General features: G+C 43.6%; 3 protein-coding genes across 10 annotated transcripts; 1 reads left to right on the forward strand and 2 right to left on the reverse strand.

Moving 5' to 3' along the window:
- Positions 1-14,806: 14,806 nt before the first annotated feature.
- On the reverse strand, positions 14,807-19,159 carry LOC144599204 (alpha-1,4-N-acetylglucosaminyltransferase-like). Its single transcript, XM_078409952.1, has 2 exons — positions 18,731-19,159; positions 14,807-15,409 (listed from the first exon to the last, which is right to left on the reverse strand). Exons 1-2 carry the CDS (start codon positions 19,157-19,159, stop codon positions 14,807-14,809), a joined length of 1,032 nt encoding a protein of 343 aa, XP_078266078.1.
- A 15,589-nt stretch (positions 19,160-34,748) lies between these two features.
- scly (selenocysteine lyase) lies at positions 34,749-69,544 on the forward strand. Of its 7 annotated transcripts, none has more exons than XM_078409953.1 (13): positions 34,749-34,798; positions 37,012-37,151; positions 44,366-44,475; positions 48,004-48,104; positions 49,912-50,098; positions 50,836-50,963; positions 52,430-52,591; positions 53,292-53,398; positions 55,589-55,625; positions 61,207-61,290; positions 65,521-65,623; positions 66,121-66,196; positions 69,097-69,544. In XM_078409953.1, the coding sequence occupies exons 2-13, from the start codon at positions 37,048-37,050 to the stop codon at positions 69,248-69,250; spliced, it is 1,353 nt and encodes a 450-aa protein (XP_078266079.1). In that variant the 5' UTR covers positions 34,749-34,798; positions 37,012-37,047; the 3' UTR covers positions 69,251-69,544. The 7 variants fall into 7 exon arrangements, with proteins under 7 accessions (XP_078266079.1, XP_078266083.1, XP_078266080.1 ...); XM_078409954.1 differs by lacking the exon at positions 34,749-34,798 and adding an exon at positions 34,810-35,307; XM_078409956.1 differs by lacking the exon at positions 34,749-34,798 and adding an exon at positions 36,274-36,430.
- Positions 69,545-75,600: 6,056 nt separating this feature from the next.
- agxta (alanine--glyoxylate and serine--pyruvate aminotransferase a) lies at positions 75,601-105,124 on the reverse strand. 2 transcript variants are annotated; one of them, XM_078410670.1, is made up of 11 exons: positions 104,425-105,124; positions 91,371-91,563; positions 86,327-86,391; positions 85,361-85,461; positions 82,840-82,910; positions 82,025-82,109; positions 80,757-80,852; positions 80,238-80,307; positions 79,552-79,647; positions 77,871-77,999; positions 75,601-76,355 (listed from the first exon to the last, which is right to left on the reverse strand). In XM_078410670.1, exons 1-11 carry the CDS (start codon positions 104,731-104,733, stop codon positions 76,251-76,253), a joined length of 1,320 nt encoding a protein of 439 aa, XP_078266796.1. In that variant the 5' UTR covers positions 104,734-105,124; the 3' UTR covers positions 75,601-76,250. The 2 variants fall into 2 exon arrangements, with proteins under 2 accessions (XP_078266796.1, XP_078266797.1); XM_078410671.1 differs by lacking the exon at positions 104,425-105,124 and adding an exon at positions 93,726-93,872.
- Positions 105,125-107,083: the final 1,959 nt, after the last annotated feature.

Below are 107,083 nucleotides of genomic sequence, written 5' to 3' on the forward strand. Positions count from 1 at the left end.
GAGAGTCAGGCGAGAGGGAAATGAGGTTTGCAAAGGTGCCGGCAGTGATAAGTTAGTTACAGTGCAGACCACAATGGTCCAGTGTTGGCCATGGAAGAGGAGACAACAAAGGGATACAAACAGTGAAACTAGCAAGAAACTAGGGTGGGAGAGGGGTGGAGAGAGAGGGAATTCGTCTCACTTGAAATTAGAAAAAAACATTGATATTCATACCACTGGGTTGTAAGCTGTCCAAGGGAAATCAGAGATGCTGCTCCTCCAATTTGCGTGCGACCTCACTCTCACAGTGGAGGAGCACAAGGCAGAAAGGTCAGTATGGGAATGGGAAGGGGACTTAAATGTTTGGCAACTGGGGGATTTCTAGACATTCCATTGTTATATTTTTCCACAGATCACTTTCCAAATGAAGATATCAACAGAACCCGAAAACATGAAAAATAAAACACTTTTTTCCAACATAAGAACCAAAGTACAGTATATGTTGCTGAGTAAGAAATTATATTTAGTGATCCAAAAAGAGGGTAAAACAATGAGTCTACCCAGGTAGTCCTGTTTGTGGACTTTGGGCAGTAGGTGGACACATGCTGTGCATATTGCAGCTGGAGGAGTGGAGGGAGGATTGACTGTGGATACAAGATCAGCAACAATGGTTAGACGTTCCCCAATGGTGTGGAGGGTGCTGAGAGGTATTGTCTGAGAGCTGGCATCAAAAACATAAACACAGTCCTTAACATCACCTGACCGACCATCCAGAATTTATCACCATCTGCCTCATCCTCTTTTTTGTTTGACTCAGCTCCCCCCAGCATCAGAGGTGTTGTGATAGCAAGTCCTGCTTGTGGATCTTGGGGAGGCAGTAGATGTGAGTTGTGCACTTTAAGGGTGGAGGCGTAGAGGGAGGATTGGCTGAGGATGTAAGATCAGTGATAATGACATTCAGCTTTGGGGTGCAGGGCGATATGAGGCTTTTTTTTAAAAAGCTGGCTTTAAAACATTACAGTTCCTTGTGATACAGGTTTGTTTGCTTTAATTCTGCCAGATCCTTAATCCTGTTGCAGAAGGGTGGTGGCCTGTGATGAGTATGTGCCTCAGGGATCAGTACTGTGCCTATTGCTGTGAACCCTTTGAGGTTGTTGCATTTTGGGGATGTCAAACCTGGCCAGGAACTTCACAGTGAATGATAGGGTCTTTTTCTAGTGTTGTCAAGCAGAGGTAATCTAGGAGTACCAACACATATTTCCCTGAACATCTTCCAGGTGAATTAGTTAAGACATATTCAATTAGAACATATAAAAGACATGTGAACAGGTACATCAGGATGGGAGAGGCACTCAAGCTTCACATTCATAATGGGAACTGTGCAGAAAGAATATCCATGACCCCACCGGATTTGCCAATGGTCCAAAAATCAGAATCCGTCCCCCCTGCACCAGCTCCTCAGCTGTGTTCACCTGTCTTGTCATGGACACACAGCATTTGGAGAAACTGGGGATGAGGGTATTTTTCAATTGGGAATTTGTAACTGGTATTTTGGGAGACTAAAATATTTAGAAACAGTCCTAAAACTTGGTTTTACTAACAGGAATATTTTCTTTTCCAGAACCTTCAATGATTTTGCACAAGATTTTTTAAATGCTTATTTTGAGACAGTTTTGGTTAAATTGCTTTGATGTAATCATACTTTTCTTGCAGACAATGTTAATCACACTGGAGAACAGCACGAGTGTCGACTGTGGACAGCAAATGACATAAAGGACCATTATTGCCAAAACAGAAGGGGGAAGGCTGCAGGCATACAAGGTATATAAATGACAGAAGACAAACTGCTTTTGAAAATGATAGTGTAGGAAGGAACTGTAGTCGGCGGTTTAAAGCGAAGATAGACTCAAAATGCTAGAGTAATTCAGAGGGACAGGCAGCATCTCTGGAGAGAAGGAATATGTGAGGTTTTGGGTTGAGACGCTTCTTCAAACACTTCCTCAGACGAACCCTTCCACAGACTCTGAAAAAGGGTCTTGAACCAAAACGTCACCCATTCCTTCCCTCCAGAGATGCAGCATGTCCCACTGAGTTACTTCAGCATTTTATGTCTATCTTCAATGAAATGATAGCACAGATACAAATTTTGTTGATTGATTATCTCGGGTGGTCAGTGAAATCAAAAATACAGGATAAGAGATTTATAAACTACCAAGGCATGTTGCAAGCAGAAGAGATACACAAAATGCTGGATTAAGTCAGCAGGTAAAACAGCAACTCCGGGAAAAGAAATAGGTGACATTTTGGGTAGAGACCCTTCTTCAGACTGAGAGTCAGGCGAGAGGGAAATGAGGTTTGCAAAGGTGCCGGCAGTGATAAGTTAGTTACAGTGCAGACCACAATGGTCCAGTGTTGGCCATGGAAGAGGAGACAACAAAGGGATACAAACAGTGAAACTAGCAAGAAACTAGGGTGGGAGAGGGGTGGAGAGAGAGGGAATTCGTCTCACTTGAAATTAGAAAAAAACATTGATATTCATACCACTGGGTTGTAAGCTGTCCAAGGGAAATCAGAGATGCTGCTCCTCCAATTTGCGTGCGACCTCACTCTCACAGTGGAGGAGCACAAGGCAGAAAGGTCAGTATGGGAATGGGAAGGGGACTTAAATGTTTGGCAACTGGGGGATTTCTAGACATTCCATTGTTATATTTTTCCACAGATCACTTTCCAAATGAAGATATCAACAGAACCCGAAAACATGAAAAATAAAACACTTTTTTCCAACATAAGAACCAAAGTACAGTATATGTTGCTGAGTAAGAAATTATATTTAGTGATCCAAAAAGAGGGTAAAACAATGAGTCTACCCAGGTAGTCCTGTTTGTGGACTTTGGGCAGTAGGTGGACACATGCTGTGCATATTGCAGCTGGAGGAGTGGAGGGAGGATTGACTGTGGATACAAGATCAGCAACAATGGTTAGACGTTCCCCAATGGTGTGGAGGGTGCTGAGAGGTATTGTCTGAGAGCTGGCATCAAAAACATAAACACAGTCCTTAACATCACCTGACCGACCATCCAGAATTTATCACCATCTGCCTCATCCTCTTTTTTGTTTGACTCAGCTCCCCCCAGCATCAGAGGTGTTGTGATAGCAAGTCCTGCTTGTGGATCTTGGGGAGGCAGTAGATGTGAGTTGTGCACTTTAAGGGTGGAGGCGTAGAGGGAGGATTGGCTGAGGATGTAAGATCAGTGATAATGACATTCAGCTTTGGGGTGCAGGGCGATATGAGGCTTTTTTTTAAAAAGCTGGCTTTAAAACATTACAGTTCCTTGTGATACAGGTTTGTTTGCTTTAATTCTGCCAGATCCTTAATCCTGTTGCAGAAGGGTGGTGGCCTGTGATGAGTATGTGCCTCAGGGATCAGTACTGTGCCTATTGCTGTGAACCCTTTGAGGTTGTTGCATTTTGGGGATGTCAAACCTGGCCAGGAACTTCACAGTGAATGATAGGGTCTTTTTCTAGTGTTGTCAAGCAGAGGTAATCTAGGAGTACCAACACATATTTCCCTGAACATCTTCCAGGTGAATTAGTTAAGACATATTCAATTAGAACATATAAAAGACATGTGAACAGGTACATCAGGATGGGAGAGGCACTCAAGCTTCACATTCATAATGGGAACTGTGCAGAAAGAATATCCATGACCCCACCGGATTTGCCAATGGTCCAAAAATCAGAATCCGTCCCCCCTGCACCAGCTCCTCAGCTGTGTTCACCTGTCTTGTCATGGACACACAGCATTTGGAGAAACTGGGGATGAGGGTATTTTTCAATTGGGAATTTGTAACTGGTATTTTGGGAGACTAAAATATTTAGAAACAGTCCTAAAACTTGGTTTTACTAACAGGAATATTTTCTTTTCCAGAACCTTCAATGATTTTGCACAAGATTTTTTAAATGCTTATTTTGAGACAGTTTTGGTTAAATTGCTTTGATGTAATCATACTTTTCTTGCAGACAATGTTAATCACACTGGAGAACAGCACGAGTGTCGACTGTGGACAGCAAATGACATAAAGGACCATTATTGCCAAAACAGAAGGGGGAAGGCTGCAGGCATACAAGGTATATAAATGACAGAAGACAAACTGCTTTTGAAAATGATAGTGTAGGAAGGAACTGTAGTCGGCGGTTTAAAGCGAAGATAGACTCAAAATGCTAGAGTAATTCAGAGGGACAGGCAGCATCTCTGGAGAGAAGGAATATGTGAGGTTTTGGGTTGAGACGCTTCTTCAAACACTTCCTCAGACGAACCCTTCCACAGACTCTGAAAAAGGGTCTTGAACCAAAACGTCATCCATTCCTTCCCTCCAGAGATGCAGCATGTTCCACTGAGTTACTTCAGCATTTTATGTCTATCTTCAATGAAATGATAGCACAGATACAAATTTTGTTGATTGATTATCTCGGGTGGTCAGTGAAATCAAAAATACAGGATAAGAGATTTATAAACTACCAAGGCATGTTGCAAGCAGAAGAGATACACAAAATGCTGGATTAAGTCAGCAGGTAAAACAGCAACTCCGGGAAAAGAAATAGGTGACATTTTGGGTAGAGACCCTTCTTCAGACTGAGAGTCAGGCGAGAGGGAAATGAGGTTTGCAAAGGTGCCGGCAGTGATAAGTTAGTTACAGTGCAGACCACAATGGTCCAGTGTTGGCCATGGAAGAGGAGACAACAAAGGGATACAAACAGTGAAACTAGCAAGAAACTAGGGTGGGAGAGGGGTGGAGAGAGAGGGAATTCGTCTCACTTGAAATTAGAAAAAAACATTGATATTCATACCGCTGGGTTGTAAGCTGCCCAAGGGAAATCAGAGATGCTGCTCCTCCAATTTGCGTGCGACCTCACTCTCACAGTGGTGGAGCACAAGGCAGAAAGGTCAGTATGGGAATGGGAAGGGGACTTAAATGTTTGGCAACTGGGGGATTGCTAGACATTCCATTGTTATATTTTTCCACAGATCACTTTCCAATTGAAGATATCAACAGAACCCAAAAACATGAAAAATAAAACACTTTTTTCCAACATAAGAACCAAAGTACAGTATAATTCCGAAGTAAATATGTTTGAGCTTTATCACTCACCTGTTTTAAACTGGCAGTGTCAATGAAGATGTTTCGTGAGACTGTCCTCGGTCATTTAGTTTAGCATTTGGTATTTTGAGTTGATGTTTGCGTAACTTTAATTACGACTGAAGGGTGTGCCTAAAGAGAGGTTTGATGATATATGGGCATGCACAAAGAGCGGTTTGATGGAAAACATGTCGTAACATGACAATCGTAATAAGGAACATATCAAAATGGAAGGAATTTTGGAATGCTGGAAGTAATTTTAATAGATTATGTGCTACATTCAATAGATTCAATGTGATCATGGCTGATCATTTTCAATCAGTACCCCATTCCTGCCTTCTACCCATACCTCCTGACTCCGCTATCCTTAAGAGCTCTATCTAGCTCTCTCTTGAATGCATTCAGAGAATTGGCCTCCACTGCCTTCTGAGGCAGAGAATTCCACAGATTTACAACTCTCTGACTGAAAAGGTTTTTCCTCATCTCCGTTCTAAATGGTCTACGCATTATTCTTAAACTGTGGCCCCTGGTGGGTGTATGGAACGAGGTGCTGGAGGACTTTAGAGAATTCTTCGTGTCAGTTTCTCACCATTTCCTGTTCACATTTTCAGCAACAAATGTCTAGTTAATTAAATATCTCTGAAAGCAAGAAAAAATACTTGGAGACCTCTGAAGATACTGTGAAGTTCTTGGAGCAGAATAAGGCCATTCGGCCCATCAAGTCCACACCATTCAAACGTGGCTAATCTATCCTTCCCTCTCAACCCTATTCTCCTGCCTTCGGGAGGATAATGGGGGTTTAGGTAGATGATTGCGAGGGAAGGGAAGGGGAGAGGGGAGGGGAAGGGGGAGGGGAGGGGGAGGGGTGGAGGTGGATGGAGGCGGGGAGGGGAGGACGGAGTGAGGAGGGATGGGGAGGAGGGAGGGAGGAAACGGGGAGGGGGAGGGGGGTGGAGGGTGGAGGGAGGGGAGGGGAGGGGGTGAAAGGGGGAGGGGGAGGGGGAGGGGAGGAGGGGGAGGGGGAAGAGGGGGAGGGGGTGAGGGGGTTAGAGAGGGGGGAGAGGTTAGGGAGTGGAGAGGAAACTGCACCAATGCTGGAGAGGTTGGGCCCAACAGGTGCACTTGGTCTAGTTATACTTCAAGGGTTGATGGTGGAGAAGCCATGGCAAAGATTTAAAGACTGCATGGATGAACTCCAAAATTTGTTCATCCCTGTCTGGCGAAAAAATAAAACGGGGAAGGCCGCCCAACCGTGGCTAACGAGGGAAATCAAGGATAGTGTTAAATCCAGGGGAAAAGGCAAATAAATTGGCTAGAGGAAGCAGCAAACTGGAGGACTAGGAGAAATTTAGAACTCAACAGAGGAGGACAAAGGGGTTAATTAAGAGGGGGGGAAAGAGCATGAAAGAAAGCTTGCGGGGAATATAAAAACTGACTCTAAAAGCTTCTTTAGATATTTTAAAAGGAAAAGATTAGTGAAGACAAATGTAAGTCCCTTACAATTAGAGACAGGTGAATTTATAATGGGAAACAAGGAAAAGGCAGAACAGTTAAATGAGTACTTTGGTTCTGTCTTCACTAAGGAAGACACAAACAACCTCCCAGAAATACGAGGAGACCGAGGATCTAGTGGGAGGAACTGAAGGGAATCCACATTATTCAGGAAATGGTGTTAGGTAAACTGTTGGGACTGAAGGTAGATATATCCCCAGGGCCTGATGGTCTGCATCCCTGTGTACTCAAGGAGGTGGCCCTACGAATCATGGATGCATTGGTGATCATTTTCCAATGTTCTCTCGACTCTGGATCAGTTCCTGTGGACTGGATGGTAGTCAATGTAACTGAACTTTTTAAGAAAGGAGGGAGAGAGTAAATGGGGAATTATAGACCAGTTAGCCTTACATCAGTAGTGGGGAAGATGCTGTAGTCGATTATTAAAGATGTTATAGCAACGCATTTGGACAGCAGTGACAGAATTGGTCAAAGTCAGCATGGACTTTCAGGGGCAATCATGCTTGACTAATCTTTTGGAATTTTTTGAGGGTGTAAAAGTAGGATTGATAAGGGGGAACCAGTGGAGGTAGTGTATCTGGACTTTCAAAAATACTTTTACAAAGGCCCACACAAGAGATTACTGTAAAAATTGGAGCACATGGTATTGGGGTAGGTATTGACATGCATAGAGAACTGGCAGACAGGAAGCAAAATGTAGGAATTAATGGGTCCTTTTCAGAATGGCAGGCAGTGACTACTGGGATGCCCCAAGTCTCGGTGCTGGGACCCCAATTGTTTACAATATACATTAACGATTTAGATTAAATGTAACATCTCTTAGTTTGCGGATGACGCAATGCTGAGTGGCAGTGTGAGCTGCGAGGAGGATGCTATGAGGCTGCAGGATGACTTGGATACGTTGAGTGAGCAGGCAGAAGCATGGCAGAAGCAGTATAATGTGGATAAATGTGAGGTTATCCACTTTGGTGGCAAGAACAGGAAGGCAGATTATTATCTGAATGGTGTCAGATTAGGAAAAGAGAGGTGCAAAGAGACCTGGGTGTGCTTGTACACCAGTCACTGAAAGTAAGCAGGCAGATACAACAGGCAGTGAAGAAATCCAATGGCACTTCGGCCTTCATTACGAGAGGATTTGAGTTTAGGAGCAAGGAGGTCCTACTGCAGATGTATATGGACCAGGTGAGACCGCATCTGGAGTATTGTGTGCAATTTTGGTCTCCTAATTTGAGGAAGGACATTATTGCTAATGAGGGAATGCAGCGTAGGTTCACCAGGTTAATTTCCGGGATAGCGGGACTGACAGATAATAAAAGAATGGGTCGACTCAGCTTGTATTCACAGGAATTTAGAAGGATGAGAGGGGATCTTATAGAACCATATAAAAGCTTAAAGGATTGGACAGGCTAGATGCAGGAAAAATGTTCCAGATGTTGGGGGAGTTCAGAACCAGGGGTCACAATTTACGAAATAAGCGGGAGGCCATTTAGGACTGAGATGAGGAAAAACTTCTTCACCCAGAGAGCTGTGAATCTATGGAATTCTCTGCCACAGAAGGAGGTGGAGGCCAATTCACTGGATGCTTTCAAAAGAGTTAGATTTATCTCTTAGGGCCAAAGGAATCAAGGGATATGGGGAAAAAGCAGGAACGGGGTACTGATTTTAGATGATCAGCCATAATCATATTGAACGGCGGTGCTGGCTCGAAGCTTTTCCCATAATACTCCTTGCATTGAAGTAAACACACTTCATCCCTTTATTATCCCATATTAATGAACCTCTCCCTACCTGTCCTTTATTCAGACTAGCGTGTCATTACATCCACTTTCCCATCAGCCCTTCCATTTGTTAATTGCTGCTCTGGTATTGGAATTGTCATCACCATTTATTTATTTTCAATGCACAACTCAACTATCGTCATTTATGATGGGATAACTGATAATGTACTTTCCACCTATAATAAAAATGAGTAAAAGAAATCAGAAAATTATGAAGTAATCGTTTCACAAAAGATCATGTGACAGGAGTAGAATTAGGCCATTTGGCCCATCAAATCTACTCCGACATTCAATCAAGGGTGATTTATCTCTGTTCCTCCTAACCCCATTCTGCTGTCTTCTCCCCATAACCTCTGACGCCTGTACTTATCAAGAATCTATCTATCATAAAGAAAGATAAATAATATACTGAAGCATTCAAGTAGAGTTTGGAGCCACAAAAGAAATCAGACTTTCTAATTGCTTGGCAAAAGTTGTCTTTTGAAGATTCAGATTTCGCAGCATGCTCTCATCCAAAGCTATCAAACAACTTCAGGCTCGTCCACCCTCTGAGAATAATACTTTTTAATTTCACCTCTAATCAATCTAATAATTACCATAAATGTGGAATCTCTGGTATTTGATTCTTACTGCTAAGCGAAATAGTTGTTCCCATGTTAATGCTATTAATATTCAAAAGACGCAACATTATATCACAGGAGCTTTTTCATAAGAACCTCAAGCCACGTCAAGTTTTCGATGCATCAGGTATATTTCCTTATCATCACATTTGAGGTTTGTGTCCTGCTATATGCAATATGCATTGTAATTTGTTTAATAATCTCTCATTTGTCATCTTATCAAGAAACCTCTTGAAGGCCAAATATACATAAAACCGGTTCATCTTTATCCACTTCTCAATCTTATTATTAATTTCTAAGTGCCTTTTATATTATTCCCTTTACAATAGATTCCAACATTTTACTCTCTACTGATGTTACGCAAACTGGTCTTAAAAAGTAAAGTTCTATTTCCTACCTTCCAATACAATGCATTCAGAAAGTATTCAGACCCTTTCACTTTTCCACATTTTGCTACATTTCCGCCTTATTTTAAAATGGATGAAATTCATTTTTTTATCTTCAATCTACACACAGTACCCCATAATAAAAAAGCGAAAACAGGTGTTTAGAAATTTTTGTAAAGTAATTAAAAACAAATAACCTAAATATCACATTTACATAAGTATTCAGACCCTTTACTCAGTACTTTGTTGAGGCACTTTGGGCAGCGATTACAGCCTCAAGTCTTCTTGGGTATGACACGACAAGCTTGGCACACCTGTATTTGTCATGAAGCCACTCCTGCGTTGTCATGGCTGTGTACTTAGGGTCGTTGTCCAGTCTGAGGTCCAGAATCCTCTGGAGCAGGTTTTCATCAAGGATCTCTCTGTACTTTGCTCCGTTCATCTTTCCCTCAATCCTGACTGGTCTGCCAGTTCCTGCCGCTGAAAAACATCCCCACAGCATGATGCTGCCACCACCATGCTTCACCGTAGGTATGGTATTGGCCAGGTGATGAGCGGTGCCGCTTGGCATTCAGGCCAAAGAGTTCAATCTTGGTTTCATCAGACCAGAGAATCTTGTTTCTCATGGCCTGAGAGTCCTTTAGGTGCCTTTTGGCAAACTCCAAGCAGGCTGTCATGTGTCTTTTACTGAGGAGTGGCTTCTGTCTGGCCACTCTACCATAAAGGCCTGATTGGTGGAGTGCTGCATATATAGTTGTCCTTCTGGAAGGTTCTCCCAACTCCACAGAGCAATTCTGGAGCTCTGTCAGAGTGACCATCGGGTTCTTGGTCACCTCCCTGACCAAGGCCCTTCTTCCCCGATTGCTCAGTTTGGCCGGGCAATTTAGTTTACCACTGGTAGACTCCAATCAAGTTGTAGAAACATCTCAAGGATAATTTTGAGTGTCATTGCAAAGCATCTGAATACTTATGTAAATGTGATATTTCAGTTATTTCTTTTTAATTACTTTGCAAAAATTTCTAAACACCTGTTTTCACTTTTTTATTATGGGGTATTGTGTGTAGATTGATGATAAAAAATGAATTTAATCCATTTTTAAATAAGGCTGTAACATAGCAAAATGTGGAAAAAGGTGAAGAGGTCTGAATACTTTCTGAATACACTGTATGTGGGAAATCAGACCCAGCGCCTTCAAAACCCCAGCTCAGTTTGTTCTGGGATTTATTGTTTTTTAATCCCATTAGTCTCCACTATATTTGTTGCCTTTTGTGTGGCACATACCTTCAAGGTCGGCAGAGGAGCGGCAGGTGAAGGAGTGAGTGCGGGGATTGGCTGAGAAGGGGAGCGGCCTTGTCGAGGAAGTGCCTTGTGAGAAAAGTGTGAGTCTTTGGTTCAAAGGTCTTCAGCAAGGATGCTGAGGGAGGAGACTACGCCAAAAGTTGGAGAGGGTAAGACGCAGTGAATAAATGTCAGGTAAGCTGATTCAGTGTGATGCTTAGAAATAAGGAAGGTGCAAGCACTTTAATGGGATTATACTTTAGGCCTCCCAATAGCAAGCAGACAGATATGTAGACAGATTACCAAAAGATGCCAAGGCAACAAGTTTGACTTAGTGGGTGACTTAAGTTATATAGTCATAGAGTGATACAATGTGATCACAGGCCCTGACCAGTTGTGTTCCTCCAGCAATTTGTTTTTCCTCAAGATTCTAGCACCTGCAGTATCTTCTGTCTCCATTTAAGCACTCTGTTTCTTGCTGTTCAACCTGCAGATCAGATGTAGGTGCAAACTGCTCCCTCGATTACTTTTAATTAATCACAATATTCTAAGCTGGTTAGTTACATGGTGTGACACATTTCCTTGTTTTTACTATAACTGACTTTCAGCATGTAAAATTGTAATTTCGGAGTTCCCGATTTCCTTATTATTGTAAATTAAGAAACACTGTGAAAATAGGTTGCAGAAACATGTCTGAGGATCTCAATATATTGGCTTCATATATTTTTCTACAAAATTGACCTCCAGTTGATGGCATTAAAAGTAGAGCAGTGACATGAGGGGTTGGACACGTTAGAGGCAGGAAACATGTTCCCAATGTTGGGGGAGTCCAGAACAAGGGGCCACAGTTTAAGAATAAGGGGTAGGCCATTTAGAACTGAGATGAGGAAAAACATTTTCAATCAGAGAGTTGTGAATCTGTGGAATTCTCTGCCTCAAAAGGCAGTGGAGGCCAATTCTCTGAATGCATTCAAGAGGGAGCTAGATAGAGCTCTTAAGGATTGCGGAGTCAGGGGGTATGGGGAGAAGGCAGGAACGGGATACTGATTGAGAATGATCACCAATGATCACATTGAATGGCGGTGCTGGCTCGAAGGGCCGAATGGCCTCCTCCTGCACCTGTTGTCTATTGTCTATTGTCTCTGAGGAATAAAACACATTTTTCCAAACTCAACCACAATCTAATTCCAAAGTAAATATTTTGATGATGGTTGGTGCCAACCTGCTTTACAAATGCTGGTTGAGTAATTGAAGATGTTTTTTTTGTACGTCCATGGTTACTTAATATTACATTTGGTATGATGTCTTTCTAGTTGTGTGGATTTAATAATCAATTATGGGTGTAAGACAAAGAGAAGCTTGATGGAATACAGATAGGTCATGTGACAATGATGAGAAGGAAACATCGCAAATAAAAAACAATGCTGGAATTAATTTTAACAGGTAAAGCAGCAATATTTTCAGTCAATAACATTTCGTCAGAATTGGTAATGTGAAAACAAAAAATGCTGGTGAAGAATCATTGACTTGAAACACTCATTTTGTTTCTCAAGAAGTCGCCTCACAGCGCCAGAAACCCGGGTTCGATCCTGAACTTGGATTTTGTGATTGCTTCTGTTTTCTCCAAGTGCTCCGGTTTCCTCCCACATTCTAAAGAGATGCATCAATTGGCCACCACATTGCCCCTAGCATGTGGATAAGTGGGAAGCGGAATCACACTGAACTAGTGAATGTGTGATGATGGTTGATGTGGACGGTGGGCCGAAGGACCTGGTTCCATGCGGTAATCTGTAAAACCAAAAGAAAAGAAGCTGCATGACTTGCTGAGGAACTCCAGCATTTTCTGATTTTATTTTGGATTTCTGACATCTACAGGTTTTTTTTCATTTGTGAATAATTAGAGACATCACAAGTTCAAAGAAGTAAAGTCATGGATTCATGCAATATAGAAACAGGTCCTTCAACCCAACTTGCCCATGCTGACCAATATGGCCCATCTACACTGGTACCACCTTCCTCCGTTTGCCCCATATCCCTCTAAACTTATCCTGTCCATGTACCTGTCTAAATGCTTTTTAAATGTTGTGATAGTACCTGCCTCAACAACCTACTCCAGCAGTTTGTTCCATATACCTGCCACCCTTTTGTAAAAATAGTTGCCCCTCAGTTAAAGCTTTCCTCCCTCACCTTAAACCCATGTCTTCTGATTCTTGATTCCCCTACTCTGGGCAAAAGACTGCATTTAATCTATCTTTTTCTCTCATGATCTTACATGTCACTATAAGATCACCCCCTCATCCTCCTGCACTCCCAGGAATAAAGTCCTAGCCTGGTCAACCTCGCCCTATAGCTCAGGCTCTTAAGTCCTGGCAACGTTCTCATAAATCTTCTCTGCACCCTTTTTAGCTTAACAACATCTTTCCTATAAAAGAGTGACAAAAACTGAACACAATACTCTAAATGTGGCCTCACCAATATCTTATACAACTATGACATGACCTCCAACCTCCATTCACCATTGACTGATGAAGGCCAATGTGCTGAAGGCCTTCTTGACCATCTTATCGACGTGATGCCATTTTCAAGGAACTATGCTCCAGCATTCCTTCCACCATCACCCTCTGCTTCCTTTCATGAAGCCGTTTTCTATCCTCCTGGCTAGTTCTCCTTGGATCCAATGTGATCTAATCTTCCAAAGCAGCCTACCTCATGGAACCTTGTTAAATGCCTTGCTGAAATCCATATATACAACATCCACAACTCTGCCTTCGTCAACCTTTATGATCACATCTTAAAGAATTCAATCAGATCCATAAGACACGATCTCCCACATACAAAACAATGCTGACTATCCCTAATCATCCTCTGTCCATCCAAATGCATGTATTTCTTATCATTCAGAATACTCTCTAGTAACGTTCCAACCACAGCTGTTGGACTCCCTGGCTTGTAGTTCCTAAGCTGTTCCCTGCAACCCTGCTGAAATAGAGGTACAACATTTGCCACCCTCCAGTCTTCCGGCACCTAACCCATATTTAATAATGACTCATAAATCACAGCCAGGGTCCCTGAAATGTCCACTCTAGCTTCCCACAGTGTCCTCAGATTTATCTGATAAGGCCCGGGAAATTTGTCTACCTTCATACGCATCAGGACTTTCAGCGCCTCCTTGACCATAATATTGACTGCTCTTGGAATGCGAGCCTCGTCGGCATGGACAAATTGGGCCAAAATAAAACACGTTTCTGTAGAGTACAGATTTATGAATTTAGGGCTCTATCTTCCTGATCCCTTTCCATTATTTACCAGGTTGAAAATTAAAGGACATCCCTGTTTTATCAGCCATTCCCTTATCATCAATTTTTCTTTTACCTGGAAACAATTTCACTTGCTTTGTATTTTTACAATTATAAAAGAATGCCACTTTGTAATGTTAAGCACCTGAAGAATTATTATTCTTCCAAATACAAAAATAATATTTTGACAGATCTATACAGTATTTAGAAAAATCAAGTCACTGTTCATCCCAAATGTTTCCTCTGTAAATACAATTTCACCAGAAAGACCTGTAAAATGCTGGTACTTCACTGGTCTACGGTGAGTTGACTGTGGGACAGCTGCTGCAAATTCACTGCCCAACGTCCCTTGTTGCAGAGATACATCACACAAACTGGTGGTCAGAAATTGACCCCGTTTTCCCCTTAACCCCATCCCCCATCCTCAACTGTGCCCCTGGACGTACCTATTTCTACCACCGTCATACCTTCCACCCACATTCCTTCCTCTGGCTTCACAATACGCAATTCTACAACTCTTTTGTCTCACTCCATCAGCTTTTCCATGTTCTCCTGGGATGCTGCCTGACCTGCAGAGTTACTCCAACACCTTGTGTCTTTTTTTTGTCAGAAATTGGTGTTTGATTCCAATTTAAATGACATGTGAACTAGATTTGGATCCAGAATCGAAGAACAGTTGCCAGAAAGCTAAGTGTAACAATGAATGCATCGAGAATTGCAATTGTGCTCAAAGGAGATTTTATATACAATTTATACTATAACTTTGGAAAATCCATCAAGTTAATTTTGCCACCCATTGTACAATATCAGGATATAAATCACCATGAACTATGATTCAACTGAATTAAATTTTTGTATGTAGTTGGACAATACAACTGAAAAAAATGTTCAATTAATGATCCACTTCCAGCAACAATTTTCTTTTTGTTGTTGGAATTCATAAAATTCCAGACATGTGCTCCATATGTTGCTGAAAAGGTCCACTCTATATCCTTCTTTTTCCAAGGAGTATAGTACTTCTTCCAAGCTGGATATGGGATTGGGTAGAACCGATCTGGGATCCATAAAGAGATGCCGTTGCATTCTTTGCCAATGAAGGTAGCTAGATTATCTGTCTGACACCATCTCTTCAGCACACGGGTAAGCAGTCTAGGGCCTTGTTGACCCCAAACATGTCCAATGTAATTGGCCACAAAATCTTCCATGCAATTCCACATAAAAGGATGGTGCCTATGCGGGAAACCTATTGCCCCATTACTGACCGCTCCAGCATGCTCAGGGCATGTAAAGTTAGCAAACGGCATTGGCCTCATTGATATAATGTCAGTATCCAGATAGATTCCCCCATATTTCCACAGCAGTGCTAATCTGCAGCCATCAGCAAACACGTGGGTCCAAAACCTCTCCTTTTCTGGATTTACCTGTGGGATAATGGACAAAATAAAGTTCAATTCATTATCTTAATTTTCATTCTTGCTAAACATGCATTCTTTCTTTCTGCAGTCTTTGTGTCTCTCCCTAGTGGCACAATTCTTTGTCAGTCAAGGAATTGAATATAGAAGTTGGGATGTTATGTACAAGACATTGTTGGCACCCCTCTTAGTGTATTGTTTTCTGTTCTGGTCATGATGTTGTTAAATTAGTTGGGCAGGTTAGGACTTTATTCCTTGGACAACAGGAGACTGAGTGATGATCTTATAGAGGTATGTAAAATCTTGAATGGAATAGATAGGGTGAATGAACATAGTCAGGAAATTGATGAAAAGAAGGCATAGGTTATGGCGGAAAATTTAATAGGAACCCGAGACGCAATTATTTCAAACAATGGGTGGTGGGTAATGGAACGAGCTGCCAAAGGAACTAGTTGAGGCAGCTACAATAACAGCATTTCAAAGATGGACACAAAATGTTGGAGTAACTCAGCAGGACAGGCAACATCTCTGGAGGGAAGGAATTGGTGACATTTCGGGTCGAGACCATTCTTCAACCTCAAAGACATTGTTCAGGCACATGAACAGGAAAAGTTTAGAGAGATATGGGGAGTGATAATGGGAGAAATGATGTGGGGTCTAAAGGGGGCATGTTATCAAAAATTAGACAATTCACTGTTCATTACGCTGAGTTATAAATTACCCAAATGGAATATGAGGTTCCATTCATTGACAACAAGGGGGCAATGCAAGATGCTGCCTCACCAATGGTCTGTCTTCATCTTTTTCATTCTTTGTGTTTTTAATTTGTTGTAAAATGTATCTTTTAGCTTATCTTTAGTTTTGGTATTTGTGAGGGGTAGTGGGGTGGTTGGGAGAAACTTTTTTAAATCTCTTTCCTCGACGGAGATGCGAATTTTTCCGTGTCGTATCTCCGTCTGCACTGCGGCCTAACATTGTGGAGTTGTCGGCCTCTTGTATGGGACTTCTAGAGCTCGAAAACCGCGGAACCTGCAGACTTTAACACCTTGCAGCGGGCGATCCCTTTGCCAGGGGTCGGCCTTTGGTGCTCCAACCTGCGGGAGCTGCGGACTTTAACATCGTGAAGTTCGCGGTCCCTGGTTAGGGATTGATTTCGGGAACACCAAGCCGCAGGAGTTTTGACCGTCCCGATGTGGGAGCTCGATCACCGGCTGTGGATGGTTCGACCCTCCCACCACCGCGGGAGGGAAGGAGGAAATAAGATAAGACTTTATTGCCTTCCATCACAGTGGGGAATGTGGAGGAGCTGCTATGGAGCTGCTATACAAACTTTATTTGTCACATACATATACAAGATGTGCAGTGAAATGAAAGTGGCAACACCTGCGGATTGTGCTAAAACTACAAAACAGAATAGAATTTTTTTTTTAACACAAAAAATAAATTAATACAGTAAATTAAATTAGTCCCTGGTGATATGAGAGTTAACAGTCCTGATGGCCTGTGGGAAGAAACTCCGTCTCATCCTCTCTGTTTTCACAGCGTGACAGCAGAGGCGTTTGCCTGACCGTAGCAGCTGGAACAATCCGTTGCTGGGGTGGTAGAGGTCCCCATAATGTTGCTGGCTCTGGATCTGCACCTCCTGATGTATAGGTCCTGCAGGGAGGTGAGTGTAGTTCCTATAATACGTTCAGCCGAACGCACTACTCTCCGCAGAGCCTTCCTGTCCTGGGCAGAGCTATCCCCAAACCAGATTGTGATGTTTCCGGACAAGATGCGTCCTACATCCCCAGAGTAGAAGCACTGAAGGATCCTCAGAGAGACTGAATTTCCTCAACTGTCTGAGGTGGTAAAGCCGCTGCCTTGCCTTACTCACCAGTGCGGCAATGTGTGTTGTCAATGTCAGATCCTCTGTGATGTGGACTCCCAGGTATTTAAAGCTGCTCACCCTATCCACAGTAATCCCATTTATCTCCAGTGGTGTGTATGTCCTCGGATGTTGAGCCCTTCTAAAGTCTACAATCAGCTCCTTAGTTTTAGTGACATTCAAGAGGAGGCTTTTGCCCTGACACCAGAGTGCCAGATCAGCCACCTCCTCCTGGTAGGCCTTCTCCTCGTTATCGGAGATCAGGCCCACCACCACAGTGTCGTCAGCAAACTTGATGATGGAGTTGGAGCTGAACCTGGCCACACAATCATGTGTGTACAGGGAGTACAGTAGGGGGCTAAGGACGCAACCCTGGGGGGATCCTGTGTTCAGGGTGAGGTGTCTCCCCATCTTGACCACTTGGGGCTTGGCAGTGAGAAAGTCCAGGACCCAGGCACACAGGGGAGTGTTAAGCCCCAGTTTCAGCAACTTCTCAGCCAGTCTGGTGGGGACTATTGTGTTGAAAGCTGAACTAAAATCAATGAACAGCATCCTCACATAGCCCCCCCCCCTCTGGCTGTCAAGATGAGAGAGAGCGGTGTGCAGAACCTGGGAGACCACATCATCCGTGGATCTGTTCGTATGGTATGCGTGTTTATGTCAAATTTTTATGTAGTTGTGTGTCTTGGTGCTTTTTTGGTTTGACTGTATGGCAAACCAAATTCCTCATATGTTGCAAAACATAGTTGGCTAATAAATTACGATTATGATTATGATCATGATTATGATTCAGTTTGCATTTGGCCTCACTCTGTTAATGAACGAGGCCCAGGGCAGAAAGGTCGGTATGGGAATGGAAAGTGTAGTAAAAATGGAGCAACCAGTAGATTCAGAGGCCTTGGCAGACTGAGCGCAAATTATTGGCAAAATAGTAGCTTAGTCTACGTTTGTCTCACTGATGTACAGGAGGCCACATTAGGAATACCAAATGCAGTAGATGAGGATAGAGGAAGTGCATGTCAACCTCTGTCTCATCTAGAAATGCAGCTGGGATCCCTGGATGGAGGTGAGGGAAGAGCTGTAGGGACAGGTGTTACATCTCCTGCTGGTGAAGGCAAAAATGCCTGGGGAGATGAAGGAATGGGTGAACCAAAGAGTTGCAGAGAGAGTTGTCTATTTATTTGTGAACTGAGTTTTACAATAAATTAAGTACTTACATCTTGTTAAATTTTGTGATACCAAATAGGTACTCTAAATAATTGGAATATATTAAACAACAGAGAAGAAAACTTTATGTATATGGCCGAAATTTCATTGAATACAGTAATTTAGCACGGTAATGAAAAAAGTATGCTTCTCATATTTCCCACAGACACATTATTTAAATGTTGCCTTTTGCAAATGTTAATTTTGAGTCAGATAATTAATTTATTCATTGAAAAACGCCTCCTGTTGTTGGTTACCTTTTGATGCCAGCCTTTTAGCGGTGTGTCTTCAAACAGTTCAGTGGAATTTAAGGGCAGAAGGATAACATTCTTCACTGAGGAGAGCAAAGGGATGCTTTTGTATTCAAGCTCTGGATACTGGCTCAATTTGCCACTGAACCCCTTCATGAAGTAGTAGATTTGTTTATGTGGGTTTAAACGAGCAGCGGACTCCACTGAACACACTGTCAAAGGCTTCAGCTTTACATTGTCAGTCGACTCCACAAATAAAATCTGAGTTATTGTGTTCAGAGGAGAAATCTCTGTGGCAGCTGTGCCCTCCGTTTGTAAATTTCTGGAGAAGTAGCCTTGAATATCTTGAACGGTGTTCATAAACCAACTTACGTACAACAGAAAAAAAATTCCAATTATAAAGACAAGGAAACATGCACTATGCATGGGAGCCATGTTGTGAAGCTGTTGTTTCTTGAAAGGATCCTGTGAAACAATGTAGGGTTTTATTTAGTATTAAAGCACACACATTACCATTAATGATCCAATTGACATGTGTTAGGATTCATTGCTTAGCATAAAAATGAAAGCAAAATATAGTCACTTCGTTAATGGCAGCAACCATTGCTTACTAGGATATCATGTTTGGGAGAGAGAATTCAGGAAATGATAGATCTGTCTATCATTTATTGTGATGAACTTATTGGAAACTATAATTAAGGACAGGGTGACAAAATATCTCAATAAATTTGAGCCGATCAGAAAGAGCCATCACGTAACAGGTGAAAAATTAGATATTCTGGTCAAAGGTAATGGACAGAATGTTCTGGGCAAATAATCCATGTGGTCCTCAAAAAGGCAATTGCCTGCTTGAGAGTGATATTATGATAAAAGTTTGTGTCAATGGAGGAAAGTTATTGATCAAGGGAATAATTGACCAAGGGTACAGTGGACAGAGAATAGAGTTAATAGATATGCTGAGATTGGAAAAGGCTGAATGCTGATTCTCCAAAACCAAAGCCTCACATATTTTCTGTTGATAAAGAATAGACACAACTCAGTAAGCAGCCAAAATAAAATTATATTGATGACATTTTAGTTTTGTAAATTTAACTGGAGCAATAGTTAAATTGTGATGGGGGACTGGCTCTGAAACATTGATCCGTGGTATTAAGGGGTTGCTGCAGCAAAAAAGAAGGTATTTATCTCCCAAATTTCAATCCATTTTATTTTTCAAAGAAACAATAGAATCGGCTTCCATTCCCTCTGTCACCATTAAATTTGAAAAGCGTTTTCCTCATGTCAACCCCTTGTTCTCATGCCAATCACATTAAAGCCACATCCATTGGTTTTCCACACATCGCCAAAATGGACAATTTGCCTACACTATATTTTGCTGGAATTTTCAGGATTTTGAGCACACTATCACATGAAGGATAAAGATCGATGAAAAGTATTTAACACCAAGTAATAAACAATGAATAAAATTACTTTGTTAACCTTTCAAATAGGTAATCGGCAAGACTCCACAGTGGTTGTGATCTCGCCCTATGTGTGTGATTCTATCCAATAACCCCTCCACCACCCTACACGTTTAAGGCCAACTTGTTATCTCTCTTTTCTCTGGTTCTCAATCTGTTTTTCTTTCATTTGAAAATGCAAGCTATTTCTTTTTCTTTTGATCTGCCTGACCTATTTAGTGTTTCCTGTTATTCAGATTTCAAGGCAGAGAAGTTTATATTTATGTTCACCTTGCAATCAATTGCTACTGGACCCTGAATATTTACTTTCTGGGATTTGAATTCAAAGACACCCAAGGCCAACAGAAAATTAAAACCTTTTATAATCACCTAACATGTTATGAAATACACCATCTTTCTATTTTTTTCTTCTTAAATTGATGACGCCTCATTTTTATTTATTGTATTCCATCTGCCATATAAATACTCTTCCATACAGCCTCTCTGTATTCCCCAATTCCTCTCTGCTTCATCGTCACAGCCCACACAGCCACCTACCTGTGTGTTATCAGCAAATCTGGATTTATTATACTTGATCCCCTTGCCCAAATCATTGATAAAGATTAAGAACAACGGATTCAACTGCACCAATTCCTGCGGCAACTCACTGGTCCCAACTATCTACTCTTATTTTCCACTTTCTGGTCATTATTCAGTCCTCGATCCTTAACAGTAAACTGCCTCCGTTATGTGCACTCAAAATTATTCAATAATCTCTTGTTTGGCACCTTATCAAAAGTACTCTGAAATAGGATTTTTATATCCAAAGTTGTTCACACAGACTTACCTTCAATAGAATCTGCCTGCCACACCTTTGCACATTCACGGCATCGATCAATGACTTTTAAATGTTTATGCTTCCACTGCTTACAATTCAAGCAATGTTTGTATCGATAACAAATCTGGAAGTTATCTAATTTGTCATGACAATAATGAACACTTGCAGCCTCGGAAATGATTGCTGCAGGCACAGTTCCTCCCAGTTCTTACAAGACGATTGGTCATTGACCCTGTCTAGTCTCCCGAAAAACTCAATAATTTTTTCATAATTTCATGAACTTTACCTTTATCCATCTCGTGAGAGTTTTGAAATGCAATCTGAGAAGCTCCATCCACTTTATTTCACTTAGTATGTGATTACTACTTCCCGAAGCCTCACTGAGGGTAATTGTAACTATCGTGTCAAGCTTCATGCTGGCTGTCTCCAGCACAGTCCAGAATTTATTGCAATCCTTGCTAGAATCTTTTAAATCGGCTGTTAGGGATGCTAGATAGTTTAGTTGTAGGTCCATCTAGGGAAGTGTTTGCCAGGTAATTGGAATGGGATGGAGATGGGCATCAAGTACTGCTGGAAGATCATCAACTCGATGAAAGATGCTCTTTCATTTGCTCAAAACTTGTTGGCCTACCAGCACAGTAACATGCTCGATCCAGACTTCAGGAGAACATGCTGAGGGACTCAATGAAGCTTGATGCAACCAATGCCAAGACTTAGTGTGGGAGGATCACAATCTAGGGTCACTCCGTTGCAGCAGAGTCCGGTCTGACCAGGGAAGAGATATCACCTTAGAGGACCACATAAGTGAAAAAGGTGTTTTGTTTAAAGATGGGCGGGAACACTACTGAGCATGACATTATTGAATTTATAGGCACTGAGAATATATAGTCATAGTCATAGCGTGATACAGCGTGGAAACAGGCCCTTTGGCCCAACTTGCCCACACCGGCCAACATGTCCCAACTATATTAGTCCCACCTGCCTGTATATGGTCCATATCCCTCCAAATCTGTCCAATCCATGTATTTGTCTAACTGCTTCTTAAATGTTGGGATAGTCCCAGCCCCAACTACCTCTTCTGGCTGCTTGTTCCATACACCCACCACCCTCTGTGAGAAAAAGTTACCCCTCAGATTACTATTAAATCTTTTCCCCTTCACCTTAAACCTATGTCCTCTGGTCCTTAATTCACCGACTCTGGGCTAGTCACACACACCTCAAGAAAATCATTCAAACCCATAAGGCTTTGATGCACCAAAAGGCACATTTATACTTTATTCATACATACAACACATACTGAAGCAGGGTCTAGACCCAAAACATACATACACTTAAGATTCTTAAGTAGTAAACAATTTTAAACAAGACTCTAAACAGTAAACAATTTAAACAAGACACTAAACAGTAAACAATTTTAAACAGTAAGTTTAAATTTTAATAGGGTGGAAATGTCAAAGACTAGAGGAGATAGCTTTAAGTTCAGAAGGGGAAAGATTAAAGGAGATTTGGAGGGCAAATTCTTTACACAAAGAGAGGTGCATATCTGCAATGTACTGCCATGTATGGTGGTGGAAGCAGATACAATAGTGATGTTTAAAAGCCTTTTAGATGGACACATGGATTTGCAGATTATGGATCACATAATGGAGGATTATGGATCACATGCAGGCATAGAAGGTTAGTGTAACTTGGCATCATGTTCGGCACAGACATTGTGGGATGAAGGGCCTGTTTGTGTGTTGTAGTATCCTATGAATGACTCTTGAAAATGTATTTTTCAAGCTTCAGCTTCAGTTGTTTGGTGTAAATATCACCAATGATATGTTGTGCATCAACCAGACTGAAGCAACGGCCAAGAAGGCGCACCGATGCCTCTTCTTCCCCAAGAGACTGAGGAAACATATCTCTCTCTCTCCCTCTTTCTCCCCACCCCCCCCCCCCACCCCCAACACCCACCCCCCACCCCCCCCACCTCCCACCCATCCCCCACCCATCCCCCCCATCCCACCCACCCCACCCCCCCACCCCCGCATTGCAAGTACGCTGGAATGAAGGATGTATTATAAATGTTTGAATAACTAGTTATTTGACTTTCAAAGTTTGTTCTTCCAGTTTTACCACCAACAACAAATCTATTGTATTGTGAACACATGCCTTTCACTGCATTAAATCAATGTGTATTTTTAAAATAAAGAACATGTCAATGTTGACTGAAATATTGTTGTAAAGCCATAATTTCCATGCGACACTTTGTTGGTTTATTTAACCTTTGAGAAAGTTATGCAGTCTATTATTACAGCAGACATCACAGGTATTATTCTTCTGCTCTCCCTGAGTAATTAGCGCCTTACTAATGCAAATTGTGTACGAGATTGTGTACATGCTTTATAGATGTTTTTGCATTTTTTAGTACAATTGAAACCGCACTGAACCTATTCATTATGATGTTAATAGACATGTCAAGTTGAAATTAAACACAAAAGTTAATTTGAAAGTCAAAGATGGCAGAAAGAATATAACTTGACTGCATCATTGTGATTTCATCGAAAATCTCTCATATCCAAGGGCACATGGTCAGTTTACTTTATGTGAAATCATAATTCTGGTACAGAAAATGCTGGAGTAACTTAATGGATCAGGCAGCATCTTTGGAAACTTGCATAGGCAACATTTTGAGTTTTTGACCCTTCTTCAGACTGATTGTGGGAGGCGAGGAAACAAGCTGGAAGAGAGGTGGGGGGGGGAGGGGCTGGACAAAGTCTGGCAAGTGACACATGGTTACAGGTGTGTGAGGTTTGGATTGGGAGATGTTGGACAAAGACCATAGATGAAATGTCAAAGAGTGTGAGCCAAGGAGATAAGGATAGAAGTGTGAAATGTAAAGCCAGAGGAAGGATTATATGTGGAAGGGGATGGGGAGAAGGGGAGAAGGGGAGAAGAGGAGAAGAGGAGAAGGAGAAATGGGTGCACATCCATGTGGGGCACAGGCAAGCAGGGAAGAAGAGGGAAAAAGGAAGGGGGGGGGGAGTTTTTGTCAGTTGCTTACCTAAAATTGGAGAATTCAATGTTCATACAGTAGAATTGCAAACCACCCAAATGGGATATGAGGTGCTGTTCCTCCAGTTTCTATGTAATTTAACTCTGGCAATGGAGGAGGACCAGGATGGAAATGTCCGTATGAGAATCGAAAGGTAAGTTAAAATGGAAATCCAGCAGGTCTTGGCACACCGTGTAATTTGAACAGAGGTACACATGCAACTCCGCTAAGCTCATCTACTGCATGAGGGTGGAACTATCAAATACAAGACAACGTATTTTTAAGGTGACAGGAGAATAGCTAAAAGATGATTCACGGAACGATTTTTTTTTACAGTGTGTTATATGAAAGTACCTAGAGCACATTACCAGGGGAATTGGTGGAAACTGATAGTATAGAAATGTTTATATGACATTTAGATAGCCACAAGGACAATCAGAGAACTCAGAATAAAAGGAAAGAGATGAGGAATTGATTAGTAGGACTAGATGTTACAATCCCTAAGGTTTGCACTACAGTTGACTGGTGTTGTTATTGGGGGTGAACACTAGGTGATGTTGCTACCATTCAGACACATCTTCAGTTGTGTACCTCAACGTCACTGGGTGTTTCGGCCTTTTATCACAAGACACCCTCAGTCGAGGCAGGCCCACCGCAGGGTGATCAGACCTGGGTGTGTGTCTTATGGATAGCCTCTAGATGGTCACGTGGCAGCCCAGACAGCATCTTTTCTTTTCAGCCGCAGCCAGTGATTTGCGGGAATGTTAACTGGGCATTGATAGGCATGGCGTTGGTGGTAATTCTCTTGCACTCAAGTGCAGCTGCCAAACACCTCAGCACCTGGTTGTGTCGCCAGGTGTATCTGCCTTGTGTTAGGCTGGTCTTACAACCGACCAGGATGTGCTTGAGGTTTGCTGGAACTGCACACAGGGGGCAGGCTGGATCCTCTCCCAGCCAAAGATTTAAGTTTGTGGGAGAGGGATGGATGTCATATGTGGCTCTGATAATAAAGCTCAACATACTTGACGCCATGTTCCACAGCTCACTCCATGTGATCTTCCTCTTCTCAATGCTATCCCACCTCATCCAGCGGCCTTGCTTGGCTTGAGATATAGCTTTGGCACACCTGGCTGCTTCTTCTTGGCGGCACACCTCCTCCACCACCAGGTGCCGACGTTCAGCTGGAGTAGCCTTTTGCCAGGTAGGTTTCATTGCTCCCAGGCCAAAGCCCCCTCGGCCTTGTTGGACATGGCCCACTATGTCCCGGTGTCAGAGGGCAGATTTTGCATCCTGTACCACTGATGCTGGAGTCCATTTCTTCCCTGTTGCCAGGGTTGGAGCGACACCTCTAACTATTGGGTCCCGGGATTCTGTTAGTGTCATGTCCAGCCTTGCTTTGGCGCATTTGAATTCCTACACCAGGCTTGAGACTGGCAGTGAGAGGGCTCCATTTCCATAGAGTCCTATGCTGCTGAGGCATCTCAGTAGCCCAAGCCACTTCCTCACTTGTGAGTTCACCAGTCTCTCCAGCTGGTTGACATGGGATAAAGTGACCTCATAGATGGTAATTGGCCACATGAGTTGGAGCAGCAGGCCGAATTGAAGGCACCAAAGCTTCAGCTTCCCTGGGAGAGCAGTGTTGTTGATTTGCTTGAGGCCACTGATTGTATCCTGCCTGAGTTGTTCCACCTGCTCTGCGTCCTTGAGGTGTGCGGTGTACCATCGCCCAAGGCTTTTGACAGGCTTCTCCAGGACAGTTGGTATTGTCTCGTTGTTGATGCAGAACATTTCGTCAGTGAGCCGGCCTTTGACGATGGAAATACTGCAGGATTTGCTGGGTTTAATCTCCATTCGTGCCCATTTGATGTTTTCCTGGAGTTTATCCAGCAGGCGTTTGGTGCATGCTTTTGTTGTTGTTATAGTGGTCATGTCGTCCATGTACGCCCTGATTGGACGAAGACGCAGCCCACTCTTCAAGCGTTCCCCTCCGACTACCCGTCGTGATGTTCAAATGATTAGCTCCATTGCCATGGTAAAAACCAGAGGAGAGATGGTACAGCCCGCCATTATGCCTATCTCAAGGTGCTGCCAGGCGGTAGTGTTGTCCTGTGTTGTGATGCAGAACTGGAGGTCCTGGAAATAAGCTTTTACCAGCTTTGTGGTGACCTCTGGGACCTGGAAGAAGTTAAAAGCTGCCCAAAGAGTCTCATGGGGCACCGAACCAAAGGCATTGGCAAGATCTAAGAAAACCACATGCAGATCTCTCTTTTCTTTCTTGGCAGTTTGTACCTGGTGCCAGATGACGTTTGCATGTTCCAGACATCCTGAGAAGCCACGTACCCCTGCTTTCTGCACTGACGTGTCAATGAAGTTGTTGCTCTGCAAAAACGCTGAGAGTCTTTGGGCCACAACACCAAAGAAGATCTTTCTTTCCACATTCAGAAGGCTGATCTGGCGGAATTGGCTAATGGTTGAGGAGTTCTTTTCTTTGGGAATTAGGATCCCTCCTGCCCTTCGCCATGCCTTAGGTATGATTCCTTTCCCCCACGCCACTTTCATTAACTTCCAGAGGTATTTCAGGACACCAGGGGTGTTGTTATAGAGCCTGTATGGAATGCCATTGGGCCCTGGGGCTGATGCCGATCTTGCTCGTTTAACTGTGTTCTCCACCTCCTTCCATGTAGGAGGCCTTGTGTCCATCTGGTGCTCAGGTGGGTGAATAGGTGGCATGTCGTCTGGAATGGTGACTGGCTCATGCCTCAGGTTATCGGAGTACGTCTTCCTCAGGTGCTCCTCCAGTTCCCTTACAGGTACTTTCAGGATCCCGCTCTTCTCCTTGACAAAGAGGATTTTGACAAACATATGGATCTCTGTAAAAGCCTGTCCTTGCCCGTTCTTTCTTCTTGTGTTGCTTTCTCAAGCATTCTGCTCTTCGCAGGATTGCCAGGCGCTGCTTTACGTCTGCCTGCAGTGCCTCGAGTCCTTTCCTTTCTGCCTCTGTGGCCTTCCTCCACTGTTTTCTCAGCTGCCTCCTTTCCTTCACCAGTCTTTTTAGTCATCGGGTGGTAAATCCGTGGCACTGCAGTTGTGATTGAGGCTTGTCACCTTGGATGTCCTTTTAAGGTAGGTGGGGACCTTGACATTTTTCAAACATATCTAAATACAAAGCAAAGAAGTCAGTGAGTCGAGCAACGTCAGTGGAGGGAAAGGGATGGACGATGTTTCAGATTAGCTCCCAACATCAGGTCAAAGTGTCAAGCTAGTATAAATAGGTAAAGCGAGAGGTGAGTCAGGGGCTAAGAGAATTAGTTAGAAACATATAAGGGAGAGGGGTGGAATTAGGAGATGGTATGTGGGTGATGGGTACAGAGGATAAAGGTATGTTTTAGTGTATCTTTAGCTTTGTATTATGTGGGGGGTAGGTGGGGGGCTGGGGAAACTTTTTTTAATCTCTTTCCTAGACGGAGATGCAATTTTTATCCGTATTGTATCTCCGTCAGTGCGGCCTAACATCGAGGAGTTGGCGGTCCCTTTGCTTCGGATCGACTTTGGGAGCTCCAACTGCGGGAGCCTGCGGACTGCACATCGTGGAGCTGGCAGTCCCTTTGTCAGGGATCAACCTCGGGAGCTCCAACTGCAGGAGCCTGCAGACTTAACATCGTGGAACTCGTGGTCCTTTGGTTAGGGATTGACTTTGGGAGCTCCAAGCCACAGGAGCTTCAACTGCCCCGATCGCAGGAGCTTCGATCGCCGGCTGCGGGAGCTTCAATCGCCATGACTGCGGATGGTTCAACTACCCCGTTCACGTGAAAATAAGAAGGAAAGAAGATAAGACTTTATCGCCTTTCATCACAGTGAGGAATGTGGGGGAGCCGCTGTGGTGGATGTTTATGTTAACTTTTATGTAGTTGTGTATCTCGTTACTTTTTTTCTGGTATGACTGTACGGTAAATCAAATTTCACTGTATCTTAAATGGTACATGTGACAATGGTACATGTGACATTGAAATGGAAGACCTTAGATTAAGTTAATTAATTGATATGATCATGAAAAGCAAGCTTCCTGGCAATGAAGATCCCCACTGTTTAAGCTGTTTAGTTGCAAAAGCACCATTGACCACTAATATATGATCTTCAATATCACTAAGACAAATTTGAATTTAATATCAAATTTTCCCTTAAGCTTTTACTTTTATAATGTGTCTGCCAGTTTAGACTTTGTAAAATGCTTTACTAAAATTTAATTAATGTACATCACTTGTATTTCTTCATCAACCAAACTCTCACTCAACTACCTCTACCCACCCCACACATTTTGATGCTTACAGAAAAGATCACACATGATCTTCCTTTGAGAAATCTAGCCTTTTCTGAAATAAAACCACAAAAACAAATAGAATCAGTGAAATTTTATTTTCCAGTCTGTCACTTGTAGTTGCAGAGTATCTTAATATATGGCACGAGATGTTTATGATCAATACAAATGAAGTTGATGGCAGTAAAACAAGAAAGGTTTACTAGAAGGGTTTACTAGCTTCCTGCATATCTTTGCGTTTGCTTGCAATCACTTGCACACTCAGTGTCGCAAAAACAAAGATATGGAGTGTTGATAGGTTATCTTTAATGACCAGGAGGCAGCACACCTCCCTTTATATTAATAGACAATAGACAATAGACATTAGGTGCAGGAGTAGGCCATTCGGCCCTTCGAGTCAGCACCGTCATTCACCGTGATCATGGCTGATCATGCACAATCAGTACCCCGTTCCTGCCTTCTCCCCATATCCCCTGACTCCGCTATCATTAAGAGCTCTATGTAACTTTCTCCTGAAAGCATCCAGAGAATTGTCCTCCACTGCCTTCTGAGGCAGAGAATTCCACAGCTTCACAACTCTGAGTGAAAAAGTTCTTCCTCACCTCCGTTCTAAATGGCCTACCCCTTATTCCTAAACTGTGGCTGCTGGTTCGGGAATCACCCAACATCGGGAACATGTTTCCTGCCTCTAGCGTGTCCAATCCCTTAATAATCTTATATGTTTCAATAAGATCCCCTCTCATCCTTCTAAATTCCAGAGTATACAAGCCCAGTCGCTCCAGTCTTTCAACGTACGACAGTCCCGCCATTCCAGGAATTAACCTTGTGAACCTACGCTGCACTCCTTTAATAGCAAGAATGTCCTTCCTCATGTTTGGAGACCAAAACTGCACACAATACTCCATGTGCGGTCTCACCAGGGCCCTGTACAACTGCAGAAGGACCTCTTTGCTCCTATACTCAAATCCCCTTGTTATGAAGGCCAACATTCCATTGGCTTTCTTCACTGCCTGCTGTACCTGCATGCTTCCTTTCAGTGACTGATGCATTAAGACACCCAGATCTCGCTGTACTTCCCCTTTTCCTAACTTGACATCATTCAGATCATAATCTGCCTTCCTGTTCTTACCATCAAAGTGGATAACCTCACATTTATCCACATTAAACTGCATCTGCCATGCATCCGCCCACTCACACAACCTGTCCAAGTCACCCTGCAACCTCATAGCATCTTCCTCACAGTTCACACTGCCACCCAGCTTTGTGTCATCTGCAAATTTGCTAATGTTACTTTTAATCCCTTCATCCAAGTCATTAATGTATATGGTAAATAGCTGCGGTCCTAGCACCGAACCGTGCGGTACCCCACTAGTCACTGCCTGCCATTCTGAAAGGGACCCGTTTATCCCCACTCTTTGCTTTCTGTCTGCCAACCAATTTTCAACCAATGTCAGTACCCTACCCGCAATACCATGTGCTCTAATTTTGACCACTAATCTCCTATAAGGGACCTTGTCGAAGGCTTTCTGGAAGTCAAGGTACATTACATCCACCGGCTCTCCCCTGTCCATTTTCCTAGTTACATCCTCAAAAAATTCCAGAAGATTAGTCAAGCATGATTTCCCCTTCGTAAATCCATGCTGACTCGGAACGATCCTGTTACTGCTATCCAAATGCTCCGCAATTTCATCTTTTATAATTGACTCCAGCAATAGAAACTATTGGCAGCAGCATCCTCACTTCATGCGGATCCTTAGCGCAGAGGTTTCCAGTGTTCAATAGTGAGGTGAAGAGCAGTGTGTTACATGAAAATCTTATTGGCAAGGCGTGATAACATTACATCATTTTGGCAGACTGTACAAATGGAGTCCCTTCTTTTGACAGGAGACCAGACCAGCTAATCCCTTATGGCCAAAGATAATAGAGCAGAGCAAGATAGACCACATGACCCTAAAAACCGTAGTATGTCATGGCGCCATTTTAGTAGGCAGAAACTTGCAGAAACATTTAAAAAGAAAAATAACAAAAATCTGTAAATTGATAGATGAGATATATTGAATAAGTTTATTGGCCAAGTATGCATATACAAGGAATGTGCCTTGGTGCTCCGCTCACAAATGACAACACAAACATACAGTTAACAATTAAGAATAAAGCATAAACACATCAAAACAATAAGGATACACCATTACGGTCTAAACATGTGAGTGAAAATAAACCAGAGCAAATAAGAGACTACAGACTTTGGTTATTGAGTAGAACTATCACTCATGGAAAAAAGCTGTTTTTATGTCTGGCTGTGGCTGCTTTGACCATCCGGAGTTGCCTTCCAGAGGGAAGTGGTTCAGATTTTGTGGCCAGGGTGAGAGGGGTCAAAGATGATCTTGCCCGCTCGCTTCCTGGCCCTTGCAGTGTACAGTTTGTCAATGGGGGGAAGGTTGCAGCCAACAACCTTCTCAGCTGTGTGAACGATCCGTTGCAGCCTCCAGATGTCGTGCTTGATGGCTGAGCCAAACCAGACCATGATGGAGAAGGTGAGGACGGACTCAATGATAGCAGTATAGAATTGGACTATCATTGCCTGTGGCAGATTGTTTCTTCAGTTGCCGCGGGAAGTACATCCTCTGTTGGGCCTTTTTGATTGTGGAGTCGATGGTGGCCACCCATTTAAGGTCCCTGGAGATGATGGTTCCAAGGAACTTAAATGACTTCACAGATGTGACTATGGTATTGTTGATGGTGAGTAGGGGGAGGGGAGGGGGATCTCTTTGAAAGTCTACAATTAGTTCCACTGTCTTGAGAGCATTGAGCTCCAGGTTGTTGCGATGGCACCAGGACACCAGCTGTGTCACTTCCCATCTGTAGGCAGATTCCTCCCCATCCTGGATCAGTCCAATCAGGGTAGTGTCATCCGCAAACTTGAGGAGCTTGACAGAGCAGTCTGTGGAGGTGCAGTCGTTGGTGTAGAGTAAAGGAGTAGAGGAGAGTAAAGGAAATGCATATATTCTGCATTTTTATGGTATCATCACACATACTGTTCCCCCAAAACACTGATTACACTGTGAGAGGCATAGCGAACGGGGGGGTTTTGCCGACTAAAATAGCAGACGTTCCGCTCCTTTGCGTATTACACTTCAGTCTAGGCGATTTTGACGGAGTGGTTTATCTTGTTCGTCTAGTATCTTTGCTTTTGACCAGCCAATCCCTCATCCAAATCATTAATATATATGCTAAATAGTTGCGGCCCCAACACCGAGCCTTGCGGCACTCCACTCGCCACTGCCTGCCATTCTGAAAAGGACCCGTTTACTCCTACTCTTTGTTTCCTGTCTGCCAATCAATTAGGATTTCAAAGGTTACGGGGAGAAGGCAGGAGAATGGGTTGAAAGGGAAAGATAGATCAGCCATGATTGAATGGCAGAGTACATTAGCAAATTTGCAGATGATACAAAGCTGGGTGGTAGTGTGAACTGTGAGGAAGATGCTATGAGGTTGCAGGGTGACTTGGACAGGTTGTGTGAGTGGGCGGATGCATGGCAAATGCAGTTTAATGTGGATAAGTGTGATGTTATCCACTTTGGTGGTAAGAATAGGAAGGCAGAGTATTATCTGAATGGTGTCAAGTTAGGAACAGGGGCCGTACAACGAGATCTGGGTGTCCTAGTGCATCAGTCACTGAAAGGAAGCATGCAGGTACAGCAGGCAGTGAAGAAAGCCAATGGAATGCTGGCCTTCATAACAAGAGGAGTTGAGTATAGGAGCAAAGAGGTCCTTCTGCAGTTGTACAGGCCCCTAGTGAGACCGCACCTGGAGTACTGTGTGCAGTTTTGGTCTCCAAATTTGAGGAAGGATATTCTTGCTATTGAGGGCATGCAGCGTAGGTTTACTAGGTTAATTCCCGGAATGGCGGGACTATCATATGTTGAAAGACTGGAGCGACTAGACTAGGTATACACAAGAATTTAGAAGGATGAGAGGAGATCTTATCGAAACGTATAAGATTATTAAGGGGTTGGACACGTTAGAGGCAGGAAACATGTTCCCAATGTTGGGGGAGTCCAGAACAAGGGGCCACAGTTTAAGAATAAGGGGTAGGCCATTTAGAACTAAGATGAGGAAAAACTTTTTCAGTCAGAGTTGTGAATCTGTGGAATTCTCTGCCTCAGAAGGCAGTGGAGGCCAATTCTCTGAATGCATTCAAGAGAGAGCTGGATAGAGCTCTTAAGGATAGCGGAGTCAGGGGGTATGGGGAGAAGGCAGGAACGGGGTACTGATTGAGAATGATCAGCCATGATCACATTGAATGGCGGTGCTGGCTCGACGGGCCGAATGGCCTCTTTCTGCACCTATTGTCTATTGTCTACATGTGAACATGCTTGCAAATTAAGTGTCATTAATTCTGGACAGTGGATATGAATGCGTTTCAGCGAGTCATCATCGAGCTGAGTGCACCCTCAATGGGCCAAATAGCCTATTTCTGCTCCTGTGACTTATGAAGTTAAGACTCTGGACAAATAGTCTGGTAACATAACTATTGCAGCACCACCACATCCTCAGTGAAGCTAAATGCATTTCATTGTTGAAGCTTCTAAACCAAAACAGGATCAGGACTGCTCTCCCCACTATACCTACATATTTCAAGCCCATACATGCAAAGTTTTTGAATATAGGTTAATGATTGAGAAGGGACTATCTTGCTAGTCACAAACAACCATTCCATCTCTTATCGCATTTTTGAAAACCTGACCATCTGGTTGTACTTCTACTCCGCGCTTACAAACAGAAACTAAAGTGGGAGGATCCAGTAATGAATGTCAAAAAGTGCTGGTTTGAGGAAACCACTGCACCCCTCATGCATAAACAAGGAATTGCAGCCAACCTCAGGTTGATGTAAAATCAAGCCGTACACAAATACAACACGTGCAAGGAGAAAAATACCCAAGTGTAAAATGGTGTGTCACGACATCACTGCTACAGAGAAAAAGGCAAAATTAGCATTGAATTAGAATCAATGGTGCCAAAGTACAGATGATTGAGTACTTCAAGTTCCTAGGCGGAAATATCACTAACAAATTTTCCTTGATGCCAACCACATTGATGCTATGGCACACCGATGCCTCTAACTCCTCAGAAGATTAATGAAGTTCAAGGTTTCAATGTCAGTTTATTGTCACATGTACCAATTAAGGTACAGTGAAATTCGAATTACCATCCAGCCATACTAAAATAAATCAAGATACACAACTACATGAAAGTTAACATGAACATCCACCACAGCGGATTCCCCATGTTCCTCACTGTGATGGAATGCAATGAAATCTAATCTTCCTCTTTATTCTCCCGCGGTCAGGGCAGTCGAACCATCTGCAGTCGGGGCGCTCGAAGCTCCCGCAGCTGGCAGTTGAAGCTCCTGCGGCTTGGAGTTCCCGATGTCGGTCTCTAACCAGAGACCACGAGCTCCGTGATGTTAAAATCCGCAGGCACACACGGTAGAGCTCTGTGGTCGATCCCTGGCAACGGGATCGTGGGCTCCGCGATGTTAAGTCCCCAGGCGACCGCGGTGGAGCTCTCGAAGTCGGTCTCCAGCAAAGGCCGCCAACTCCTCAAATTTAGGCCACAGTCGCATCTCTGTCGAGGTAAGATATTAGAAAAAGTTTCTCCCAATCCCACCCCCCACATAAAAACAAGCTAAAGAACACTAAAAACATACATTTTACATACAAACAACAAAAGGACCTTTTTCTCCAGAGATGCTGCCTGACCCAGTGATTTACTCCAACACTGTGTCTATTTGAATTGGATTCATGCTTCTGTACCTCGTCAGACAGCATTCATTGGTCATTTTAGTGGCTGTCAAGGGTTTTTAACTAATCAATTCACCAATTCAAATTTTCTTGCCTTCAGTATTAAGTTAAATGTATTTTCAATTATATTGTGGATACAGTAGAGTTCTATTGTTTGCAAATGCCTAATCTCTGCTTCCATTACTTTTTAAAATAAAACAAAAAGATATTGAGCTCCTGGAGGTGCAATTAAAATTAACAGAGAAAGCAAAGGAGAACAGTTCATTAAAGATGATCAATTGGCCAGGTACAGAGTAATATTCAATCAGTAACATCCAAAGTTTAAAGATCACAAAGCTGCAACTCTTATAGTTATAAATGTCAACTATCAACTTATCCAAGTAGTTGAACAAAAATAATTGCTTGCAAACATTTTATATACGAAGAAATCGCAGTTATGAATACTGCCCAGTCTGGCACACAGAGTCTGCCTACTAAAATGGCGCTGAAATTTCCCAATGCCGTACTACGGTTTCCAGAGTCCAGTGGTCTATCTTGGTCCTCCAGCATCTTTGCTGGCATCCCCCGCCAGCGCCACCTAGCGCCTCGGTGGAAGACCCCAGGTGGTCAGAGCCTGAAAGGGAAAGCGCGGCAATAAAATGGTAAATATTAACTTGGACAGCAGCAGATCAAGCCGAGGAGTAGATAGTGGGCTGGGTAGCATCAGGCCAAGCCGAGGGGTAGATAGTGGGCTGGGTAGCATCAGGCCAAGCCGAGGGGTAGATAGTGGGCTGGGTAGCATCAGGCCAAGCCGAGGGGTAGATAGTGGGCTGGGTAGCATCAGGCCAAGCCGAGGGGTAGATAGTGGGCTGGGTAGCATCAGGCCAAGCCGAGGGGTAGATAGTGGGCTAGGTAGCAGCAGGCCAGGCCGAGGAGTAGATAGTGGGCTGGGTAGCACCAGGCCGGCGCGTTCCTTCTGTCTGCAGCTGGGAATTACTTCTGTCAACCAGGCAGGGCAGAGCAGAACGACATTGATTGTGCCGGCTTACTCGAAACGAAAGCGCAACTTTGCGATTAAACGCAGAAGATATTTGTAGTTCAAAAGCCCCTCTCGTAGCTTGAAATGTGTCGATGAGATAGAAGAGAAAAGAGCAAATCAGGTGCACGCAAGGTCAGTTTTCTTCTGTGTCAAGTTTTGGTTTTCTCGCACTCATTGTTGGAGATGATTTTACCACACGCTTTTCCTATTTTGCTATCTTTGTACATGAATTACATCGTTATTGTATTACTGAATGCAACTGTTTGGGGAGACCGTTTTTTTTGTACCAAGTTACTGTTTATTTTTTTATTAAGATACAGTCTGCAAAGGGAACATATGGCACCACCCAGTGGGAAAGCAGCCACTTTTCACAGTGGAACTGTTTACATGAAAAAAGGAATAAATCACTATTTATGTCATTGAGATGTTTTCCCCAATAAGCAAATGAACACGTGGAGAGGACACAGAAAGAAGATTGCTAGATTAGATACATTCCAATGTTGCATAGGCTGTATACACATTTCTGCATGTGAACGTCTTGCATGACCTGTCTGGGGCCCGGCACATAGTGTAATCACAAAGACCATGGCCTCCACTTTCTAAGAAGTTTAAAAGATGTTTGGCATGTCACTGAATGTTCTTGATAAACTTCTCCAGATACACTATAGATGATATCTTGACTGGTTGCATCATAGCCTGATATGGCAATTCCAATGCACAGCAATGCTAGAAGTTGCAGGGAATGGTGGACTCAGTCCAGTCTATGGTGGGGTGCAGCCTCAAGAAAGTGGCATCTATCATCAAGGATCCTCACATCCAGGCCATGCACTCTTTTTAATGGTACCATTTGAGCAGGAAGTATAGATGTTGGAAGTCAAAGGTCCTTTATTGCCACGTGTATCAATTAAGGTACATTGATATGTTAATTACCATACAGCCATACCAAAAAAAGCAATAAGACACATAACTACATAAAAGTTAACATAAACATCCACCACAGCAGATTCCCCACTGTGATGGAAGGCAATAAAGTCTATTCTTCCCTCATTTTTCTCCTGCAGTCGGGGCAGTCGAACCATCTGCAGACAGGGCGGTCGAAGCTCTCGCGTCCGGGCGGTCAAAGATCCCGCAGCCTGGAGTTCCCGAAGTCGGTCTCTGACCAGAGACCGCAAGCTACTCGATATTAAAGTCCGCAGGCTCCCATGATGGAGCTCAGTGGTCGATCCCTGGCAAAGGGATCGCGGGCTCCATGATAGTAAGTTCACAGGCACCCGCAGTGGAGCTCTCAAAGTCGGTCTCCAGCAAAAGCCGCCAACTCCTCGATGTTAGGCCACAGTGCAGACGGAGATACGATAAAGAAATAAAAATCTCATCTCCGTCGAGGTAAGAGATTAGAAAAAATTTCCCCAACCCCCCACACAAAACAAGCTAAAGAACACTAAAAACATACATTTAACAAAGACTAAAAAACAACGAAGATAAAGGGACAGACAGACTGTTGGAAAGGCAGCCGTCGCTGGCGCCACCCCTCAGGAACAGCTAACTTCCTATATTTATTTATGCAGTATTTATACATAACCTGTGTGTTTATGTGTTGACCAAGTGCCTCTGATGCTGCTGCAAACAAGATTTTCATTGTATCAGTACTTGACCATGCATGTGTACATGACAATAAATACTTTACTTGGAATTGTTCATTACAAGGTATACAGAGCTGCAAAGCTTTTTAAAAAATGTAATTTGCATTTGTGGTATCAGTTATCATTTGTATATTGTCATTCTGTTTATTTACAAATTCCAATGTATATGGATTTGATATTTTTCTATCTTTTATAGGTGTTTTGCAGAAATTATTGAGATATTTGTGGAGCAATGGAAAACAATGCATGCACCGCAAAACCGGATGGGCCTCCAGTTACTCAAGGTTGTCAAAAGTTGACTGAAATGCAGCAAAAAAAAAGCTCATCAAATGAATAGTAGGTGTGATCGTCTTGGGAAAATTGGGGACATAGCTTTGACCATATGATCATGTAAAAGAAATGTATTGAAATTACAGTAATATAAATAGACTATACTGTTTCTTAATGAGAAGTGTTTACCAACTAATTTCATTAATACTTTAATGTTCTTTCCAACTATCCTCTTTACTGGCCTCTCTGAAAGATTCTTACTGACTTCCTTCAGTTTGACATCCGAGCTAGTTAAAATGAGTACAAAAAAAACATGGATTGAAAAAGCAGCATGAAGTGAATATGCTAGCCATGCTTCCAACTGCTGGTATTTGAATTGTGTGGTTTAACTCCTTGCTTTAGCCATCTGTTAAGCCAGTCAAAAATGTTAATAATGCAGAAACCCACGGGTGGGTTTAAAACTAAACAGTGGGGGTAGTGTCAACTACGTGGAAGCACATGCGTACAGTTAACGGGAAAGAGTATAGGAAAGGTCACGTTTAAACTAATAGGGCAGGGGGATGAGAACCAATGCAAGGAGACAGAGGGCCATAAAAAGAGGACAGAAGCAAAAGGTAAAAGGGAGAAAAGAAAATCAAACCTGAAAGCTTTGTGCCTTAATGCAAGGAGCATTCGTAATAAGGTGAATGAATTGAATGCGCAGTTAGTAGTTATGATATAGTTGGAATTACGGAGTCATGGCTCCAGGGTGACCGGCAGGGAGCTAAACATGCAGGGGTATTCAATATTCATGAAGAATAGACAGAAAGGAAGAGGAGGTAGGGTGGCATTGCTGGTTAAAGAGGAGATTAATGCAATAGTAATGAGAAACATTAGCTTGGATGTTGTAGAATCGCGATGGGTAGAACTGCAAAATAGCCAAGGGCAGAAAACGCTTGTTGGAGTGGTATACAGACCACCAAACGGCAGTAGGGAGTTTGGGGATAGCATCAAGCAGGAAATTAGGGATGCGTGTAGCAAAGGTACGGCAGTTATCATGGGCGACTTTAATCTACATATAGATTCACCCAACCAATATGGAGAGGAACCGACTAGAGGGAAGGCCTAGACTGGGTATTGTGTAATGAGGAAGCATTAGTTAGCAATGGGTCCTTTTCAGAATGGCAGGCAGTGAGTAGTGCGGTGCCACAAGGCTCGGTGCTGGGACCCCAGTATTTTAAGGTTTCAAAGGTCTTTTATTGTCACGTGTACCAATTAAGGTACAGTGATATGCGAATTACCATACAGCCATACCAAAAAAAGCAACAAGACACACAACTACATAAAAGTTAACATAAACATCCACCACAGCGGATTCCCCACATTCCTCACTGTGATGGAAGGCAATAAAGTCTAAACTTCTTCCCTCATTTTTCGGGGCGATTGAAGCTCCCACAGCGCCGGTCAAAGCCCCCGCGTTGGGGTGGTCGAAGCCCACGTGTCGGGGCGGTCGAAGCTCCCGCGTCGGGACGGTTAAAGCTCCTGCGGCTTGGAGTTCCCGATGTCGGTCTCTGACCAGAGACTGCAAGCTCCATGATGTTAAAGTCCGCAGGCACACGCAATAGAGTTCAGTGGTTGATCCCTGGTTAAATCCACAGGCGACCTCAGTGGAGCTCTCGAAATCAATCTCCAGCAAAGGCTGGCAACTCCTCGATGTTAGGCCACAGTTCGGACGGAGATATGATATGGAAAAAAATCGCATCTCCGTCGAGGTAAGAGATTGGGAAACAAGGAAATGGCAGAATAGTTAAACGAGTGCTTTGGTTCTGTCTTCACTCAGAAAGACACAAACAATCTCCCAGAACTACGAGGGGACCGAGGATCTAGTGGGAGGAACTGGAAGGAATCCACATTATTCAGGAAATGGTGTTAGGTAAACTGTTGGGACTGAAGGCAGATAAATCCCCAGGGCCTGTTGGTCTGCATCCCAGAGTACTCAAGAAGGTGACCCTAGAAATCATTGATGCATTGATGATCATTTTCTATAGTGTTCTATAGACTCTGGATCAGTTCCTGTGGACTGGAAGGTAGCTAATGCAACTCCACTTTTTAAGAAAGGAGGGAAAGAAAAAATGGTGAATTATAGACCAGTTAGCCTTACATAGACAGTGGAGAAGATGCTTGAGTCGATTATTAAAGATGTGATAGCAGCGCATTTAGAAAGCAGCAACAGGATTGGTCCAAGTCAGCATGGATTTATGAAGGGAAAATCATGCTTGACTAATCTTCTGGAATTTTTTGAGGATGTAACAAGTAGAATGAATAAGGGAGAGCCAGTGGATGTGGTGTATCTGGACTTTCGAAGGGCCTTTGACAAGGTGCCACACAAGAGATTAGTGTGCAAAATTAGAGCACATGGTATTGAGGGTAGGATATCGACATGGATAGAGAACTGGTTGGCAGACAGGAAGCAAAGTGTAGGAATTAATGGGTCCTTTTCAGAATGGCAGGCAGTGAGTAGTGCGGTGCCACAAGGCTCGGTGCTGGGACCCCAGTATTTTAAGGTTTCAAAGGTCTTTTATTGTCACGTGTACCAATTAAGGTACAGTGATATGCGAATTACCATACAGCCATACCAAAAAAAGCAACAAGACACACAACTACATAAAAGTTAACATAAACATCCACCACAGCGGATTCCCCACATTCCTCACTGTGATGGAAGGCAATAAAGTCTAAACTTCTTCCCTCATTTTTCGGGGCGATTGAAGCTCCCACAGCGCCGGTCAAAGCCCCCGCGTTGGGGTGGTCGAAGCCCACGTGTCGGGGCGGTCGAAGCTCCCGCGTCGGGACGGTTAAAGCTCCTGCGGCTTGGAGTTCCCGATGTCGGTCTCTGACCAGAGACTGCAAGCTCCATGATGTTAAAGTCCGCAGGCACACGCAATAGAGTTCAGTGGTTGATCCCTGGTTAAATCCACAGGCGACCTCAGTGGAGCTCTCGAAATCAATCTCCAGCAAAGGCTGGCAACTCCTCGATGTTAGGCCACAGTTCGGACGGAGATATGATATGGAAAAAAATCGCATCTCCGTCGAGGTAAGAGATTGGGAAACAAGGAAATGGCAGAATAGTTAAACGAGTGCTTTGGTTCTGTCTTCACTCAGAAAGACACAAACAATCTCCCAGAACTACGAGGGGACCGAGGATCTAGTGGGAGGAACTGGAAGGAATCCACATTATTCAGGAAATGGTGTTAGGTAAACTGTTGGGACTGAAGGCAGATAAATCCCCAGGGCCTGTTGGTCTGCATCCCAGAGTACTCAAGAAGGTGACCCTAGAAATCATTGATGCATTGATGATCATTTTCTATAGTGTTCTATAGACTCTGGATCAGTTCCTGTGGACTGGAAGGTAGCTAATGCAACTCCACTTTTTAAGAAAGGAGGGAAAGAAAAAATGGTGAATTATAGACCAGTTAGCCTTACATAGACAGTGGAGAAGATGCTTGAGTCGATTATTAAAGATGTGATAGCAGCGCATTTAGAAAGCAGCAACAGGATTGGTCCAAGTCAGCATGGATTTATGAAGGGAAAATCATGCTTGACTAATCTTCTGGAATTTTTTGAGGATGTAACAAGTAGAATGAATAAGGGAGAGCCAGTGGATGTGGTGTATCTGGACTTTCGAAGGGCCTTTGACAAGGTGCCACACAAGAGATTAGTGTGCAAAATTAGAGCACATGGTATTGAGGGTAGGATATCGACATGGATAGAGAACTGGTTGGCAGACAGGAAGCAAAGTGTAGGAATTAATGGGTCCTTTTCAGAATGGCAGGCAGTGAGTAGTGCGGTGCCACAAGGCTCGGTGCTGGGACCCCAGTATTTTAAGGTTTCAAAGGTCTTTTATTGTCACGTGTACCAATTAAGGTACAGTGATATGCGAATTACCATACAGCCATACCAAAAAAAGCAACAAGACACACAACTACATAAAAGTTAACATAAACATCCACCACAGCGGATTCCCCACATTCCTCACTGTGATGGAAGGCAATAAAGTCTAAACTTCTTCCCTCATTTTTCGGGGCGATTGAAGCTCCCACAGCGCCGGTCAAAGCCCCCGCGTTGGGGTGGTCGAAGCCCACGTGTCGGGGCGGTCGAAGCTCCCGCGTCGGGACGGTTAAAGCTCCTGCGGCTTGGAGTTCCCGATGTCGGTCTCTGACCAGAGACTGCAAGCTCCATGATGTTAAAGTCCGCAGGCACACGCAATAGAGTTCAGTGGTTGATCCCTGGTTAAATCCACAGGCGACCTCAGTGGAGCTCTCGAAATCAATCTCCAGCAAAGGCTGGCAACTCCTCGATGTTAGGCCACAGTTCGGACGGAGATATGATATGGAAAAAAATCGCATCTCCGTCGAGGTAAGAGATTGGATAAGGTTTCCCCCAACCCCCTCCCTCACCCCCCACATAAAATAAGCTAAAACACACTAAAAACATACGTTTAACACATACTAAAAAAACGACGAAGAAGAAAGAAACAGACAGACTGTTGGCGAGGCAGCCATTGCTGGCGCCACTTGGTGGTATACAATATATATTAACGATTTAGACGAGGGAATTAAATGTAACATCTCCAAGTTTGCGGATGACACAAAACTGGGTGGCAGTGAGCTGCGATCAGGATGCTGTGAGGCTGCAGTGTGACTTGGATAGGTTGGGTGAGTGGGCAGATACATGGCAGATGCAGTTTAATGTGGATAAATGTGAGGTTATCCACTTTGGTGGCAAGAACAGGAAGGCAGATTATTATCTGAATGGTGTCAGATTAGGAAAAGGGGAGGTGCAATGAGACCTGGGTGTGCTTGTACATCAGTCACTGAAAGTAAGCATGCAGGTACAGCAGGTTGTGAAGAAAGTTGGCCTTCGGTGTGAGGATTCGAGGTTAGGAGTAAGAAGCCCTGGGAATTGGCAGTGAGGCCAATTCACTGGATGTTTTCAGGAGAGAGTTAGATTTAGCTCTTTGGGCTAAAGGAATCAAGGGATATGGGGAAAAAGCAGGGATAGGATACTGATTTTAAATGATCAGCCATGATCATATTGAATGGCGGTGCTGGCTCGAAGGGCCAAATGGCCTACTCCTGCACTTATTTTTCTATGTTCTGGAAAGCAATTTGACTGTGAAACTGGTGCAGTGATCCTTCATTGGAACTCTCCCACTTCCTTAAAAAAAAAAATCCAGCCTGATGATGAGAAATGAGGTATCCCATTTACTAATTTCTTGAAGATATTTACTGACTTACAATTTGACGTCCCAGCAGCTATTGGGCACTCCTTGTCTGTCCCGGCAGACCCATTGTCTCTGCCTGCTCATGCCCCACCGAACTTATCTCTACCTACCTCGACTCCATCCTATCCCCCCTGGTTAAATCCCTCCCCACCTACATCCAAGACACCTCACACGCTCTCCATCTCCTCGATAACTTCCGGTTCCCAGGCCCCCACTCCCTCATCTTCACCATGGATGTCCAGTCACTCTACACTGCCATCCCCCACAAGGATGGTCTCGAAGCCCTCCGTTTCTTCCTCGACCGTAGAACCAGCCAATCCCCATCGACCAACACTCTCCTCCTCCTAGCAGAGCTGGTTCTTACCCTCAACAACTTCTCCTTTGACTCCTCCCACTTCCTCCAAACCAGAGGTGTAGCTATGGGCACTCGCATGGGCCCTAGCTACGCCTGCCTCTTTGTCGGGTACGTCGAACAATCCCTGTTCCAGACGTACACTGGCCCCATCCACGAACTCTACCTCCGCTACATCGACGACTGTATTGGTGCTACCTCTTGCACCCATGCAGAACTTACTGACTTCATACACTTCACCTCCAATTTCCATCCTGCCCTTAAATATACTTGGACTATCTCCGACATCCCCCTCCTGTTTCTGGACCTCACCATCTCCATCACAGGAGACAGACTAGTGACGGACATTTACTATAAACCCACTGACTCGCACAGCTATCTGGACTACACTTCTTCCCACCCGGTCCCCTGCAAAAAGTCTATCCCCTACTCCCAATTCCTCCGTCTACGCCGCATCTGCGACCGGGATGAGGTGTTTCACACTAGGGCTTCCGAGATGTCCTCGTTCTTCAGGAAACGAGGCTTCCCCTCCTCCATTATAGATGAGGCTCTCACTAGGCTCTCTTCTACATCCCGCGGCTCCGCTCTTGCTTCCCCCTCCCCCCACTCGCAACAAGGACAGAATCCCCCTCGTTCTCACCTTCCACCCCACTAGCCAGCGGATCCAACATATCATCCACCAACATTTCCGTCACCTACAACAGGACCCCACCACTGGCCATATCTTCCCATCCCCTCCCCTCTCTGCGTTCCGCAGAGACCGTTCCCTCCGTAACTCCCTGGTCCACTCGTCCCTTCCTACCCAAACCACCCCAACCCCGGGCACTTTCCCCTGCAACCGCACGAGATGCAACACCTGTCCCTTTACCTCCCCCCTCAACTCCATCCAAGGACCCAAACAGTCTTTCCAGGTGAGACAAAGGTTCACCTGCACCTCCTCCAACCTCATCTATTGCATCCGCTGCTCTAGATGTCAACTTATTTACATCGGCGAAACCAAGCGCAGGCTCGGCGATCGCTTCGCTGAACACCTGCGCTCGGTCCGCATTAACCAAACTGATCTCCCGGTGGCCGAGCACTTCAACTCCCCCTCCCATTCCCAGTCTGACCTTTCTCTCATGGGCCTCCTCCAGTGCCATAGTGAGGCCCACCGGAAATTGGAGGAACAGCACCTCGTATTTCGCCTGGGCAGTTTGCAGCCCAGTGGTATGAACATCGACTTCTCCAACTTTAGATAGTTCCTCTGCCCTTCCTTTCCCCTCCTCCTTCCCAGATCTCCCTCTATCTTCCTGTCTCCACCTATATCCTTCCTTTGTCCCGCCCCCCTGACATCAGTCTGAAGAAGGGTCTCGACCCGAAACGTCACCCATTCCTTCTCTCCTGAGATGCTGCCTGACCTGCTTAGTTACTCCAGCATTTTTTGAATAAATCGATTTGTACCACATTATAAGAAAGAGAGCTTCAACACCTCAGTCTGGGACCCAGTCTACAGATGTAAAAGGCAGCAATCAGGTTATGGTGCCTACCAGCAATTTTAACTAATTTTCCTTGCATCATAATAAGTCTTGGGTATGATCAGTATTTTATTGTTGCCACAAAGTGAACGATTAGGGCTCGTGGGTTGAAGATGCGGAATAGTTAAAATACTTTTTGCATTCAAAACAGCATTTACATGGATCATAATGCAACCACACCTATGGAGAGTGAGGTAATGCAGACTATTACTGATGCCATGCAGGAGGCTTGGGGAAATCCAAGCAGTTCATATGCACCAGGTATGTGGTGAGTGCTATGTATACAACTGTATGCTCTCTAAGAGAAGATGGTCTGGTAACAGGCATTCAGATCATAAAATAATGTGAATGTTAGGCATTGTCTGTGGCAAGGAAAACAGTTTATGTTTTTAGATTTTTGAAATACAGCGCGGAAACAGGCCCTTCGGCCCACCGAGTCCGCGCCGCCCAGCGATCCCCGCACATTAACAAAATCCTACACACACTAGGGACAATTTTTACATTTACCCAGTCAATTAACCTACATACCTGTACGTCTTTGGAGTGTGGGAGGAAACCGAAGATCTCGGAGAAAACCCACGCAGGTCACGGGGAGAACGTACAAACTCCGTACAGACGCCGCCTGTAGTTGGGATCGAACCTGAGTCTCTGGCGCTGCATTCGCTGTAAGGCAGCAACTCTACCGCGGCGCCACCGTGCCGAAACTGCATGATGCTAAATATTGTGGATTTGTCGAAATTGGTTTATATTTAATAAGTGAATTCGGTATCTCTACTACGCATGCCCAGTCCAGTACATCCTATCTTTGTCCCGCCCCCTCCCCTGAAATCAGTCTGAAGAAGGGTCTCATCCCAAAACGTCACCCATTCCTTCTCTCCTGAGATGCTGCCTGACCCGCTATGTTACTCCAGCATTTTGTGATACCTTCGATTTGAACCAGCATCTGCAGTTATTTTCCTACACAACATGCCCAGGCCATAGGTCATTCGTGATAAACATTCTTGCTGGCTGAGTTGCTGCGTGTATACAGACCTGAGTTTCATCCGAATTTTCCAGTTTTGCTTCTTCGAGGTTTGGAAATACGGCTTTCAAAACTATTAACGGTGTATTTATTGTTCACTTGTACAAAACTACCATTATTTTGTTGTTTTTATTGCTTTATGCTTTGGTGAGTGAGCGAGATCGTGATGATGCATAACAAGCATTTTTATTGTTTTTGTTTTGGACGGGGGGAGAGAATGAAATGTATGATTTCTATAACTATCAATAGACTTCTGAATGAGTTCTGCATGTACATGTGTAAAAAAAACTGCAGAAGGAATGGGTGACGTTTCGGGTTGAGACCCTTCTTCAGAAGTCTGGAAGATAAGCGAGTTCGGTATCACCCATTCCTTCTCTCCCGAGATGCTGCCTGACCCACTGAGTTACTCCAGCATTTTGTGTCTACCTTCGATTTAAACCAGCATCTGCAGTTTTTTTTCCTAGAGTTTGAAGTGAGGTAGGCAGAAACAGTTTCCCGTTGCAAATTTACAGTTGTGGCTGTCACACACATTTCGCATCCACTTATTCAGGTGATACTCTCACTGCTCAAAATTACACAAATGCGCTTGAATTTGCCCAGTAACATATAAAACATAATAAATAACAAAGTCAATCATATGTTAATTCAAATAGGGTCCTGGAAGCATGTCCATTACATAACGGTACAATAGACAATAGACAATAGGTGCAGGAGTAGGCCATTCAGCCCTTCGAGCCAGCACCGCCATTCAATGCGATCATGGCTGATCACTATCAATCAGTACCCCGTTCCTGCCTTCTCCCCATACCCCCTCACTCCGCTATCCTTAAGAGCTCTATCCAGCTCTCTCTTGAAAGCATCCAACGAACTGGCCTCCACTGCCTTCTGAGGCAGAGAATTCCACACCTTCACCACCCTCTGACTGAAAAAGTTCTTCCTCATCTCCGTTCTAAATGGCCTACCCCTTATTCTTAAACTGTGGCCCCTTGTTCTGGACTCCCCCAACATTGGGAACATGTTATCTGCCTCTAATGTGTCCAATCCCCTAATTATCTTATATGTTTCAATAAGATCCCCCCTCATCCTTCTAAATTCCAGTGTATACAAGCCCAATCGCTCCAGCCTTTCAACATACGACAGTCCCGCCATTCCGGGAATTAATCTAGTGAACCTACGCTGCACGCCCTCCATAGCAAGAATATCCTTCCTCAAATTTGGAGACCAAAACTGCACACAGTACTCCAGGTGCGGTCTCACCAGGGCCCGGTACAACTGTAGAAGGACCTCTTTGCTCCTATACTCAACTCCTCTTGTTACGAAGGCCAACATTCCATTGGCTTTCTTCACTGCCTGCTGAACCTGCATGCTTCCTTTCATTGACTGATGCACTAGGACACCCAGATCTCGTTGAACTCCCCCTCCTCCTAACTTGACACCATTCAGATAATAATCTGCCTTTCTATTCTTACTTCCAAAGTGAATAACCTCACACTTATCTACATTAAACTGCATCTGCCATGTATCCGCCCACTCACACAACCTGTCCAGGTCACCCTGCAGCCTTATTGCATCTTCCTCACAGTTCACACTACCCCCCAACTTAGTATCATCTGCAAATTTGCTAATGGTACTTTTAATCCCTTCGTCTAAGTCATTACACGTTACAATACAAAAGAAAATGGTGCAAATATATTGAACTAATTTATACAAGCACAAGATTATAACAGAAAATTAGAATGTCAAATACTAATTAAATGTATCCAATGTTATGGGAATCAGAAGAGACATGATTAGTCAGGGGACTCGTGACTAAGTTTTGTACTACACAACTTTACTTACACATGTACATGCAGAATGCATTCGGAAGTTTATTGATAGTTATAGAAATCATACATTTCATTTCATTCTTCCCCCCCCCCCAAATCAAAACCAATAAAAATTGCTTGTTATTCATCGTCACGATCTCACACACTCACTGAAGAATAAAGCAATAAAAACCACAAAATCATCGTAGTTTTGTACAAATGAACAATAAATATGCCTAGTTAATAGTTTTGAAAGCAGTATTTTCTTGCGTCAAAGAAGCAAAACTGGAAAATACGGATGAAACGCAGGTCTGTGTGCATGCAGCAGCTCAGTCGGCGAGAATGTTTATCGCGAATGACCTATGAGCTGCGCAGTCGAGATACCAAACTGGCTTATTGCAAACCTTTAAATTAGATTTCGATCCAAATAACATGGATGAAGTGTTGATTATCCTGAGTGACACAGTGTTGCAGCGGTAGAGTTGCTGCTTTACAGCACCAGGGGCCCTGGTTCAATCTTGTCTACAAGTGCTGTCTATGAAGTTTGTGACCGCGTGGGTTTCCTCCAGGTGCTCCAGGTTTCATCCCACATTCCAAAGACATACAGATTTGTAGTTAATTGGCTGCTATAAATTGTCCCTAGTGTATAGGTGTGATTGGTGGTCATCACGAACTTGGGCCGAAGGTTCTGTTTCCACTCTGTATCTCTAAACTAAACATTTTAAATCTTTATCTGAAAGTTATTTCACTTCAAGTATGTTTTTTTTTTCTTTGATCATTTTACTATCTTAATCTTTTGTTGACATTGAAACTGGAAAACAAATTCATCGAATAGAATGTTTTTGAAGTTGCTAGTTAATATTTTGTGTCATGTAAATTTGTGAATCAGTATATGTACTACTTGTAGAGTAAATAAAGATAAGTACTTATAAATATTTGTCTTTTGAATCTGATTGTGATTAGGTAGGAATGCCAAAGAGTTGATAGATTGGGCAAGGAAGACCATAGCTCAGATGGTTGGAGGTCACCCAGAAGATATAATTTTTACCTCTGGTGGAACTGAGGTAAGAAATCTTATTTTACCCAATTAATTGTCAATACAGAAGGTGACTCCCCCTCAAATCCCATTCAAAAATCCATCAACTCACACTGCCATCCCTCGCCCCAGTTCCCACACAATCTCCACTGTCATCTTGTCTACCTCTCCAAATCAAACAGAGAACAAATTGTAAGGCTATTGACCAAGAATGGACCATAATTGCAAATCTTTAAGCGATATTTCTATCCAAACTGGATGGATGTTGATTTTCCTGAGTAACTGAAAATTATGCTAAATTAAAAAGTCTCTGTGCAGTATGCTTGGTTTTGTTGGTGTTGTATTGACAGTTCTTTAGAGCAAGGGTTTCTCAGAGGTAGAACTCTTCCAAATAGATATATTTCCATAAAATAAGTATAGCAAAATATAGAAAAGCAGGTGAGGAATTCATTGGGTCAGGCAGCATTTGTGGATGAAAATTAGCAGATAGGTTGAGACTCTTCATCTAGATTGGCAAAGTGGAGAAGTTGGCCAACATAAAGAGTTGAGGGGAGAGGTGGGCAAGAGCTAACAAGCCAGATGGATACAGATAAGGAGAGGTTTATCACCAGAAGAATGGATGGAGATAGCAACTGAGGCTATGAGGTAATGAGTGGAGAGCAAAAGGCTGCAGATTCTGGAATATGATATGAAAAGAAGGTAAAAAATTGAATTGAATGAAGGTTGGTTGCACAGGGAACATCGAAGGAGGGAAGGGTGAGCAGTAGTGGGGGGGAATGGGATTCAGTGAGAGAGAGTGGGGTTAAAAATAAAAGTGGTAGGTGGCTGGCGGGGTAAGGTGGGAGAAACGATGTGTGTGAGATGACCAGGATAGGTAGGAGGATAGAGAAAAGAACGGAGGGGATGTGGGTAACCTAAAATTGGAGAATTCAATGTTGATGTCCTTGGGTTGTCAACTACGAAGGCAAAATATAAGGTGCTGCTTCTCTAAATGTGTTTGACCTAATCCTGGTAATGGAGGTTGCCAGGACTAAAGGATGTGAGCTGTGGGGAGAGGTTGAGTAGGCTGGGTCTCTATTCCATGGAGCGCAAGAGGATAAGGGGTGATCTAATAGAGGTGTATAAGATCATGAGAGGAATAGATCGAGTGGATGCAGTCTTTTGCCCAGAGTAGGAGAATCAAGGACCAGAGGACATCGGTTCAAGGTGAAGGGGAAAAGATTTAATAGGAACCCTTCACACAAAGGGTGGTGGGTGTATGGAACAAGCTGTCAGAGGAGGTCGTTGAGGCTGGGACGATCCTGTCATTTAAGAAACAGTTAGATAGATACATGGATAGGACAGGTTTGGAGGGATATGGAGCAAGTGGGACTTGTGTAGCTGGGACATTGTTGGCCGGTGTGGGTGAGTTGGGCCGAAGGGCCTGTTTCCACACTGTATCATTCTATGACTCTATGACAAATAGGTCAATATTGGGATGGGAAGTGAATTAAATTGACTGGCGACTGGGAGGTTGATGAAGGGTTTCGGCCCAAAACCAGGACAATTCCTTTCCTCCCTCTCGCAGATTGTTTAATGCTCTCCTATTTCTTACTTTGAAAACCACACAACTGCCATAATCACTGCTTGTATATTTTTATGTGTAATAAGCGGGGGGCAAGTAAGCATTTCTTAAAGGAATCATTAATTAAAGCAACATAAAATTTAAAAAGTCAAAAATAATTATCTGGTTCTGTGTGCAATATTTTTTCAAAAAACTAATGGGAATTTGAAACTCCTAAACCTGTGCTCAGCAAATCAGCAGAATATGAGTCACAAGTTTTTGTATTTTTCAGGCTAATAATCTAGTCATTCACACGGCAGTCAAGTATTTCTGGGACCATCAGCGTCATTTGGCACCGAAGGATGGGAGAGTCGACCTTGGAGGAATTGTTCAAGTATTACCTCACATTATTACATCAAACGTCGAACATGACTCGGTGCATCTGGTGGTAGAAAATCTGGTCAAGGAGGGAAAAGCAAGTGAGACTTTATTGACTGTGTTGTATCTTTAAGTGCAGTTCAGCTCCTCTTTCTCTGAATCCTACAACATTTAAGTATGTGAATATATACATAACATGTAAGACTGCATCAGTATATTGATAATGTAGTGACCAATGATTGTGTTTGTTGTAATGTGGTCACCGAATTATCATTGAATTTCAGCAGTTGAAAGTTTATTTGTTTTGTTGAAGGTAAAAACAAATAATCTATTTCCTCCTCGGCCCAAAGCAAATGACTGATCACTGGCGGAACTTACTTACACTCTGGGACAGACTCATCCATTTAAATATGTTTCTTGTCCACCTGGTATAATGTAACTCGTTCCACCCTAGTGAACCAGAAATGTTAGGTGATTAAGCTCTGCCAGTTCAGTACTTCATGTGCCTTTCTGAACACCTGAATCCCTGAACTTGACTGCAGCTGAGTCAATTTGTCTACTGGACCACTGCACTTCACATCCAGTGGCAAAGAGTGAACATGCTGAGATTTTCTAGCACTTAATGTTAGTTTAGTTTAGTCTATTATCGTCACATGTACTGAGGTACAGTGAAAAGTTTTTGTGTGCTTTACAGTCAAAGACTATACACGAGTACATTCAAGCCGTCCACAGTGTACAGATAAAGGACAAAGGGTACAACATTTAGTACAATGAATATTATGAAACGTTAAGATCACTTGATATTTGCAGGGTCAATTATTGTATTTCTCCTTTGCAGAAGCTACATTTTTGCCTGTTTCCAAAGTAACTGGATGCATTCAAGTCGATGATGTGATAGCTGCTATTGGGCCAAGCACCTGTCTTATTTCTATTATGCTCGCTAATAATGAAACAGGAGTTCTCATGGTAATTACTTTCGTCATTTTGGTTTGGGGTGTTGTTCTCATTGGGAAACCTGGTTTTTATTATCCATACCTGTACTGAGAATGTGGTGATGGGCCTTATTCTTAAACCATTGGTAGAAGGGTTGTGTAACTTAGTTTGCCACCATGAGGCTAATACATCCACAATGTTATGGGGAACTAACTAGCGATGTCAGGGGTCATTAATGGGTTTCCTCCTTGAAAGAGCTTTGTGACTAAATTGGGAATTATGATATGAGAAACAGAAAATATAGTACATCATTGGACTGTGTAGCACCTGTGAAGTGAGAAATGGTCAGTGACCTAAGTATTCTCAGTTCACAAAATGAGTTCTTAATTGTGAATAAAGAAATGAGAGTAGAGACTACGAAGATAAACAAGGTGGAGAAGACAGGGTAGTGAAGACAAATAAGGTGGAGACCAGGAAGACTGAATGATGACACTGTGATAAAGGTTAATCAATAACAAAGGTATCTCTAGGTGAGCTGTAAGCAAGAGAGAACAAATTATATCTGATGTTACCAAAAGAGGAGGCTGGCTTTTGTGGCTCTAATGAAAGATCATTGACCTTATTAGTTCATTTCTCTCGCCATGGATGTTTTCTAACTCACTGATTATTTCTAGTATTTTTTACTTTGTTTTTGATTTCCACCTTTATACATTGTGACAGCCTGATTGGTTTATCATTTCTTTTATTGCAACATCCTGCATTCCTGTACCTAAATTTTTGTTGTTGTTTTCTTACCTTGCTCCAATGCTCTGTTCAAGGATGAAGATCCTTAAGTCTGTATTTCAGGTAAAAACAGAGAATGCTGGAAATACACAGCAGGTTGGACAGCATATATGAAGGGAGAAAAACTTTGAAATTTCCATTTAATTACTTTCCATCAAAATCAAAAAAAACATTTGTCTTCTGTCAGGCGATTTCAGAGTTAATTTGTCCACATTAACATGAAACATTAGCTCTCTTTCACTTGCTACAGTTGCTGCTTGACCAGCTGATTATCTTCAGCATTTTCTTATTTTATTTCAGACAGTTTTCAATACTGTAATTCAAACTCTCTCCCACTGTCTGTTCTGATCTGTATGCTTCAGTTTCCCCTCGCCCTTTCCTGTTCCTCAAGAACCATCCCTGCTCCTTCTGGCCATCTCCCTTGCTCCCGACATGTATCCTGCATCCCTATTCCCCATTCCTCCTCACCTGCCTTCTCCTTCCCCATAAAAGACAGAACAGTTTGCTTTGGATTATTGAAAAGTGTCACTATTCTTCATTTGTTTAACAGGACAGGTATAAACTTCAATTAGCTCATGTTTTATCATTTGATAACCCTGATATTTACTCTTCACAGTGGCATAATCCTGCATTTATTGTTAACGGAAGTCATTTAGGAATCTGGCTTGTGTGTTTTATGTCCCGAGTTGTCTATATTGTGTTTGCTTTGTTTGCAGCCGATTGCAGAGATCTGTCAGCGAGTGAAGATTGTAAATCACCAGAGAGGCAAACAAACACCCAAGATTCTGCTACATACAGATGCCGCCCAGGCACTTGGCAAACTGCAAGTTGATGTGCAGGATCTTGGTGTGAATTACCTTACCATCGTGGGACACAAGGTAAAACATCACCCTTGGAGACAAGTAGAATTTATTTTTTTAATTGCTGATGCTCGAAATCTGCAAACAAAACTAGAAAATATTAAAATTCTCAGTATATCAAGCTGAATGGGAAGAGAAACAGTCATCATACCTTTCTTCCTCTCCTGCTTATGCCTTTATTGTGCAACCTCGCCCTCGATGTCCAACGCAGTGCATCGCCAAGAATCAAATTAATTCTCAACAAACAAAAATCTTTGAATTATACAGGCATGGAGAAGATGTCTAGGGTGTGGGGAGGAGGTTGTTGCAGGACGATGGTTCTTCTTGCTGTTAAGTCCAGATTTCTTGCATACATTATACTACCTGGACCATGCAGGCCCAATTTGATGGTGTTGATATCAAAACAACTTTGAATGGGATCGATACTGTACTGCCTGTTTTGCCTGTCTGTAACACCCATTCGCAATGTACATACAATTTGATCTGTTTATACAATTGTCACACTAAAAACATGCCTTTGCAATCAAAAGTGGGAGTTGATCACTGCAGGTAGTTCCGAACAATTGCTGCTGGGCACCTGTTTCACAGTCCCACTGTTTGAAACAAAGTGGTAGCGGTCTCAGATTAGTGGAAACTGAAATGAAAATGTGATGATTGCAGAATTTAAAAGCCTGTGCTTCCAAATAATCTTTGTATTTCCATTGCCCTCGCACTATAGTTTTATGGTCCACGTATTGGAGCACTTTATGTTCGAGGGCCAAGCACAAGCTCACCAGTGTACGCCATGTTCATTGGCGGAGGTCAAGAAAGGAAGTTCAGACCAGGGTAAGTTTTCAAGAAAAATTTAGAGGTACTTGCTCCTCTTTCCACTGTCAATTCATCCTCGGTGATAATGGAAAATGTTTTGGAGCTGAATAAAACGCTGTTTTCGGGATTTAAAAATACATGGCAACATGATCTATTTCAGATTTATTTCACAGGTTATTTATAAATTTTCTCTACTTGATCTAAACTGACTGATCTGAACTGATTAGTCAGTTCATTTCACCCTCTGACATGCTTGTGTTTCTTTCTTGTGTTTTGCACCCTTTCCTCCTCTTTCTCCACTTGGAGGCCCAACCCTCTCCACCTTTTCCAATGCAGATGTGAACCTGTGCATTCTTCTTCTTTCTTAATGATGTTCCAAACAGTTGAATTTGGTACACCTAAGGTTTGGCTGATGTCTCCAACAGTTTTATTTTTGTTTCTCAGTCTCATAATGGTTTCTTTGACTTTCATTGGCACAACTTTGGTCAGCAAATAAACAGCAATAAAAGTTTCCAACGGTGATGGAAAGACTGGAGGAAAGACTAGGTGCTGAGAGCTCTCTTATACCTGCATTAAGGAGGCAATTAAACACACCTGAGCAATTACAAACACCTGTGAAGCCATGTGTCCCAAACATTATGGTGCCCTGAAATGGGGGAGTATGTATAAACGCAGCTGTAGTTTCTACATAGTGAAACCAAAATACCCTTTAATAAAATCTGACAATGTGCACTTTAACCACATGTGATTTTTTTTTTCTCTAATACAAATCTCAAATTGTGGAGTACAGAGGCAAATAAATAAATGGTGGGTCTTTGTCCCAAACATTACGGAGGGCACTGTATATACACACAATGAGTGATGTAGGAAAATGAGAAAATCTCAAATTCTTTAGCATTTGTTTTGGCTGGCTGTTTGTCATCCACTGTTTTCTACTTAGAACTGTAAATTAGTTGAGGTCCCATTCATCCCATGAGTGATTTTACAGGAATGCAAATCAGCCATGAGCTGGTTGTACAGAGAAATATTTACCTGCCTGATGCAATGAAGGTTCTGGCATTTTATACTGTAACTTTTAAATGCGACTGAGGTGGTGATTATGAAAATACTATTATCTATAAAAGAGATTCTGTTCCAGAAACACAATATTTTCTAATTTGCCTCTGTGATGGTAATTCGAGTTTCACTGTACCTTAATCGGTACACGTGACAATAAACTGACCTTTAAACCTTTGATGTCACATTATTGTCAGAACTACTTTTACTTTGGTAATTCAGCTATGTAATGTCCTTGGAAGTGATGTTTTTTCCAAAAATGACTATTTCATGAAGAATATGTTGACAGTGGGTGCAGAGCGAATCTGCGGAACAGAGAGATTTAGAATTATAAAGCATAGATACAGGCCCTTCACTCTTATGCCAAACATAAAGCACCCATTTAGACTAATCCTGCTCTAAACCACTTTGATTTCCTCGCATGCCCATCAACTCCACCCTCCTCCCCCACCCCGTCAGACTCTACTGCTCGCCTACGGAGTTGAGGCAACTTACAGTGGCTAATTAACCTACCAACCCACACACCTTTGGAATGTGAGAGGAAACCTACACCATTGCATGAATAACCTGCACACTGCACAAAGCAGCACCAGAGATGAGAATTGAACCCTGTCTTTGGAGTTGTGAGATATCAGCTCTGTTAGCTGTGGCACTATGCCAACCATGCCAGAACTAAAGGATTTAAATTCTGAGTGTAAATTGCACCGATGAAGCTTGTATTCTTTTGGGCATGGCAGACTAAAGATGTTATTAAGATGTTTTATTATATTAAAGGATTTTAAAAAAGTAGCTAGAAAATATTTCCTCAATTTTTGGAGTCCAGCATAAAGGGTTCCAATCTTAGAATTAAAATGAGCAGTTTAATGCTGATGTTGAAAAGCTATTAGCACAAAGGGCAGAAGAAATTTTGAAAACCCTTCCCCGAGCAGGAAGTATTTTCTAGGTGTATTGAATATCAAGAATTAAAGAATATGGAACACAATATTCTGCATTCTGTTCATTTTCTTTGATGGTATGTTTGGTATGACATGGAACCTGTATGGCATGATTCAACTGGAAAGCATGCAAACAGAACTTTTCATTATATTATGGTACATGTGACAATAGTATACCAGAACCAATCTCACAAATTACATTTCCATATATTTTCAGCACAGAGAACACTCCAATGATTGCAGGACTCGGGAAGGTAAATGACACTTTAAACCATGCTTTGATTGCATGAAGTGGGATGGTCAGCCGATACCCTTTTGTTACTCTTGTTGAGCAATTTATATCCTAGATATGGCAAGAGTAATTAAACCTTACTTCACTTTGCATTTGTAATGGAGCAATAGTCTTTACTGCTGTTATCTGTGCACCAGTTCACATACCAATTCAAAACCTTTCATTCTTCTCTTCAAACTCCAGCCATGGACTCTAAATATGAGTGAGCTCCTGTGTGCATTATGTTGTGTATTTCTGATCAACAACGTTATTAAAAAACACATATAGAGAAGAGGATAGAGGAAGCTCAAAGATTTTATATAATGAATATCAAAAGTAAGTGATTCACGTTTGAGTTTATGATGGGAGTTGGGCGTCAGCAGTAATTTGTGCAAGACCTGAATGATCACAACTGACATTTCTTTGAGTTAAACTAAACTTGCATTTAACAATAAATGAACAAATACTCCATGCACTGGGAACTGAGTGTGAAGGAAACTTGTTGATAGCAGCAAAACAACTCGAGAGGAAGTATAAACAGCGGGAGAATGGAAAGAAGCAGGCTAAAACAGGTTAGAGATGTGAGTTATGGATACAACAGTTGCTGAAAAACTGAATGGACAGTGATGGGAAAGCCCAGTGGCAACTTGCATCGGGGTGTTGAATATTTAAAAAAATTACAAATATTGCAAATATGAAACAACAAACATTGGAGCAGGTCAAACAATAGCATTTAAATCATGCAGATCGTATGTCCTAACATCAGCACTTGCACCTGGCGATATGGTAGACCTGCAGAGTCTAATAGGGAGGCACAAATATCCAGACTTTCCAGTTATCAGACTGAGCTTGTGGTGGTACTGGGATAAATCTGGTGAAACTATTCAAATGAATGCAAGTCATTGGATGCTGGCAAAAAATGTGCTTTTTTAAGGCTAGTTTCAATATTTTGCACCATATCTATTTTATTGAAAATTACTGCTATTTCTGGCTGTCAGCTATTATTGTACCCATAGACAATAGACAATAGACAATAGGTGCAGGAGTAGGCCATTCAGCCCTTCGAGCCAGCACCGCCATTCAATGCAATCATGGCTGATCACTCTCAATCAGTACCCCGTTCCTGCCTTCTCCCCATACCCCCTCACTCCGCTATCCTTAAGAGCTCTATCCAGCTCTCTCTTGAAAGCATCCAACGAACTGGCCTCCACTGCCTTCTGAGGCAGAGAATTCCACACCTTCACCACCCTCTGACTGAAAAAGTTCTTCCTCATCTCCGTTCTAAATGGCCTACCCCTTATTCTTAAACTGTGGCCCCTTGTTCTGGACTCCCCCAACATTGGGAACCATGTTATCTGCCTCTAATGTGTCATAGTCCCCTTCATCCCATAGTTTTAACTTTACCAAAATCTGTCACATGATAGTTTGATAAACCAGATCATCAAATTACATTGTAAGTATTCCAGTGTACAACCCTGTCTCTAAAAAGTACATTATTGCTTTGTAAACCAAGTTCTATATTTTTTGTCATTCATTCCCTGACACCATCCTATCACACACATTTCCTTTGTTTTCTCTGCAACATCAAATGGATTTGGCATCTAATTTTTTCCAGTTCTGATAAAAGGTCATGAATCTGAAACTATTTCACTTTCCACCATTGCCATTTTTTCCTGTCACGTTTTTCTAGAATTTTCAGTTTTATTTCATACTAGACCAAGTGGACCCGTTGGGCCCATTCCTCGTAGAGGGGGAACAGGGAAGGGAGAGGGTGTCGTCACTGAGTGAGCCTGGACTCAAAGCCTCTCCTGTATTGGTGTAGCACCCTCAACCCCCCCCACTCAATCCCCCTTTTCCCCCCCTTCCCCCACTGACCCACTCCATGCCCCTACCCCACCCCCACTTGTCCCTCCCCCTGCCCTATCCCCACTCCCCCAGCCCATGCCTCCACCCCCATTCCCCCCCTCCCCACCCCTATTCCCCCTCTCCTGACCCCCAACTCCCTCCCCTTCCCCACCCCCCACTCTCCCCTCCTCCCCCACCCCCACTCTCTCCTCCTCCCCACCCCCACTCTCTCCTCCTCCCCACCCCCCACTCTCTCCTGTCCCCCTTTCCCCCCACCCCCACTATTACCCCCTCCTCCCTCACCCCCTCCTCCTCCCCCCACCCCCACTCTCCTGACCCCCTCCCGCACCCCCACTCTGCCCCTCTCCTCCCCCTCCTCCCCCCCAGCCCCACCCTCCCCCTCCACCCAGTTGGCCGCCACGCCCACTCCCCCTCCGTGGAGCTGTTGGCTGTGAAAGGCACTTACCCCGGTGCCCGTGCGTTCAACGCTGACTGCCGACGTGCGAGTCTCTGCCGGGGCTGGGCGAGAGGTGAGGTGAGGGGGGGGAGCTGTGAGGTGCTGCGAGGAGAGGGGGAGAGGGTACGACTGCGGCTGGGCGGGCGGCGGTGCTGCCGGCGGCCAACTTGTTTTGGCGACGTGAGGAGCAAATGAAGTTGAACATGGAACATTGTGACGTCATACGCTGAGGAGTTTCAGGAAATGGGTTAGAAAGTGAATTTTTTAACTTTAAAATATCTGTAGCTTTAAAAATGTAGCTTCAATTTGAATGAGAGTTGTAGGGGGGGAGGGAGGGGGACCTCCCCTTTTCCCAGTACCCCTCTTTCCCCGTTGGGCCCGTCCTCGTGAGGGTTTCCATTGTAACCGGGAGGAGGGGAGGGAGGGAGGTGTGGAGGGAGGAGGGGAGGGGGAGGGGGAGGGGAAGGAGGGAGGGGGACCTCCCCTTTTCCCAGTAGCCCTCTTTCCCCGTTGGGCCCGTCCTCGTAGGGTTTCCATTGTAACCGGGAGGGGAGTGGGGGGAAGGGAGGAGGGAGGTGTGGAAGGGGGGAGGGGAGGGGAGGGAGGGGGTATGGGGAGGGAGGGGGACCACCCATTTTCCATTGTAACCGGGAGGCGGGGGAGGGAGGGAGGTGTGGAGGGAGGAGGAGAGGGAAGGGGGTGGAGGGGAGGGGGAAGGGGGGGAGGTGGAAGGAGGGGGGAAGGAGGGAGTGGGGACCTCCCTTTTCCCAGTACCCCTCTTTCCCCGTTGGGCCCGTCCTCGTAGGGTTTCCATTGTAACCGGGAGGGGGGGAGGGAGGGAGGTGTGGAGGGAGGAGGGGAGGGGAAGGGGGGAGGGGAAGGGGGGGGAGGGGGAGGGGAAGGGGGGGGAGGGGGAGGGGAAGGGGGGAGGGAGGGGGGAAGGGGGGAGGGAGGGGGACCTCCCCTTTTCCCAGTAGCCCCTCTTTCCCCCGTTGGGCCCGCCCTTGTAGGGTTTCCATTGTAACCGGGAGGGGATTGGGGGGAAGGGAGGAGGGAGGTGTGGAGGGGGGAGGGGAGGGGAGGGAGGGGGACCACCCATTTTCCATTGTAACCGGGAGGGCGGGAGGGAGGGAGGAGGGAGGTGTGGAGGGAGGAGGAGAGGGAAGGGGGTGGAGGGGAAGGAGGGAGGGGGACCTCCCCTTTTCCCAGTACCCCTCTTTCCCCGTTGGGCCCGTCCTCGTAGGGTTTCCATTGTAACCGGGAGGCGGGGAGGGAGGGGGGAGGGAGGGAGGAGGGGAGGCGGATGGAGGGGGGGAGGGGGACCTCCCCTTTTCCCAGTACCCCCTCTTTCCCCGTTGAGCCCGTCCCCGAGGGGTGAGGGAGGTGGGGAGGGATGGGGAGTTAGTTGGGGAGGAGGGGAGATGGCGAGTGGGGATGGAGGTGGGAAGGCGTGGGGAGGAAGGTGTTGAGGGGGGAAGGGGGACCTCCCCTTTCTTTTTTCGAAACACTTGCCCCGGTGGCCCACGAGCATAGGGGCCCCATGCTGATCTGTGTATGTTAAGTGACTTGCAATAAAAAACACAACTTTAAAAAACAATCAGCTGCTTCACACAAGCATTGTGACGTCACAAGCTGAAGACCTTGAAAAAAAAGGTTAAAAATAAAAAGATGTAAATTTGTAAAGAGTAGACACCCAATAGCAGCTGCTTGTCTATTGTGACATCACACGCTGAAGGGGGGGGGGGGAGGGGGGTCAGCTCGAGCTCATCTCACAGGGGCATTGTGACATCACAAGCTGAAGACTAAATCCGCACCACAGCGCCCCCCTGAAAAGGGGGGGGGGGGTGCAGCGCTTTAAAACCTCTGTAACTTAAAAAACATGCGACTAAATCAAATGAAAATATCACGGCCGGTCGTTTGGGAGGTTGGCGATTAAGGCGGTGCGAAAACCGTCACTCTACTGTTCACCGTTTTGCCGCAATCGCTGATACGAACAAATAAATATATCAAATAATTCAGGTCAAACCCAAAAAAAATATATATACAAGATCTGAGTTTTAGTAGTATACTAGACAAAGTGGGCCCGATGGGCCCATTCCCCACACCCCCATTCTCTCGTCCCCCATCCCCACTCTTACTCTCCCCACACTCTCCCCTTTGGCCCGTCCTCTTAGGGTTTCCATTGTATCCGGGAGGGGGTGAGGGAGTGAAGGGGGGAGGGAGGGAGAGGGAGGTTTGGGGGAGGGAGGTGTGGAGTGATCGAGGGGGAGGGAGTGGTGGAGGGAGGGATGTGTTGAGGATGGAGGGTGGAGGGAGGGGGGCGAGGGTGATGAGAGATGGGGTGGTATTTGTGGAGGGAGGGAGGGGGGGGGGGAGAGAGGGGGGGAGGGAGGGAAGGGGGAGAGGGGAGGGATATGGACCTCCCCTTTTCCCAGTACCCCTCTTTCCCCCACCACCAATTCCCCTCCGCACTACCCCTGTTGTCCCATTCCCCATTCTCAGCCCCCCCCCCCCCCCCCCCATTTTCTCTCCCCCAGACACACTCTTAGCATCAGTTAAAGGCCCGGGGGGGGGGGGGTGCGGGTGATCGGATCAGTGAAAAGTCCGGTGGGGGGGGTCTTCGGGAGATCGCATCATTCAAAGGCCCGGGGGGGGGGGGGGGGGGGGAGATAGCGGGGAGATGTTCTCCCGGGTGTGGGAGAGAGGAGAGAAGCAAGGGGAGAGAGGAGAGGTGAGCCGGTGATCGCGGGCTGGCGCCGCTAACGGCGTCCATTGTTTTGGTGCGAGTGAGGAGATGCCGCGCATGCGTGCTGAGTACAGAGTGAGGAGATTCCGCGCATGCGTACTGAGCACTGCCGCACCGCAGCGCCCCCCTTCTGTCAAAACTTCGATAAATGAGGGGGGGGCAGCACTTTTAAACCTCTGTAACTTAAAAAATATGCGTCCGAATTAAATAAAAATATCATTTTCCAGCAGTGAACCGCATGCTGATTAAGGCAGTACAAAAATCGTGGCGCTACGGTTCACCGTTTTGCCGGAATTGCCGTATTCAGCCGACATCAGTGGAATATATATATATACATACAAGATCTGAGTTTTAATAGTATATAGATAGATAGATAGATAAATTTCCAATATCTAGACTTTTTGTCATTTCATTATGTAAATTATATATGTAAATTATTATATATGTCACCTGTTACAAAGAGAAATATAACATGACAGCAGTGGTCAACTTAACGTTCCTAACCTGTTTCCCCAGGCTGCCGAGCTGGTTGTTAAAAAGCTGGAGATATATGCCAGTCATATGAAAGAAGTGAGGGATTACTTGGAAATGTGCCTGTTGGTATGTGCAATCGAATCATTCAAATAGAATGTTTGGATGATCACCTTGAGATATCATTTGACGTATAACATGCCTGGGAGTTATAGATGTCAAGAGTTAAAATTCACCAAACACTGCACAAATTGATTTTTTTTCTCATATTGTCATAAGATCATAAGAGATAGGAGCAAAATTAGGTCATTCGATCATTATTGATCTATCTCTCCCTCCTAACCCCATTCTCCTGCCTTTTCCCCATAACTCCTGACATCCATACTAATCAAGAATTTATTTATCCCTGCCTTAAAAATATCCATTGGCGGCCTCCACAGCCTTCCGTGGCAAGGAATTCCACAGATTCACCACAGGAAAAGTTTATAGGGATAAGGGTCAAATGGAACTAGCTTAGATAGGCACTTTGGTTGGCATGGATGGGTTGGGCCAAGTGGCCTGTTTCTGTACTATATGACTCTGGCATGAACATTGACTTCTCCATTTTCTGGTAACCCTCATCCCCTTTGTTCCTTTCGTTCATCTTCAGATCTGTCTCGCTCAGCCCCTACTTTCCAAACACCCCTCCAACTTTCCAAACACCCCTCCACCCACATTTCAGCAGTTTCTTTACTATCCCCCGCCTTCCCCATTTACCCTCCACCCACAACTCGTTTCACCGTGAACCCTATCCCACTCCCTTATTTGGTTCCACTCATCCTTATCAGATTCCATCATCTGCAGCCCTTTGTTGCCTCCACCGATTACCTCCCAGCTTCTATTGTTGTCTCCGTCCTTCCCTTCCCCCACCCGACTCCATCTGCCAATGACCCCCTTGCCCCCGCACCTGGATCCACATATTGCTTGTCAGGTCGTCCACCAACTGGATCCATTTGTTGATCTGCCCCATTTTCCCACCTCTTTATACTGATTATCTTCCCTCTACTCTTACAATTCAGATGAAATGTCTCGAACTAAAGCATCAACTCTCCATTTCTCTGCACAGATGCTGCCTAACCTGCTGAGTTCCCCAAGCAATTTGCTTTATGCTTCTGTGCCAGCATCTGCAGTATCTTGTGTCTTCATAAATTATATTCTTTTATCGACATTCTTAATGGTTGTGGTGTATAACTAAGGCAGACATTTTGTAAACATATCCTTCTCGAAAGACTGGTGCTTATACCCTATTTTGCATGGTCTTGTCCATCCCCCTGTTTCATTAGTTCATAGTTTAGCAAACATCCTAAATCTATTTCTTGTTTCTATATCTACACGATGTGGTCTTGTGTCAAAGGTAGACAGAAAATGCTGGAGTAACTCAGGGGGACAGGCAGCATCTATGGAGAGAAGGAATGGGTGACATTTTTGGTCGAGACCATTCTTCAGACTGATGTCAGGGGAGTGGGCAGCACAGAGATAAAATGTAGTCGGAGACTGTAAGACTAGTAGGAGAACATGTGTCATACGTTGCTTTATAAAGTTCTGGTGAACTCTGGGGCATCTTCTTAGGTTAAATGAAAACTATTATATTTGCATCCCAAAGTGACTCTTTTTCAGTTTGCAATTGTTGCACTTGCAACTTTTCATCTCGTTCCAGGTGCATGTTGATTTGTTGATCTTCCTCATCAATTCTCTTTTTATTTTGTATTATCTAAATGCTTTCTGTCGGACCATTCAATCCATTAACTTTCCTTCTTTGATTTATATTTCTCTTTTCTTTCAATTTCCCTGATTATTATAACAAACTAGAAAAGAGGGCCCGTTGGGCCCGTCCCCACACCCCCCATTCTCTCCTCCCCCAGCCCCACTCTTACTCTCCAAGTGTGCCCATTGGGGAGGGCCCGTTGGGCCCGTCCCCACACCCCCCATTCTCTCCTTCCCCAGCCCCACTCTTACTCTCCAAGTGTGCCCGTTTTTTTTTTTTTCCTAATCAGATGTTTTGTTTTTTTTTCCTAATCAGATGTGCAGTACTTTGGTCAACGTGGGTTGTTTTTAAATGTGCTATACAAATAAAATGGACTTGACTTGACTTGACTTGACTTGCAATAACAAAAAAGACTTCTTGGAAGCTTTTCGAAACAATGTAGCCGTCACAAGCTGAAAACTAAATCCTTGCTGAAAACTAAATGATTTTCTGTAAACTTTTTGAAACAAATGTAGCCCCTTGAAGAAAAGGGTTAGAAATGAAAATTTAAACTTTAATATCTCTCTAGCTTTAAAAAGGTAGCTTCAATTTGAACGAAAGTACTTACAATAGTTGCCCAGGTTAATGGTGAATACGGCGGTACAAAAATCGTAGCGCTTTGGTGTACCGTCTTGGAGGAGTAGGGTTTGTAAGTTAAACTTCCGTACATACACACATACATCCCTACATACGAACGCAGAGTTTTAGTATTATACTAGAAAAGAGGGCCCGTTGGGCCCGTCCCCACACCCCCCATTCTCACTCCCCCAGCCCCACTCTTACTCTCCAAGTGTGCCCGTTGGGCCCGGAAAAGAGGGCCCGTTGGGCCCGTCCCCACACCCCCCATTCTCTCCTCCCCCAGCCCCACTCTTACTCTCCAAGTGTGCCCGTTGGGCCCGTCCTCCTGATCTGTGTATGTCAAGTGACCACTATAGCCTTAATTTTTATTTTTTTTTCCTAATCAGATGTTTTTGTTTTTTTTCCTAATCAGATGTGCAGTACTTTGGTCAACGTGGGTTGTTTTTAAATGTGCTATACAAATAAAACTGACTTGACTTGACTTGACTTGACTTGCAATAACAAAAAAGACTTCTTGGAAGGTTTTCGAAACAATGTAGCCGTCACAAGCTGAAAACTAAATCCTTTTCTGGAAACTTTTGGAAACAAATGTAGCCCCTTGAAGAAAAGGGTTAGAAATGAAAAATTTAAACTTTAATATCTCTCTAGCTTTAAAAAGGTAGCTTCAATTTGAACGAAAGTACTTACAATAGTTGCCCAGGTTAATGGTGAATACGGCGGTACAAAAATCGTAGCGCTTTGGTGTACCGTCTAGGAGGAGTAGGGTTTGTAAGTAATCTTCCGTACATACACATATACATACATACATACGGAATGTTGGACCGCAGAGTTTTAGTATTATACTAGAAAAGAGGGCCCGTTGGGCCCGTCCCCACACCCCCCATTCTCACTCCCCCAGCCCCACTCTTACTCTCCAAGTGTGCCCGTTGGGCCCGGAAAAGAGGGCCCGTTGGGCCCGTCCCCACACCCCCCATTCTCTCCTCCCCCAGCCCCACTCTTACTCTCCAAGTGTGCCCGTTGGGGAGGGCCCGTTGGGCCCGTCCCCACACCCCCCATTCTCTCCTCCCCCAGCCCCACTCTTACTCTGTCCTCCTGATCTGTGTATGTCAAGTGACCACTATAGCCTTCTTTTTTTTTTTTTTTTCCTAATCAGATGTTTTGGGTTTTTTTCCTAATCAGATGTGCAGTACTTTGGTCAACGTGGGTTGTTTTTAAATGTGCTATACAAATAAAAGTGACTTGACTTGACTTGACTTGACTTGCAATAACAAAAAAGACTTCTTGGAAGCTTTTCGAAACAATGTAGCCGCCGTCACAAGCTGAAAACTAAATCCTTGCTGAAAACTAAATCCTTTTCTGTAAACTTTTGGAAACAAATGTAGCCCCTTGAAGAAAAGGGTTAGAAATGAAAATTTAAACTTTAATATCTCTCTAGCTTTAAAAAGGTAGCTTCAATTTGAACGAAAGTACTTACAATAGTTGCCCAGGTTAATGGTGAATACGGCGGTACAAAAATCGTAGCGCTTTGGTGTACCGTCTAGGAGGAGTAGGGTTTGTAAGTAATCTTCCGTACATACACATATACATACATACATACGGAATGTTGGACCGCAGAGTTTTAGTATTATATAGATATTATATAGATAGATAGATAGATAGATAGATATAGATAGATAGTTTTAAAATATTTATCCAGTTTTACAATTTTTGCAGTTTGGTCAAAACATTGGCTTCCATGCAGATAATTTCTATTTAATTCGAGGAATAATTATTTATTCATCTCTCTTAACTGCAAGATGGCTAAAGTCCATGAGTTACCTCAGGTAACTTTGTTAAATATCTCGTCAGGGGGACAGGTTTTAGTAATTATGGAGATACAAGATTGGTTGGTCCAGTAAACTACATTTTAGCTATGTAAATTTTCATCAATGGAAATTAAATAGGAAATAATATGAATAACACACGTTTAACTTGGTTTTTTTCTATTCCTATCCTAGACTGTCTTTGGAAAGGAAAAACTTCATTTCAACAACCACTTTCAGGGCTCAGACTGTTTGCCGAATACCTGCAATGTGTCCATTCTTGGGCCTAACTTACAAGGTATGTTAAAAATATTGCGCAATAATGAATCAAACATAAAATTGTACAACAAAGAAGCAAACATAGGCAATGTGCTCCCTTGTACTGGTCCTTGTTTGCTACCCCATCCACTTTTTTATAGTATGGTTTATTAGTTTCTAATCGCATGAAATATATTTCTTTTTGTTCTATTCTTTGCACAAGAGAATACCAACATTTGTCACTCTTTGTTGATTTCTTTCTCATCTACTTAAGCAGTCAATATGGATATACATGGAACTGCAGGGGCTGGTTTACAAAAATAGACAAAGTGCTGGAGTAACTAAGCTGTCTTCAATTCTTAAATCAGTCTTCCCTTAAGTGATTAATAAATACAAATTCTGTGAACCCTTATTTAATGTACGTTTGGTGTTACTTATCAATGTGATGCTAATTAATGATAGAGTAAACTGAATGGAAACACATTGAATGACCATTAATGCTGTGGTATGCTACAATAATTGTTTGTTGTGCTTCAGGTCGGAACATACTGCTACACTGCCAAAGGCTACTAGCAAGCGTAGGAGCGGCTTGCCATTCTGAAAATGTCAATAGGTAAGAAGAACCAAGATGCTTCTGAAGTGGATTCTGGAGTAATTAGCAGAACAGCTTTACATAACATACCTGTTATTCTGAACTACCTTTTGTTGGAGCATCTGGTGAACCATAATCAGGAGAGTTATTGCAGAATTTTGATTATTCTCTAAATTAGAATGGAACAAAACTGGTTACAATATTACTGATTCACAAATTAGTTTATTTTTAATGATCTGCGAAGATCAATCTTTTGTGATTCAACATTTCATTGTTTCCTATAGTGAATGCTATTACATTGTTTTAATGTTAACTAGACCAAGTGGACCAAGTTGGGTCCAAATCTCTCCTGCGAGCCTCTCCCGGGGCAACCCTCCCCCAATTGACGAAGCTCGTTGCCGGGCGGGGAGTGTCCCCTAGGGCCGTGGGCGGGCGAGGGGGGACAGGGAAGGGGAGAGGGAGCCACTCACCTTGGCCCCGTGGCGCCAGCGCTGCAGCCAGAGTGAGCAGCGCTGGGCAGCGCTACGTCCACGTGGGACCCAGACCAATCGGGCGTTGAGCGGGATTAAAGGACCTTTTTAAAAAATAAATAAACTAAACTTTATTTTTCTTCTTTACGCTAAACTGTTTTTTTTTTAAATGAGAAAAATCTACCCCCCCCCCTCATTGGCCGCCACTCCCATCACTCTGGCAAGTCCCGCCCCCTCGCTCATTGGTCGTGGGCCCCCTCTCCTATTGTGACATCACACACTTAACCTTGCCAAGCTTCAATTTAATAAGCTAATTTTTAAACTTTAAAATCTCTCTAACTTTAAAAATGTAAGACCAATAAGTGGCATTTTAATTATGAATGTAATATGTTTTTAAGTGTTGGTCAACAAGCAGGACACTGAACACTGTCCCTTTCACAACCTGATGGGTGTTTACACTGTCCTTTACTTTCATGCTTGACTGAAGTGTAGGTGTGCTTCTGTACTTTTCATTTTGGCTACGTTAATGCAAAGACTCAAGTTGGTCACAAAGAGCAACTGGGGTCATTGATGGTAATTAAATTACTGAAGTGAGTGACAGATATCCATTTAACAATCTATCCTTAAATCTGATGATTTCCACATCCCACATTGCTCTGAAGTAATCATAAAACATTCAATGGCACAGCCCATTGAAAGTGACCATAATTTCCCCAGAATGCAGTGTGTGAAATGCATGGGACTTGAACACAGTTGAGGCCAACATTGGGAGGAAAAAAAGAATTAATGATACGTTACATATTCAGATTGAATGCAGTTTTCGTTCCATTTTTCTTCTCGTTGTCCCATAGGATACATGGATATAAGGCAAATTAAATTAATGAGCTTCAGGAAAGACGGAAGATAACAGCAGTAACTTCTCATGTTAACAGCCATGACTCTCAGAAAAACAGTCGATATTGTGTCAATGAAACTCCTTCAGAAAATAGCTCGATATAGTTCAGATTTAGGATTACACTAGACCAAGTGGACGCATTGGGCCCAACCCTCTCCTGCATTGGTGCAGCACTCTCTCTCCCCCAGGAGATAGATTTAAACTTTAAAATGTGAATAACTTAAAAAATATAACACCGATTTCAATGAAACATTCCATTAGCACCAAAGGGACGACGGTGAGTAAGGTGGGCCTAAAATTGTTGCGCTATTGTGTACCGTTTTGGCTGTAGTTCAGGAACAAACAAACAAACGAGAGTTTCAGTATATCGATGGTCAGATGAGGTATTACATAGAAACATAGAAAATAAGTGCTGGAGTAAGCCATTTGGCCCTTTGAGCTAGCACCGGCATTCATATGATCATGGCTGATCATCCAAAATCAGTACCCTGATCCTGCTTTTCCCCCATATCCCTTGATTCTGTTAACCCTAAGAGCTATATCTAACTCTCTCTGGAAAACATCCAGTGATCCACTTCTGTGGCAGAGTATTCCACAGATTCACAACTCTCTGGGTGAAAAGGTTTTTCCTCGGCCTACCCCTTATTCTTAAACTGTGACCCCTGGTTCTGGACTTCCCTAACATCAGGAACATTTTCCTGCATCTAGCCTGTCTGAGCCCTTAAGAATTTTATGTTTCTATAAGATCCCCTCTCACCCTTCTAAATTCCAGTGAATATAATCCCAGTCGATCCATTTATTCCCGTCTGCCAGCATGCTTTCTTGTCACAGAAGTTATTTAAATGTGCAGCTTCAGGAAAAGCAAATAGCACGTGCTGATAGTGAAACTTGAACATAAAAAAGCAATAAAGTTTTGCTTGATTTTGGATGACAGTTGGCTGCCTGGACAGATTCCCTTTTGTGAGCCAATGAAGAACCAAAGGTAAAAGATTGTCTTGAACAATCTTCAAACTTTTTAATCCTAATCCCAGTTTATAAATGTTTATATTGCTTAAATGTGTTTGGACAAATGTTGATATTTAATTTCCCGGCTTTTGGGCCATTTGCCATCAGGTTTGTAGACAGGTTTCGATGATGTGTCCTTTTAGAATCACAAAGTAGACATACAAAACTTTCCTTCTGGAATTTGAGAAGTGATTGCATGGGCGTTCACAGTGCCGCAGCTGGTAGAGCTGCTGCCTCACAGCACCAGAGACCTGGCCTCGGGGCTGTCTGTATGGAGTGTACGTTCTCCCTGTGACTGCATGGCTTTCCTCCTAGTGCTCTGGGTTCCTACCATATCCAAAAGACGTGGGTTTGTAAGTTAATTGGCCTCTGGTAAATTGCCTCTAATATGTAGGAAGTGGATGCGAAAGTGGGATGACTTGGAACTAATGTGAATGGGACATTGCTTCGTTGGGCCAAAGGGCCTGTTTCCATGCTGTATTGTTCAATCAAGCAATCTTAATGCTCTTATCCTGTCACTTTGCCTGTAACAAATTGTCGTGTTATTTCAGGCCTTCACATGTGCTACTGAATAGCGGCATTCCATATGAGGTGGCAGAAAATGCCATTCGATTAAGTGTGGGACGGGCAACATCAAAAGAGGATGTTGATACCATCGTAGAAGATCTGAGTCTAGCGGTCAAATTGTGTGCTGCCCAGACTTGAGTAGCACCCAAAGAAGAACTAATTACTGCCTCAGAAAGGTAGAACTCCACAGAGGAACCATGTGGCCTTTCCCTCCCAGAGGGGGTGACTTTAATATTCCACCAAGTTGTGCAAGTTCTTCTTTTGTGATTAGATCAAAAGCAATCAAAAGTTTTAAGGAATTTCCATTTCTAATGTATTCAGTTTGCTGCATATATATGTTGTTAAAACGTTCCATGTGGATTTATTTTCGTAATTTTCATTGTTAATCTTGGATTAATCATTGGGCGTGGAGACATTGTGTTTATTTCAGGAAAATTCTATTTCAGTAAAATTAATAAAATTTGTCCGTTTGGCTCCTGGAAAACATCAAGATTTATTTTTTTAACAACATTTTAAAGTGCTTTCCAATTCCCTGGTTAGTGATGGATATTATGTTCTGAATATACAAACATATCTGAGTGGAAATGTTTAAAACAAACACTTCTGAAAAGTAGTGCATTTTGAATTTGTGTCCTAATAAACTGATTGAATTCATTGCAGAAACCGACAGGATAGCGGAGTGAGGGGGTATGGGGAGAAGGCAGGAACGGGGTACTGATTGAGAGTGATCAGCCATGATCGCATTGAATGGCGGTGCTGGCTTGAAGGGCTGAATGGCCTACTCCTGCACCTATTGTCTATTGGAAGTGTTTCTAGGCTGCATGGAGGAGGAATGTTGGAACATAGTTTAAAGGACCAGGAGCAATCAATTTTTGCACAAGATGTGCTTCCTGATGCCTTAGCCAGCAGATAATAAGCAATGAGGCTATTGACAGAGTAATTTATTTGAAGTAACACCTAGTATGCCTGGTGTAGCTTGGTTTCAGAAAATAAAAAGCAAATATTGAGCCAAATATTTGATGCAAAAATAGTTATGTTGGTTATTATATGTGATACTAAGATAAAGATTTAAAATAATTAGATTTTTTAATAATAATTATTATTTTTAAAGTTAATGTGTCTCCTCTTAAGGGTTTTTTTGAGGAATGACCTAAGGGGATCATAACGTGACTCACAGCAAAACTGCTTTCCAAAGGAGTGAGACAGTATCTTGAAATAGAAGGGTCCAGATAAAATATTCCAAGGAAAGGTTCTATATTCACCTGCCGAAGCAACAACACACATGGTACTCTGTTATTCTTATCACATGCTGTAACCCTGCTGAACAGAGGCAGAAATACCTTGCCTGTGCTGGTCCTTGTACCCATCCCTTCAATACTTCTAGTCTTGAGCTGTTGGTGTTCAAAGCGTCTCTTAATTTCATATACACTGCTGGATTAGCACCATGCCAGGCCATGGTCTTTGAGGAGAACCAGATCCATCTCCTTGAAAGGAGAGTAGCAGATAGAGCTAGCATGGAGACTAGAGGACAACATTTTTTTCCAGTGGTTTAGACTGTGCACAAACATTACAGGCATACAGAGATTCTGTGTGACTTCCTAATTATCAGTAATGAACAATAAATATGACAATTGACATGCATCTAATTTTTGACCACAATGGTCGAGGCATGGAATCCCGGAAATCCACTGCATTTTCAGTGGAGATTGAGGTGGATTGGGGGGACAATATGCAGATGGTCTGGCCCCAGAAAGCCCATCTTTAGACCACAACCTCTGAAACCACTGAGGGGAATAAAAATGGCAGCATTAAGGTAGAATGTTGTGCTGTTCTTCAGGAAATAATAGACCATGGAGCCTGTGCCGTTATCCCCAGGCCAGTGCCTCAATTTATTGTCATTGCAATGGATTCTTGGAGTGGCATGAATGACACAAACGCATTCATCCATGATGCCAGCAGACATGGGTGACTGGAAGCTTGGTTTGCAAGGCACATGGCAGCACTGGATTATTGGGTAGCTCTTGCTGCATTGGAAGATGAGACAAGATATGCTGCATTAGTTGGGTCCACACTCAATGGAATGAAGGTGGCCAACCCTTCTAAGTTGTATTCAGGCTCTATGAATCTGACATGTCCCTATGAATGATTCTCACTAATGATTAATTATCCAAGTTCAATGTCATGGAATTCTTTCTCTAACGTTTCTACATTGTGTAAAACCTTAACCTTTGACCAAAGTTCGTTCCCACTATCTTATTTTACACAATGTCAGTGTTCTTTCCCCAGTGCTGACTCTGGGAAGCTCCTTGATCCTTTAAGTCTCCACTGTTATGACATTTTTTGAACACATTTGTAGGTTGACAATTAGCCCCTGTACCCGAGTTGAAGTAGTGTGTACTCTGCAGCAGTGTAACTACTGCTTCTTGCAGTCTTCAGATAGTTGTCACTTGATGAATTGCAAGGTGAGAGGTTGACTTCAACTTGGATTTAGTAGTAGCCAAAATTCGGAGACGGGAGTGCTGGAGAATAGTGATAAGTGTGTGAGAACGAAAAGATTTCAGATAGTATGTTACCAGGATATATTTCAAGGAGCAGCATCTTAAGCATATGGAAATTTAAAAGTGCATTCATTCACGCTGGTTGCATAAAAGCAAAAATGTCAAATAGATCAGATGATGCCACTGGTTAGGGCTGCTTTTCTTTATTGCGACTTTTCTCAATGTAAAACAATTTGGATGTTTTTTTTAAGAGGCAGGACTCATTCATTTTGTTTTATTGTAGAAGGATCTATTTCAGACCAGGGAATTGTTTGTTATAAGGAATAGGAGTAGAATTAGGTCATTCGGCCCATCAAGTCTACTCCGCCATTCAATCATGGCTGATCTATCTCTCCCTCTGAACTCCATTCTCCTGCCTTCTCCCCATAACCTCTGACACCTGTACTAACCAAGAATCTATCTCTGCCTTAAAAATAACAACTGACTTGGCCTCCACAGCCTTCTGTGGCAAAGAATTTCACAGATTCACCATCCTCTGACTAAATACGTTTCTCCTAATCTTCCTAAAAGAACGTCCTTTAATTCTGAGGCTATGACCTCTAATCCTGGACTCTCCCACCAGTGGAAACACACTGTCCACATCCACTCTATCCAAGCCTTTCACTACTCTGTATGTTTCAATGAGATCCCCCCTCATTATTCTAAACTCCAGCGAGTACAGGCCCAGTGCTGACAAACGCTCATCATAGATTAACCTACTCATTCCTGGGATCATTCTTGTAAACCTCTGGACCCTCTCCTGAGCCAGCGCATCCTTCCTCAGATATGGTGCCCAAAATTGCTCACAATACGTTTGATGCAATTGCATGAAAAGATATATTAAGATATTGTGATCCTTGTGGTATTTTTCTACCCTGATTATTTTTCTAGCTGTCAACCCACCATAGGTTAAATTGGTTACATAGTAAAGCAATTAAATTTTTCAACTGAAAAATAGTAACTCCAAATTAAGCATAATCTGAGGCACAAGAAAACCAGAATTGTTTAATGTTGATGAGTTTACATCAGAAGTGAGCTCTGGTGAAAGGTCACCAACCGGAAATATTTGCTTGTTTCTAGATTAATACTACTTAACATGGGAGTATTGTTCATAAATCAGATTCGCAGATTAGGCCTTTCGACCCATCGCATCTACTCTGCTATTCATTCGTGGCTGATCTATCTTTCCCTCTCAACCCCCTTCTGTCTTCTCCCCGTAACCTTTGACACCCTTACTATTCAAGAAACTGCCAATCTTCTCCATTTTAAAAACACCCAAAGACGGGCTCCATAGCTGTTGATAGCTATGAGCACAGATTCACCAGCCTCCGGCTAACAAAATTCCTCCTCATCTCTCCTCCAATGGTATGTCCTTTTATTTTGAGGCTGTGCCCTCTGGTTCTAGACTCTTCCACTAGTGGAACATCCTCTTTACTTCCACTCTATCCAGGCCTTTCATTATTTGGTAAGTTTCAATGAGGTCATGAGGCTGTCAAATGCTCATCATATCTAGGACTAGAGGTCACAGCCTCGGAATTAAAGGACATTCTTTTGAAAGGAGATGAGAAGAAAATTCTTTAGTCAGAGGGTGGTGTGGTGAATCTGAAATTCTTTGCCACAGAAGGCTGTGGAGGCTGTCAGTGGATATTTTTAAGGCAGAGATAGATAAATTCTTGATTTGTACAGGTGTCAGAGGTTATGGGGAGAAGGCAGGAGAATGGGGTTAGGAGGGAGAGATAGGCAGGAGAATGGGGTTAGGAGGGCCAGCTACGATTGAATGGTGGAGTAGACTCGATGGGCTGAATGGCCTAATTCTTCTCCTATCACTTATGACCTTGCGTTAACCCAATCATCCCCAGGATCATTCTGGTAAACCTCTGGACCCGAATCAACCCCAGATATGGGGTCCAAAAATGCCCACAATTCTCTAAACACGGTCTGACCAGTGCCTTATAAAGCCTCAGCATGCATCCCTGCTTTTGTATTCTAGTCCTCTTGAAATAAATGGTAACCTTGCATTTGCCTTCCTTACTCCAATTCAACTTGCTAATTAACCTTTTGGGAATCCTGCACCATCACTTCCAAGTCCTTTTGCACTTCCGCTTTCAGAATCCTTTCCCCATTGGGAAAATTATGCCTTTATTCCTACTACCAAAGTGCATGATCACACATTGCTACACTATTCCATCTGCCAATTTTTTCCCCACATTCCCAACCTGTCCGAGTCGTTCTGCAAACTCCCTGCTTCCTCTACGCTACCTTTACACTACCTCCTCCTCCACCTATCTTTGTATCATCCTCAAATTTGGCCACATAACAATTAACATTGTGTGTTTATTCCACCGGTACATTCCACCGGGTGGTACCACACGATGGCAGCCTCACTAACAGTCTGTCTCGTCCTTCTTTTGTTGTATTCAGTTTGTTGTTAAATGTATGTTTTAGTGCATCTTTAGTTTTGTATTATTTGGGAGGTGGGGGAAACATTTAAAAATGTATATTTTTTAAATCACTTTCCTCAACGGGGATGCAACTTTTTTCTGTATCGTATCTCCGTCCGCACTGCGGCTTAACATCGAAGAGCTGGTGGCCTCTTGCTGGGGATCGACTTCAGGAGCTCCAACCACGGCAGCCTGCAGACTTAATATCATGGAGCTGGCAGTCCCTTTGTCAGGGATCGACTTCGGGAGCTCCAACCCCGGGAGCCTGTGGACTTAACATCATGGAACTCGCGGTCCCTTGGTTGGGGACCGACTTCGGGAGCTCCAAACGCAGGAGCTTCAACCGCCGGCTGCGGGAGCTTCGATCGCCCCGAAGCCGGATAAAAGGAGGGAAGAAGATAAGACTTTATTACCTTCCATCACAGTGCGCTATGGTGGATGTTTATGTTAATTTTTATGTTGGTTTGTGTCTTGCTGCTTTTTTGGTATGTGCATGGCAAATCAAATTCCTTGTATGTTCTTACATACTTGGCTAATGCATTATTTGTATCTTATTGTAAATGTCCAGAATCCCCACAGTATTTTCCTTTTGGTATTAATTGAAATTATGACCTGGTTCTGGGTCAATTTAGACCATGTCAAAACTTCTTGGCAAGCATTAGAGGTGATCCCATTCCTTCTCACGTGCATGATGTTTTTACCCATTGGACCTGTTTGCACTTGTCAAAAGATCTGAAGTTCAAGATTGTAAAATTGATTCAATAACTGATGAATTGGTGTGGTTGTTTGATGAATGGTATTGGATTTGGAGATTTTCCACAATGTTCAGCAATTGTTATTCCCAAAGACAAAAATCTCCTTCCCCAAGACTCTTTTCGGAAGCGGAGTTGAGACTAGTAAATGGTGACAATCATCCTTGCTCAGAGTTTTAAATGGATTATGAGAGAATACGTACAGTCAGTGGTTTTCTAGGTCCTGTGCAAATGGAGCTATTCAAAAATATGGGCAAATGATAAACCATGATCTTTATATCCAATAGGTATTAAACAAGCTTATTCTTTAATGTTTAATTAAAACTAGATAAAGTTAGGTTGAACTTATTTGTTAATTTTATGAGTTACTAAAACAAAGTTTAAGTTTAAAGGTCATATTTGTATTTATGTCAGAACACTTCTTGGAAACATTCCAACTGTTGTACATGCAATTGATAACTGTGGCTGCTATTTTCTACAATGGTATTGATGAATGCTGATATTACTGGAGAGAGGGATGTTGGAACTGGTCCATATATTCGATCATTCTACATATGTAATTTAAAGTCTCTTCGTTATGACCTGTAAAACTATTTCCTCAATGGCATGGAATATCAGAACAGCTTATAAACTATGATTTATTTGATGGATGTGGACATAATGTAATTTTTATTCCAATTTTTAATTGACTATATATAATGCCATAAGACAGGCAGAATGTGGACTATAATATCAAAATAAAAATTGAATTCAAGAAACAAAAGTAAAATGGTGTTTATTCAGTGGTGCACATTGAGTTAATAAGACAACATTATTGTATGAATGTTCCATTCTACTAAAATGAGTACAAGTATATTGGATTGGTACAGTTCTCAACCGTGTAATTAATAGGGTGAGGTCTGTTACCTTCACAATATCTCTAGCTATCAACATGACCATGTTCCATCACCTGCTTCAATTGTGACCTGTCTGGTGAGGTCCACACCCTTTTGGGATAATCTATGTGTAACAGGCTTGGTCCATCCGCGCAACCTTTTTTTCTCTGACACCAGAAGCATCAGAGGTCTACTCTGAGGCAAGAAAAAAGTGCGAATACATCCTTCACTCTTTTAACATTGGAAAACTAAACAGTGAATCCGGATTAACGACATCAGTGAACATATCAGCCCTCCAAATCCAAAAGATTATTTTCTGAATTCAAAAGATTTGATTTATTGAATCTCTTCATTAATATCTTTGAATGCCTTGGACTCTATCACCCAAACAGTTACCTTTTGAAGCTCCAAGGTTGTTGATGTTTCGGTACAATTAGAACAATTTTTATTTTATCATTGCTTATACATCAGTGATTAGTTTTCTCTTTGGTCATCTGGTTAATAGACACTGGAACTGTTCAATGGTCTGACCATTACTTGGATTTCTTGCAGTTCTTAAGGGCATCTTTCAGAGCTCGGAGAACAAGATCTGCGTTCTCTTTTGTGCTATTGATGCCCATTAATCCAATACGCAAAACCTAAAGACAAAGACCAAAGATTTATTTAGAGCATAGCTTAGCAAACATCAGTATGAACCCATTCATTCCAAGCAATGATGCAGAGGCTGCACGAGGAAAAAGCACACCAATTATGAAAGTGATCCTGGCCCATCTTCAACCTGGTGCTGGAGAGAAATTGAGTAACAAACCTTGAGTAACTTTAAAATATCATTAAAAAATCCTACTTTATTTCTGCTTTTAGAACCTTGATAAATGAATTCTGAGAGTTTAGTTTAGAGATACGACACGGAAACAGTGGATACAGCACGGAAATAGGCCCTTCAGGCATCGAGTCTGTGATGACCAGTGATCCCCGTACACTAACACTATCCTACATGCATTAGAGACAATTTTACCAAGCCAATTGGCCAACAATTTGGAGTACGTCTTTGGAGTGTGGGAGGAAACCAATGCAAGTCACGGGGAGAACGTACTAACTCCATACAGACAGCACCCAAGATCAGGATCAAACTCTGATCTCGTGCTGTAAGGCAGCAACTCTGCCGCTGCGCCACCTTGCTGCCCTAGTAATTAAAGAGCAACTTTGTTGGCTGTTATCATAAGCAGGAGTAGAGTGATCCATTAATTAATCGTATGCGTCGGTATTAAGTCTGCATGTGCAGTTACAGGGAGGTAGCTCTGGAATAATCAGCTGTCAAGAAATTTATGGAAACCCTTAACAAGAGGTTTTATCTGTAATGTCTATCTCTGACGTAGACCATAACGTAGTGTATGGTCTCGAAAAACTCTAAAAAGTAGAACTAGAAACTAAACCATTGTGCCAGTCGCCTCATCTTTACTTCAATAAACGCTGTTCCAATATTTGCATGAACCAGAGGGAGAAAGTCCACAAACAATTTAATGATTAGCAACTGCTTTGCTGTGATGTGGCTTGGGGGAAATCATTTATCCAAGAATGAATCACATCCAGATTCCATAAGGATTAACTACTGCTTATTCCTGCACTATCTGAGCTAAAAAATCAACCTATGTTAGAACTTCTAACTGGCTTTATGGAGCTGCTGAAGTGATCTTGTCAGCTGTGTGTATAGCCGATTAATGCAGTTACTCAGCTAAGAACAGGGAAATGCCATGTGGGGAGTCTTACATAATATATCCGTATATTGATAACATATTTGCAAATATTGCCATTTATTTAGCCAGGATGCATGTAAATGTAAACAGATATAAATGGTTCGCCACATATCTTTCATGAAATCCATTCACTTTAAGATAGAATATAACTTTGACAGTGCATCCTGGCCCCATGTATTGAAGACCTGATTGCTCTCTTAATGCCCTGCAACTATGTTATGCCAAGTGATACTGGCCAGCTGCATACGTAGACAAGCAATACCCTATTGGATTGGAAGTGTTCTTTCCTAAAATACAAGGGTAAAGTAATAAATTACAGAAAAAATGTCCACGTCTTAATTCTATGAAACCGGCCATCTTCCCTGCATGTGCCTCTGAGCCACACCTGCTTTTACGTACCATGCCAAGAGTGGGTCCCAGTCCACCAGTGATCTCGATCTGGTAGTTCTTCATTATATAGTCAGTGATGTCTTTCCATTCATAACCTTCAGGCACTGCAATTGTTGTGACTGTGGAGAGCCTTAGTGCCTGAGGAGTAAATGACAAATATTTTAATGTTTTTTTTTCCAAAACCTTCTCTAAAATGTCTTTAACTACCAATTTAGTTGCAAGATCTTTGATTACAGCATCAAATAGCAAAAGTAGTTGTATGGCTAATATACTTACTACCAAGGCTTGGCAATGTTTCTGGACGTACTCCATGATTTCAGGAGGAAGATTGTGAAATGTTTGTGCACTGCGCTGAAAGTCTGCTAGATCTGACCATAAACTTGAGCAGAGTAATGCTTATAGACGCTGTTATCCAGTGATGACAAATGCTAAAAAACCAAGCAGCAACAGCCAGGAAGGCACATCATCTACACTTCATGCTGCCTCGGGAAAGCAGCCAACATAACCAAAGACCTTTCTCACCTTGTCCCTCTTCACATTCCTGGGCATAACTATTACCGATGATCTGTCGTGGACCAACCTCATTGAGGCAACAGCCAAGAAGGCACACCATCTACACGTTCCTCAGGAAAGCAACCAACATAAATACCCTGGTCCGTCTTTTACCTCTTCTCGTCTGACAAAAGATACAGAAGCTTGAAAGCACGCATGCTGAGACTCAGGAGCAGCTCTTCCCTTCTGTTATCAAGCTTCTGAACAGTCCTTCCATAAGTCAGGGTACTGTTTGACTCACTTCTATCTCATTGTTGATATTGGACTTTGTTTCTGGAACTATTATGTTACAATGCTGATAATTATATTCTGCACTCTATCTTCCCTTTGCTCTATTTATTGTACTTGAGTTTGGTGTGATTGTATTTATATATACTATTATCTGATTTGATTAGATAGCATGTAAAACAAAGCTTTTTTAATAAATCTAAACCTAAACCTGGTTGATTTCAAAGTGAAATACTTTATCTTTGACAGAGTTTTAAACCAAGGTATTGTAAACATTTATGTAGATGTCAGCAGGAAGGCACTGGATTTATGATGTTCTAACTCATACCCTTTGCACCTATCTCTCAAGGTAGCAACCATTACTTTGATCCCCGCTATTTACCCCAGCCAACGTTTTTAGCAAATTTAATTCACCACCCTATCACATAGGTTGAAATTCCAAAGTTCCTCTTCATCGTCTACCCACAGGGCAAAATGGGGACAGAGGTCTTCAAAATAACACTTCAATAGTTAAAGTATTTATCAATGAGTTTATCAATGTAACTGAACCTTGTTTCCTCTCCAAATGAAGAATATGTAGATATGAATTCAGACTTTGATTCTTAAAATTAATCCCACGCAGTTGCTCCAATTCAAGTTTAAACATTTTGAAGAGTGCCGATTGATCTCTGCAGGCCCAACTGCATTGGTTGTCAAACCAGTTGCTTCTCTGCCCATCTCCTTTGACTCACAACCTACTCACAATGAAGCATCTACAGTAAGAATGTTATCATACATGTTTGATCTATACAATACTGCCTGATCCTATCGTAAATTTGTGAGTGGACTAATGCTCATGGACACAGCCTCTCCAACGATGACAAATGCAAAGTTTTTCACTGTTCACTTGGCTCCAAAGTAAAGTGCTCACCTTGTCTTTGACGAAGAGTTTCAAACCAAGGTCCTGCAGGCCTTTGTGCAAGTACTCAGCATTTTTCTGGTGAAGTTTCCAGTGTTTCTCAAGGCCCTGTAGAGAATTGGCAACAATGCTTCACAGAAGGTCAAGACTGAAAAAAGGTGAACTCCCATCCCCAGTACTTTTAAGATCAAACTCTAGTCAGGTACAATGCACGGGAACAGATTGGAAAGAGAATAATTGGAATAGTCAGAAGTCATAACGCAGGGAAAAGAGGCAGGCCTAGTGTAAATAGCAGGGCTCAATGTAATGGTTGCTCCATTGAGAGAGAGGTGCAATGAGTATATTCTGTTCATATTTGAACCAAGGAATGAGTGAGGTTTGGAGAATACAAATATAGTGCAAACTGATATAGTCCTGGGAAAGGAGTGAATGAGCAGTGCTTTACATGTGTGATTTTTGATAGGGTTCCACCTGTGCATACTCATACCCAAAGGTTCACATTATGAATACCTTCTACATAATGGTGGAGTAGGATGGGTGAGCATGGGTGGCAGGTTAAGGACCCTAATCAGCCAACTTTGCTACACTGCTGGAAGTTAGCTAGCGATTGCTGGATGAGTGAACTTAGATGTGCGTATTGCACTGGTGAAAACGATGGGAAAAAAAAATCCAAATTTGACAAAAACACCAATACTCACTGTTTCTGCAAGAATTGCAAGTGCCTCTCTCAATGCAAAAAGACAGGTGATGGGGCTTGTATGATGATATCTGTAAAATAAGATGCAACATTACCACATTTCCAGTTAATGGGGTTCAGCATATCATGTCTCTGGACCCATGAAATTTCCTATCATCATTTTCCCTACCAGCAAGGTTCACCAAAGCCTTTTCTCCATCAACTTTTATAATTTTTGCCAATTTTCTCTCTTCACCCAATTACTCATTCTGTTTCCCAACTGCATCTCTCTCCCTCTTAAACACCATTTCCCTCGCTCCCCGTCACGGACGCTCTGTCCATCTGCCTCTTTGACGCTCTGTCTATCTGACTCCCGGATGCCCCATCCCTCCATCCTCCCCGCCAATGCACTCCACCTCACTCTTTCACACTGCCTCCCATTCCATTCCCTCTTCACGCCTGGGATTCCACCCCACCCCATTCAATTAATTCCCAAATCTCGAATATTTCCTGTAATGTAAAAACAGAAACTCTGTCCCACTTTCTTGGACTCCCATCACAGCCCCAGAAGTTTGAAAGGCAACTCATGTCGAGATACAAAGAAGTAGGTTTCTTCTTCCGATTAAATATTTTCTGGCTGTAAACAGAACACAAAGACACTTTTAGAAAATGATGCAAAATATTGGTGAAGAAATATAGTTTGATGCTCTATGACTCTGGTTATTCTCACATAAGTAAGATATGCCATGCTACTGAATGGTCTTACACAAAAATGTTTCTGCAGGAGGGAGGCTGATTAGCAATTAATTAAGAATTATAGATACAAGGAGGAAGCAATCTGGAATGTTTTCATTCAATTTACTGATTCTAGGGAAGCATTGAATGGCTGAGGAAAATTATGGCTAGGAAGATGTGAAAAATAACTGAAATAGATTCACACAGTGACTCAAGGAATTTTCACAGAGATGGGTAATTAACTATGACACTGCGTGATCATGGATTTGAGAAATGAAAGCAAAGCAACTTTAAAAGGGTCCTGACCTGAAATGTCGCCAGTCTATTCCCTCCCCAGATGCTGCCTGACCCTTGTGTTCCTCTATTACTTTCTGTTTTGCTCAAGATTTCAAATCTGCAGTCTCTTGTGTCTCCAAGTTTAAATTCAAAATTGTGAGAAGAATGAAGGAATGGAAATCATCTGCCTTGTGTGGTACTCCTTGTAATTAGTTCCTGGTTTAATTGGGCAAAGTAGGTCTTTCTGCCATTAAAAATGTTAAAGAAATAATATGTATTTGTATTTAACTCTTCATGACCCCAAGAACATTAAAATCTCTTTTGGACACCTTAATTCATTTTGAAATGTTTTCCTTAAAGTAAAGCAAAAAGAACTTAAACCAATTTGTAAACATCAAGGTTCCACAGAGATCAGTATAACCACTTCATTTATTTTATAAACAGTGATGAGGGATGTATTAACTTGGAGCTACTCTGCTCTTCTTCAAACAGTATCACTTTGTGGCAGCTTATGTCCAACAATGAATGGGATGGGGTGTGAAATCAGTCGCCAGTCTGCAATTTTGTTCATGTGTATTTCAGTGATTGTCACAGGTAGCAGATGTGTGGCAGGACATGGCCTTTTGTAGTTTTAGAAAATAACTGCAGATGCTGGTACAAATCGAAGGTATTTATTCACAAAGTGCTGGTCGGGCAGCATCTCGGGAGAGAAGGAATGGGTGACGTTTCGGGTCGAGACCGTAGTTCCCTGGGATTACTTAAGTTGCAGAGCAGGTGAGAAAAAAAATAGTTACAAACCATGCTTTGTCATTAAAGGAGATTGGCGCAGTTCCAGGGGTACAGTTGAGGACTTTCTGGGATCCAGAGTAAAGGATGTCAATGCCTGAATAGAAAAAGATGGTCACATCATTTGGAATATCAGAGCGACTACTCAAGATAATGAGAAATGGCAACAAAATACTGAGTAGGGCTGTTACGCAAATCAGTGGAAAGAACACACAATTGGGACGATATGGGAAATGTCAAAGGCGTTTTTCATTCTCTTGAGTAATTGTGATGCATGTTCCTAACCGGCATTAATAACATGTTGGGTATATATGCCAATGGAATGTACACTTAAATGCGATTAAATACTTTTAAAGTTCTTAAACAACAATGGGTTTTTTAATGATTCGTCAAGACCATCAAGTATATTTTTCATACCAGTACTACACTTACCACATTTTATTCTCTGCAAATTCCCATCTCCCATGCACCTGTACAATAGGGCTGATTTACCTGCAATTAACCAATTAACCTGCAGACCTATACTTCTTAGGGAAATGGGAGGAAACTGGAGCACTGGGAGATACCTCAGTGACAGGGAGAACATGAAAACTTCCCAACGTCAGCACCGAAAGTCAGGATTGAACCCCAATCACGCGTGTGGGGAGGCAGTAGATCCACTAGATGTGCCACTGTGCCACCCTGTTTCCCTCCCCACAGATGCTGCTTGGGCTGCTGATCATTTCCAGCCATCACTGTTGTTACTTTATGTTATAAATAAAATGATAAAGGAAGGTAAAAACATTGGATCATTCACTTTTGTTAACAATGTTGGGTCTCATGCATACCCTGTTCATCCATGTAGAGAGGAGTCCCGCCGAGAGAGGCCACAGAGTCAACCAGCAGCAAACAGTTATGCCTGGAGAGAAATAAAACAACACTAGAGATTGCAAAAAGAGTAGGTATTTAAACATCACAGCACTAACTACAGATGTACAGCACAAAACGGATCCGTCCGCCCAGCATGTCCGTGTTACCTGTTACACTGCCTAGACTAATCCCATTTGACTTTATTAGGTCCATAAGCCTTCTGTGTTGACGATTAATGTTCTTGTCTAGATATTACTTAAATGCGGTGAGATAATCTGCTTCCACCACCACCTCAGAAAGCACATTCCATATGCCAACCACCCTATATGTGAAAAGAATCTCCCTCAGATCCTCTCAAAACCTTCTACCTATGCTAACTTGTTTTAGACGCCCCCAACACAGGAAAAATATATTTTCTATCTACCTTCCTCATACATTTATGTAGTCTATAGAGTCATCATTCAACTCCTTCACTGCAGGGAAAACAAACTCAATCTATCCAGTTTCTCATTGTAATCGTAATTGTTCAAACCAGAGATCATCCTGGTGACTTTCCTTCTACCGTTTCCATCCTTGCTATTAATGTGGTGACCGAACTGCACACAGGACTCCAGGTGTTGCCTGACCAATGCTTTAGAAAACTGTTGCAGCTCTTGTATTCTATGCCACACCCATTGAGGGCAAACATGTCATAAACCAACTTCACCACCCTATCCACCAGGGCTACACTTTCAAGGATCAATGCATTTGCACCCTAAAATCCCTCTGTTCATCATCAATCACAAAGGGCCTACTATTAGCTAAGCTCATCCTACCCTGGATGCCTTCCCAAAATACATCACTTCATACTTATCTGAATTACATTCCATTTGCTATTGTTCCACTTCACATTCAAGCATAATATGGATTATGCTGCAGCTTTGGGAACCCTTGACATCTGTTATACCACCAATTTTCATAATATTTGCTTATTGATTCACTTACTGTTTGTTCTTCCTCTATCCAATTAAATTGTGAATGTTTTTCATTTGCACCATTCATCAAGTTGGGTGTTACAGAAGAAGTGCAATTCAGACAAGACCTCTGAATAGCTGGGGAAGTGTGTGAGAGGAATATTTTTCTATTGTAGCTCTTTGATTTTAATACTGAGAATGGTAAATTACTCACTGTAGAGAGAGTTGTGTTACTTCCCATTAAAGTTCAGCATGGTTTTGGTGCTGGACTAACATTCCAATATTTATGAGTTTAATTATCACCATAGCCATTTAAGTAATTTGTTGGGATGATCTACATGTAATTCTAGATACGCATTCTATGTTCGGCTTTTTCTACAAGCCTAGTATCTGAGTTCATGCTGACTATTTCGCTTGGGCAGCTTTCAACCCAGCGAATATTGATTTCTCTAATTTCAAGTAACCCTTGCATCCCTTCTCTCTCAGCACCCCCACCCCCACATCCTCGTCGTCGTACTAGTTTCTCTGTCATCCTGTTGAGTTTCATTGACTGTATAACTCGTTATCACCTGGCCCAGAGCCAACAATGAGCCATTGTGGGCTCCACCTTTTCTTGATCATCATTACCGTTTGCATATCCTACATTAATTTGTTCTATATCTCTCTATGTCACTATCTATTTGCTCCAGAGATGTTACCTAACCCGATGAGTTACTCCACCATTTTGTGTCTCCCAGCAGTCCTTTCAGGTGAGACATGGATTCACGTGCACCTCCTCTAACCTCATCAACTGCATCCAGTGTTCCCGATGTGGGCTCCTGACCAAGTGTAAACTCGTGAACGCTTTGCTGAACACTGCGCTAGGTCCACCAAGGCCTACTGGATCTCCCAGTTGCTAACCATTTCAACTCCCCTTCCCATACTGTCCCGTTTCTGTCCTTTTCTGGACAGACCTTTTCTGTCCCAGCCTTCCGTCATGGTCAGTGTGGTCACACCTAAACTGAAGGAACAGGACCCCATATTCCGCTTGGGTAGCTTACAACCATTGGTATGAACATTGAATTCTTCAATTTTAGGTAACTTTTATGAACACCCCCCTTCCCCCCAACCTCCCCTTACTTTTTCCCTGAACCTTAGCTGATGTAACCTAACAATTCGCAACTAAATACCCCCCTTTTGGGCTCACAGCTGTCTCTATCCAAATATCTGCCTATCAAGGAACCTCCTTGCCTGAGGTCATCTGTTGCTGGACCTGATTTGTCCTGCCTCTTTTTGCTTTGTTTTTTCTCCATTCTTCCTACTAAAATCAATCTGAAGAAGGTCCCAACCCAAAGCGTCATCTATTTTCTCCAAAGAGGCTGCCTGACCCGCTGACTTACTCCAGCATTTTGTGTCTAACCGTGAACTGTAAGCTTTGATTTGAGGATAAATTAAATGGCCTTTAACAGCATCAGTTGCCCTTTAGTTTTGGTTAATTAAAAAAAACACCAAGGAGAAAAAAATTGAAGGTGAAATCGAAGTTATTGTCCGGCTGGTGTGCACTGACTTGTGACAGAGTGGACCCATCCCATCCAATTGCTGAACCACGCCTGAGGAGGACTCCCCATGTGTGATGAAAAACAGAATGGGCTTGTGCTGTACCAGAGCCTGCAAGGTAAAGCAAAATTTGTGTAAGCTGTGAACATACAGTATGGCCCAAATCAACACAGATTAGTATAACCAGCTAAAGTCTTTGCTGCTGGGCCAACAGATTCCTTCCCAGTGTAACTTTTAATGATTGATTACCTCATCAAGTATTTTCACACCGGGAACAAGAATTTAATTTTCTCATTTCCCAACGAATGGGAATAGTATCACAATACAATACAATACAATACAATATATCTTTATTGTCATTGTACCCAGGGGTACAACGAGATTGGGAATGCGCCTCCCATATGATGCAATAATTTAAGTCATTTAAGTTACACTCACTGTAATTTATGAAGGTTGGAGTTATGAGAAGGAGAACGACTCAGTTTCTCCCCTTAACAACTAGACCTTTGCCACAACTTCTGTTAATATTCTGCAGGTGGCTCCTGATATATAAAATCTGAGAATTATTCTGGATGAAATTTGTGTTGAATTACATTAGCCTGCACCCAAACAGGAAATAAATGTGTTGATGACCAGATTTCAAAACCTAAGATGATGACGTGAGTGAGGAGTATCTTTTAATCTGGTGGCACAATAGCACGTTTACCCAAATGCTTTTGCTTTTCAGACAGTAACAAACTCTGGTTGGGATTTGTGATATATATAAAAAGAAAACATATAAGCTGCACTCTCGATGAGTAGGCAGTAGAATTTATCAACAGTCTGAATGATTGTGTCTGCATGTTTGTTGACAAATTCCCACTTAAACTTGCTTTGTACAGGATCAGAAGCAAATTGATCATTCACCACAAGTGAACATACCCATACCCATTGGCACTTCTGCACATTTAATGGGAGAGAAAAAAAAGTCACAAACCTGCTCAATTTCCTGCAGGTTGAAATCTTCACCTGGAGGTTTTATAAATCTCCTGACATCTCCACCTTTAAAACAAAGTAAAAGTTACAAGATACCACTCTGAGCTCTATAAAGGTATGAAAAATGTTAAGATTTCAAAGGATAATTCTACTTAATATTAAATATTAACTCTTTAGCCTTGTTCAGCTATTGGCATGGTCCACAGCAAGGTCTAGGGTGCAATGACATACATATTTTAATATTGGCAACATGTCCTAATGTGTCTCACAAAGCACAGTGAATCCAATTTGGACAGAGTGATATTAGGCAGATTGACCAAGACACATATTTTTCAAGCTGTCTTAAAGAAGAGAGAAAGAAAATAAGAAGCAAGCAATTTAGAGGAAGATTTTGGAGCCTGAGGCTGAAGAGACAGTTGCTTTTGCAGTTTATCATATCATATCATATCATATATATACAGCCGGAAACAGGCCTTTTCGGCCCTCCAAGTCCGTGCCGCCCAGTGATCCCCGTACATTAACACTATCCTACACCCACCTCGAGCCTTAGTTCCTTTCCCAAACCCACAGAATGCAGAAACTAACTGTGCCAGTCAGGCCAGGCCAACTACCCACAGACATAAAATCTAACTCCTCACTGTCAAACTGTGATGTACACTGAATGGGAGAAACCGGAATGTCTGAGAGGTAAGATAAGGGCTACAGTTTCCAACCAGACCATGAGGAGCCGTGTGCCAGGTTTGAGGTCCTCAACTTCAAATATCTTTTTTGCTGAGTTGACTAAAGGCTGCTTTGAGGCATTGCAAGAAATTGCCAAAGCTGAGAGATGGATCCTAAAAAATAGGAAGTTGGCCACATTTTCCAGGGTCTCGCTGTGAAGAGTGTGGTAGAGTGGGGTGGTTTACCAGAAGACTAAATAGATATTGACTCAAGTTCCCTTCCCTCAAGCTTATATGAAAGAATCAACACTAGCTTGGAGCTTGGCCTTCAAGCATGAGCAAATGTGTATTGTTTTAATACTGAATTTCAATTGATAAGTCTAAGTGCAGTTAACTGTTGAATGTCAGTAAATGTTCAACACAACATCTACAGGAGCCCTTGAAAGAAACAGTATTAGTTGTTGAACTCTTAAATCTTGGCAAGTTTGTTCATTACTTCACACTGCAGTCAAACTGAGGGCCGAGATACCACGGGAATGGAATGAGATGTTACGCAATAGCAGGCATGCTTGTGTCACTCACAGCTCCAGTAGATCTGATTCAATCAGGACAGAGAGAGAATGTGCATATTTTTACTTTGACCACATGAGTGTTTATCAGATGCTCCAATTTCCTTCTACAATTACGTGCATTTTTTTAAAGTTAAAAAAATGGGTTTAGCCCTTATTTGGGTGGTTGGTGAAATAATAAGGGAGTTATTGAATGGTTGCAAGGACTCAGGATTAACAGATCACTCGGAGAGATGATATAAACTTGATGAGCTGATAGGTCTCCTTTTTTAACATGTCTCGCGGTTGCATAAATTCACTTCAATAGGGTGGTCCAAGTCTGATGTTAGGGTCAGTGAAGACATTTGAACTTTTTGTTGCCGAAAACATTAATTATCCACTACCATATATAAACTAATCAGGATTGTGAGTGAAGAGGCTACAGAAGATATAGACAAACTGATTGTGTGGGCGATTCATAGAAAATGAAATAATGTAAAGTCATCGAACTGAAGTACACATAATCGAAAAAGAGTGCTTGTTAAATTTAAAGGCATATTGATGTTCAATATGCTGCGAACAAGTCAATTGGGGAGAGTTTGATTGCAGGAATAAGGAAGTCATTACAATTATCTGGAGCTAGGGGTATTGTGTGCTGTTTTGGTCTCTTTACCCAAGAAAGGATTTGCGTGCCCTTGAGGAAGTTAACACAATTCAATAGACTCATTACAGGGATGAGGAGCAACTAAATAGACTGGGACTCTCATCTCCAGCGATAGAAAATTGAGGGGATGAAATTAAATGATCTAATTAAAATATACATTGAGATTGTTAAGGTTATCTCAAGCTAGATGCAAGGAAGACACTTTTTCTCTAACTTGGATGAGGAAACAGTTTCAGAACAAGGAGTAAACTGCATAAGATAGAGATGAGGAGAAATTTGTTCACTTTTTGATATGTCCATTGTTGGAAATATTGCTTTTGACAGGTTTACAGTTTGGACAAAACCCAATCTTTCATCAGTCTTTTCCTGGTCCTTTCACTGCTCCACTATCCCATTGAGCTGCTGCTATGAGGGGCCTGGCTGCAAGGGATGGTGTTAATGCTGAATGGTAAGTTCCTGTTGAAGTAAACTACATTATGGAAGTCCAAATGATGATCAGTGGTTACTGGTGAAGGCACACAGCCTGACTTTTACTATATGTTCAAAATAACTTTGTATTGTTGGTAAGAGGATGAACATTGGCCATGGTATTAGGTGCATCTTTTGCAAAATAATGCCATTGTATCTTTTCCCTCCACCTGAGAGAACAGCAGAGGCATCAGTTCACACTCCCCTGGACTGCACTCCCTTCGCAACTGCTCTGGAGTTTACCATTGCCTTTGTGCTGGAGTCTGTGGAGGGGCCCTTGAACCCAAGAGCTTTCTGAATCAGAGAGTTACTTACTGACAATGGGAAAATAAAATTCATAATGAATGAAATATAGTAAGTGTGATGAAGGTAGAAAGAATGAAAGTATCAAATAAACAAAAGAATCAGGGAATAGAGGTTTATGTCATATGATTGAAACTTGAATGTGCATTGCGTTTGGCAGCACTTGAGTAGTTCGATGTGTACAATGAGATAAGCATGAGCAAAATAACATATGAAATTGCAGCAGAACATTGTGTCCCCATATAACTGCAATATCTGTAATCTGATGGCTATCTGATCTCGGATTTATCAAGTGCATCAATCCAGAGGGGCATCGGAAAATTAGAACATAGAATGGAGAAATGTGCAGCACATGAACCTCCCTGCATCTGGCACAGCCTCAGAATATGACATACCTTTAGAATGAGGAATTTCTTTGGTCAGAGGGTGGTGAATCTGTGGAATTGGTTGCCACTGATGGCTGTGGAGGACATCATTGGGTATTTTTAAGGAGGAGATTGATAAGTTTTCGATTAGTAAGGACATCGAAGGTTACGGAGCGAATGCAAAAGAATGGAGTGGAGGGAAAAATAGATCAGCCATGATCGAATGGCTGAATAGACTCGATGTGCCGAATGGCCTAATTCCGATCCAATGCCTTTATAGTCTAAAGGAACAGGCCCATTGGCTCAATATTTCTGAACCAACCATGAGGCCAATCTAAACTAATCCCATCTGCCTGCACATGGTCTGTCTCCCTCTACTCCCTACCTGCACGTATCTATCTAAATGCCTCAGACATTCCTATCGTATCTGCTTACACCACCTTCTCTGGGACCTCATTCCAGACACCTATCACTCTGTGAAAAAGTACATTTTCCTCTCAAATCTTTAAACTTTCCCCTCTCTCCTTAAACCTATGTCCTTAGTTATTTTTTTCCTCTGGGAAACAAAGTCTTTTACTATCAATCCTATCAATGGCTTTCATAATTTTATTACTTTTAACAGCTTCAGCGATAGTAATCCAAGTATGTCCAATTTCTATTTATAATAATACTCGAATCCAGGCAACATCCACTAAGCCTCTTCTGCACCCTCTCCAAAGTCTTCACATTCTTCCTAAAGTGTACAACATAACTGCACACTACACTAGAATGTGGCCCAATCAAAGTTTTGTACAGCCGCAAAATGACTTGCAAACGTTTATACTCAATGCCCCGACCAATAAAGGCAAACATGGCACACACCTTCTTTGCAGCATAGCAAAGTCTTGGGTCATGCACTTTGATAATAGGAATAAAGGCGTAGACTCATTTCTAAATAGGGAGAGGATTCCGAAATCAGAGTGTGAAGCAACTTGGGAGTGTTGGTGCAGGCTTGCCAAAAATGTCATTTGCAAATTGAATCGATAGTAAGGAAGGCAAAAGGTTACGGGGAGAAGGTAGGAGAATGGGTTTGAGAGGGAAAGATCGATTAGCATGATTGAATGGCGGAGTAGACTCGATGGGCCGAATGGCTTAATTCTGTTCCTATGACATGAACATCCACAGGTTGCAACTTTCAGGGAACTATGGACTTGCACCTCCTGACCCCTTTCCATGTTAATGCAGGTAAGAAATGAAGGGATACAGACCGTATACAGACAGATGGGATTAGATTTTCACGTTCAGTGCAGGCATGTTACACATTCCTCCTGCATTTAACCTCCCAAAATGCATCACCTCACGTCCGGATTAAACTCCAACTGCAATCTCTTAACCCAAATTTCTAACTGCAAGATTGGAGAGCATTTCAATCCATCTTCATTTATCCATCCAGGGAAGCCAAAACTTTGTCCATTTCCCTATTGACATATTTCCAAAATATTTCCATTGTTTTCACCTCCATTGATCCATCTAGCACAGAAGAGAAGTTGGGACCTGAGTAGACCAGGCAAAATCATATTGAAAGGTGTGGTAGGCTCGAGGGACCAGTTGGCCTAATACTGATTCTTGTGTTCAATTACATTCACTGCATAGAGAGGATTCTCCTGAGATGAGTGATAAAACTGCCATTTACTTATATAAAACGGGGGCTGTCTCATCCTTCCCCCACAATAGAAAGTAGATTCCAAATGAAACATTGTCACATCATTTACCTACATAACATAACCTATTATTTATTTCACCCACTGGGTTTTTTCCTTCAAAATTAAAAACCCTGATAATATATCAGCTTTGTAACTGGAAGACATCTGCCATTTGCCTTTGGAATCAGACATTACCCATCTTAAGAAGTCCCAGAAAGGAAGAAAGAATATATGTATATTAGTTGTTTAAAAGTAAGAATAACGTGTAGGTGCTGGAATGTTTTTCTTGAAATAGAAATTATTAAAGTTGGATGCATACATTATGTCGTGGTTATCATAGAGTAAAGAAATTGTACCAATTCTCTCAGCAATATCTGCTGCCCTTTCACCCCACACGCCATGAATTGCGATTAGCACTACATCTCCCGGCTCCACCACATTAACCAAGGCTGCTTCCATGGCTGCGTGTCCAGAGCCACTGATTGCCAGAGTCAGGTTGTTCTTTGTTTGAAAGGCGTATTGTAATCCAGCCTTGATCTCATCCATGATCTGCATCAAGAGAAGGAAAGAGTGATTCACACCACAAGGACAGTAGAACTTTGGAAAATAAACGTAACTGACATTCTTTTTAAAATACAATTGAAATGTTTAAAATCAGACAATGTAAAATATGAAAATATCCTTAAAAGGAACAAGAAGTTCTGCCATTCCTGGAATGAGGACTTGGAAACGATTATACGTGCAGGAATTAGACCGGGTAAAATTAATTTACCCAGAACTCAATTGCAAGGTTTGTGGTTGGCGACGAAATAGTGTCAATATTCAAGTTTAGATTGGATAGGTGGATACAGCACAGGAGTTTAGAGGGTTATGGATTAGAATTATTAGCAGATATAAAGAGTAAATGCTGGCGTCCCAAATGGATAATGCTCATGTTGTAATCAATGTTCTTCTGTTCCTCTTTTACATAGAATTACACACAATTTAGCAGCAATACAGACCACATAATTCAATGTGTAGGAAGGAACTGCAGATGCTGGTTTAAAATGAAGATGGACACAAAATGCTGGAGTAACTCAGGCACCATCTGTGGAGAGAAGGAATGGGTGATGTTTCGGGTCGAGACCCTGGAAGAAGGGTCTTGATCCGAAGCGTCACGCATTCCCTCTCTCCAGAGATGCTGCTTGTCCCGCTGAGTTACACCAGGATTTTGTGTCAACCAGTTTAAACCAGCATCTGCAGTTCTTTCCCACACACTTGTAAACAGTCTCACTGCACCCCTAAAAAGCTATGACAAATAAAAGATACTGCGAGAGCAGGGACGGAAGATAACTCACAGGTAGATCACCCGGCTAAAGACTACGGAATGGAAAAGACTACGAATAGGATTAGCGCGTCAATGAAGGACAGCGTTCAGTGGTAGAGGGAAAGAAGCTCCACGTCTGTAGGTCTGTTCTTGTGGTTGGCAGAAAGTGAGAACAGCAAAGGGCCTCAGAATACATCAGGGAAAGAAGAAGTGTTTGTTAAAGGGAGTGCAGGGAAATCACGTTGAGCAGTACCTCTTGAGAAGTCAGTCAAGTCAAGTCCAGCGACGGGTTGCAGTGTTAACCACAGTTCGCAGGATATCATTATCCCTGTTACTGATGAGGAGAGAACAAGCGCTGTAGAGGGGGATGTAGGTGGTTATGAGGTTAAGCTGCCAGTCAGGGAGGAGAGTGGTGGGCAGAACCCTAGAGTGAAATGGCCGAGGGCAAGTGAAAGGAAGGAATAGGAAACTGTTGATATCGATTTGGTAAAGGTGTTAGAGTCTGAAAGGGACAATGAAAAACAAGGTAGGTAAAGTGGAAGACATTATTTATCAATATGGTGCGGACAGGTTTGGTGTTATTGAGAAAAAGAAGGTGCAGGCTCTACAGGTGGTTAGATCTAGACGAGAGAGAAGGCTCCAGTGGATGAGAGAGGGAGTTAATATTTTGCAAGAAGAGTTAAGAAATCGGTTCACATGTAGGTAGCTGCTTTTTGCATACGGAGTTATTTATTGTAAGTTGGTATATTTAGTTAGATAGTTAGATAATGTTTTGGGCTTGGCATTCTTAATTGGGTGCTTTTCCTGGATCTATAGCGCATACTTTGTCTTTTAATTGTAATTCCACCCAGTGCACAAATGTTGGTGTTCCAGAATTTCTAGACCAACTGTTTTGTGTGTAATTTTATTTCTTTATCAGGTCATCTCTCAGTCTCCTTTCTCCATGGTAAAAGAGACCTGATATGTTCTACTGTTCATAATGAGTAGTACCTTGCATTTCTGTTACCATCTTTATAGGTCTTGTTTTCACTCACTGTAGTACTATAAACCCTTTTTAAAATATGAAGGTCAAACAGTACACAGTGCTTCAAGACTAAGCTAGGATCTGATACATTTTGCATTACTTCTAAATTTTGTAGAACTAGCATTTGTTCACTTACTGACTTTTGTTGCTGCATCTTTTGCTCTTCTACCACAATCAGTCTGTTGTTTCTTCCCCTGCCCCCCCTTCCTCCTCCCCCCCCCCAAGTAATAGGCAATCCCCATATTCTTCTAACTAACATAATGTGTTGAAACATTTGCCAATTACATGTCAATTCTGAAAATGTTCACTTATTAACAAAGTTCTGTCACTTATCCATACCTATAACTAAAAAGTGAATCAATCCCCTGTTGATGCACTGACCTTTAAAAACTCAATTGAAACAGAAAGTTCCATTCATGGTAGTATAAGACCCCTTTCTCATCTGTTAGGTGGTGATTAGTTTGTCAGGTAGTGCTTCTGCACACAGTTTTGATTTTTTTATTTAGCTTTGATTTCTTCCCATGGCAGGTCTCAAAACCTCACATCCGGAATCTTGGAATCATCTTTGATCAAGCCGTCTCCTTCGACAAACACATCAAACACATCACAAAGACAGCCTTCTTCCACCTCAAAAACATTGCCCGTCTCCGTCCATCCCTCTCCTCCACAGCTGCAGAAACCCTCATCCACGCCTTCATCACCTCCCGTCTGGACTACTGCAACAGCCTCCTCTATGGCGCACCCTCAAAAATCATCAGTAAACTTCAATACATTCAAAACTCCGCTGCCCGTCTACTCACCCACACCCCGATCCGTGACCATATCACCCCCGTCCTTTATAAACTCCACTGGCTCCCCATCCCCCAGAGAATCCAGTACAAAATCCTCCTCATAACCTACAAAGCCCTCCATAACCTGGCCCCATCCTACCTGACCGACCTCCTCCACAGGCACACTCCCACCTGCACCCTCTGCTCTGCTGCTGCCAATCTCCTATCCCCCCACATCCGGACCAAACTCAGATCCTGGGGGGACAGGGCTTTCTCCATCGCTGCTCCCACCCTATGGAACTCACTACCCCAAAACGTTAGAGACTCCTCCACACTCACCACATTCAAAACATCGCTGAAGTCTCACCTGTTCAGTACTGCCTTCAACCACTGAAGGTCACCTCACCTTCTGTCTCCTTTCTCTGTTCGTTTATTTATTTACTTATTTATCTATTTATTAATTTCCCTATGTTCTCTAAATCTCTGTAAAGCGTCTTTGAGTATATGAAAAGCGCTATATAAATAAAATACATTATTATTATTATTATTAAAACAGGCTGCCTATTTTGTTAGTCTAGTGTTAGACATTTCAACAATTTGGCTTGTTCAACCGAGCTGGCTAATTACATGCTTCAGATATTGGCCTAGGGAAGGATGTTGCAATTGATCTACTGGCAGTTTTAATTCCTCATCAGAGACAAATTGGTCCTTTGCAATGTCTTTGAATGATAGGTGTATCTAGGAAAGCGGAGGCATTGCTTCCCAGTGCAACATGAGCTTCAAAGGTCTTTTATTGTCACGTGTACCAACTAAGGTACAGTGATATTGTAGTGGCCTGGCGGAGGCCAGAGAAAAGGCAAGACGCCAGGCAGTTTTTAGTAAGATTCTTTTATTAGGCTGCGCTTCAGCCCACAGCGTAGTTCCCCTAGGGTAACAGCCACGCCTCCCCCTGGTCAGGCTTTTAACCCCTTACGCCTGTCCGTCACGTAACGAGGGGGCTGACCCAAGGAGTGGCCTGATCCGCCAGAGGACCCCCCCCAAGAACCGGAGGTACAAAACGGACAGGAGGGCGCACGAGGCGACCAGCCCAGGTGCGCACCATGACCGGCGCAGGGACCGGCGACTGACCGACAGGTGGAGGGGTCGTAGCAGACACTGGAGGGGGTAGCTTGGACGGGGGGCGACCGTGCGGGCGGGGCTGCGCAACCGGCACCGGCCGATCAATGTCCACGTGTGCCGGCTTCAGCCGTGCGACCGAAACAGTCTCTCTGCGACCCCCCATGTCCAGAACGAATGTGGCCGAGCCGTGTTGCAGGACCCGGAACGGGCCCTCTTACGGCCGCTGGAGAAGTGATCGGTGTGCGTCCCTGCGCAGGAACACAAACTGGCAGTCCTCCAGAGCGGCAGGGACGTGTGGCTGGAAGGTCCCATGACATGACGTGGGCACAGGTGCCAGCCTGCCCACCGTCTGCCGAAGACGTTGCAGGGCGTCAGAAGGCTGCTCCACTCGACCCTGCGCTGGTGGGATGAACTCCCCGGGAACCGTCAAGGGGGCCCCGTACACCAACTCGGCGGAGGAGGAGGCCAAGTCCTCCTTGGGTGCGGTGCGGATCCCCAGCAAAACCCACGGCAGGGCGTCCACCCAGTCTGGGCCCGTAAGCCGAGCCTTCAGGGCAGCCTTCAGCTGGCGGTGAAAGCGTTCCACCAACCCGTTCGACTGTGGATGGTACGCCGTAGTGTGGTGTAGGCTGACACCCAAGAGTCTTGCCATGGCCGACCACAGTTCCGAAGTGAACTGTGGCCCCCGGTCGGATGTAATGTCCAGTGGCACCCCGAACCGGGTGATCCAGTGCGCCGCCAAGGCCCGCACGCAGGTGGCCGTCGAGGTGTCTGCCAGCGGAATGGCCTCCGGCCACCGCGTGAAGCGATCTACCACAGTGAAGAGGTGGGTCATGCCCCGGGACGGCGGCAGCGGCCCCACGATGTCCACATGAATGTGGTCGAAGTGCTGCCGAGGGACACGAAATTCTTGCAGAGGCGCATGCACGTGTCGCTGGATTTTTGAAGTTTGGCACGGGATGCAGGTGCGTGCCCAGTGTGCGACCTGCTTACGCCGCCCGTGCCACATGAAACGGGAGGATACAAGGGCCACCGTCGCCCGAATGGAGGGGTGAGACAGCCCGTGGAGCACCTCGAATACCCTGCGACGCCAGACGACAGGGACGATGGGCCGCGGCAGGCCAGTGGAGGTGTCGCACAACAGTGTTGTATCCCCGGGGCCACAGACAATGTCCTCCAGCTGCAGGCCAGACACGGCTGTACGATAGGTGGCCATCTCCTCGTCCCCCAGCTGAGCGGCTGCTAGGGCGGAATAGTCGATCCCCCCGGCCATTTGTAGGACGGCGTGGATCGCGGGTCTAGACAGGGCGTCGGCCACCCTGTTGTTTTTTCCCTCCACGAACCGAATTGAGGTGGTGTATTCCGACACATAAGCCAATTGTCTCTGTTGCCGCGCAGACCACGGATCCGAAACCTTGGCGAACGCAAAGGTGAGTGGCTTGTGGTCTGTGAACGCGGTGAAGGGTCTCCCCTCTAGGAAGTACCGAAAGTGGCGTCGGTAGAGGGCGAGGAGCTCCCGGTCGAACGCGCTGTAATGCCGTTGGGCCCCGCTGAGGTGCCTGCTAAAGAAGGCGAGTGGCCGCCAACACCCGTCGATGTGCTGCTCTAGCACCGCACCGACCGCCACCTCAGAAGCGTCCACGGTCAGGGCGGTTGGGGCATCCTCCTTAGGATGGACGAGCATCGTGGCCCTGGCCAGGGCCTCCTTAGCCTGCTCAAAGGCCGCTCCTGCTTCGTCGTCCCACTCGACCTCCTTGCGGCGACCAGCCATGAGGTGGAAGAGTGGGCGCATAGTTCGGGCTACCGACGGCAGGAAGCGGTGATAGAACGAGACCATCCCGGCGAATTCCTGCAGGCCCTTGACAGTGGTCGGTCGGGGGAAACGGCGGACAGCTTCGACCCTGTCCGGAAGAGGTACCACCCCTTGTGGGGTCACCCGATGGCCGAGGAAATCGATGGCCGTCACCCCAAAACGGCACTTGGAAGTATTAATTGACAAACCGTACTCGCTGAGGCGTTTACACAGCTGGCGGAGGTGGGTGCAGTGCTCCTGCCTCGAGCGGCTGGCCACGAGTACGTCGTCCAAGTACACAAAGACGAATTCTAGGCCACGGCACACACAGTCCATAAGCCGCTGGAAGGCCTGTGCGGCGTTCTTCAATCCGAACGGCATCCGTAGGAACTCGAATAGGCCGAACGGGGTGATGATGGCAGTCTTGGGGATGTCATCGGGGTGGACCGGGATTTGATTATATCCGCGCACAAGGTCCACCTTGGAGAACACGGATGCTCCGGCCAGGTGGGCATTAAAGTCCTGGATGTGCGGAACCGGGTACCTGTCGGGAACGGTCGCGTCATTTAAGCGCCGATAGTCCCCGCACGGTCGCCAACCCCCGTCCGCCTTGGGGACCAAGTGGAGTGGTGACGCCCACGGGCTATCGGAGGGGCGCACGATGCCCATTGACTCCATCTGACGAAACTCCTCTCGAGCTAGACGGAGCTTGTCTGGAGCGAGACGCCGCGCTCGGGCGTGCACGGGTGGCCCGGTGGTGGGGATGTGATGTTGCACCCCGTGCTTGGGAGCGGAGGAGGAGAAGTGGGTTTCCACAATGTCCGGGAAGTCCGCCAGGATGCGCGCGTACGTCGCATCCACGGACGACAGGTGTCCGACGTTGGGGGAGACCGGCCTCAGCGTGCTGGAGTGCACCAGGCGCTGCCGCCTGACATCCACGAGCATGGAATGCACCCGCAGGAAGTCGGCGCCCAGCAGTGGCTGGGAAACATCGGCAATGATGAACCGCCACGTGAACCAGCTGTCGCCGAAGTTAAGGGCGAGCTGGCAGACCCCGTAAGTGTTGATGGGGCTACCGTTCGCCGCAGTGAGGAGGGGGCCGCGTTTGCCCGTATGGATATCGGCGGTGGAAGGAGGTAGGACGCTCACCTCTGCTCCAGTGTCGACGAGGAACCGACCCCTGGTGCGGCGATCCCGAGCGAACACGCGATGGATCTGGCCGGCCGCCGAAGGGATCACTGACGGCCGGCCCTTGCGTTTCCCGGAAAGGCACAGGGTAGACGACATTGCTTGGTGTTCGGTCCCCAACGACGGTGATAATAACACCAGCCCCCTTTGCTGGTGTCCGGTGGTGGTGCAGACTGGGATGCCCACCAGCGACCTCCGGTGGTCTCCAGCGGTATTGGAGGTGGTGCTGCTTGGGCCGACCACCAGCGACCTCTGGTGGCGTCTGGCTGAACTGTCGGCGGGCCGTGCGAGAAGGGCGTGCCGGCACCGGGGTGCCCGATGGCAGCCGGATTTCGCCGCGGGGGTCGCCCTGAAACGGGGTCGACGGCGGCCCCAGCTTGCTGTTGGCCTTCCGACGCCGCGGAAAAGACGGCTAGGGCTTCCAGGTCCTCCCGACGGGACATCCATATTTGATCAGCGCGCTCGCCCAGCCGCTGCGTGTCGGTGAAGGGGTCCTCAGCGAGCTGAGAACGGAGGTCGACGGGGAGCTGCCGCAGGTAGGCCTGCTTGAATAAGAAACAGGGCGGGTGGTTGCCCATAAGGGCGAGCATGTCCTCCAGAAGGGCCGACGGTCGTCGGTCCCCGAGCCCCCCCTGGCTCATAACTCGAGTTGCCCTCTCGGCGTCGCTGAGGCCGAACCTCCTGATAAGGAGTTCTTTAAGGCCCTTATATTTGTCATCCGCGGGGGGGTCATTAAGGTAAGGCTTTACTCGCCTTGCTGTCGCCTGGTCCAGGGCGCCGATGACATAAAAGTACTTCGTCAAGTCGACGGTTACCCCTCGCACAGCAAACTGTGCCTCTGCCTGCTGGAACCAGACCTCAGGCTCTTCGGTCCACAGGGTCGGGAGTTTGAGGGAGACGGCATCGAGGTCGGCAGGACCGGGTTGCACATCAACGTTCGACATCACTACGTGTGATGTCCGTCGAGGTCACCAATGTAGTGGCCTGGCGGAGGCCAGAGAAAAGGCAAGACGCCAGGCAGTTTTTAGTAAGATTCTTTTATTAGGCTGCGCTTCAGCCCACAGCGTAGTTCCCCTAGGGTAACAGCCACGCCTCCCCCTGGTCAGGCTTTTAACCCCTTACACCTGTCCGTCACGTAACGAGGGGGCTGACCCAAGGAGTGGCCTGATCCGCCACAATATTCTATTTACCATACAGTCATACTAAAAAAAAGCAACAAGATACACAATTACATAAATGTCAACATAAACATCCACCACAGATGATTCCCCACATTCCTCACTGTGATGGAAGGCAATAAAAGTCTAATCTTCTTCCCTCTTTATTCTCCTGTGGTTTGTCCAGTCAAACCATCTGCAGTCGGGGCGATCGAAGCTCCCGCAGCCGGCGGTCGAAGCTCCTGCGATCAGGGCAGTTGAAGCTCCCGCGATCAGAGCGGTTGAAGCTTCCGCGATCAGAGCGGTTGAAGCTTCCGCGATCAGGGCGGTCGAAGCTCTCGTGATCGGAGCGGTCGAAGCTCCAGCGGTTGTTGCTCCCGTAGTCGGTCTCCAGCAGAGGCTGCCAACTCCTCGATGTTAGGCCACAGTGCGGACGGAGATATGATACGGGAAAAAAAATCGCATCCCCATCAAGGTAAGAGATTTTTTTAAAGTTTCCCCTGACCCCCCCCCCCACCCTCCACATAAAACAAGCTAAAGAACATTAAAACATACATTTAACATATACTATAAACACAACAAAGAAGGAATGGACGAGACAAACTGTTGGCGAGGCAGCCATTGCTGGATTTGAGATCTTGATCTTAAATATTATTTTCCTCAGTCAGCCAAAGATGTGTTTGTGTGTCAAAGGCAGTGGAAAATTACATTATCAATGATGTGGCTCCCAGGAGGTGGGAAATCGTTACATTTTCCAGGTCTCTCTGTGAACCTTCACACAGGGCAGGTGCTGTTGTTGTACTCTGGGAGTACATTGGTAAAAAGACCTTTGTCCTGTAGATCTTCATAATAAGACCCATCCTCTTATCTGTTTCAGTAAACCTCGACTGTGACTTGGAGACTTCTGATTGTAGACATATGTAAATATTGTCCGCAGACTACAAACCGAGTATTGAATTTTCCAACTGATGCAGAAATGGTGGAAAGATTATGCAAGCAAACTCCAGCTTAAAAGCTCTTTGTCTATGGTGCATTGTCTGTTTCACAATTTAGTAAACATTATTTACAGTAACTGATGGTTACAAGGCTAAGTAACCATACTGTATGAAACAAAGAAGCAACAGACTATTTGTGCAAACAACAGCATCAAATTATTATAAGCCTGGATCATTGAACACAAACAATTGTGTCAATACTAGCCCAGCACCACCTCCGACCAAACTAATACCACACTCTGAGCACTGTACCACCTCACCACAAATCCTGTACCTGATTATTGGCCTTGGATCACCTCAGTAAAATACAATGCAACAAACTGAGACCGACCACCTCAGTACATAGAAACATAGAAAATAGGTGCAGGAGTAGGCCATTCGGCCCTTCGAGCCTGCACCGCCATTCAATATGATCATGGCTGATCATCCAACTCAGTATCTCGTACCTGCCTTCTCTCCATACCCCCTGATCCCTTTAGCCACAAGGGCCACATCTAACTCCCTCTTAAATATAGCCAATGAACTGGCCTCAACTACCTTCTGTGGCAGAGAATTCCACAGATTCACCACTCTCTGTGTGAAAAAAAACGTTCTCATCTCGGTCCTAAAAGACTTCCCCCTTATCCTTAAACTGTGACCCCTTGTTCTGGACTTCCCCAACATCGGAAACAATCTTCCTGCATCTAGCCTGTCCAACCCCTTAAGAATTTTGTAAGTTTCTATAAGATCCCCCCTCAATCTTCTAAATTCCAGCGAGTACAAGCCGAGTCTATCCAGTCTTTCTTCATATGAAAGTCCTGCCATCCCAGGAATCAATCTGGTGAACCTTCTCTGTACTCCCTCTATGGCAAGAATGTCTTTCCTCAGATTAGGAGACCAAAACTGTACGTAATACTCCAGGTGTGGTCTCACCAAGCCCCTGTACAACTGCAACAGAACCTCCCTGCTCCTATACTCAAATCCCCTCGCTATGAATGCCAACATACCATTCACTTTCTTCACTGCCTGCTGCACCTGCATGCCTACTTTCAATGACTGGTGTACCACGACACCCAGGTCTCGTTGCATCTCCCCTTCTCCTAATCGGCCACCATTCAGGTAATAGTCTGCTTTCCTGTTCTTGCCACCAAAGTGGATAACCTCACATTTAACCACATTATACTGCATCTGCCATGCATTTGCCCACTCACCTAACCTATCCAAGTCACGTTGTAGCCTCCTAGCATCCTCCTCACAGCTAACACTGCCCCCCAGCTTCGTGTCATCCGCAAACTTGGAGATGTTGCATTCAATTCCCTCGTCCAAATCATTAATATATATTGTAAATAGCTGGGGTCCCAGCACTGAGCCTTGCGGTACCCCACTAGTCACTGCCTGCCATTCTGAAAAGGACCCGTTTATTCCTACTCTTTGCTTCCTGTCTGCCAGCCAGTTCTCTATCCACATCAATACTGAACCCACAATACCGTGTGCTTTAAGTTTGCATACTAATCTCTTATGTGGGACCTTGTCGAAAGCCTTCTGGAAGTCCAGATATAACACATCCACTGGTTCTCCCTTATCCACTCTACTAGTTACATCCTCGAAAAATTCTATAAGATTCGTCAGACATGATTTACCTTTCATAAATCCATGCTGACTTTGTCCAATGATTTCACCACTTTCCAAATGTGCTGCTATCCCATCTTTAATAACTGACTCTAGCATTTTCCCCACTACCGATGTTAGACTAACTGGTCTGTAATTCGCCGTTTTCTCTCTCCCTCCCTTTTTGAAAAGTGAGGTTACATTAGCTACCCTCCAATCCTCAGGAACTACTCCAGAATCTAAAGAGTTTTGAAAAATTATCACTAATGCATCCACTACTTCTGGGGCTACCTCCTTAAGCACTCTGGGATGCAGCCTATCTGGCCCTGGGGATTTATCGGCCTTTAATCCATTCAATTTACCTAACACCACTTCCCGACTAACCTGGATTTCACTCAGTTCCTCCATCTCATTTGACCCCCGGTCCCCTGCTATTTCCGGCAGATTATTTATGTCTTCCTTAGTGAAGACAGAACCAAAGTAGTTATTCAATTGGTCTGCCATGTCCTTGTTCCCCATGATCAATTCACCTGTTTCTGACTGCAAGGGACCTACATTTGTTTTAACTAATCTTTTTCTCTTCACATATCTATAAAAGCTTTTGCAGTCAGTTTTTATGTTCCCTGCCAGTTTTCTCTCATAATCTATTTTCCTTTTCCTAATTAAGCCCTTTGTCCTCCTCTGCTGGACTCTGAATTTCTCCCAGTCCTCTGGTAGGCTGCTTTTTCTTGCTAATTTGTACGCTTCATCTTTTGTTTTGATACTATCCCTAATCTCCCTTGTTAGCCACGGATGCACTACCTTCCCTGATTTATTCTTTTGCCAAACTGGGATGAACAATTGTTGTAGTTCATCCATGCGGTCTTTAAATGCCTTCCATTGCATATCCACCGTCAACCCTTTAAGAATCAATTGCCAGTCTATCTTGGCCAATTCACGTCTCAAAGTTACCTTTCTTTAAGTTCAGAACCGTTGTTTCTGAATTAACTAAGTCACTCTCCATCCAAATGAGAACTCAACCATATTATGGTCACTCTTGCCCAAGGGGCCACGCACATCGAGACTGCTAACTAACCCTTCCTCTTTACTCAATACCCAGTCTAGAATAGCCTGCTCTCTCGTTGGTTCCTCTACATGTTGGTTTAGAAAACTATCCCGTATACATTCCAAGAAATCCTCTTCCTCAGCACCTCTGCCAATTTGATTCACCCAATCTATATGTAGATTGAAGTCACCCATTATAACTGTTTTACCTTTGTTGCACGCATTTCTAATTTCCTGTTTGATGCCATCCCCAACTCTACTACTACTGTTAGGTAGCCTGTACACAACTCCCACTTGCGTTTTCTGCCCCTTAGTGTTTCGCAGCTCTACCCATATCGATTCCACATCCTCCAAGCTAATGTCCTTCCTTTCTATTGCGTTAATTTCCTCTCTAACCAGCAACGCTACCCCACCTCCTTTTCCTTTCTGTCTATCCCTCCTGAATATTGAATATCCCTGGATGTTCAGCTCCCAGCCTTGGTCACCCTAGAGCCATGTCTCCGTAATCCCAACTATATCATATTCATTAATAACTATCTGCACATTCAACTCATCCACCTTATTACAAATGCTCCGTGCATTGAGACACAAAGCCTTCAGGCTTGTTTTTACAACACTCTTACCCCTTATACAATTATGTTGAAAAGTGGCCCTTTTTGATTTTTGCCCTGGATTTGTCTGCCTGCCACTTTTACTTTTCACCTTGCTACCTATTGCTTCTACCCTCATTTTACACCCCTCTGTCTCTCTGCTCATGCTCCCAAACTATTGTATCAATACTGGCCCTGAGCTGCACCTCAGAACAAACTACTGCACCAACTAGCTACTTCAGCGCAAACTATGTAGTTAAACCAATTAGTGGCACAAAGATCTGACATTGTGAAACAGTGTAGAATTGAATGTGTTGCCTGCCAGAAACTCACATGACACGTTCAGTTCCACTGCACAACAAAAGTTGCACTCAGTACTTTATATAATTGCCCAAGATAAATATATGTTGCTTCCAAGTGTTGCTAGATCATTTCATAAGTTTTGAATGTTTGGAATGAAAAGATCCTGCATCTTCAGAATTATTCCCAGAAATTCTTGCCATTGCTGTTCCACCTTCATTCCCACTTGGGACCCTTTCCAGTCAACTTTGGCCAGCTCCTCCCTCATGCTACTGTAGTCCTCTTTGCTCATGTATAATACCCACACATCAGATTTCATCTTCTTCCTTTCATCATCCTTCATGTACCCTGATCTCAAAAAGATTTTGTTGTTCACTGAAAAAGTTTCTATTGCCCTTAGTTACAAACTATTGCTTCTCACAAATAACTCCATTTAATCTATTTATAAAAAAATGCGTCTACAAAATAATTTCCCACAATTTCAAATAATGAATAGTTTTCGGAAAGGAGTATAAAATAAACAGAAATAGAAGCTTACCTGAAACATTTCAGTGTGCATGTGTCCTATTATCTGCTTGCCCCCTGCCTCCTGGACCCGGGCAGAGATGTTAGAAGGTCCAGGTCCCAGCAGGAGTTTTTTGGGAACAACTAAAGGTTGGAAGAGGGCTTGTGGGGGAGGCACTGTGAGTTGAGCATAAGCTGACATGCTGTGGCTGAATAACCTGCACTGGGAACCCAGTTGTGTTAGGGAACCAGAGCTCCGCTCAACTTGAGCAAGAAGACCATTGTTTGCCAACCGAGTCAGAAGAGCACTCCGGAGCACAACCCCTGTCATTGCTAAAAACATTCCACAGCAGCAATCACTGTGCAACTGGGCCTTTGATTATTTTTCTGTTAGTTTTTTTTCCCCACAAATGAAACGAAAGATATATGACCTCACAAGCAGTGACAAATGAACTTTAACCCTCTAACATACGCAGAAGCTTTTAAAATATCTTCAAATCTGTCCGCCTCCCAGGTCACACCAGCTTGGAAATAAGTCGAAAAAGGAAATGGACAGATTACAAAAAAAAATTATCAACTAGAAGCGTTGTCAATAAATAACGAGAATGGAAAGAAAGCATTCTGATTAATGGTTAATTGTTCAAACAATTTGTTGTTAATTTATAAATTTGACCAGGTTCTAAAAAAGATGCTGTCTATTATTCCATTCTGAAGTTTACTGGTGTAAAGTCAGAAATGGGTCGATTTGACAAATGCATTTGTACTTTTTATAGGTTTGAAGATAATTCATGTGCCTTTTGCTAGTGAAATGACCAGCTGTTTATTTTTGTCTCATGATGATCATCAACAAGTAAATGGAGGCGGTGGCCTGGAGACTGGAGCTGACTGGTTGTGGTGTACAGGAGACGAGTAGGGCAGATGGAATACAGCCCGGCTATCTTGGATGTCAACCTATCTAAAATATTTGTTTTTCTGCACTTTGAAGCATTTTGGGGATTACATTTTTTTAAATCTGTTAAAGCCCAGAAATTCTACAACCATTATCCCTGATTTCAGACATGGTTATTTGATCTCCATTGTTCTTTGTGGGGATTTCACCTGTCTCTGACCAAAGTTATTACCTCCAAAGATTTGAACCGTATGAAAATACCCAATTTAAAACAAAATCTGTACATATGTGGTCAACTTCCACATGGATGCAAATACTCCACTGCATCCTCAATTCAGCCACCTTTCATATGCCTGGTAGGATCTGTGAACAAATAATTAAAATCTTATGCACACAATAACAGTGCAAAAGAAAACTCATACAGAGGTGTGAAAGGAGGAATAGCCTCTGTAGCCTGTGTGTGTAATCCTAAAAGGGACAAAAAATGCTGGAGTAACTCAGCAGAACAGGCAGCATCTCTGGATAAAAGGAATTGGTGACTTTTCGGGTCAACACCCTTTCTTTAGAGTTAGGAAGGGTCTTGACCTGAGATGTCACCCATTCCTATCCAGCCTGTTTCGCTGAGTTACTCCAGCATTTTGTGTCTATTTTGCTGTAAACCAGCATCTGCAGTTCCTTCCTACATGTGGGTGTAAGCCTTAGTACTGTAGATATGGTGCGATTAATTTGAAGAGATTTGAGAACCAAATGATGGGAAATAAGGGCTGTGCTGGTTGTTGTCTAAATATTCAAAAGCGTTAGAGAGGTGAGAGATGGGCAGTGGTTGAAGGCAGTGGAGGGCATCGATGATGATGGAGTTATTGCAAAATCTTTCAAAACCATAGCTGTTATTTCAACAAAGCTCCACTGAGATGTTTCTCAGTTCACACAATGTAATTAGAAATAATAACAAAAAAATGCTGAAAATACTCAATTAACAAAATTTTGCATTTTAAACATCAACTCTGTTTCTTTTCCCACAGACAATTCCCAGTATCTGCCTTTTTTTAAATATTAACTCTGTGATTAGAAATACTCATCTCTGTGAAAGTTTCCCAATAATTTCATGTTAGTAATGTTTGATTTATGGCCTGAAAGGAAAAGAGAAAACAAAAAGCTGATAACTTCTGGACCTAGAAATGATTGTTATCACAGAATGTACTGGTAAACACTTTTCAGCTCAAGGTTACGGACAGGGTTGCAACAAAAACACAAAGTTTGCAGTAGCTATTTGATCACTAATCTATGAGGCAGTTACCACATACTTTCAAAGTAACCAATCACTTATTCCTCATTTTACTAAACATGTTGGAGATCCGGCCACAGAGCTTAGCTAAAATATAATTCATTAAAATTGCTTAAAGAAATACTATTCCATTTATATCTATCCTGTCCTATGGATAGAATCAACCAGTGGCTGCTTTTCGTGCATCTGCAATATATCCACAAGCAAAGAATGATATTTTCTTGACATGTTTTTTTCTCATTTACATATTATTCCTTGGTGGTCCCATGCAATAGCATGTAACAGGCTCTGCATGTACATTGTTGACACCCAGCTCCCTCGTTGATCTACTGCATCTGATTTACTACATAGCCTGCTTGGTATCCACACTGGAAGATTTCACCATCATGAAATGTTTTGAGATGCTGGTTATGAAACGCATTAAATCCTGTCTACCAAGAGGCCTTGACGCACTGCAGTTCACCCTGGGCCTACTCATCCCTGGAACACCTGAATAAGAGAGATACCTGCATCAGACTC

Source organism: Rhinoraja longicauda, chromosome 13 (assembly GCF_053455715.1).
Source record: "Rhinoraja longicauda isolate Sanriku21f chromosome 13, sRhiLon1.1, whole genome shotgun sequence".
Classification (NCBI taxonomy): Eukaryota; Metazoa; Chordata; class Chondrichthyes; order Rajiformes; family Arhynchobatidae; genus Rhinoraja; species Rhinoraja longicauda.

Bases quoted from the DNA above. Each gene is read 5' to 3' on its own strand.
- LOC144599204 (XM_078409952.1), bottom strand. From the start codon at position 19,159: ATGGCTCCCATGCATAGTGCATGTTTCCTTGTCTTTATAATTGGAATT. The intron at 15,410-18,730 runs GTAACCAACAAC...ATTATCCCACAG, and splicing joins TAAAAGGCTGGCATCAAAAG to GTAAATCCAGAAAAGGAGAG.
- agxta (XM_078410670.1), bottom strand. From the start codon at position 104,733: ATGTTTTTAGCAATGACAGGGGTTGTGCTCCGGAGTGCTCTTCTGACT. The intron at 85,462-86,326 runs GTTTGTGACTTT...TTTACCTTGCAG, and splicing joins ACCTGCAGGAAATTGAGCAG to GCTCTGGTACAGCACAAGCC. The intron at 78,000-79,551 runs GTGAGCACTTTA...TTTACTCCTCAG, and splicing joins AACTCTTCGTCAAAGACAAG to GCACTAAGGCTCTCCACAGT.
- scly (XM_078409953.1), top strand. From the start codon at position 37,048: ATGGAAAACAATGCATGCACCGCAAAACCGGATGGGCCTCCAGTTACT. The intron at 48,105-49,911 runs GTAAGAAATCTT...TGTATTTTTCAG, and splicing joins TTACCTCTGGTGGAACTGAG to GCTAATAATCTAGTCATTCA. The intron at 55,626-61,206 runs GTAAATGACACT...CTGTTTCCCCAG, and splicing joins TGATTGCAGGACTCGGGAAG to GCTGCCGAGCTGGTTGTTAA.